We start from the raw sequence: 144179 nt of genomic DNA on the forward strand, positions 1-144179 counted from the left end.
GCAAAACAATTTGAATGCCTGCTTTGAAGATGCAAAACAATATGAATGCCTGCTTGAAGATGTGAAACATTGACGTAATAAAATCTCATTTTCTTTTCATCTATTTGGAAAATATAGTGAAAAGAAAAAGGAATTGTAAAAATATAGATAATTTATTTTTAAAAAGAGACGATAATATAGATAATTTATGCTAGAAAACAGAAAATGCAATTTGAATTTTTTTTTTTTTTTTGGAAGCATTTAATCCCTAAATAGAAAGCTAAACCCTGAAATAGGCAGAATGTTTTTACTAAAGTATTTAATCCTAAGCAGAGGGCTGAACCATGAAACATGCTGACACCAAATAGCAGGGACAAGGCTATGGTGACGTTGGTGCTAGGGTTTTTTAGTTATGTGAAGAAGTGGTTTAAGGCTGGCCACACCTTTTTAAAGTTACCCAGCTAGCAGTCATTCCTACTCCAATATGCATTTCACTGTAGAAAAGTAATAAGTTAAAAAGCTTTTAAAAAAAACTTAGCCTTTTTTCTCTTATTCAAAACTGTCATTCATAGAATCTTTTTCTTTCTTTCTTTCTTTCTTCTTCTTCTTCTTCTTCTTCTTCTTCTTCTCTCTCTCTCTCTCTCTCTCTCTCTCTCTCTCTCTCTCTCTCTATTTTTTTTTTTTTTTTTAAAGGCCAAAGTTCTCTTATCAGAGAGCACTGCATTGTCCTCTCTCATTTAAAAAAAAAAAAAAACAGAATAAAGAAAAAGCCAAAGTTGAAGTCTGCTGTTACTCTCATTTAAGCACCAAACACTATGGGATTTTGGTTTTGTTAGCACCTACAGAAGATAACCTTGTGCTTTTACCATTTAAAGTGCAAAATAAGGAGTAATGGTTATTTCCCTTGCTGAAGAAGATATTTGTAAAATTCAAATGGATGATGTGTGACCAAACACTTATCCTGCCAATATCGACGAGACCAGAACAAGATTCAAAGTCTAATCTTGTCAATGTTGACAGTAGATAATTATTGTATTCGTTTTTGCATTTTTTGCTCCATGACCAATCCTAACGTTTGATTGGGTCGGGCTGAGGTTTCACAGATTCAGACGTTAGGACCCAACCGCACGTGTGGGGTTGAGCATATTCGGGTTGGCTTGGGATTAATCACATGTATTTAGGTTGAGGTTTCATTAGCTTAAATATCTTTAACATGCTTTCCGGTTTCTTTATAAGGTAATGATGCTTTCATAATGATTGTTCTGCCTAAAACTTTCAATCTCTCTCTCTCTCTCTCTCTCTCTCTTTTTAAATTTTTTTTTTAAATGTTTTCGATAGCTTACATAGAAGTCCAGGCAATAGAAATAGTTGACATATGACATGCTTGCTCGGTACTTGTTTTTATATAGCCTTTATGTGGCCTTCCAATCTCACATGCTATTTGAACACAGATCTTCTTAGTGAAGCAAGCCCATGAAGTCCCTTCCACAGCCCCAAAATCTTTACTTCGCCATTGGCATTTCCTCTAATAGAGAACTATGTGGGTTGTTTTGAGTTTTTTGTGGTTGTCTTTGATCCAACCCTATACTTGCTTGCTACATTATATGCTTTTGCCCGATTGGCCATGATCAACAACTTGTTGTCACCCAATACCCTAATATGCTTGAAGATCTTTTAGCTAATGTGCCTCACGTGGCATATATTATTAATCTATTCGAGGATGTGGAACAATGTCCTATATTGTGTGATCCCATTGCCCCATCAAAATCGTAAGGTTGTTGCTTGTGGACTCCTTCGATAAGGGGTTAGTGCATTTGGAAGTGTGTATTTGGTGTGAATTCTAATCCAACTCACACCAAATACACCGAAAGCCTCTTGTTTTTAAAACACACCAAGACTCTGTAATTCCAAGTCACATCGATTCCGGTTCGTATGGATTTCAATGCATATCAAATATACGCTCCCAAACGGCCCCCAAGTCAACTTCTAGATGTATATTAATTATGATCTTTTGCATTGATTAGTTGTCAATGGTCCATTTATGAGTTCATGTGGTAGTATCACATATTTCAAGCAACTTGTTTGGGATGTTATTCTTGTATTTCAATTGTCTTGTTGCATGGTAACCTGACCCAATTTCTGAACGGGTCCAATTTATTAGATCTCTACTCATTAAAATTAGGTCGAATTCGTGGATGAGATCTATCGAGTTCCCCTGGCTTTGGGGACCCATTGACAACCCTGCTAGCCCTAATGCGACCCGTGTGATAAATGGTCAAATTTGGGCAGGGGCCCAATATTGACCCATTAAATTAATATGGGTTAGGTCTAGGTCCAAAACTACAAATGGATTCTTAAATTGGTCGAGTGGGCACCCCTAGACCTGACCCAACCCAACCATTTAAGTCTCAACAAGTGGAACCTATGGTTCATCGATCTATATACCATTGGTTTTTTGGGCGTTGCTGACATGTTTAGTTTTCTAACAATAAAGTTACATTTTTTTGTTATATTGTGACATCCTTATTTCTAAGTGGTTTCTTGTAGCATTGTGACACTCCTTATTTAACAAACAAAAGATTTTTGTCTCAATTTACAGATATGGAGCGCTAACGAATGTTTAAACCTTTTTTCCAAATAGTAAAAGGTTTTGACTATTAAAACCCTACTTGTTCACATGGATTATTAATGGGTTGGGCCGGATGACCTTGCTTGACCCAACCCAAAACCCAAAACGAGATAAATAAAAATTTGGACAAATCCATTGTCTAGACGCGAACTTAATTTCTAAATTGGTCTAATCCATTATATCTGAACTCATTAAAATTGGGTTGGGTTCGGCATCAGGTTCATTGGGTACTCCTAGCTTCAGGTACCCACTAACCTTCACATATGTACCCGCTGACCTTCATGTGACCCGTGTGATAAATGGGTTTGATTTCGGTATGGAGCCAGTATCAACCCATCAAATGTATGGGATGGCTGATTTTGGTTTCGACTTCAACCTGACTTTTTAAGTATTAAAGACTCCTATTTAATGGATCATTAGTTTCTATTTACTATCATGTAAGGCTATTGAGGCAATTGAACTGCTAATCTGAGTTGTACAATTTAATATGCACCAGCAATTGTTCATTTTCTTCCAACTCCATTTCTCTACATGTCCATCCCTATTAGATCATGTGGGGTTGTAAGTTGAACTAGCTTCTTGGCTTTCCATATTGCTCTTTCCTATTTCTAAATTCCAGTGAAATGTTATTGCCATGGTTAATTTTCTTCATCCTTTTTAGATTTATGAACTCCATACAAGCCTTAAAAAGAAAACTAATTGTGAGGTAGGAGCCGCTGAAACTGAAATTTGCTTTGAATAAGAGTGATATTACAAGGAAACATCAAACTTGACCCTAGTCGCCTTGGGTATGCAAGACATTGGTATTGTCCAATCTCTCTCTCTCTCTCTCTCTCTCTCTCTCTCTCTCTCTCTCATTTTTTTTCCATGATATAGAAGTGGGGGCTCTCTCATTTTATGCCATGATTTAGAAGTGGGTTAGGTCTCTTTTTGGGTGGTCCAAATTTGACCAGTTTAAAAGTTGGTTATGGAGTTATGCTGTCAAGTCTACTTTTAGAGGTTCCAACCTTAACCAAAACTTGGGTTCTGGTTATTGCAGTCCCGAGAATCCCATGCATCTGCGATTTTCAGAGCTGAGAGGATGCTAGTTCATTCCATTGAGATATCCCGTCCATTTGCAATTTAAGTACACCACACACACCCCCCTAAATGAAATACTAAAACTTATTAGATGATACATTGAATGGACAAAATAAATATGACATGGTCTATAGGGTTATGTAGCGTTTGTCTTTAGCATGTCTTTCTGTTAAGGGAGGCTGTGGGCCAGACTAAGCTTTGGAACGGGCTCTGATGTACTCGTTCTGCTTTAGGTGGGGCTTGGGCCTGGCTTGCATGGCCAGTTTAAATGTTGAGGTTAGACTTGAGCTCAAGTCATTTTAGCCAAACTTGCCCATCCGACCCTAGCCTGCTCAACTTTCAAGTATGCCAATTAATCTTAATTAGGCAATTCTCATGCATAGTTGATTAATCATGAATTATAGAATATAGGACATGTAGACATGTATTCTTTTATCAATGGATAGATTAGGAACATTATGTGGGATTTTATCAAATTTTAGACCATGGTGGGTCCGAAACAAAATTTTCAAGCTTCAGCTTGGGCCCATCTACTAGGACAATTCTGGGCATGGATCGGACTCAGGCTTTACGATGTTAAGTGTAGGGCTGGGTCAGGCCTATCCTCGCCGGGCCCATTGCCACCACTTATTCTTAGACGCACGTGGGCTTAGTAAACCTCGTTGGCAGGTGTGTGAAAGTAGAGTTGTATACGAGTCGAACCGAGTCGAGCTTGGCACAGCTCGACTCGGTTCAGCCAGTAGCTAACCCCATCTCAAACTCGGCTCGGCTTGGTCCTCAAGCTTGACTTGCCAACTCGGCTCGGTTCGGTCAGCAGCTCGGGCGAGTTCGAGCCAAGTTCAAGCCTATGCGGCATTTTCTCAAACAAATACATCGGCATCTTCAATTTTTCACAGAATGCAAAGGATATAGGTATTTCATCAAACACTGGGTGGGCAACATTAAAATCATAATTTAAGGGCAGTTTTATAATGTAAAGTTTGTTTTTTTGTAGTGATTTGTTTCATCCATTCCTTCCTCGCCACTTACTGATCCCGTAGAGAATGTATGCACATGAAACAACACGTCATTGAGTCATTTCATCAGACACTTGGCGAGCAACATCAATATTAAAATATCCAAGTCACCGAGTCAATTCGATCAGAGTCGATTTGAGTTGAAGTTTGATCCAAGTCGAGTCAAGCTCGGGCAAGCTCGAACTCGGCTCGAAATATTTCCGAGCTCAAAAAATCAGCTCGACTCGGCTCCAATTCAGTTTCAAACCAAGTCTAGTTGAGCGAGCTAATCGAGCTAACTCGGTTCATGTACAGCTCTAAAATTCTAACAGTGAAAGGTTTGAAATATTGGGCAGTGCTGTTTGTAGCCAGACTTTTGCATTTTATACACAGTCACTTCCAGAGTGCCAACATGGCATTCAAGTGAGAGATCCATGCCGTTCATCAGGCAGATCCAACAACAAGTAATGATATCCCAAAAAAAGGAGGGATGGAAACTAATCATATGGGACACTAATACATGAGAAGAAGAATAGTTGGAAAAGTTAACCAATGGTCAATATTCAATATGGACATTTGTCACCTCCATGGTGAGTTGCCTTGCACCTGCCCGTTTTATCAGGCAAGGACACATTCACCATCATGTTTGTGTGAAATCTACTCTTTTTATCCATTTGGCGAGCTTATTTTAGAACAAGAGAGCAAAAATGAGGTGGATCCAAAACTCAAGTGGGCCACAAGAGAGGGAAAATTGGTGAAAGAAATACCTACCATTGAAACCTTCCTGGGCTCCACCTTGATGCTTATATGCTCTCCAAACCATTTATAAGGTCATTACCACTTGGATGAAGTGAAAATACTTTATGGCTATAAGAATGTTTCGACGGTTCTCACTGAATCCCCGCTGTTTCATCTCTACGGCCCACTTTAGTTTTGGATCCACCTCATTTTTGGTCCAATATCCTAAAATGAGTTTGCAAAACGGATGAACGGATAGATTTCTCACAGACATGACGGTGGCCCCACCCAGCATTCTGGTTCCGTGGAAAGGTTTCCGCAGGAAATCCGCGTCCGAAGGGAAACAAATTGGCTATTCTCCCTGCCACCAACGGCTGGTGATCGATGCTTTGTGGGCCCCACCATGATGTATGTGTTTCATCCATGCTGTCCATCTATTTTTAAAGATCATTTTATGTTATGAAAAAAAAAATGAGTTATATTCCAATCTCAAGTGGACCAAGTTATAGGAAACAATGTTGAATGAAGGTAGACTATTAACTTTTTGGGGGCCATTGAAGTTTTGGATCATATTGATTTTTGCTTTTTCCCTTCATCTGGCCTGTATGACCTAATGAACAGATTGGATTTCAGATAAACAGTACAATGGGCCTTTGGAGGATTTTAATGGTGGATATCCCATCACTATTGTTTTCTTGTGGTGTGGTCCACCTTAGATTTATATCCCTCTCATTTTTGGTATCAAGGATGGTCCACCTTAGATTTATATCCCTAGATTTATATCCCTCTCATTTTTGGTATCAAGGATGGTCCACCTTAGATTTATATCCCTCTCAGTTTTTGGTATCAAGGATGAGCGGAATGGATGATACACATACCTCATGGTGGGCCCACATAGCACCGACCATCAGCTACCGGGCTAGTGGCAGGGTGAGTAGCCAATCCGTTTCCGTCCGAAGCATTTCTCGCAAAAATCATCGGTTGGCTTGCTAACCTAATCTTGCTTATTAAGTAATCTTACTTGATAAGCAAGAAATTGGCTTTGTAACGGTCATCTCTCTGGTTTTACTCCACGTGTCACGCGGTTATTGGATGAAGGATGGTCGATCCCACCCGCTTACATACTTTCTTTTTTCGTTCTTCCGTTTAAACACCTCGTCATCTGACTCCCGTCCCAATAAGCGTTCTTCTCCTCTCTCTCTCTCTCTCTGCTTTTTCTACGGTTTCAGAGCTCTCCATCTCCATCGATATCGGTCGATGGCCCACCGCTTATCTTCCCATCTAACCTCCACGACCTCGAATCCGACGGATGTGACGACATCATCCGCCTCTCCGTGGAACCCCCAATTTCCATCTCTTCCTTCTCCCCTTCCCACCTCGATGAATTCATCAAAGGTCGGCTAGATATCTCTCTATTGCTCTCCCCACTCCAATTTCATTGACTCGAAATTCAAATGTCTCTCTCTTATTCCACTTCTTTCGCCGGGCGCCCCCTCTCCTTTTCTCGGTCGATCTCGAAACGTCCTCTTTCCCCCAACGTTCCTCTCTCTCTCTCTCTCTCTCTCTCTCTAACCTTAACCAGCACCGCCACCATTGCTGTCAAAATCACCTACCGCACCCCGGTATCCAACGTTTCCGGTAATCTGGCCTCGTTTTGCCCTTCATGGATTTACAACTGTTACCACCAGAAATCAGGGCTGTAGGAGAAGCCGTATCCCAGATTCAGGAGCTAGAGGCGAAGGGCATGGGCTCCAGCGACCTTGTCGATGAAAGATGCCAGTATGGCCGCGTGCTCAACCCTAGAGAAGAACCCACCCGGCGAAGATGGCGCTACAACTGGTAATCCAGGCGAAGAATCGCCGGAATCAATGGTGGTGACATCAGAATCCCGGAAGACAGGAAACACCCTGTTGATGTGAGATGCCGGTATCCAGGACCACAGCTGACACATCCACATCGGCTTTCCCTGCTTCAGCAATTTGCATGAACAGGATGGCCGTCGATTGCCATTGACCACGGAAACTGCGGACTCCAAGGCTGCCGATTTGATGCGCAATGGCTGTTGGACAACGACTTCGGGTACAAAATTGAAGGCCGTACATGTCTGCAGGTAAGGATTTGCCCATTTCCCTTTGGTTCCTTAGGATGGTATTTGAAAATCCCCTTATCTCACCTCTCTGTGGGCAACGGCGGCAGTCTACGCTGCTAACATTGCTGGGACCCGAAAAGGGAGCAGAATCGTGCTCAATGGCCCGGATCTAAAACTGAAAGACCATGAAGGGATGGCCCATACCTGGCCTATATATATATATATATATATATATATATATATATATATATATATATATATATATATATATATATTCTGAACCATCAGTTTGTTAGAAGCCTGGTATAAATTCGTGAATTTTCTTTTATCTGGTATATTTGGGGCATGGTTCATCCATATTAGGCCTCTTTGATGTGATCTAAATCTCGTCTTGTAACATTTGTGCAAATCATTCATATGATCGGGCCCCTATTTGATGTTTCAAGCCATTCATATTATTGGGCATATGTTTAGTGATCTAATCACGTCATATGGTTTGGTTCATTTTCATCGATCCAAACGAAGTGATTTTTGAAGGTTGATCTAAACCTGATTTGTTACCGACTCCCTATGTAGTGATCTATCGTGTTGATAATATACTTTGGCTGTTTTTCATTGATCCAAACCAATCATATACATATGTTTGGGGTGATTTTCATTGATCCATTCTTATATATTTGGGTTGTTGATTAAACCATTCGTATGATTGAGCTCTGTTCGATGTTCCAAGCTGGATTTGGCCTATATTTATATGGTACTCAAGCCACGTGATATTCGAAGGCTGATGTTTAGTGAGCTAATATGCTAATGTTGATAGGATTTGTCCCATTTTAACTTACCAAATTGTTTATCGGATTAAGCTAACCTTTTCAAATGATTGGGACATTCAAATTGATCCAATTGGGCTTACCCTTTGAAATAGTTGGGTAATATTAAGTGATTCATATTGTTCATATTACTAGGCTTGTTTCAACAATATGGGCCGTTTTAATGATCCAAATCAGTCGTATTGTTTAGGCCATTTTCAGTGATCCAAATCAATGTAAATATTAAGGCCCATGTATATTTTATGTTCTTGACTATCACTTTGTTAAAAGCATATTATAATCTTTTGAATTTTCTTTTGTTTGGTACGCTTGGGGCATGGGCCATCCATATTAGGCCTTTGTTGTGATCTAAATCTTTTGTTGTGGCTAGCGTCATATGTAGCGATATATCTAGTTGGCAAGATTGGGCTGATTTTCATTTATGCAGTATCATTCATATGATTGAGCCTCTATTTGATGGTTCAAGCCATTCACATGATTGGGCCTATAGTTAGTGATTTAAGCTCTTCATATGATTTGGGTAATTTTCATCGGTCCTAGCAAAGTGATATTTGAAGGCTGATCTAACCTTGCTTTGTTAACACCCCCTATGTAGTGATCCATCCTATTGATGATATATTTGGGTTGGTTTTCAATGATCTAAACCAATCATTATATATATTTGGTCTGATTTTCATTGATCCAAACCATTCGTTTGATTGAGCCCTATTTGATCTTCCAATCCATACATATGATTTGGCCTATGCCTACTGATCCAGACCCTTTATATGCTTCAAGCCATTTTGGTGATTCACGCCAAGTTATATTCGAAGGCTGATGTTTAGTAATCAAATTGACGATATATTTGGGTTGATTTTTAATGATCTAAGCCAATCATATATGTTTGGGCTGATTTTCATTGATCCAAAACATTCGTTTGATTCGGCCCTTTTTGATTTTCCAAGCCACTCATATGATTTGGCCCATATTTAGTGATCCAAACCCTTCAAAATGCTTCGGGCCATTTCGTTGATTCAAGTCAAGTTATATTTGAAGGCTGATCTTTAGTAATCCAATTGACGATATATTTGGGTTGATTTTCAATGATCTAAACCAATCATATATATTTGGGCTGATTTTCATTGATCCAAACCATTCGTTTGATTGCCCTATTCGATCTTGTTGGTATGATTAGGGCGATTTTCATTCTTGCATATCTTCACATGATCGGGCCTCTATTTGATGTTTCAAGCCATTCACATGATTAGGCCTATATTTAGAGATCTAAGCTCTTCATATAATTTGGGGATGCTTATAAATCGATCATTTGATGTCGGATTGGGTCGATTTTTTGTAATTTGAAAGGTACTTTAGTGCTCTTTCATTTCTGACTGGAATCATTGTATTCCGAGACCATTTGGGCATCGGTAAGTGGGATCACAGTCATCGGTCCTAAATTTTTCCTTCATCACCTTATCCAATAGTAACCCTCATAAGTCTCTCTTCAGAGGTCGAATTTAGACTATTTCAGCTCATTGCAATGGAACTTGTCAAGCTTGCAAGTTGCACCAAAATTGCTTAATTCAGAGATTGTTTGATATGCCAAAAGCACGTTGGAACTCTTCGATCGTCATTTTACAATATGGAGTGTTAATCTTTCCAAATCGTGCGATCCAATGGAGACGCCTATAACTCCATCATTTAATGTCGGATTGGGTCGATTTTTAGTAATTTGAAAGGTACTTTAGTGCTCTTTCATTTCTGACTGTAATCGTTGTATTCCGAGACCATTTGGGCATCCGTAAGTGGGATCGCAGTTGTCGGTCCTGAATTTTTCCTTCATCTCCTTGTCCAATAGTAACCCCCATAACTCTCTCTTTAGAGGTTGAATTTAGACTATTTCAGCTCATTGTAATGGCAACTTGCCAAGCTTCCAAGTTGCACCAGAATTGCCTAATTCAGAGACCGTTCGATATGCCAAAAGCACGTTGGAACTCTTCGATCGTCATTTTACAATATGGAGTCTTAATCTTTCCAAATCGCGCGATCCAACGGAGATGCCTATAACTCTATCATTTGAAGTTGGATTTGATTTTTGGTAATTTGAAAGGTACTTTAGTGCATTTTCATTTCTGACTAGAATCGTCGTATTCCGAGACCATTTGGGCATCCGTAAGTGGGATCGCAGTCGTCGGTCTTGAAATTTTCCTCCACCTCCTTGTCTAATAGTAACCCTCATAACTCTCTCTTCAGAGGTCGAATTTAGATTATTTCTGCTCATTGCAATGGCAACTTGTCAAGCTTCCAAGTTGCACCAGAATTGTCTAATTCAGAGTCCGTTCGATATGCCAAAAGCACGTTGGAACTCTTCGATCATCCTTTTTGTGGCCCCATCCTTGGTGATCAACTGGTTGTATAACTGAGCCACGGGTCTCACTTGTATGAGTGCGGGGCCTGATGCCGCTAACCCCGCTTTGTGCTTATATAAGCATCGATCTCTATATGGCATTGGAAATAATTAGTAACTAGCTCTAACCATTGATTGGATTCGACATCCCAAAAATTATGAGTGGAGGAATTTATTTATAGAATATTTTGACCTTTTGCCATTGAGGTATTTCTCTCCGTAACTATTTATTTGTTAGCTTCTAAGTTTAGACTTGCAATCTTTTCTTGTTCAAGATATTTTGTGCCTAGGTCAATTGCAATTGGCCTGTTTTCAAGGATCCAATCCATTCATAGGGTAGGCATAGTATTCAATGATCTAAACTATTTATACGATTGAGCTAATTTTTAGTGATCCTTAGTGGTGTCTTATAATAGGGCGCTTATTTTGTATTCCAAATCATTTGCACAATTGGGCTTGTTTGTTTTCAATGATCCAAACCTTAATATCATGTAGACCATTTCCAGTGGTAAAAACTATATGCATAAGTGTCCAATTTGAATGATCTAAGCCATTGATATGATTCGGCTCATTTTCTCCAATTCTGACTGTTCATATGGCTGACCCAACCCATAATCTGGTTGGGTCTATTTACAATGATCTAAATTGCTCATATGATTTGGCCTATCTATAGTGATCCAAACCTATGATATGATTGGGCCATTTCAGCGGATCCAAACTATTCATATGATTGGTCTCATATTTGTTGATTAACATGCTTGATATGTGAAGTTGATACATATCTTTCATTTGATCGAGTTGGTTCACAATGGTTAATATTTCTATCTTCTAGGGCCCTTATTCATTGCTTTAAAAATTTTAAATTATTAGACTTGTTTTCAATCCAAACCATTCATTTGATTACTTCATTTATGTAATCCAAACCATCTATAGAGTTAGTCTTATGCTCAACAAATTAATTTTTGGGTGCCTCATGTACAAAAAGTCGTTAGTGATTCAAATTGTTCTTATGATTGGCCTTGTTTTCAGTCACACAAAACTTTTATATGAGTGCACCTATTCACGAGATTAAAGTCATTCGTATACTTGTCTGTTTTAAGTGATATAAACCCCTTCATTTGATTGGAGTAGACTTAGTTCCTTGTTTACTAAGCCAATGAATGAAAGTTTTATACTCTTTGTTGGGTTGCACAAGCACAAAATTCATTATGGGAGGAGTAATCTTGGCAAATCATTGTGCTCATTTTCAACAACCCTGCTAATCATACGATTGACAAGTTTTTGGTGATTTAAGCTGTTAATATGGTAGTCTGTTTTCGTCAATCTCAGCCGTTCATCTGGTTTGGCTTGTTTTGTGACACAACCCTTGATGGATCTGTAATTGTGGTTTCACTCATTAGAGACAATTGAATGCATGAGTCATGCACAATGGGCCCATTTTCAATTATTCAAGCCATTAATTAATATCTTGTTTCATTTTTCCTGGTAGAAACCATTCTTATGGTTGGGTCCCTCTATAGTGACCTAAACCATTAATCATGTAGCTTGCTTTTAGTGATGCAAACTATTTATAGGCAGGTCCCATTTTTGCCAACCAAATCATTTATAAAGATGGGCTATCTTTTGAAATGCATGGGCCATTTGAAGTTATCCAATTGAGCTAACCTTTTAAAATGCTTGGGTTGGTTGGAGTCAATCAAATCATTCATATTGCCGGCTCTGTTTAAGTGATCTAAACCCCCTCTATATAATTCAAGCCATTTTAGTGATCCACACCCTTCATATTATTGAGGTTGTTTCTACTGATCCAAATTAGTTAATATCCTAAGGTCCATGGTTCAACAATCCTAGCAGACTTATCCGAACCCTTTACATAATTTGGCCCATTTTTGTGATCCAAACTCATCTTATTGTTGGGGCCCTTTTTAGTCATCTAAATTAATTGACATTTTAAGGCTCATGTTCATTAATCTAACCAAATGATCTATAATCCATGTTGGTTGGATTGGTCCGCCACTAATGTCAACCATGAATATTATGTTAAGGCGCATGTCTAGCGATTCAAATAGGCGGTGTGATACAAACCTCGATGGATTTGTAATTGTGTTTTCACCCATTTGAGGCAAGTGCACGAATCATGCACAATGGGCCTATTTTCAATTATCCAAACCATTATTATCTCTTGCTCCATTTTTACTGGTAGAAACCATTCTTATGGTTGGTTCCTTTGCAGTAATGCAGACCGTTAATCACTCTCTTCTAATGATGTGAGCTACTTATAGGAATGATCCCACTTTCATTAACCAAGCCATTTATAGGATAAGCAAACCTTTTGAAATGCTTGGGCCATTCAAAGTGATCCAATTAGGCCAAACTTTAAAATGCTTGGGTTGTTTGGAGTGATCTAAATTGTTCATATTAGTGGTTCTTTTTAAGTGGTCTAAATCAAGCTTTAAATCATCCATGATTTGTTTATGTTAAGTCAAACTGAGTGGTGGCCACTTCTCTTTTTTTAATAAATAGGTTGGGCAAATTTTTTTAGCATGTTGGATGATCTTTGCAAGCTTTGAGTCAACTTAGCAATTCTGCAACCTGAGGGAACTAGCTTACTAAACTATTAATATTTTTTTGGTTAACTGATGTGTTTATTTGTGTTTAGGAAGGAATGCAACTTTTTCTCTAATGAAACTTTTTAAGCTTGAAGTTAGCAATTTGCAACATGAGGGAACTAGCTTGCCATATTTTCTATATTTTTATAATTAGAGCAGATGACAAAATGCAATTTGTTTCTTAACGAATCCTTTTTCTTGGCATGTTCCTAATGAAATTTGTTTCTTTTTCATCTAGTTTTGATAGGCACCTCACCGGTTTATGACAATTGTTCTTTTATGCTTAATATATCTCCAAAAGAACTTAATTAGGCTGTTCTTTTGTCTCGTGCTTTATCTATTGTTTTAATCACACCATTTTTTTAAAAAAATTTATTTATTTATTTATTTATTTTTTGTTTCAGCTTCTTTGCATTCAAGCGTTTTGTTAGATTTACCAAGAGAACGATGAAGCTTGTTGGTTTCCATCATATTCATCAGGGTGTGATTCTTCTGTGAGTGAGATTTTTCTTTGCACTTTTCTTGTTATTAAATGATTATGGAATTATTGTTTTGAATTTTAAGGATCTTATTTGATTATATTGGGGGTTGATATGTGGAGACTCTGTTCTCCCCTTTTGGTTATAATACCATGTAGTTACCATTTGTGATGATTCAACATATGTACTTGTTTTTTGTTTTTGAACTTGTCCATCATGTTTGTTTGCCTCTGCTTGTTTCAATGGTATGCTAGTTTTAGTGAATTACTTCAAAGATACACTATTAGAATTATGTGAATAATTTTTCATTTATATGAAGGGGAATAGTTTCTATGATAATGTTACATTTAATTTATTAGTTGTAGTTGTAGATTGTAAGTTAATTTTTTATGGTACACTAGATTAAATTATCCAATTAGTCAAGGTGATTTGGTGTCCCTTGGTCTTATATTCGGTGATACAAATCGTTATTATGGTAGTGTGTGTTGGGTGATCTAAACCATTCATACGATGTGGCCAGTTTTCATTATCTCAAACTTTTAATTTAATATGCATGGATCATTTCAATTGATCCAATCCATTCATGTGGTTGGTTTGTAGTGATCCAAATCCTTAATACGATTGGGGCCATTTTCAGTTTATCCAAACTCTTCGTATGATTTAGGTTGTTTCTAGTGATTCCTATGATTTAGGTCGTTTCTGGTGATCTTAACCAAATGATATAATAATACACGTTTTCAACAATCAAATCTCTGACTAGTCACATGATTGAGGTTGTTTTCAATGACGCGAGCCAATTGATTTGCTAAGTTGATTTGTATCATTCACATAATTGACTATTTGTAAGCTTGTTCAAATGATTGTGCCAATTTTCAATGATCCAGACTATCCATATGATTGTTTCATTACCATGATTGTGTACATTTTTAGTGATCGAAACCATTGGTATGGTTGGGACCTTATTTAGTATTCTAAACTGTTTATGTGATTAGGCCATTTTCATTTCCAAACCAATTGATATGTTGTATTTTGTTTTCTGCAATTGAATCAGTTAGTTCATGTTTTGTAGCCTAGGTGGATGCCACATATAGCCAAGTTCTTTTAGGTAGGAGGAAGCTAGTCATAAAATTTGTCAACATTTTGCAATTGAATGTAGATTGTTTAGGTATTCCAGTTTTTAAGTATCTATTTGTGAGTTGCTTATTCTATAGTTCCGATATTTCCTGTTTGTGATACTTGGTGCATGGGTCAACCGTGCTAATGATTGATTCAAATATCAGAGATCCTATATATGATTGGGGGCCTTGTTCAGTGTTTCGAGCCTTTCATATAATGGGGCATGTTTTAATGGTCCAATTCTTATGATTGGTTTGTTTCCAATGATTGATATGTTAAGGCATGTTTTTAGTAATCTAATTGGTTGATGTGATACATCTCATAGTGGATGTTGAATTGTGATTTTTCACATGTAAGAGATCGGTACACGAATCATCAATGGTGGACCATTTTCAATTATCTTAGTTAATGTTTCCCAACCCACTATGAATGCTACAAATTGATCATATGATTGGGTCCATTTTTAATAGTCCAAATTGTTGAAATGATTGGACTCATTTTAATTATCTAAGCCATTCTTAATGATTGGGCCTACATTTTGTGATTCAAATCATTAATATTATAGGGTGCCTGCTATCTTTATAAAAAATTAACGTAGGGCCTATCTTCAGTGATCCAGTTAATATGGTAGGGCTTGTTTTCAATGATCTAATGGTTAATATTGATTAGGAACATTTTCACCCATACGAATATTTGATATGGTTGGGGCCATTCCAAGTGATTCAAATCGGTCATTTGATTGGGTCTACTGTAAGTGATCAGAACCCTTTATATCATTGTAGCATTTTTAGCGATCTAAACCCTTCATCTAATCGAGGTCATTTTAATGATCTAAACCAATATATGTTGAGGTCTGTGTTCACCAATCAATTCCGTTGATTATTAATAGCCCTCATTGGATGTGGTAAGGACAAAATTTGTTAATGGAGCAATCTTGACATATAATATTTCAATCTTTTATAGTTAAGTGTGGAGTGTAGTTATTTTTCTTGACTAATTGTTCATCTAGCTAGCGCCTATATTCAACGATCCAAATCGTTAATATGGTAGGGTTTATCCAAACCCTACCACGGTTGATCCAAACCCTTCATTTGATATGCTAGTTTCCGGTGATGCAGACCTTTGACATGCTTGGGCCATTTCAATTGATTTGAATCGTTAATATGATTGGCTTATACTTAGTAATCCAACGCTTCATATGATTGGGGTTGCTTTTAGTTATGTATGCTAAGGTCATTTTCGGTGATACGTTATATACAATGATAGTGCGTTTTAATAGTTCGTTGTGATGGATGTTTTTAAATGGTGGTTAATTTCAATGAACGAGATGTATAAAGATAGACATGAATATATTAATAAGGTGTACCAAAAATTCCAATAGGTGATACAACATGTACAAAGATAATGCCCTTTAATTGTTAATGGGGAAGAACTATGGGGAAGATGATCAATTACCATGTCTATTCTTTTTTGTATGGTCATACAGAGCTCCACCATGGGCGACAATGTTCACTTGACTTGTGGGAAGAACGAGGGTGCTGACAATCAATAATTTGCAAAGAAGATCCCTTACCCTTCTTAACATATCTGTAATGTGTATGGGAGATGCAGGGTCAATTAATCACCCCTTCATTCATTTCATGTTTGCTTGAATGATGTGGGACTACTTTCTCAATGCTCTCCATACAAGCTTAGGTGAAGCCGAGTTTTGTTGTGGACCTTTTATGGTCTTGGCATGCAGGAGGGGTGGGAAAAGTGGGGAAAGCTTTGTGGAGATTGCTTTTATATAAGAGATGTTTTTAGAATAGGAGTTCCTTGCATGTTGTGGTTGTTAGGGAAATTAAATGTATTTTTTGGGTTGGGCTTCTTAATCCTGCTAATCTCCCATAAGTGGTATTTTTAAATTAAATTCTTTTGTGCATTTTGTGATCTTTTAATGAAGCTCTCTCAAAAAGAAAAAAAGAAAAAGAAAAAAGAAGGCATTTTGAAATGAGCCATAACTAAATTCTTTTGTTGGATTGAGGTTTTACTTAGAAAAAAAATACAAAATGAAAAACAAATAAGAAGGAAATAGATAAAAAAGAAATGTAAAAAAAAAAAAAAGTAAAAAAAAGTATGAAGAATCTAAACTAAAGATGATTTTTTAGCACGATTTCCTAGTATGTGAAAACTAAATGTCCCAAACTTGTTGATGGAATGACCTTTTATCAATAAATGAAACTCCATATACAAATTAACTTCTTGATCTCTAAAAAATAGATTATTTGAAAATACCACTTATGAATGATATTTTTGTTTGAGGCAAACTAATCTTCATGCTAAGTGTGTTTCCTATTTTCGGATACACTTGATCTTAGTAGGGTTTGACAGTTTACACATATAACTAATTACACCCTAAGCACACAATACACAACTTCATTAAATTTTGAATATCATTCACCTCCAATAGAAGGATAGTCAAATACATACTTAAGGATGAGCCCACCCCAATCTTTTTTTTCTCATTTTACTTAGATCTTCGAAAGATGTGAGGTTTCACTTCCCAAAAGAGACAGGGACAGGGACACCTTGTTGTTATATATATATATATATAAAAACCTTCCCAAAACCCGTCACGAGTTTGGGTGAATGACTTTGGTTGTCGGTTTGCTCCCCATAAACACGAGTATGATTCCCCTCCCCATGGATTACCTATCACGAGTTGGTCGGCTTTGGTCGTGGGTTTGCTCCCCATAGGCACGAGTGTGATTCCCCTCCCCGTGGATTACTAATCACGAGTTGGGGCGAACGACTTTGGTCGTGGGTTTTCTCCCCACAGACACGAGTTTGATTCCCCTCACCGTGGATTACCTGTTATGAGTTTGGGTGAATGACTTTGGTCGTGGGTTTGCTCCTCACAGACAGGAGTTCGATTCCCCTCCCCGTGGATTACTCGATGCACGTGGTGTAACTGAGGAAGTTTTTTTTTTAATAATCCCCACATCTGGAGACCCGCTACACCCGACCCGACTCGGTGTTGACTCAACTCGACTCGGTACCTATGACCGGATCAGACTCAGTCTGGATTAGTCTAGGCCAGACTTCGACTCAGATCTGGTCAGGCATGCTGGACTTGTTACCGAGTTAGGTGATTCGGGTCGGCCCTTCAGCCCTAACTTGGTCTCACTCGACTCGTTGCCATATTCTTCACACCGTGTATCAGGGAAAGTTTTTGTTTTTAATCTTCACATTTGGATATTCTTGAAATTTTAACTTTCAATTTCAGTGTTCAGTATTAAGCTTTCGCCTGTCCATTCCTTTCAAGCTTGATCTTGCCCCTATAGGTGTATGCTCATGATGCTTAACGACTGAGTTCGATTTCCTCCCCGTGGATTTTCTGATGCACGTGGTTGGCGGGTGATTGCGTGCATCTGTAGGGAATGGTCTCACCTTAAAGGGACGAGAGAAAAAAAAAAAATTCCTAAAACCCGTCACGAGTTTGGGCGAATGACTTTGGTCTTGGGTTTGCTCCCCACAGACATCAGTTCATTTCTCCTCTCAATGGGTTACCTGTCACGAGTTTGGGAGAACGACTTTGGTCGTGGGGTTTGCTCCCCACAGACATGAGTTCGGGAGAATGGCTTTGGTCGTGGGTTTGCTCCCCACAGACACAAGTTTGATTCCCTTTCTCGTGGATTATCCGTCATGAGCTTGGGTGAACAACTTTGGTCGTGGGTTTGCTCTTCACAGACAGGAGTTTGATTCCCTCCTCGTGGATTACTTGATGCACGTGGTGTAATAGGGGATTTTATTTTATTTTATTTATTTTTTTTTTAAATCCTCACATCTGGAGACTCCTGAAACTCTCAATTCTGCGTTCACTATTAAGCCTACGCCCATCCATTCCTTTCAAACTCCATCCCGCCCTTATAGGGGTAAGCTAGTGATGCTTAACAACTGAATGAAAGCTTCGTCTGTCGATGAATAACGGATTGACTTCGTTGTTGGCATTGCTTTGTTTTTCTCTCATTTCGTATTAGTGAGTTCAGATGCACGCTGGACGTCATATCTGCTGAAAAACGGAGCCCCAATCTAGTAAGGCGCACTATAGCGCACTCCGGGTGGCCCTGGCTTTTAACTCTCTTGATTAGGTCGTCGTATTTTGCGGTGGTAACTCCCAAAGCATGGGTGTTACTCGTAGACCAGCAAAATTATATGAACGGCATGGCGTTTCGGTCAAAGCCTTTTTGGCCCGAAATTCAATATATAGATCTCTTTTTTCTTCAAAGTGGACCTATCAAGGGCCAGGCTAGTCCGAACCCCCGAAGGGGCTATCATCGGGTGTTGGTTGACCGACTCTAATTGCCTATAAGTTGTTCGCTCAACCAAAAAGTCCATCTACATCTCCTATTCAAATTAGAAACCCTACCTTACCTCTTATCACTTTACTCCTTCCCCGTGATCATTTTCAGGTTTTGGTTTGTCCTAATCGTTGGGGTAAGGTCCCATGAATGTGCACATGACTTACTTTTTATTGGACTATCTTTAATAGGCAAAATCTCACACCACTTTACATAAGGGTTGATTAGCCGTGGAATCAAAGTAATAACTGTCGATCTTTAATTAGGATTAAGACAAATAAGAACAGTCAGACTCTTACCCGAAGATGAAGTTAGGCTTGGATAAGGACACTACTTGGATTAGGAAGTCACTCGTAACAAAATGTTTTTTTAGCTAAAAATATTGGGGCATCATTTAAAATAGACACATTTTATGCTTCATCTTCAAAAGGATTTTGTGCCAGAATCAAACACTAGGAAAATTTTAATGATTAAGAAATAAATTGATAAGAAGAATACCAAAGGACGATCTACGCTAAAATAAAATCAATACATCAAAGCCTTTAATCCTTATATTTACAATCTATACTTTCTATTGTCAAAGTGGTTAGGGGAAAAAATTCAGAATTCGAGTAAGAGGATTGTGGTATCTATCAATAGTGGATCAAATGTTAAACTCTAGAATTCTGAGCAAATTTAGATCAAATTAGTTAAAACCTTGCTATTATCGAAATCCTCATATGGGTAGATGGTATTACCTTGTATAAAAATTGCTTACTCCAAGTTTGATTCCCCTCCCTGTGGATTACCCGTCACGAGTTTGGGAGTACGGCTTTGGTTGTGGGTTTGCTTCCCTATAACACGAGTTCGGTTCGGTTCCCCTTCTCGTGGATTAACCGATGCATGTGGTTGGCAGGTGATTGTTTGCATTCGTAGGGAATAGTGGGTTTGCTCCCCTAAAACACGAGTTTGGTTCTGTTCCTCTTCCTGTGGATTACTTGATGCACGTGGTTGGCAGGTGATTGTGTGCATTCGCAGGGAATGGTCTCGCCTTAAAGGGGCGGGGACACCATGTAGTTATAAAACAAAGGAAAATTCAAAATTTACAAGTGTGGTGTTTGTCATCGTTGCTATGGTAAAATTAGAACGGCAAGAAAGAGTACAAAAAAGAGAAGAAAATACTTAAAGGAGCTTAGAAAACAAAGAGTGTAATGGGAAGTTTTTAGATGCTGAACTTTGCATATAGCTTAACTTTGAAGAGAGATTAGAAAATATATTACTTTTGAAACTAAAGAATCCAATGTTTTGTTGGTTATTTCACATCATAATGATGTTTTTTTTTTTTTTTTTGGCCAATTAACTTGGAAGGATGTCTAGTTCTAAAAGTAAGGGTGCTTTTTTGAACTCCTTTGAAAGTTATTCTCTTTGAGAAGTCCTTAGGGCTCATTGGTAGTGACCTTAAGTGTGTCGCAGAAGTTGTTTATCCTGTCAGCTGAAGACTCTCTAAATCTTGACGTTTCGTCACTGCTCCTCACTAATGGTGCGCTGAATCATCCTACAACTTGTATCACTTAGTAATTGCTTCTATATAGTATGGGTACTTTTCTGAACTCCTCACTAATTGTGTGTTAAAATCTCATCAAAAAATATTTTCGATTTCAAGGTCAAATCACGACGGTGACCGGTCTAACTTTGATGGTGTCACCTTGCTTCATAAACTATTTGTGCACATGGTGGCATTCTTGTTCTTGTTAAGCAATTGTTCATTTTTAGAACTAAGGTCGTTTGCTCCTCACTAATGGTGCGCTGAATCATCCTACAACTTGTATCACTTAGTAATTGCTTCTATATAGTAAGGGTACTTTTCTGAACTCCTCACTAATTGTGTGTTAAAATCTCATCAAAAAATATTTTCGATTTCAAGGTCAAATCACGATGGTGACTAGTCTAACTTTGATGGTGTCACCTTGCTTCATAAACTATTTGTGCACATGGTGGCATCCTTGTTCTTGTTAAGCAATTGTTCTTTTTTTGAATTAAGGTCGTTTTCTCTTCTGTCAAATATATATATATATATATATATATATATATATATTTGCGTGCGCTCTCATGCTTTTGATGTTTGTGAAAACAACTAACATCCTACAACTTGTATCATTGAGAAATTGTTTCTATTTCGTTTATGCATGTGTATCGTTTTGTTTGTTTGACCCAAATATCGAGAAGAACCAGTACCGTTGGAGCCTTTGATTCTTATGTGGTGTTTTCAAATACCGGACTTTACATAGAGCTTAACTTTCAAGAGTGCTTGGAAAATATTTTACTTTTGAAACTATGGAATCCAATAGTTTGTTGGTTTTTTCACATCATAATGATTTTTTTTTTTTTTTGTCTGGCCAATTAACACAAGGGATGTCTAGTTCTAATAGTAAGGGTACTTCTCTGAACTCCTTTGAAATTTATTCCCTTTGTAAAGTTGAGGATTTGAAAGTAAGACCATGACCAATCTAACTTCGATACTGTCACCTTGCTGCATAAACTTTTTATACAAATGGTGGCACTCTTCTTAAGCAATAGTTTGTTTTTTGAATTAGGGTAATATTCTTTTTTCACCTAAATTATTTTTTCCGGGCCCTTTTGTGCTCATAATGCCTGTGAAACTATCATCACAACTACAATCACCCATCCATGATCATATGGCATCTTCAACAATTGCTCCTACTATAACTCATCCTTAAGCAATTGATCTCTGTATTGTCTTTGCTTGTCTAAGACAAATTGAGAGAAGAAATAACACTGTTGGAGCCTTTAACATTTCTGGAGTGTTTTCAAATGCTATAGTTTACATAGAGCATTACTCTCAAGATAGCTTAGAGAGCATCTTACTTTTGAAACTATGGAACTCGAATGGAGTTTTGGTTATTTCACATCGTAATGTTGTTATTTTTATTATTCAATTAACCATAAGGAGGATGTCTAGTTCCAAAAGGTTACTTTTTCTATACTCCTTTGGAAGTTTCTCTATTAGAAGTCCGTAAGCAAAAGGCATTCCATTCATTTTGTTTGTGAATCTTTATCCTAAGTGTTGAGAGAGTATCTTTACTTTTGAAACTATGGAACTTGAATGGAGTTTTGGTTATTTCACATCATAATGTTGTTATTTTTATTATTCAATTAACCATAAGGATGTCTAGTTCCAAAAGGTTGCTTTTTTTCTATACTCCTTTGGAAGTTTCTCTATTAGAAGTCCTTAAGCAAAAGGCATTCCATTCATTTTTGTTCGTGAATCTTTATCCTATCAAGCGTTGAGAGTAATCTACAAAAGAATTGCTGTATCTGAAACTCCATTAACAAGCACCCCGTTTGTGGGATATGGTCAAGTAGGCATGAAAATATTAAAATGCATACCTTGGAATGGAGACCACTTGTGTTGGACGTGCATACACATTTCAGGCTCTGTGGTATGACGGTGCTTCCTTTATCGTAGCGATTGACCTAGTTAGAATATCTTTAAACATCAGACGAAGGTTTTATCGTATATGGTCCAATCTTCCATTTCCCAACCCTCTAAAAAAAACTTGATTTGGGCGATCCTTTAATAGAAAAAGTTTGATCATTGATATAGATTGTTTGGGCGATCCTTTAATAGAAAATTTCTACCTATGACGCTCCTGCTATTGCTATTAAGTAATTGCTCCCATTTCTTTCTTTCTAGACATTTAGGCTTCTTATCGTTTGAAAATAATTGCTTGTCTATGCTCCCTTCTATCTCTTGCTCGTGTTATTAGGAGCATGACTATGATCCCAGTACAAGATTTGGAGAATGCCTTCATTTATTGGGCTTCTTTTGCTACTTAAAAAGTATTTTGACACTCATTTGTTGGCGCAAGGGAAGATGGCGTCAAAGTGTTTCAGCTTAAATACCATATTTTGCGTTCTAAGCCTTTGTTAAATGTCTTGGGAGACTACACGGTTGATTCTTTTGTGTGGTAAGAATCATGTGAATTTGCATATCACACGACGTGTATCGTTTGTTTTAATGGCATATGATAACTATCCATAGTGATAGAAAGAATTTGAGTAAGAAATACTATTTACCATTATATGCCATCTCTTCATATGCATTCTTTTGTTTTTGCACTAGTGTTTGTGATTGCTAGAAAGGCCTCTTAATCTAACTTGCAAACATGGTGTCATCAACCAAGGGACTTCAACTGTAAGTGAATGCACTCATGGATTTTATTTATTTTTTTTTTCATTTTGAATGCTTGGGTTTGTACTTCAAAGCCAAAGCTCTTTGCTAGTAGCCTCATTATGTCAATTGTGTTTTACAATGTTTACTTTTGAGGTTTGTAGCAATTTCTCACCATCACTTATGAAGACTTGTCATTCATATCTTTGTGTTCGATAGTTTTTATTTATTTGTTAGAGTATGAAGAAACCCGCAAGCAATAGAGGGCAATATGCCCTTTCTTGGCAAGCAAAAGGTCTATGCCATCAGCTATTATTTACCAAGCATGTTTGTCTTTTTAGTTTATAAAGATAACCCCAAATAAAATGTTTCTAGTTCTCTCCACAAAAGCCAAATGAAGTATGTAAAAAAGTAGCAACTTGTTTTTCAAAACATCCTTGAGGCAAGATAAGTTTTTTGGAATGAGCATAAGGCAAGAGCAAAGAGCGATCATTTCCCTCAAATTGGGACCCGAGGTTTGCAAAGCCCATGCGTGTCTTACTGTTAGGATATTCTAACAGGTACCCTAAGAGATACCTAAACTTGATTGGATTTGGTTCTGGGTATTCAAAACTAGACTTGAACCCGGAAAGAACCCATCTGGGTTAGCTAGGCCTAGGTATGGGGGTACTAGGAAACACGAAGTCAACCCGTTAACAACCCTTTCAACAAAGTTCTCTAAGTGATAGAAAGAATTTGAGTAAAATTATATGCCCACTCATGTATAAGGCATGGCATTGGATGTGCAGACTAGTTGAAGATGTAAGTTGTCCATCAAATAGGTGAGTTGATGGGACCATTAAGTACCAGTGAAATAAAGTTGTCGATCAAATGGGTAAGTTGATGGGCTCATTAAGTAGGTCATGGTTGCATACTGAGTGATAATTTTATAAAGATGCTCACCAAGTAGTCCAAAAGGCATTAGGACCTCTCTAAAAGAACCATGTTACCAAGATCTTGCACTCATTGATGAGTTGGAACAATTTTGCGACCCTGAGATAACAATAAACCCATTAAGAAAACTAAAAACTATGCAAAATGTATATAACAAAAAACAACATAACAAAATAGTAGTCACCGAAACATAGTAGCCACCTATATATACCTGCCTATAGATGTTGCCCTTCTTAAAGAGTGGTGAAACTGGAAGCAATTTCTGAAACTATGAAAGAAGTGAAAGTCATAACAAGCAAAAGGTGGTATATGCAGAACATTTGGCCCAACCAATTAATAATCTATGTGGGCGTGTAGGGTTTTAACAGTCAAAACATCAAATTGCTTCATTGTTTTTGCTATTTTGAAATAGTTTTAAACATTCTTGAGCCCTCCAGATTAGTAAAGTGAGACAACAATAGCCCTCCAGATTAGTGGTGAAACTGGAAGCAATTTCTGAAACTATGAAAGAAGTGAAAGTCATAACAAGCAAAAGGTGGTATATGCAGAACATTTGGCCCAACCAATTAATAATCTATGTGGGCGTGTAGGGTTTTAACAGTCAAAACATCAAATTGCTTCATTGTTTTTGCTATTTTGAAGTAGTTTTAAACATTCTTGAGCCCTCCAGATTAGTAAAGGGAGACAACAATAGTCATCTAGTAAAATGGGGAGTGCAAATGGTTGCGTTATGTTGGGTCGAAGGGTGCCCCGTACCCGACCCATTACAGCTGTTGTTTTAGACCTAGACACAAAAGAAAAAAAATCGGGTTTGGTCCAAGTCATGTTAACATAGAAAGTAGCTGACCCATTAATTTAATGAATTAATATTGGCCCCCTGACCCAAATTTGACTCGTTTATCAAACGGGTCACACTAGGGCTAGTAGGGTTGTCAATGGGTATCCAAAGCTAGGGGTACTCGATGGATCCAACCCACGAATATGACCTGATTTTAACAAGATTGAGCCAATAAATTTGACCCACTTAAAATTCAGGTTATCTTACCATAAAACAAGACATGTATGAGAGGAACATCTTAAACAAGTTGCTTGAGATACATGACAATGCCAAATGGCTTAGGAGATGTTTATTTATTTATCTAAATATTAAATGTGTTTGGTTTCTACAGTTTCATACCTTGTTAATTGTGTAGGATCTCACGAGTTCCAGAGTCCTTTTGGGTCCGGGTCTAGTTCTTGAAGACATGTATGAGAGGAACATCTTAAACAAGTTGCTTGAGATACGTGACAATGCCAAATGGCTTAGGAGATGTTTATTTATTTATCTAAATATTAAATGTGTTTGGTTTCTACAGTTCCATACCTTGTTAATTGTGTAGGATCTCACGAGTTCCAGAGTCCTTTTAGGTCCGGGTCTAGTTCTTGAGGACTTGGACCCGTAATTGATTATAAATATGGAATTTGATAGTTGATTATGCCTCTATTTCTCTCAATCTTGTTACAGGTCCAACTGTCCAAGTAGTTGCATAGGATCGACTTATGTCTCACTGATTGGGTTTTGTTTGGTATTCGCTCTAATCTCGATTTCCCCACCCAAATCATCTTTTTTTTTTTTTTTTTCCAATCAACTTCCAAGTCCTCTTAGGAATCTAATCCCCAAAAAATTTGGGAAAAATGGTTTTTTAGCATTTTTTCTGTTATTTTTTCATAAAGGGCATTGTTCTCTCAGTATCATTGATATATACATATATACATATATATACATATATACATATATATATATATATATATATATATATATATATCATCAAGAGTATGCATGCTTTTCTACAAATTTTATTTATTTATTTATTTATTTTCCAGAAATTGATTAGAATAAGAGACCTTTGTTATTATAAACATCCTATAATGAAGTTTGCTTCGATAATGGCAGAGGACATTGATATAGTAAGTACTACTTGATTTTTAGATCATTGACATATAGAATGGATTATTTTCATGTGGTTGTAGTTGTTTCTTTATGGCTCCCTTTTGATGTGTCTTGAGATTTTTAATATTCGAAAAAAAAGAAAATGATCAAATGTCACGCACTCCAATTGTTTTCAAGTGGAAGAACCGTGTTAGCAATTTAAATAATAGTCGGAGCATGTTTATGAAAACACAACTTTTGCTATCAATGAATGGTGTCTTTTTGAGTAAGAAGTATTGCATTGTTATCCAATATTTTAATTTCACGGTATCTTTTATTCAAGTGGTCAAGTATGTGTTTAGATGCCTTGAATGGTGTTGAGCAAATCTATCAAGGAAAGACAGTTGAGATCAGTTGTTTATATTCATGATGCCTTGTTACACACACATGCATATATTCATGATGCCTTGTTTATTAGTTGGTGAACTTCCACAACAGTCATTCATTTTCCATGACTTGCTTGCTTATATGAAAGCATGAATCTAGAGCATTTGGCATCCGTTGAGCTCCAATAATTTGTTACTAATTGATGTTAAACTTTTTAGAAGTTGAAGTCCATTGTTACTGTCATTTACTCGAAGCAAGCACCAAACACTATGGGATTTTGGTTTTGTTTGCACCTACTGAAGATAACCTTGTGTTTTTGCTGAATTTTCTTAGAGAGAAGTCTTCCTTCTTAGCACAGCTCTTGCAGTGTTTGCACTGGCTGGTGGTATCCTGGCTAACGTGGACTGTTATGATATATGCAAGCTCTGCTGTGAATCTAGGAAACTGTCAGAAACTGCCACTACTATATCACGAACATGCACCTATACAGGAAGGAGATCTAGTCCATGCTTGGGTGGATGGAAAATTTCTCCTTGTTTACCCCATATGTGAGGTATATGATGATATGCAGATCATTTTTAATAACTAGGATTGTCCAATCACCTAAAATCTGGGCCCATGACCAGTTCATGATTGTCCACGATGTAAGAACGGTTTGGATTATCATATGAATACGCTACATGAGGAATGTAATGGCATTATATATATTATTAAACATGGACAAGAAAACAAGACATTTACTTGCAATATGTTTGGAGCACATTTTGCCTATAAGTATTAGACTCTTATGTTATTGGAGGCATGCACTCCACATCAATATCTACTCGTGTACATGTTGCAGATTTTCTTCCACTCATGTATTTTGTTTCTCTTTCTCTGCACTTCTGATGCATACTGTATGTTGTCTGATCCTGCTTGCATGTCTGAAGATTTTGGATCAATATCAAGAGGCATGTGATGCTCGATCCATGGAAGGTGCTGAAGTGTTGGAAACTTGCCTGAAGTGCAACTTTGGTCGGCTATTCCATGGGTGGTTTTGTTGCTAAAGCTGCAGTTGTCCACCCACATTTAAGGAAGTCAGCAGTTGAGACTGTTCTCACTCTTTCAAGTCGACACCATGTTAGCTTCTTTACTCTCTTCATTTTAGTTATAAAATCTTATGCATCTTCTTCTTCTTATTCCAGTAACTACATGCCTGACAAAATCGAGCAAGCGTTGTGGCCGTCTTTGGGTCATTACATTGTGTCAATTCATGCATGTACATGAGTTCGACATGGAGCCGAACAAAAAGGGGAGGGGGGCTGATCCCATTGCGATTAGTTAATAAAGACACTAATGGATATGTTAAGTTGATCCATCTATTCATAATATTTGAAGTTGGTTCTTAGTGATCCACATCGTTAATTTTGTAGGACCCTCTTTAATTCTATACACAATTCAAACAATCAGATTTCTTTTTACAACGATCCAAATTCATATGATTTAGCCCATTTCTAGCGATCGAAACCTTTGACATGGGCCATTTCGATGGATAAATGGCCCATTTCTAGTGATCCAAACCTTTGACGATTCGGCCCATTTAGTGATCCAAATGCATTTATGATTCGTGCTGCTATTAATGATCTAAACTCATCATATGATTGAAGCCTCTTTCCATGAACCATCCTAATGGATATGTTAAGTTGATCCATCTATTCATAATATTTGAGGTTGGTTCTCAGTGATCTACATTATTAATTTTGTAGGTCCCTCTTCAGTTCTATACACAATTCAAACAATTAGGTTTCTTTTTACAACAATCCAAATTCATATGATTTCACGCATTTCTAGTGATCCAAACCTTTGGAATGAGCCATTTCGATGGATAAAAAACATCGACATGCTTGTACAATTCAGTGGATCGAAATTGTTGATATGATTCGGCTCATTTGGCGATCCAAACTCATTATACAATTGATGTTGCTTTTAATGATCCAAACTCACTGGATGATTGAAGCTGCTTTTCATGATCCATGGCAATGGATATGCTAAGTTGATCTATGCGCTAAATTTTGTAGGACCTCCTTAAGCTTTACAAACGATCCAAACTATTCATAAGATTTGGCCCATTTGTAGTGATCCAAACCTTTGACATGCTTGGCCATTTCAGTTGAGTTGAATTTCTTATATGTCTTCAACGATCCAAATTCATCTTATGATTTGCGCTGCTATTAGATGGATAAAAAATATTGACATGCTTGGGCCATTCAGTGGATCTGAATTGTTAATATGATTTGGCTCATTCGGCGATCCAAACTTATTATAGAATTGATGGTGCTTTTAATGATCCAAACTCATTAGATGATTGAAGCTGTGTTTCATGATCCATGGCAATGGATATGCTAAGTTGATCCATGCCCTAAATTTTGTAGGAACCTTTTCAGCTATACAAATGATCCAAACTGTTCATATGATTTATCCCATTTCTAGTGATCCAAACCTCTGACATGCTTGAGCCATTTCAGCGGATTTGAACTTGTTATACGATTCGGTCCATTCAACGATCCAAATGCATCTTATGATTCGTGCTGCTATTATTGATCTAAACTCATTATATGATTGAATCCTCTTTCCGTGCCCCATCCGAATGGATATGTTAAGTTCATCTATCTATTCATAATATTTGAGGTTGGTTCTCAGTGTTGCACATCGTTAATTTTGTAGGACCCTCTTCAATTCTATACATAATTCAAACAATTTGGTTTCTTTTTACAACGATCCAAATTCATATGATTTATCCCATTTCTAGTGATCGAAATGGGCCATTTTGATGGAAAAAAAATATTGACATGCTTGGGCCATTCAGTAGATCCATATTGTTCATATGATTCGGCTCATTCGGCGATCCAAACTCATCATTCGATTGGGGCTGCTTTTCATGGTCCAAACTCATTATATGTTTGAAGTTGCTTTTCATGATCCATGGCAATGGATACGTTAAGTTGATCCGTGCCCTAAAGTTGATCCAAACCTTTGACATGCTTGGGCCACTTCAATGGATCAAAACCTTTGTCGTGCTTGGTCCATTTCAGCGGATTTGAACTTCTTATATTATTCGGCCCATTCTGCGATCCAAATGCATCATATTTAAAATCATCCTATGATTGAACCCTCTTTCCATGACCTATCCCAATGTATATGTTAAGTTGATCCATCTATTCATAATATTTGAGGTTGGTTCTCAGTGATCCACATCGTTAATTTTGTAGGACCCTCTTTAGTTCTTTACACAATTCAAACAATCAGGTTTCTTTTTACAACGATCCAAATTCATCACAATTAATTTGATGAAAAGCTCTACAAAAACTGCTGTGAATCTATTGAAATTTACGATATAATCCAGTGTTGGTGATCTAGCAGCTTCAGATTTATAGTTAGTTCACGGGTATTTGCAGGGGATATTTTTACAAGCACGGTGTGTTTATTCGATTGTCTTAATTTGAGGTGTTGCTTCCATCAATATGATTTGCCGACTCTGCTGGAAGTTATACATCGGTGTTCTTTCTCCATTCTTTGACATAGTTAGACTATAAGAACTAAGTGTGCCGATTTCTGCACGCTTAGGATCATAGTCATGCTTGTGACAAATTCGAAAGTTGAATGTCTTATAATTATAAGTTATATCACATTTGAGAATTACGCCCAGACTGCATCAAGAATTGTGATCACTATTTGATTCCACTTGTTCATTTATGTGGTAGTTACCATGGAACTTTTGGATCTCTAAACCCACTTTTTCAAATGATGTACCAATCCACAGTTCCTATAAGGATGCTGGTAACCTATTTTTAAACTAAAAAAACTGTCTCATGACTTCTAAAGCCTTATTGTAGATTGACTTTTGATTTAAAACTATGTTCTTGTAGCTTAGGTACAAACATATAGGTATTCCGGTCAGGTGTTGAAATTAGGATGCTTTTCAATGCTTGTTGGATGCCAAGATCTCTGTCCAACAATCAAACCAGTTGATGTTTTACAATGCCCGGTGGATGTGACATCCACGAAAAATTGTCTCATCACTTCTAAAGCCTTACTGTAGATTGACTTTTGATTTAAAACTCTGTTCTTGTAGCTTAGGTACAAACATATAGGTATTTCGGTCAAGTGCTGAAATGAGGATGCTTTTCATTGCTTGTTGGATGCCAAGATCTCTGTCCAACAATCAAACCTATTGATGTTTTACAATGCTTGTTGGATGCAACATCCACTAAAAAATGTTAGGGGCGGAGGAATTTAGTCATAGAATATTTTGACCTTTTGCCATTGAATGCAGACCGTTGAGGTATTTGCCTTCTTAACTGTCAATTTGTTAGCCACTAAGTTTAGACTTGGGATCTGTTCTTGTTTGAGACATTCGTTGCCTAGGTCAATTGCATCAGGCCTGTTGTTTGGGATCCAATCCATTCATTTTTAGGCATCATATTCAATGATCCGAACATATCAATAAAATCTAATGTTTGGGTTGAGCTTTTTATGTAAAGGCCATTAATCCTGCTAATATCTCAATTGTAGAGGTGGGTTGTTGCACAAAGATTACCACATCAAGCAGTTCTAATCAGCAGTTCTGATCAAGCGGAACAAAATGTAGCAAGAAAACTGTAAAGAAGGTAACCACAGGGCAACAAGATGAAACTTCTGCTGATCCATCAAGCGCTAAAAAATCTGTAAGCAAGAAAACTGTAAAGAAGGTTCCTATAGGAAAGACTGGTCAGAAGAAAGATGCAGATACAAACACTGGTGAATCACAAAGTGAGAAAGAAGTTGAGTGTCAAGAACATAAAATGAAGGGTAAGAAAGAACCAGACGGAACTTCAGTTGAGCAAGAAACTGCGGCTAAAACTACTGGAAAGAAGAAAATAATTAAAAAGGTGCCTAAGAAAAAGGCTCCTGTGATTGAAGAGAAGGGCACGAGTGCAGATAGCAAGAAGGATGAAAAGGGAGATGCAAGTATGGTATTACAGAAAGTAAGTGAAGCAAAAAATATGAATGAACGAGTTGGAGTTGCTGATGAGCAGGTAGTTGAAGCCAACAAATCCGGAAAGAATTTAACCCAGAAAAAGGAGTCTAAAACAACTGCCGAGAAGCAAGATGATGGTGCTACTGAAAAAGAAATCAAGGATGGCAGGGAGGATAAAAAGGAAGAGGCAAGAGTAGATGATAAGGATCTCAAGGTTGACAAAGATGTTGCTGGGAATAAAATGGAGGCTGGGGTCGCAAAGCATAAAGATCCGAAGAAGGATAGTCATGAGGGCAAAAGGGAAAGAGCGAAGGATGAAAAAGAGAAACAAACCAAGGATGGGAAGGATGGACCTAAAAGATAATCGAGTAAAGAAGTAAAGGAAAAAAGGGAAGCATGAAGAACCTCCCACAACACCCTGGTTTGTTTTTACAAACAAAATGTAGCAAGGGATCTAAAGTAAGTTGAGAAACTTGGATATATTGTCATCTTTCAGTATGTCATTATGCTAGCCAAACTTTTATGATGATTATCTCACTGTACAGCTGTATCCTGCAGCTTCGCTCAATTTCACTCTCATTGGATGCGCTCCTGGATTATAATGACAAGGATATTGAGGAATCAACATTTGAGGTTTGCTTTTTTCTTTTTCTTTTCTGTGTATTTACCCAATTGTCTACTGTTCGCCTAATTTCGAAATGCAGATGGCATTGCTGATTGGCCTGACCTACTTGGTATCGACAAGGTTTTTGAGACCATTCTTATATATATATCTATTTGGTTGATCTCTGTGGTTTCTTCATACCAAGCAGACCCAAGTGCGGTAACATTTTGTGAATAAGTCTGCAATGTCATACAGGTGGTATCTAAAGGTTTCAATGCATTTTAAATCCCATTTAAATGCTAAAAGAAAGAAGAAAATATTATTGCATTTTAAAAGATGCCTTTATGGGTACCTGCCAAAGAAGAAAATACCTTGTGTAGGTTTTGTCAACGCATATTTAGAAGGAATTTAAATCCCTTCACAAACTTGTTTAAAATCCAAGTTGCAGCTGAGCTGACAGTGCTGGTTATCTCTGATGGCTTTTGTTAAGTTGTTTTTCTTGTTTGTGATTCCACTGCACCTTTTGCAGCTTTCATTGTTTGCTGAGTCAACGTTTGAAATGCTTCAGTACCAAATGGGTTGTCGTCTTCTAGCATTTCTTGAGGTAGGTTCTGAACAGAAAATTTGTTTGTTTATTATTTAAGTCTTACCTTGACCCACTCTTCTTATCTCATTCAATCAAGATGCTTCCTTTATATGTAGAAACTGCGTATAAAATTCATAAGAGAAAGAAATCAACAGAAGAGGCAGCGTGAAGAAACCCCTGCCAAAGAGAGTGACAAAGAGACAGAAGCGATCAAAGTTTACTGATGAACCTCCTGTAGAAAATGAATCTGCCAAACCTGAAATGCAGGATGCTTCCAATCCAGAAAATGGAAATACAATGCCTAAGGAGGAGGCTTCTGCAGCTGGTCTCGTTGAATCAAATATGGAGGACAATACTGATGAAGAGGATCCAGAGGAAGATGTTGGTGAATATCAGGAAACGGATGATACTGTGCTATCGGATCCTCATGAGGCAAGATTCTTTTCCTCGGTTGGTATTTAATATTTCTATGTTTCCATAACTCCATCTTTCATGCTTGTTGATTCCTTGCCTTTGTTTTCTTCATCTCTTCACTTTTAGAGAATTTGGATCAAATAGCAGGTTTGGCATCTTTCTTTCTTTCTTTCTTTTATTTTTATTTATTATTATTATTTGGTTTTCGTCACCATCTTCCAGAAGCCATTGCCTGATTGTATACCACAAATGTGTCTAAAATTTGTGGATGAAATTATTAAGCTGTATATTTCAACCATAATTAAGTTGTTAAAGTGATGTAGGAACCCTGTTAACAATAGATAGCTGTCACGAAACTGCATACATGGGGCCTGTCTGGTTGGCTCATGGTAGAGTAGATAATAGATTAAGTAAAGAATATTATGGCATAATCTATAATGCCAAAGATAGGTGTTTGGAACACTTAATCTAACTATAGTTTCAATGCATTATACATGCCATAATGCATTATATTGGTGATTTTTAGAAAGCTTATTCAGGGTGTGTTTGGATGGGCCCTCAGCCAAATTCATTGATTGTGTAATTAATGTGTTTGATTTACCTGAAATGCTAAATTTACTAGTTACTAATTCCTAATTAATAAAATGGGCACAAATCTTGAATTTGGCAATTAAAAAAAAGTTAGAACTCCCCAATTAATGAAGTTGGGAAGTCAAGGAATTTTTGATGGCTACGCTGGGTAATCATTCCACGGAATCAGTGAACTTGGCAATTTTCAATTGCTAAATTCACGAATTGTGTAGTTATTGTCTTTGGTTAATCTAAATTGTTGAATTTACTAAATACTAAATGCTGAATTAGCAAACAGGCACAAACGATGAAATTTAACTAAAAAAAAAGAAGCAAAACTCCCCAGTTCATGAAGCTGGAAAGTCAAGGGGTGAATGGATCCACACCTGCTGCAAAACGTCTATTTTTTTGGCCATCGATCTGAGGGCTATGATCATTATGGAACGTCAAGTTTCCAAGCAATTGTTTGGATGGTTCTCGTAGTCAGGTCAAAGTAATTCTCTTGATAGAGATGGGCAATCAGATGTGGGCACCATGTGATGGACAATGATGATGCCTTTTTCTAGTGTATTGATTAAGAATCATTCATTTCCTAGTCATTGATCAGATGGGTAGGATCATCCAATCAAAGTGATTATTTTGGGAGGGATCTACAATGAAAGGTGGGACCACATGGAGGGTCCAGGTCATTGATAGAACCTCTTGTAGTCTAATGCGGACCATCTTCAATCCATTGATTGGATGATTTGGATGATTATATTAGGGTGTTTTTGGAGGAATGGACAATCAAAGGTGGCACCACTGTCGACACAATTGATTACACCTCACATATGGGGTGTGTAAGAGCATGGGCCACATCCCTTTGGATGGATGTGAATTTGGATGTAGCATACTTGTTCTGATAGGCGACATATACTAACAACTCTAATTTTGGTACAATCCAAGGTTCAGATAAACATGAAGTTCCTGGTTGAGTTTTTCTATGTACAAAAGACATGACAATTTATGGTTGCTACAGTTTCTAAAGAGACCTTCCGACACCCCTACCCCTGGACACAACTAAATGTATAATTTATTTTTTTCATTACTTATTTTTATTGCAGCGACACTTTAGTGCTAATGATTAGTTTTGAGGTTTTGACTATCGTTTTTTACAGTGGGCTGATTTTATTACAAACAAGTATTTTGTTATTTCCAGATTTTCCCATACCTAACAGTTTTTCTAACTTCTCACCACTTTGTGAAAACTTACAGTTTAGCTTGGCAATTTTTCTGGACTCTTCTAGGTTAAACAAGAGTGTATGATTTTCATTTTGAAGGAGTATATTTTTGTCTTTTAATTGCTCAACCTATTTGTTTAGTTTTTCGGACTCGGTTTTAAGGAAGGAGTTAATTCTCTCAAGTTTATCATTATCTGAGTGATATTGCTGTAGATCATTGATCAGATGAGTATTAATTTCTAGAGTTTTATCCAAATCTTTTTGTAGCAATTCCTTTTTGTTCTTAGATATTCCAAGTCTTTTAATCACTTTGATGCTATGAATATAAAGCTGATTATAAGCATCTTGTAATTTGTCTTGATCTTCTTCTTCTTCTTTTTCCATTTCCTCATTATCTGACGAAAATGATTCAGTGGCTTGCTGTTCTTTTTCGATTTCAGATTCACTAGGAATGATTGGAGTAGTGGAGAACATAAGAATTTTCAAAGATTTTTGGTCTCCATCACTCTCTGAGTTACTAGATTCTAAGTTTGACTCTTCTGTATCATCCCATGTGGCAGCCATCGCTTTGCCCTTAGTTTTTTTGTTTGGGCATTCAGTACTTTTTACCAAATTTGCCTGCAGAAGGTCTGTTGTCCATCTTTCTTCCTTTGGTAGGATGACCACGATTCTTCTGAAAAAATTTCCTGAATCTTTGTGCCAGCAACGCCACTTCCTCATCTTCATCATCTTTTTTCACTTCCATTGTCCTCATTTGTTGTTCTCTTTGAGGTTTTTAGGACAGTTGTTTTGGATTTAGGGATTTGTTTGAAGTGTACTTCAAAAGTTTATAGGGAACCTACCAATTCTTCTACTTTCATTTCATCAATATTCATACACTCTTCAATGGTTGTTACTTTTGGATTAAACCGTTCCGGTAGTGATCTCGGTATTTTCCTACAGATTTTAGATACCGGAACTTTTTCTCCCAATCTACTCATGGAGTTGCAAATGATATTTAACTTTGTGAAAAACTCTATAAAGGTCTCATGCTCTTCCATTCTGAGACTTTCGAACTGTGAAGTCAGGTGTTGAAGTTTAGATCTCTTCACAATGCTTGTGCCTTCATAGGTTGTTTTCAATAGATCCCATGCTTCTTTGGATATCCCACACATACTTATTTGATTATATATATCCTGGGACATGGTACAGTAGATAGTGTTCATAGCTTTAGCTTCAGCAGTCTGTTTTTCTTTATCGAATTTAGTCCACTTTTCTTTGGGTTTAGGTTTTGAGATAATCGTGCCACTGTCAAGTACAATTTGTTCAGTTGGTGACACATATCCACTTTCAACTATATCCCAAACATCGTGATCCAAAGATCTCAAGAAGTAGTGCATCCTATCCTTTGGCCATATTCCCAACTTCAGTCAAGATCACTCTCTAGGCGGTGAAGCCCTTAAAGAGAGACCCGCTCTGAGACCAATTGAAATAGCGGTGAAGACCGCTTTAGTTGAAGTAGGGATATGTCAATCTGTCCTAGAGGGGGTGAATAGGACTTTTTAAAGTTTTATGGTTTATTTAAAGCCCTATTACACTAATCCTAATAACAGACACATATTAGGATTACTCAAAAGTAACTCTACTGGCTTCCAAGCCCGGTAGAGGATCCAATCACAAACTATTTAAGAAGTAAATAATATTCAAACTAGTTTATGATGGATATAACTGTGTAAGTGTGTGAGGTGTGATCATAGATATTCAGATATGAAAATATTAATGCAAGTCCACAAACAAAAGAATAACAATCTCAAACATAGTCATTTTTGTAGTGGTTCGACTACTTGTCTACTCCACTCCTGGTAACCGCACTCAACCCTTGAGTGTACCGGATTTCACTAAGGAGGTTTCACAGCGGTTCACCTCAAACCTAAGGTTTTAATTAGGTTCACCTTCAACCTTTACAACCTACACTGAGGTCGACTGTTTATGTTCTCACGAGCAAGGGTCAATACAACGCACCCACTTTTATGTACACTAGCCAAGGATCCTCCACAAGACCTTGAGGTTTCACTTGGTTCACCTCTAACCTAAGGTTTTAGATAGGTTAACCAGATGTTTATGCTCTCCACAGAGCAAGGGTCCACACAACGCACCCACAACGTACACTCCCGCCGGAGGCCTCCTACGAGGGCTTAAAGGGGTGAGAAACACCTAAGACCCAATCATAAAAAGAAATGATCACAAGTGTCCTCTGGACTCTAATAACTTACAAATAAGTGGATGAGTCCCATTCAGCATGTTGACGAAGATCTCCTCCTTGTTGATGAAGAGTCTTTGATTTTCTTGATCCGCAACACAGATGATGTACCAATACGAGGCTTCGGGTTGGGTCAAGGTTAGAACGTAATCCTACTCTATAAAATGTTTTCCTATAAGGAAAATAGAATGATTCCGATTATGCATTCAAGGCATCCCAGCTCAATGATTTGCCATTAAGATAGTTGCTAGAGGATCTTTGAATGCGGAAGTTAATGCTCAATCCACTCTATTGAATATCAATGATGAGGGTGGATCAGAGGATGAACTCCCTTGAGAGAAGGAGCTTTAGGTAAATGATTTAAGGCTTGAAACACACAAAAGCATTCTCTTCTTTTTCTGCCAGCAGCAATAAACAAGCTCTCTTTAAATAGGCGAAAGGTTCCAATGGATATAAAATGGTCACATTTATGATAGAGTTCGATGTCATCTAGCGGGTTCGATATCATCAAGCGTATACTCTCGATAGCATCGATGGTCCGCTCGATGACACAAACTCAATGTCATACGCTTTTGAAGCCTTTAGCCAACTGGTCAATGGAATTGAAACACTTGCCGATGTCATCGGATTTCGAACTCCGATTTCATTGATGAGAGGTTCGATTCATCAACACTTAAAAGTGAGAGAGACTTGACATGAAATATTTCAAGTTTTCAAAAATGATCGAGGGACCATCGAGATCATCGGAATTCGAATGTCGATGATATCGATATCAGAGTCGAGACATCGATAAATCCAGCAAATTTCTCATTAAGCTTGCTGGACAGTTTATGTCCTTGTTCAATGCAATCGACCTAGTACCGATATCATCGATATTTGAATATCGATTCTATCGAGAGACCCCCGATCATAGATAAACCACCCTGAAATATTTTGCTGGAAGAACTTGGCGCCCTAGATCGATCTCATCAAGAGCCTTCCGATATTATCAAGATTTGAATTTGGATAGTATTGAGGAGGCTTCGATATATCGATGCATATATGATATTCTTAAGGAAAAACAAGGGCATCAAAAATCTGTCTGTCGATATTATTGAGTCACCTTCGATGGACTCGAGATTCAAATATCGATGATATCGATATGTGGATCGATACATCGATAAATCAGTCCAGAGATATATGCAGTTGCTGGACTTTTTGTCCTCTTTTCGATGATATCATTTTAGGCATCGAGGACATCGATAGAGAAGGTCGATCATATCGAGATGTGTATCGATAAAATTGACAACGCAAGAAAACTTAGAGATTTTTTAATTTTCAAAAAAGTTCCAACTTAAAAACCACTTGGTTAGGTGTTGCAATAAGACAAGGTTTTGATAATGGTTTTATCTAGGTTGGATTGTGGTTTTATCCAGTTGGATCGTGGTTGTTATCCAACGCTGGATCGTGGATCAGAGGAAAGATGAATGGCAACCACCACGCATATAAGACCAGAACATATGGTTCGTATTTGTTACATTATATGGGTCATTTTCTAGTGTTATATGGTCATTGTTGTCATGTTATGTGGGTCATGGTTGTTACGTTATATTTCCTTGGTTGTCCGCAGATTTTCCTGTGGTGTGACCAACATATAAGGTGTAACACACCACATGAAATTAGCAGACAGCGACGACACATGTAGGGTACAAACCTGACCCACATAACATGACAAGCACGACCAATATAACACATCAACCATGGCCTATATAGGCTGGTCACACCACACGAAATAAGCAGACAACCACAACCAATGCCATCTTCACGACCCTTCTGCCATTCAAACCACAACCAGTATCGGCTGACAATCATGATCCGGATAATTTCATAACATTATTCGTGTATACTGCCATGTAAAATTTCAAACAACAACCAATATAACATGAAAATCATGACCAGTATAACATTAAAACAACAATGTATGACAACTACAATCCATATAACACAGTTTCTACCAGAAGAAGATTTCAGTGATGAACAAGACTCTTCCACTTAAGCTTGCAAATGGGGATATTATCATCCTCCTCACTCTCATCATCACTAGTTAATAACTACGACATTCCCTTTGGATTCAACGCGACCCTTCCCTTCGGATTTAGCACGACCCTTCGGAATAAACGCCACATGCAACATGCAAGCTATGGCCCATTTAATATGACAATGACGGTAAATGAATCATCGGACTACTTCCTTTCCAAGATGACAACCACGACAGATTTAACATGACAACCATGACCATATTCACATTAACAATTTTCCTACTTAAAAACCCTATAATGTTCTAACTTGTTTTAAAGGTTTTATTCACCTAGTGTTTTGGGATATGGGATGTGAGGCTTTAGATTTACCTATGGCAAACTTGCACACATCCGGTTGAGGTAGACGTTTGAATTGATCTTCCTATGAGGCCTTGTAGTCTGACTGACCCAACATGCATGCTAATTGACAAACCAGGGCACTTTTAGTACACACCCCACAATCATTTCACACTCCACTGTTAGCCACCCCCACTAGGGAATCGATACCAAGACCTTAGTGTTGAAACGAGGTATCTTTGATTGAAGCCTCTTTCCATGACCCATCCCAATGGATATGTTAAGTTGAACCATATATACGTAATAATTAAGGCTAGTTTGTAGTGATCCACTTCGTTAAGTTTGTAGGACCCTCTTTAGTTTTATACAAAATTCAAAGAATCAAGTTTCTTTCTAAAAGGATCCAAATTCATATGATTTAGCCCATTTCTAGTGATCCAAACCTTTGATGTGGGCCATTTCAATGGATAAAAAACATTGACATGCTTGGGCCATTTAATGAATTCAAATTGTTCATATGATTTGGCTCATTCGCCGATCTAAACTCATCATACGATTGAAGTTGCTTTTCATGATCCAAACTCATCACATGATTGAAGCTGCTTTTCATGATCCATGGCAATGGATATGCTAAGTTGATCCATGCCCCAAATTTTGTAGGACCCTTATCATCTCTACAAATGATCCCATTTCTAGTGATCCAAACCTTTGACATTCTTGGGCCATTTCAATGGATCAAAACCTTTAACATGCTTTGGCCATTTCAATTTAGCGATCCAAATACATCATATGATTCGTGCTGCGTTAGTGATCTAAACTCATCATATGATTGAAACCTCTTTCCATGACTCATCCCAATGGATATGTTAAGGTGATCCATTTATTCATAATATTTGAGATTGGTTTTTAGTGATCCACATCGTTAATTTTGTAGGACCCTATTTAGTACTAGACACAATTCAAACAGATAGGTTTCTTTTTATAAGGATCCAAATTCATATGATTTGGCCCATTTCTTGTGATCCAAAAATTTGACATGGGCCATTTTGATGGATGAAAACATTGACATGCTTGGGCCATTTAGTGGATCCAAATTGTTCATATGATTCAGCTCATTCGGTGATCCAACTCATCGTATGATTGAAGTTGCTTTTCATTATCCAAACTCATCATATGACTGAAGCTGCTTTTCAGGATCCATGGCAAAGGATATGCTAAGTTGATCCATGCCCTAAATTTTGTAGGACCCTCGTCATCTCTACAAATGATCCAAACTGTTCATATGATTTGGCCCATTTCTAATTATCCAAACCTTTGACCTGCTTGGGCCATTTCAATGGATCAAAACCATTAACTTGCTTTGGCCATTTCAATGGATCAAAACCATTAACTTGCTTTGGCCATTTCAGCAGATTTGAACTTCTTATATGAATCAACCTGTTTAGTGATCCAAATACATCATATGATTCGAGTTGTCATTAGTGATGTAAACTCATCATATGATTGAAGCCTCTTTCCATGACCCATCCCAATGGATATGTTAAGTTGATTCATCTATTCATAATATTTGAGGTTGGTTCTCCGTGATCCACATCGTTAATTTTATAGGACCATCTTTAATTCTAAACACAATTCAAACAGTCAGGTTTCTTTCTTCAAGGATCCAAATTCATATGATTTGGCTCATTTCTAGTGATCCAAACCTTTGACATGGGCCATTTTGATGGATAAAAAACATTGACATGCTTGAGCCATCTACTGGATCCAAATTGTTCATATGATTTGGCTCATTTGGCAATCCAAACTCATCATATGATTGAAGCTACTTTTCATGATCCAAACTCATCATATGATTGAAGTTGCTATTCATGAACCAAGGCAAAGGATATGTTAAGTTGATCCATGCCCTAAATTTTGTAGGACCATCTTCAGCTTTACAAATGATTCAAACTGTTCATATGATTTGGCCCATTTCTAGTGATCCAAACCTTTGACATGCTTGGGCCATTTCAATGGATCAAAACCTTTGACGTGCTTTGGCCATTTCAGCGGATTTGAACTTCTTATACAATTCAGCACATTTCGCGATCCAAATACATCATATGATTCATGTTGCTGTTAGTGATCTAAACTTGCCATATGATCGAAGCCTCTTTCCATGACCCATCTCGATGGATATGTTAAGTTGATCCATCTATTCATAAAATTTAAGATTGGTTCTTCGTGATCCACATTGTTAATTTTAATAGGACCCTCTTCCGTTCTATCCACAATTCAATAGTTAGGTTTCTTTTTACAACGATACAAATTTATATGATTTAGCCCATTTCTATTGATCCAAACCTTTGACATGGGCCATTTCGATGGATAAAAAACATTGACATGCTTGGGCCATTCAATGGATTTAAATTGTTAATATTATTCGGATCATTCGGTGATACAAACTCATCATACGATTGAAGCTGCTGTTCATGTTCTAAACTCATCATATGATTGAAGTTGTTTTTCGTGATCCATGGCAATGGATATGCTAAGTTGATCCATGCCCTAAATTTTTTAGGACCCTCTTAAGCTTTACAAATGATCCAAACTGTTCATATGATTTGGCCCGTTTCTAGTGATCGAATCATTTCACATGCTTGGGCCATTTCAATGAATCAAAACCTTTGACGTGCTTGGGCCATTTTAGTGGATTTAAACTCCTTAAATGATTCGGCCCATTTAACGATACAAATGCATCTTATTATTTGTGCTACTTTTAGTGATCTAAACTCATCATATGATTGTAGCCTCTTTCCATGACCCCCCAATGGATATGTTAAGTCGATCCATCTATTCCCAATATTTGAAGTTGGTTCTTAGTGATCCACATCTTTAATTTTGGAGGACCATCTTGAATTCTATAAATAATTCAAACAGTCAGGTTTCTTTTTACAAGGATCCAAATTCATATAATTTGGCCCATTGCTAGTGATCCAAACCTTTGACATGGGCCATTTCGATGGTTGACATGCTTGGGCCATATACTGGATCCAAATTGTTAATATGATTTGGCTCATTTGGCGATCCAAACTCATCATACGATTGAAGTTGCTCTTCATGATCCAAACTGATCATATGATTGAAGTTGCTATTCATGATCCATGGCAAAGGATATGCTAAGTTGATCCATGCCCTAAATTTTGTAGGACCATCTTTAGCTTTACAAATGATTCAAACTGTTCATATAATTTGGACCATTTCTAGTGATCCAAACCTTTGACATGCTTGGGCCACTTCAATGGATCAAAACCTTTGACGTGCATTGGCCATTTCAGCAGATTAGAACTTCTTATATGATTCGGCACATTAAATGATCCAAATACATCATATGATTCGTGCTACAGTTAGTGATCTTAACTCACCATATGATCATCCCAGTGGATATGTTAAGTTGGTTTATCTGTTCATAATATTTGAGGTTGGTTCTTAGTGATCCACATCGTTAATTTTAATAGGACCCTCTTCCGTTCTATCCACAATTCAAACAGTCAGGTTTCTTTTTGCAACAATACAAATTTATATGATTTGGCTCATTTCTATTGATCTAAACCTTTGACATGGGCCATTTCAATGGATAAAAAACATTGACATGCTTTGGCCATTCAATGGATCCAAATTCTTCATATTATTCAGATCATTCGGTGATACAAACTCATCATACGATTGAAGTTGTTGTTCATGATCCAAACTCATCATATGATTGAAGTTTTTTTTTTTTTTTTTTTTATCCATGGCAATGGATGTGCTAAGTTGATCCATGCCCTAAATTTTGTAGGACCCTCTTAAACTTTACAAATGATCCAAATTGTTTGTATGATTTGGCCTATTTCTAGTGATCCAATCATTTCACATGCCTGGGCCATTTCAATGGATCAAAACCTTTGATGTGGTTGGACCATTCTAGGGGATACGAACTTCTTATATGATTCGGCCCATTCAACGATACAAATGCATCATATGTTTCGTGCATCTTTTAGTGATCTCAACTCGTCATATGATTGTAGCCTCTTTCCATGACCCATCCCAATGGATATGTTATGTTGATCCATCTATTCATAATATTTGAAATTGGTTCTCAGTGATCCACATCGTTAATTTTGTAGGACCATCTTCAATTCTATACACAATTCAAATAGTCAGGTTTCTTTTTATATGGATCCAAATTCATATGTTTTGTCCCATTTCTAGTGATCGAAACCTTTGACATGGGCCATTTCGATGGATAAAAACCATTGACATGCTTTGGCCATCTACTGGATTGAAATTGTTTATATGATTCAACTCATTTGGCGATCCAAACTCATCATACGATTGAAGCTGCTTTTCATGATCCAAACTCATCATATGATTGAAGTTGCTATTCATGATCCATGGTAATGCATATGCTAAGTTATCCATGCCCTAAATTTCGTAGGACCATCTTCAGCTTTACAAATGATTCAAACAGTTCATATGATTTGGCCCATTTCTAGTGATCTAAACCTTTGACATGCTTGGGCATTTCAATGATTCAAAAACTTTGATGTGCTTTGGCCATTTCAGCGGATTTGAACTTCTTATACGATTCGGCACATTTAGCTATCTAAATACATCATATGATTTGTGCTGCTGTTAGTGATCTAAACTCACCATATAATTGAAGCCTCTTTCCATGACCCATCCCAATGGATATATTAAGTTGATCCTTCTATTCATAATATTTGAGGTTGGTTCTTAGTGATGCACATCTTTAATTTCAATAAGACCCTCTTCTGTTCTATCCACAATTCAAACAGTCAGGTTTCTTTTTACAACGATACAAATTTATATGATTTGGCCCATTTCTATTGATCTAAAACTTTAACATGGGCCATTTCGATGGATAAAAAACATTGACATGCTTGGGCCATTCAATGGATTCAAATTGTTCATATTATTCGAATCATTCGGTGATACAAACTCATCAAACGATTGAAGCTATTGTTGATGATCCAAACTCATCATATGATTGAAGTTGTTTTTTGTGATCCATGGCAATAGAAATGCTAAGTTGATCCATGCCCTAAATTTTTTAGGACCCTCTTAAGCTTTACAAATGATCCAAATTGTTTCGTATGATTTGGCCCATTTCTAGTGATCCAATCATTTCACATGCTTGGGACATTTCAGTGGATCAAAACCTTTAACGTGCTTGGGCCATTCCAACGAAGTTGAACTTCTTATATGATTCAGCCCATTCAACGATACAAATTCATCTTTTGATTCATGCTGCTGTCCTGTTAGTGATCTAAACTCATCATATGATTCAAGCCTCTTTCCATTACCTATCCCAATTGATACGGAATGTTTATCCATCTATTCATAATATTTGAGGTTGGTTCTAAGTTATCCACATCGTTAATTTTGTTGGACCCTCTTCAGTTCTATACACATTTTAATTAGTCAGGTTTCTTTTTATAAGGATCCAAATTCATATGATTTGGCCCATTTCTAGTGATCCAAACCTTTGACATGGGCCATTTCGATGGATAAAAAACATTGACATGCTTGGGCCATTTAGTGGATCCAAATTGTTCATATGATTCAGCTCATTCGTCGATCCAAACTCATCATATGATTGAAGCTGCTTTTCATGCTCTAAACTCATCATACGATTGAAGCTGCTTTTCATGATCCATGGCAATGGATATGTTAAGTTGATCCATGCCCTAAATTTTGTAGGACTCTCATCATCTCTACAAATTATCAAAAATGTTCCTACGATTTGGCCCATTTCTAGTGATTCAAACCTTTGACATGCTTGGGCCATTTCAATGGATCAAAACCTTTAACTTGCTTTAGCCATTTCAATAGATTTGAACTTCTTATATGATTTGGCCCGTTTAGCGATCCAAATACAGCATATGATTGGTGTTGTTGTTAGCAATGTAAACTTATCATATGATTGAACCCTCTTTGCATGACCCATCCCAATGGATATGTTAAGTTGATCCATCTATTCATAATATTTGAGGTTGGTTCTCAGTGATCCACATCGTTAATTTTATAGGACCATCTTCAATTCTATACACAATTCAATTAGTCAGGTTTCTTTTTACATGGATCCAAATTCATATGATTTGGCCCATTTCTAGTGATCCAAACCTTTGACATGGGGCATTTTGATGGATAAAAAACATAGACATGCTTGGGCCATCTATTAGATCCAAATTGTTCATATGATTCGGCTCTTTTGGCGATCCAAACTCATCATACGATTGAAGCTGCTTTTCATTATCCAAACTCATCATATGATTGAAGTTGTTATTCATGATCCATGGCAATGGATATGCTAAGTTGATCCATTCCCTAAATTCTGTAGGATTCTCTTTAGCTTTACAAATGATCCAAATATGAGTTGGCCCATTTCTAGTGCTCAAACCTTTGGCATGCATGGGTCATTTCAATGGATCAAAACCATTGATGTGTTTGGGCCATTTCAATGGATTTGAACTTTTTATATGATTCGACCCATTCAGCGATCCAAATGCATCATATGATTCGTAATGTTGTTAGTGATCTAAACTCATCATATGATTAAAGACTCTTTCCATGACCCATCCCAATGGATATGTTAAGTTGATCCATCTATTCATAATATTTGAGGTTGGTTCTCAACGATCCACGTTGTTAATTTTGTAGCACCCTCCTCAGTTCGACACACAATTCAAATAGTCATGTTACTTTTTACAACGATCCAAATTCATATGATGGGCTTCTGTTCGGTGATACAAATCGTTATTATGGTAGTGTGTATTGGGTATCTAAACCATTCATACGATGTAGCCAGTTTTCATTAACTCAAACTTGTAATTTAATATGTATGGATCATTTCAATTGATCCAATCCATTCATGTGGTTGGTTTGTAGTGATTCAATTCCTTAATACGATTGGGGCCATTTTCATTTTATCCAAACTCTTCGTATGATTTAGGTTGTTTCTAGTGATTCCTATGATTTAGGTCATTTCTAGTAATCTGAACCAAACGATATAATAATATGTGTTCAACAATCAAATCTCTGACTAGTCACATGATTGAGGTTGTTTTCAATGACGCGAGCATATTGATTTACGAAGTTGATTTGTATCATTCACATGATTGACTATTTGTAAGGTTGTTTAAATGATTGTGCCTATTTTCAATGATCCAAACTATCCATACGATTGTTTTATTACCATGATTGTGTAGAATTTTAGTGATTGAAACCGTTGGTATAGTTGGGACCTTATTTAGTATTATAAACTGTTTTTGTGATTAGGCCATTTTCGGTTTCAAACCAATTGATATGTTGTATTTTGTTTTCAGCAATTGAATCAGTTAGTTGTTCATGTTTTGTAGCCTAGGTGGTACCAAATATAGCCAAGTTCTTTTAAGGAGGAGGCAGCTAGTCATAAAATTTGTCAACATTTTGCAATTGAATGTAGATTGTTTAGGTATTCGTATTCTAGTTCTTAATTATCTATTTGTGAGCTGCTTATTCTATAGTTGCGATATTACCTGTTTGTGATACTTGGTGCACGGGTCAACCTTGCTTATGATTGATTCAAATCTCAGAGATCCTATATATGATTGGGGCCTTGTTCAGTGTTTCGAGCCTTTCATATAATGGGGCATGTTTTAATGGTCCAATTCTTATGATTGGTTTGTTTCCAATGATTGATGTGTTAAGGCATGTTTTTAGTAATCTAATTGGTTGATGTGATACGTCCCATGGTGGATGTTGAAGTATGATTTTTCACATGTAAGAGATCGATACATGAAAATCATCAATGGTGGACCATTTTCAATTATCTAAGTTAATGTTTCCCAACCCACTATGAATGCTACAAATTGATCATATGATTGGGTCCAATTTTAATAGTCCAAATTGTTGAAATGATTGGACTCATTTTAATTATCTAAGCCATTCTTAATGATTGAGCCTACATTTTGTGATTCAAATCGTTAATATTGTAGGGTGCCTATTATCATTATAACAAATTAAGGTAGGGCCTATTTTCAGTGATCTAGTTAATATGGTAGGGCTTGTTTTCAATGATCCAATGGTTAATATTGATTAGGAACATTTTCACCCATACGAATATTTGATATGGTTGTGCTATTCCAAGTGATTCAAATCGTTCATTTGATTGGGCCTATTGTAAGTGATCCAAACCCTTTATATCATTGTGGCCATTATAACTATCTGAACCAATATATGCTGAGGCCTTTGTTCACCAATCAATTCCGTTGATTATTAATAGCCCTCATTGGATGTGGTAAGGACAAAAATTGTTAGTGGAGCAATCTTGACATATAATATTTCTATCTTTTATAGTTAAGTGTGGAGTGTAGTTATTTTTCATTACTAATTTTCATCTAGCTAGCCTATATTCAACTATCCAAATCGTTAATATGGTAGGATTTATCTAAACCCTACCACAGTTGATCCAAACCCTTCATATGATATGCTGGTTTCCAATGATGCAGACCTTTGACATGCTTGGGCCATTTCAATTGATTTGAATCGTTAATATGATTGGCTTATACTTAGTGATCCAACACTTCATATGATTGGGGTTGCTTTTAGTGATCTATGCTCTAAATATCATTAAGGTCATTTTCGATGATACATTATATACAATGATAGTGCCTTTTAATTGTTCATTGTGATGGATGTTTTTAAATGGCGGTTAATTTCAATGAATGAGATGTATGAAGATATATATTAATATATTAATGAGGTCTACCAAAAATTCTAATAGGTGATACGGTATGTACAATGATAATGCGCTTTAATTGTTAATGAGAAAGAAACTATGGTCATACAGAGCTCCACCATGATCGACAACGTTCGCTTGACTTGTGGGAAGAATGAGGGTGCTGACAATTAATAATTTACAAAGAAGATCCCTTACCCTTCCTAACATATATATAATGTGTATGGGAGATGTAGAGTCAATTAATCACCTCTTCATTCATTACATGTTTACTTGAAAGATGTGGGACTACTTTCTCAATGCTCTCCATACAAGCTTAGGTAAAATCGAATTCTGTTGTGGACCTTTTGAGGTCTTGGCATTCAGGAGGGGTGGGAAAAGTGGGGAAGGCTTTGTGGAGATTGCTTTTATGTAGATGTTTTTAGAATAGGAGTTCTTCGCATGTTGTGGCCGTTAGGGAAATTAAATGTATTTTTTGGGTTGGGCTTCTTATGTAAAGCTAGTTAATCATGCTAATCTCTCATATGTTTTCTAATTGTGTAGGTGGGTTGTTTTCTTTTGCGCATTTTGTGGGCTTTTAATGAAGCTCTCTCAAAAAGAAAAAGAAAAAAAGGCATTTTGAAATGAGCCATAGCTAAATTCTTTTGTTGGTTTTAAGTTTTACTTAGACAAAAAATACAAAATGAAAAACAAGTTGGAAAGACATAAATAAAGAAGAAATGTAAAAATAAAAAAATAAAAAATAATAAAAATAAAGGTATGAAGAATCTAAACTAAAGATGATTTTTGAGCAAGATTTTCTAGTAGCTGAAAACTAAATGCCCCAAATTTGTTGTTGGAATGACCTTTTATCAATAAATGAAACTCCATATACAGATTTACTTCTTGATCTCTAAAATATAGATTATTTGAAAATACCACTTATGAATGATATTTTTGTTTTAGGCAAACCAATCTTCATGCCAAGTGTCTTTCCTATTTAGGGATACTCTTGATCTTAGTAGGGTTTGGCAGTTTATACATATAACTAATTACACCCTAAGTACACAATACCCAACTTTACTAAATGTTGAATATCATTTACCTCCAATAGAAGGATAGTCAAATACTTACTCAAGGATGAGCCTACCTCAATCATTTTTTCTCATTTACTTAGATCTTCGATAGATGTGTGGTTTCACTTCCCAAAAGGGATGAGGACAGGGACACCCTGTTGTTATAAAAAAATAAAACTTCCCAAAACCCGTCACGAGTTTGGGTGAATGGCTTTGGTCGTGGGTTTGCTCCCCATAAACACGAATGTGATCCCCTCCCCGTGGAGTACCTATCACGAGTTAGGGTGAACGACTTTGGTTGTGGGTTTGCTCCCCACAGACATGAGTTTGATTCCTCTCCCCATGGATTACCTATTATGAGTTTGGGCGAACGACTTTGGTAGTGGGTTTGCTCCCCACATACATGAGTTCGATTCCCCTCCCTGTAGATTACTTGATGTATGTGGTGTAACTGGGGAAGTGTTTTTTTTCCTAATCCCCACATCTAGAGACCCGCCACACCCGACCTAACTTGGTGCTGACTCGATTCAACTCGGTACCTGGGACCGGGTTGGACTCAGTCTGGATTAGTCCAAGCCAGACCCAAACTCAGATCGGGTCAGGCATGTTGGACTTGGTACCGAGTTGGGTCGAGTTTGAGTCAGGACTATTTCAAAACCGGGTCAAGTTAGGTTAACCCTAACTTGGTCCGAATCGACTCGTTGCTCTGTTCAACACGTTGTGTAGCATTTTTATTTTTAATCCTCGCATCTCGATATTCCTAAAATTTTAACCCTCAATTTCCGTGTTCACTAGTAAGCTTATGTCTGTCCATTCCTTTTAAGCTTGATCCTGCTCCTATACGCGTATGCTCATGATGCTTAACGACTAAGTTCACTTCCTTCCATGTGGATTTTCTGATGCACGTGGTTTGCGGGTGATTGTGTGCATCTGTAGGGAATGGTCTCACCTTAAAGGGGCGGGGACACCCTGTCGTTATAAAGAAAAAAAACTTACCAAAAACCCTCTTGAGTTTGGGTGAATGGCTTTGGTCATGGGTTTGCTCCCCGTAGATATGATTGTGATTCCCCTCCCCGTGGATTACCTATCATAAGTTGGGGCGAACGACTTTGGTCGTGGGTTTGCTCCTCACAGATAAGAGTTTGATTCCCCTCCCCATAGATTACTTGTTATGAGTTTGGGCGAACAATTTTGGTCGTGGGTTTGCTCCCCACAGACAGGAGTTCGATTTCTCTTCCCGTGAATTACTCGATCACGTGGTGTAACTAGGGTGTATATATATATATATATGTATATATATATATATATATATATATATATATATAGGTCTTTATATATATATATATATATATATGTATGTCTATATATATATATCAAACCCCAGTAAGAAACATTGGGAGACAGTGAAATGGATACTTTATTATCGTGACTGGGTCAGACTCAGTCTGGATTAGTCCAGGCCAAACCTGGACTTAGATTTGGTCAAGCATGCTGGACTTTGTACCGAGGTGGGCGAGTTGGGTCAACCCTTCAGCCCTAACTTGGTCCGACTGAACTCATTGCCCTGATCTTCACCCTATATATTAGAGAAAGTTTTTGTTTTTAATCCTTACATTTGGATATTCTTGAAATTTTAACCTTCAATTTCAGTGTTCAGTATTAAGCCTGCTCCTGTCCATTCCTTTCAAGCTTGATGCTACCCATATAACCGCATGCTCATGATGCTTAATGGCTAACTTCGATTTCCTCCTCGTGAATTTTTCGATGCACGTGGTTGGCAGGTGATTATGTGCATTTGTAAGGAATGGTCTCACCTTAAAGGGATGGGGACACCATCTTTCCAGTCACAAGTTTGGGCGAATGACTTTGGTCTTGGGTTTGCTCCCCACAAGCATGAGTTCGTTTCCCCTCTCCGTAGGTTACTGGTCACGAGTTTGGGAGAACAACTTTGGTCATAGGTTTGCTCCCCACAGACATGAGTTCAAGAGAATGGCCTTGGTCGTGGGTTTGCTCCCCACAGACACGAGTTCGATTCCCTTTCCCAAGGATTACCCGTCATGAGTTTGGGCGAACGACTTTGGTCGTGGGTTTTCTCCCCACAGACAGGAGTTCAATTCCCCTCCCCATGGATTACTCGATGCATGTGGTGTAATAGGGGGAAGGTTTTTTTTTTTTAATCCTCACATCCGGAGACTCTTGAAACCCTCAATTATGCGTTTACTATTAAGCCTACGCCCGTCCATTCCTTTTAAACTTTATACTGCCCTTATAGAGGTAAGCTAGTGATGCTTAATGACTGAATGAGAGCTTCGTCTGTTGATCAATAACAGATTGACTCCATTGTTGGCATTGTTTTGTTTTCTCTTCTTTCATATTAGCGAGTTCTGATGCACGCTGTCATTAATAGGGGGACATCATATCTGCCGAAAATCAGAGCTCCAATCTAGTAGGGCACACTATAGCGCACTCCGGGTGGCCCTCACTTCTAGCTCTCTTGATTAGGCCGTCGTATTTTGCGGCGGCGACTCCCGAAGCATGGGAGCTACTCCTAAACCAACAAAATTACATGAATGGCATGGTGTTTTCAGTCAAAGCCTTCAGCTTGAACTTCAATATATAGATCTCTTTTTTCTTCAAAGTGGATCTATCAGGAGCCAGGCTAGCCTGAACCCCCGAAGGGGCTTATCATCGGGTGTCGGTTGACCGACACTGATTACATATAAGTTGTTCGTTCGACCAAAAAGTCCATCTGCATCCCCTATTTAAATTAGAAATCTTGTCTTGCCTCTTATCACTTCACTCCTTCCCTGTGATCATGTTCAGGTTTTGCTTTGTCCTAGACAATGGGGTAAGGTCCCATGAATGAGCACATGACTTACTTTTTATTGGACTATCTTTAATAGGCAAAATCTCACACCACTTTACCCAAGGGTTGATTAGCCATGGAATCAAAGTAACAATCATCGATCTTTAATTAGGATCAAGACAAATAAGAATAGTCAAACTCTTCCCTGAAGATGAAGTTAGGGTTGGATAAGGACACTGCTTGGATTAGGAAGTCACTCATAACAAAATGTTTTTTTAGCTGAAAATACTGGGGCACCATTTAAAATAGACAAATTTTATGCATCATCTTCAAAAGGATTTTGCGTCAGAATCAAACACTAGGAAAACTTTAATGATTAAGAAATAAATTGATAAGAAGAATACCAAAGGACGATCTACTCTAAAATAAAATCAATACATCAAAGCCTTTAATGATTAAGAAATAAATTGATAAGACACACATGTAAAGCCCATGTGTGTCTTACTATTAGTATATTCTAACGAGTACCCTAAGAGATACCTAAACTTGATTGGATTTGGTTTTGGGTATTCAAAACTAGACTAAAACTCGGAAAGAACCCATCTGGGTTAGCTAGGGCTATTTACAGGGGTACTAGGAAACACGAACTCAACCCTTTCAACAAAGTTCTCTAAGAGTTCTGTGAAGCCCACTTATGTATATGGCATGATTTCTATAAGGCATTGGACGTGCAGACTAGTCGAATATGTAAGTTGTCCATCAAATACGTAAGTTGGGGGATCATGTTGGTTGTCCGTCTGGCCCGCGTTCTTTATATAAATGCCAAGTGTATGAGATGGATTCGGCTATCTCATAAGCAAATTCCTTTAATTTTTAGGTAAGTCTTATGGTCATTATTTGGAGAAGTATTTTGGTATTTGGTTAATGATTCCTTACTAAAGACTAATTAATCGAATGGATTACAACTATGAGAATTAAGGGTGGCATTGGGCCAAGTTTGATCTAAGCCTATCTGGGCTCATCCTTGACCCAAAGTTTAGGACCGAAGGCCTTAACCCAATATGAGCCCAGCATGGGCATATCATATAGCAACAAGCCAGAGTTAGAAACAAGTTCATTAGGGCTGACCTCACCCTGTCCTGGACTAAAACTTGTATAACTTCCTACAACTTGTTTCACTGAGCAATTGCTTCTATATTGGTTATGCATGTGTATCATTTCTATTTGTTTGACCCAAATATCGAGAAGAACCAACACTGTTGGAGCCTTTGATTCTTATGGGGTGTTTTCAAATGTTGGCCTTGACATAGAGCTTAGATAATATTTTACTTTTGAAACTATGGAATCCAATGGTTTGTTGGTATTTTTCACATCGTAATGATGTATTTTTTTTTTCCAGCTAATTGACATGATGGACGTTAGTTCTAATAGTAAGGGTACTTCTCTGAAATCTCATTTGAAAGTTATTCTCTATGTAAAGTTGAGCATTTGAAAGTAAGACCATGACCAATCTAACTTCGATAGTGTCACCTTCCTGTATAAACTGTTTATACAAACATCACGACTACAATCTCCCATATTGATCATATGGTATCTTCAACAATTGCTCCTACTATAACTTATCACTAAGTAATTAATTTGTATGGTCTTTGCTTGTCTGACACAAATCTAGAGAAGAAACAACATTGTTGGAGCCTTTGACACTTCTGGATTGTTTTCAAATGCTATAGTTTACATAGAGGCTGGAGCTTAACACTCAAGATAGCTTAGAGGATATCTTACTTTTGAAACTATGGAACTTGAATGGAGTTTTGGTTGTTTCACATTGTAATGTTGTTATTTTTATTTTCCAATTAACCATACGGATGTCTAGTTGTAAAAGTGTACTTTTTATAAACTCCTTTAGAAGTTTCTCTATGAGAAGTCCTTGAGCAAAATGCATTCCATTCATTTTTATTCATGAATCTTTATCCTGTCAAGTGTTGATGAGTGGTGGTAATCCACAAAAGAATTGGTGTATCTGCAAACACCACTAACAAACTGTCCGTTTGTGGGAAATGGTTAAGTGGGTATGAAAATATTAAAATGCATACCTTGGAATAGAGACCACTTGTGTTGGACATGCACACTTTTCAGGCTCTGTGTTTTGACGTGCTTCCTTTATCATGGCGATTGACCTAGCTAGAATATGTTTAAGAAGGTTTTATCATATTAGGTCCCATCTTCAATTTCTCATCCCTCTAAAAAAACTTGATTTAGGCTCTTCTTTTTTTTTTCCCAAAGAAACAGATACTGCCATTTGTGATTTTACAACCCAAGTTTAGGTTTTCTTATTCTTTTCTTGATATTTGTAAGATGCTAATATCATCTCTACATCCTGATTATTTTATTTGGGCTCATGTAGAACTGCATTATTCTGTGGGAGTTTTGTGCTCTCTCTTCATCAAATTGCATTGTTGTTTGTTTTATGTTGTGGTATCATAAGGTACATAAACACCATCTTTTCTTTTCCTTTTTTTCCCTCTATAAGGGCATATTTGTAAGTGCTGGGAATCGTCATGATTACTTTTGAGATCCGGTCTCTATCCATAAGTTGGGTCCAACTGTGAAGATTCCCTTGGCTACATATGTTAGCCAAACTTCATGAAAGAAGGGGGATGGTTGTAGAGCCTTATCAAAGTTTTGTTGTATGTGCATGTTTCTTGCAGTGTGGGCCACTTGAAGTGGAAAGGCTTGATTTTTGTGATTAACTACATGGTCAGACCCATCCGATTTACTTCTTTGATCTCTCTTTTGCCATCCCATAGCAAAGATCCATCGTTAGATCTTTAGCAAATACTATGTACCTCCCCTCGAGGTTGGTGCAATACTATTGCAGAACAATTTTTGGTAGTAGATCAGATAGCTCGCAAAGCTAGAGTTGCTCTCTTGAGTCATTTGTCAGCAATTAATATTCTCCAAATACAAAATTAGAGTTATATTTAACTTTGTATGCAATTTTGAGTTTCTTTTTAGTAATTTCGTATGTTTTGTTTTCTTTATTTTTGTCATATACTGGTTATTTTGGACTAGGACATGGTGATGAGCTGCTGTTTTAAGTGGTTTTCAGGGATTAAAAGTTACTTTATTACAGAACAGTCCATGTCTAATCTCAGAGTCAATTTTCGGTTTCTTATTTTTGTGTTGAATATCTAGCTTTGTTTATGATTCCATCTCTCATATGATTTAATTAAAAAGTAAGTCTTTTTCTTCATCTTATTTGTCAAAACTGTTTCTCATTGCAATATGTCATGAACTTCCTTATAGCTTATTTGGATTCATCATCCTACATATTTTTATCTACTCTGCAATATCTACTTCCAGAGGCTCTATCGTGTCAATTATCCATTTATATTTGTAAGCCGGGGACTGAATTTACTTAGAGATAAGTCTTTCTTCTCAGCATAGCTCTTGACAAGGAGATGGGCACAAGAAAAAGACTACAAGATATTAATCGAACTGATCCCTTTGCCTTAGTTACCGTAACGCTCTGCTAGAAAACTTTTCTCTTAGTGACAGCACTGAGACTTTACATTGAGAATAATGGTGAAAAATGTAGTGAGTGCTCCCCGTTATGTAAGAACTCGTCTTTAGACAGCATAGTCAAAATGTCATCTTATGTCCAGTTAAAAACCTCATTTTTTTTTTCATTTTGTACGTACTATTGATAGCTCTAACAAATTTATGTTCGTCACTTATTAATATGAAGAAGTGGTACTATTGATACCTCTAACATATTTCTATTCATCGCAATAGATTTTCTACACTTTATTAATGTGAAGAAGTGGTTTAAGGCTGGCCACACCTTTTTAAAGTTACCCAGCTAGCAGTCATTCCGACTCCAATATGCATTTCATTGTAGAAAAGTAATAAGTTAAAAAGCTTTAAAAAAAACAAACTTGCTATAGCTGCGGTATGCCTTTTTTCACTTATTTAAAACTGTCATTCATAGAATCTTTTTCTTTCTTTCGTCTTCTTCTTCTTTCCTCTCTCTCTCTCTCTCTCTCTCTCTCTCTCTCTCTCTCTCTCTCTCTCTCTCTCTCTCTCCATTTTTTATTATATTAATTTTTTTGCTGTGAATTTTTAAATGAGATTTTTGATGGGCTATGTTATGGAAATTGGTGCTTTGGTTTTTTTAACAGGTAATGGCGGTAGTCTACTAGTTTCCGAGTGAGGATTTACACTATCAAGCTAGAGCAACAATTATTTTCTGCAATTTTTTTTCCCAAAAATTGATTAGAGTAAGAGACCTTTGTTATTCTAAACATCCTATAATCAAGTTTGCTTCGATAATGGCAGAGTACATTGATATAGCAAGTACTACTTGATTTTTAGATCATTGACATGTAGAATGGATTATTTTCATGAGGTTGTAGTTGTTTCTTTGTGGCTCCCTTTTGATGTGTCTTGAGATTTTTAATGTTCGAAAAAAAGAAAATGATCAAATGTGACGCACTCCAATTGTTTTCAAGTGGAAGAACAATGTTAGCAATTTAAATAATAGTCGGAGTATGTTTATGAAAACACAACTTTTGTTATCAATGAATGGTGTCTTTTTGAGTAAGAAGTATTGCATTGTTATCCAATATTTTAATTTCACAGTATCTTTTATTCAAGTGGTCAAGTATGTGTTTAGATGCCTTGAATGGTGTTGAGCAAATCTATCAAGGAAAGATAGTTGAGATCCATATACTGCAGAGTTGAATGGGTATGCTTTAATAGTCTAGTTGAGTTGCTAACCTTGAAAGACCATGCCTATGATAAAGCTTCTTTCTAAATTGGAACTTGCTAACTCATTTATAATTTTCTTGTTGTTTCTAGATGTTACACAGGAAGAATGACGATATGAATCTGAGCTCCTCTTGGATGGTGATTATCTTGGATAACCTTCATGTTGTATGACCTTAGATGGTGATTATGAGCCTGTACCATGGAATAGGAATACGTCAAAATTTATGTGACCTTAGATGGTAATTTACTAATGAAGGGTTGTAAAATCAATGAAATTAGGGAGAAATGCTCATTTGATTCGACACAAGGTGGATAGTTAGCACCAGTTCCAGTACTTAACACCTACCAGGTATGCAAGAATTTCTCTAATCCTCTTAGATTTATGTTATGTCAAGTATCTTGAAAAAATCTCTAGGTGTTAAAGTTTACATAACAATGGTTTAACGGTCATCAGAGAACACTTTTAACCATCTGAAGTCCCTAGAAACTGAGTTTAAGAGCATTACCTATTGGGGTATATGCCACCAAGAGCTTTGGTAAACCAACCTCTCCCTACACTCAGCAAGCTTTGGTAAACCAACCCTCCCTACACTCAGCTTACAATGCCACACGTGCTAAACTGTATGTATGTGTGACAACTCTATTGTGCATCGGGTTTGTATCAGTAATCCTAGGCCAAATCATATGAATGCCTTGGAAGATCGAATAGGGCTGAATCAAACGAATGGTTTGGATCAAATGAAAATCAACCCAAATATATATGATTCATTTATATCATTAAAAATCAACCCAAATATATCGTCAATTGGATTACTAAACATTAGCCTTGGAATATAATTTGGCTTAAATCAACGAAATAGCCCGAAGCATATAAAGGGTTTGGATCAATAAACATAGGCCAAATCATATAAATGCCTTGGAAGATTGAATAGGGCTCAATTAAACGAATGGGATGGATAAATGGAAATCAACCCAAACATATATGATTGGTTTAGATCAATGAAAAGCAACCCAAATATATCATCAATAGCATGGATCACTACATACGGAGCAAGTGACAAAGCACGGTTAGATCGGCCTTCAAATATCACTTTGCTAGGACCGATGAAAATTACTCAAATCAATGAAATACTTAAACTCTACAATAACAGTAAACATGGGCTATCATATGAATGATTTGCACAAATGAAAATTAGCTCTATTAGATCAACAAGATAGATCACTACATCATACAACATGGATGACCCACTCCCCAAGTATATACCAGATAAAAGAAAATTCTTAACATTATAATAAGCTTCTAACAAACTGGTGGTTAAGAATAAAAAATACCTAAAACAATCCACCCTACACCCTAAATTGATAGTTAAGAAAATGAAATACATAAACTCTACAATAATAGTAAACATGGGCTATATAAAACATTTAATTGTATTATTGAACATGGGCCTTAACATTTCAATTGATTAGGATCACTGAAAACGACCTTAATAATACGAAGGATTTGGATCATTGAAATGGCCCAAATCATGTAAATGGTATGGATCACTTAAAGCAAGCCCAATAATATGAACAATATGAATCACTTAAAATGGCACAAGCATTTCAAAAGATAAGCCCTATTGGATTAGATCAAATGTCCCAAGCATTTCAAAAAGTTAGACCAATCCTATAGACAGTTTGGTAAGTGAAAATGGAACTGATGCTATAAACATCATCATTCGAATATGCTTGAATAAATGAAAATGGCCTCGACCATATGAAGGGTATAGATCATTAACATTGGTACTACTGTAGGTATTTTACGTAGAATTGTAGAGACATTTATGATTTCGTTGCTACTTTTGTTGACATCTTCTTAACTTGAAGAATCATCCAATGGTTTCCATCAAGCTTGAATGAATCCTATGCCACATTTCTACTGCTTGAAGATGCAAAACAATATGAATGCCTGCTTTGAGGATGCAAAACAATACGAATACCTGCTTGAAGATGTGAAACATTGACATAATAAAATCTCATTTTCTTTTCATCAATTTGGAAAATATAGTGAAAAGAAAAAGGAATTGTAAAAATATAGATAATTTATTTTTAAAAAGAGACGATAATATAGATAATTTATGCTAGAAAACAGAAAATGCAATTTGATTTTTTTTTTTTTTGGAAGCATTTAATCTCTAAATAGAAAGCTGAACCATGAAATAGGCAGAATGTTTTTACTAAAGTATTTAATCCTAAGCAGAGGGCTGAACCATGAAACATGCAGACACCAAATAGCAGGGACAAGGCTATGGTGACGTTGGTGCTAGGGTTTTTTAGTTATGTGAAGAAGTGGTTTAAGGCTGGCCACACCTTTTTTAAGTTACCCAGCTAGTAGTCATTCCTACTCCAATATGCATTTCACAGTAGAAAAGTAATAAGTTAAAAAGCTTTTAAAAAAAACTTAGCCTTTTTTCTCTTATTCAAAACTGTCATTCATAGAATCTTTTTCTTTCTTTCTTTCTTTCTTTCGTCTTCTTCGTCTTCTTCTTCTTCTTCTTCTTCTTCTTCTTCTTCTTCTCTCTCTCTCTCTCTCTCTCTCTCTCTCTCTCTCTCTCTCTCTCTCTCTCTCTCTCTCTCTCTCGCCGTTCCCAATCAAAAGGAGCTATTAGGCTCTGATACCACTTGAAAAGGCCAAGCTATATGTCCTAGAGGGGGAGTGAATAGGACAATGCCAAATAAAAACTTATAACAGCGGAATAATAAAGAAAATGATAGCCAAATTAAATAATAATGCAGGAAAGAAAAACAACCTCAAAATTCAGATCTTGAGAGGTTGATACAAACGTTATTCTAAGGACAACCTTACACCAAAAACAGAGTTTATGGTAGGACAACCTTATTTCTAGAAAGGTCTTTGTATCAAGTCTCAAATCGAAGAGGAATACAAAAACAAATATGAACTGAATTGAAATAACTTGTAATTAAAGATGTATTGTTCTAGGGACAGCCATACACCATAAAAATGGCAGGGCAACCTTGCTTGAACAACTTTCAAAATGAAATTGAAAAACAAACTTATAAAGGAATAGCAGAAAGTAAATTCTAAGCTATTACAACATTCTCACAAAGCTTGAAATAATTACAACATTCACCACCATACATACATCCCACAAAAAGAATAAAAACAATTAAAAGAATAAATCAATCAACCACAACTCAAAGGATTTATAGTGGTTCGCCTGTGTGTTCACCAACTGTTATCCAACAGCCACACAAAAAGCTACTCCACTCCTAATATCCTCACACAGGGGATATTAGCGTTTACTAACAAATAGGTTTTTCCCAGTTCACCCAAAACCCTTACAATTGTGTCTTTGTATGTGGGCTTACACAATTAAAAACCCCCACTTCTGAGTTTTCTGGCTCTCCTCAGATAACCAATATAACAAGATTTTTCTGCAAATCTTGAAAGAAACCAAAATAATAGAAAGGAATTTACAATATGTAAAATACCTGAATATCTCCTTCGTTGTAGCAGCCCGGTAGAACCAAATCAAAGTAGATGATTGAATGTCCAAGTTCAATGTCCAGTACTCGATTACAATGGTTCTAGTTCTAATTGATTTTAAATTAAACCAAACAGGGCTTGCCTTAATTGATTTTGATTCCAAAGAAAGGGAATAACAATTCCTCTTTATCAAATCAGATTGGAATATAAGAAACAAAATCAATTAAAATAAAGCTAAGGAAAGAAGATATTAAATAAGCACACTTAGCTTGGATGGAGCACAAAATTATCTCTCAGAAGTTCGACGAAGATTGGCTTGAATACTATAATTAAATCGATGATTTCTTGAGATTCGTGCTCTATTTATAAGTGAAAAGATCGGGTCTTCGATGTCTAGAGTGCTCTACGACTAGTCGAAGCTCTATGAGATATTTGAAAAATCCGGCGGGATATGCTTTGACCGTTCTATGATGGTCGTAGCCCTCCTACGATTGTCGTAGGTTTCCTTCGACTGGTCGTAGGTTTCCTTCGATCGGTCGAAGAATCAAAGACTCGTTGGACTTCGAGTCGTAGATTCTACGAGGGTCGAAGATGCGAAACACTGTTCCTACGATCGGGTCGAGCAGTTCGGGACTAGTCGAAGGCTATGATTTTATCCTAATTTGTAACAAACTTACGACTGGTCGAGGATTTTCTTAGACTGGTCGAAGCAAGTCTAGGACTAGTCGAAGCAGACCTAAGACTGGTCGAAGAACAGACCAATCACATGTAAAATAACATTCGACTTATGTATCCGAAATGACCTACTTTCTAAGGTCATCCTATGGTCAAACAAACCTCAATCAAGAAGTATGGACATTGAAACAAGAGACCATGAAGAATGAGCCTTGAAGTCTTGATGTAGACTAAACCTTGAAGTAGCTCAATCATGAAAGTGGCTTGAGTTTCAACTTGAGTCTTGAGTTCAGCTTGAGTCTTGCCTTGTACTTTCTTTTTCTTTTCAGCTTGAGTCTTGTGAGCAGTTATTTCATTCAAGAGTCTTGTCTTGTGATCAGTTCTTTCATTCAAGATCCTGAGTCATTCAAGATCTTGAGTCTTGTACTTGAGAGCTTTGCTTGATGTGAGCTTAGCTTGTTCATGTATGTTGATCCTTGAGAGAGCTTCACTTAAGCAGGTTATATATAACATAACAGTGATTTTGGCATCACAAATTTGACAACAAACAGGGATATAAAGTATAGCACTTACAATCTCCCCCTTTGTCAAATTAGTGACAAAACACATAACCAAACAAAAGTAAAACAACTGGTTAATACATGCAAATCAACATTTAACATTCAACCAGTTTCAACATTCAACAAGAAACAAGATCAAACATATATTCTTCTTGACACCCCACTCCCCCTGAGTAACATAACCAATGCTACTCCTCTCACAATCACATTAACAACAAACCATTCTCCCCCTTTTTGTCACAAGAGGACAAAGGAGAACTAAATAAAGGAATGAGAGTAAACATGAGGAGGAAATAGAGTATAGCAAAAGAGTCATAGAGATACTCAAGATAGCATCACAGATATCCAGCATAAATATTACATTAAGAACAAATATCCAGCATAGAATCCAACTCAAACTCAATCAAACAAGAGCAAAGTAATAAAGTTATTACATACCAAAAGTCTCATAGAAACTAGTCAGAATTAGAACTTGAAGATGGAGCAGGAATAGAAGGATCAAGTTGGTGCATGCCTTTGTTCAAGCGCCTAAGATATTTGCGCATGTATTTGAATTGCAAATCATGAGCAATAGACATGTTCTCCAACTTAACATTAATATTCTCAACTTTATCTTCTAATGCACTCAAACGTGCATCAACATCAGATGGTACAAAATCTGGATCATTAGCAGAGTCAGAATCCAGTTCCTCAAAAATATCATCCATATTAATATCAACACCAGCTTCTTCAGGACCACCATCAACACCACCACCTTGTTCAGGAAGCAGATCCAACTTCATCTTATTAATATTTGTATTGTTGAAGATCAGATGATGGATTGGTGCTTCATCAACAGGCATATCGACTAACATATGAGTAGCCAATACAGTCATAAAGTATGCAAATGGAATGTCACTATGACCAGGATGGAGTCGAAACTGAAGAATGAAATGACAGATTAAGGATGGTAAACAAATCTGAGTACCATTTGAGATAGCATGGATAACACGAACTATAAATGAAGTTAAGTCAGATTTATTACCCGAACGAGGATACAGATTAGACACAAAGATTCTGTAGAGAATTCTGTATTTGGGTAACAAATACCTTGCGGGGAGCGCATTCCCTTTTTGAGTCCATTGAACATCCATATTGCACAAGTCTCTAGTGAGCATGCGTTTTTCAGCCATTGAGGGTTTATCGGTTAAATTATGAATTGGAATACCCTCATCATTCACAGGAATTTCCATAAGGGCTGAAATTAAATGACGATCAACGTCAAATGGCCCTTCTCTAGTAGAAATTTGAAAAGTTAAATTATCCTGTGAAAATGCACTAATACATGAAAACATGGATTGGGCAATGGACCGGTATGCAGGCCCACCCCAATGCAATAAGTTAGTCCAACCTACAGCTTCAAGCATAGGAAGGATGTCAAATGGAGCAATATGATTGACATCAACAGGATGTTCAACGATAACCTTACGAGATCTAATGTCCTTAACAAATGATGGATCATCATTGGGAACAAGAAGATGACGTTTAGATATAGGGGTAGATCTGGAGGAAGAAGAAGGACCACGTGAAGTAGTTTTCTTACTTCTAGAAGCCATTTGCAACAAGGATTTAAAGGAATAAAGAAGTTGCAAAGGATTGAGAAGAGGGTTTGCTCAAAACAGATTTTTCAAAATCTCAACCCCAAATCTCAATGATTTTCAAGATAGAAAGCTTCAAGAGAGAAAAGGAAGCAATCTTGACACAAATATGCAAGAAAAACGGATTTGGAACACTAACCTTGAAGAACTTGAAGGATGGGTTCGACGAGTCGAAGTTCGGCTCCAAGGAGAAGAAAGAAGAAATGAGGAAGAAAGTGAAAAATCCCCAATATGAAGTGAAATCCGTGCTCCACGATTGGTCGTGGGTATCTACGACCGGTCGTAGATACGACTGGTCATGTATACACGACTGGTCGTACACACCCCAAAAATCCAATATCTTGCATTTTAATCCAAAATTGAAATTCAATCTAGCAAATATATACAATAATATATAAGAAGGCATAAATTATCAATTCAAAATGCACATGCCAAGATCAAATTTCATCTTTTTGAACCTGCTTTTATCAAGAGGTTTTGTGAAAATATCAGCACGTTGATCTTCAGTAGGAATATATTCTAGAGATATAACTTTTTCTTCTACTAATTCCCTTATATAATGAAATCTAATGTCAATGTGCTTAGTACGAGAATGTGTAATAGGATTTTTTGAAATATTTATTGCACTGGAATTATCACAATGTAATAACATAGAATCTGTTTAATTCCATAATCACTTAGCATTCGTTGCATCCAAACAAGCTGTGTACATGCATTACAAGCTGCAATAACTTCAGCTGTTGAAAGTGATATAGAATTTTGTTTCTTACTAAACCAGGAAACTAGACAATTTCCAATGAAAAAACAACCACCACTGGTTGATTTTCTATCATCTAGATTACCAGCCCAGTCAGCATCCGAGTACCCAGCTAATTGAACATTGGTTTCATGAGGATACCAGAGACCGAGATTTACAGTACTTGCGACATATCTAATAATTCGCTTGACAACAATCAAGTGAGATTCTTTTGGATCAGATTGATATCTTGCGCAAATACCAACACTTAGAGAAATATCAGGTCTACTAGCAGTTAGATATAACAAACTACCAATCATACTCCGATAAAGTTTTGAGTCAACATTTTTACCATTCGAGTCTTTTGATAGTTTCAGGGTAGTACTCATAGGAGTATCGAAATTCTTGCCATTCTCAAATCCAAATCTCTTAATTAGATTCAAGGCATACTTAGATTGAGAAATGAATATTCCTTCAGATTGTTGCTTTACTTGCAATCCAAGGAAATAAGTCAATTCCCCAACCATGCTCATTTCAAACTGTGATTTCATCAAATCTGCAAACTCAGTAGTCAAGTCAGTATAAGTTGATCCATAAATGATATCATCAACATAAATCTGTACCATTAAGATATGATCATTTTGTTTTTTAACAAACAGAGTTTTATCAACAGATCCCATTTGAAAATTATGAGTTAAAAGAAATTTCGTTAGTTTCTCATACCATGCCCTAGGTGCTTGTTTTAATCCATAAAGTGCCTTTTTAAGCCGATACACATGATCAATATTTTTGGAATCTTCAAATCCCATTGGCTGTTCAACATAGACTTCTTCATGTAAATCACCATTTAGAAAAGCACTTTTTACATCCATCTGATAGATCTTTATCTTTTTAAAACATGCAATGGATATAAATAGTCTGATAGATTCAAGACGTGCTACTAGTGCAAAAGTTTCATCAAAATCAATCCCTTCAATTTGAGTATAACCTTGTACCACCAGTCTAGCCTTGTTTCTAATTATATTTCCACATTCATCAGACTTATTTTTGAAAATCCATTTTGTTCCAATGATGTGTTTATCTTTAGGTCTTGGTACGAGATACCAAACATCATTTCTTATGAATTGGTTGAGTTCTAATTGATTTTAAATTAAACCAAACAGGGCTTGCCTTAATTGATTTTGATTCCAAAGAAAGGGAATAACAATTCCTCTTTATCAAATCAGATTGGAATATAAGAAACAAAATCAATTAAAATAAAGCTAAGGAAAGAAGATATTAAATAAGCACATTTAGCTTGGATGGAGCACAAAATTATCTCTCAGAAGTTCGACGAAGATTGGCTTGAATACTATAATTAAATTGATGATTTCTTCTGAGATTCGTGCTCTATTTATAAGTGAAAAGATCAGGTCTTCGACTGGTCTAGAGTGCTCTACGACTAGTCGAAGCTCTAACAGATATTTGAAAAATCCGGCGGGATATGCTCTAACATGCTTTCCGGTTTCTTTATAAGGTAATGATGCTTTCATAATGATTATTCTGCCTAAAACTTTCAATTTCTCTCTCTCTCTCTCTCTCTCTCTCTCTCTCTCTCTTTAAAAAATTTTTTTAAAAAATGTTTTCGATAGCTTACATAGAAGTCCAGGCAATAGAAATGGTTGACATATGACATGCTTACTCGGTACTTGTTTTTATATAGCCTTTATGTGGCCTTCCAATCTCACATGCTATTTGACCATAGATCTTCGTAGTGAAGCAAGCCCATGAAGTCCCTTCACCACTGGCATTTCCTCTAATAGAGAACTGTGTGGGCTGTTTTGAGTTTTTTCTGGTTGTCTTTGATCCAACCCTATACTTGCTTGCTACATTATATGCTTTTGCCCCATTGGTCATGATCAACAACTTGTTGTCACCCAATACCCTAATATGCTTGAAGATCTTTTAGCTAATGTGCCTCACGTGGCATATATTATTAATCTATTCGAGGATGTGGAACAATGTCCTATATTGTGTGATCCCATTGCCCCATCAAAATCGTAAGGTTGTTGCTTGTGGACTCCTTCGATAAGGGGTTAGTGCATTTGGAAGTGTGTATTTGGTGTGAATTCGAATCCAACTCACACCAAATACACCAAAAGCCTCTTGTTTTTAAAACACACCAAGACTCCGTAATTCCAAGTCACATTGATTCCGGTTCGTATGGATTTCAATGCATATCAAATATACTCTCCCAAACGGCCCCCAAGTCAACTTCTAGATGTATATTAATTATGATCTTTTGCATTGATTAGTTGTCAATGGTCGATTTATGAGTTCGTGTGGTAGTATCACATATTTCAAGCAACTTGTTTGGGATGTTATTCTTGTATTTCAATTGTCTTGTTGCATGGTAACCTGACCCGATTTCTGAACGGGTCCAATTTATTAGATCTCTACTCATTAAAATTAGGTCGAATTCGTGGATGAGATCTATCGAGTTCCCCTGGCTTTGGGGACCCATTGACAACCCTGCTAGCCCTAACGCGACCCGTGTGATAAATAGTCAAACTTAGGCAGGGGCCCAATATTGACCCATTAAATTGATATGGGTTAGGTCTAGGTCCAAAACTACAAATGGATTCTTAAATTGGTCGAGTGGGCACCCCTAGACCTGACCCAACCCAACCATTTGAGTCTCAACAAGTGGAACCTATGGTTCATCGATCTATATACCATTGGTTTCTTGGGCGTTGCTGACATGTTTAGTTTTCTAACAATAAAGTTACGTTTTTTTGTTATATTGTGACATCCTTATTTCTAAGTGGTTTCTTGTAGCATTGTGACACTCCTTATTTAACAAACAAAAGATTGTTGTCTTAATTTACAGATATGGAGCGCTAATGAATGTTTAAACCTTTTTTCCAAATAGTAAAAGGTTTTGACTATTAAAACCCTACCTGTTCACATGGATTATTAATGGGTTGGGCCGGATGACCTTGCTTGACCCAACCCAAAACCCAAAACGAGATAAATAAAAATTTGGACAAATCCATTGTCTAGATGCGAACTTAATTTCTAAATTGGTCTAATCCATTATACCTGAACTCATTAAAATTGGGTTGGGTTCGGCATCAGGTTCATTGGGTACTCCTAGCTTCAGGTACCCACTGACCTTCACATATGTACCCGCTGACCTTCATGTGACCCGTGTGATAAACGGGTTTGATTTCAGTATGGGGCCAGTATCAACCCATCAAATATATGAGATGGCTGATTTTGGTTTCGACTTCAACCTGACTTGTTAAGTATTAAAGACTCCTATTTAATGGATCATTAGTTTCTATTTACTATCATGTAAGGCTATTGAGGCAATTGAACTGCTAATCTGAGTTGTACAATTTAATATGCACCAACAATTGTTCATTTTCTTCCAACTCCATTTCTCTACATGCCCATCCCTATCAGATCATGTGGGGTTGTAAGTTGAACTAGCTTCTTGGCCTTCCATATTGCTCGTTCCTATTTCAAAATTCCCGTGAAATGTTATTGCCATGGTTAATTTTCTTCATCCTTTTTAGATTTATGAACTCCATACAAGCCTTAAAAAAAAAACTAATCGTGAGGTAAGAGCCACTGAAACTGACATTTGCTTTGAATAAGAGTGATATTGCAAGGAAACATCAAACTTGACCCTAGTCGCCTTGGGTATGCAAGACAATGGTATTGTCCAATCTCTCTCTCTCTCTCTCTCTCTCTCTCTCTCTCTCTCTCATTTTTTCCATGATATAGAAGTGGGGGCTCTCTCATTTTATGCCATGATATAGAAGTGGGTTAGGTCACTTTTTGGGTGGTCCAAATTTGACCAATTTAAAAGTTGGTTATGGAGTTATGCTGTCAAGTCTACTTTTAGAGGTTCCAACCTTAACCAAAACTTGGGTTCTGGTTATTGCAGTCCCGAGAATCCCATGCATCTGCGATTTTCAGAGTTGAGAGGATGCTAGTTCATTCCATTGAGATATCCTGTCCATTTGCAATTTAAGTACACCACACACACACCCCTAAATGAAATACTAAAACTTATTAGATGATACATTGAATGGACAAAATAAATATGACATGGTCTATAGGGTCATGTAGCGTTTGTCTTTAGCATGTCTTTCTGTTAAGGTAGGCTGTGGGCCAGACTAAGCTTTGGAACGGGCTCTGATGTACTCGTTTTGCTTTAGGTGGGGCTTGGCCCTGGCTTGCATGGCCAGTTTAAATGTTCGGGTTAGGCTTGAGCTCAAGTCATTTTAGCCAAACTTGCCCATCCGACCCTAGCCTGCTCAACTTTCAAGTATGCCAATTAATCTTAATTAGGCAATTCTCATGCATAGTTGATTAATCATGAATTATAGAATATAGGACATGTAGACATATATTCTTTTATCAATGGATAGATTAGGAACATTATGTGGGATTTTATCAAATTTCAGACCATGGTGGGTCCGAAACAAAATTTTCAAGCTTCAGCTTGGGCCCATCTACTAGGACAATTCTGGGCATGGATCGGACTCGGGCTTTACGATGTTAAGTGTAGGGCTGGGTCAGGCCTATCGTCGCCGGGCCCATTGCCACCACTTATTCTTAGACGCACGTGGGCTTAGTAAACCTCGTTGGCAGGTGTGTGAAAGTAGAGTTGTATACGAGTCGAACCGAGTCGAGCTTGGCACAGCTTGGCTCGGTTCGGCCAGTAGCTAACCCCATCTCGAACTCGGCTCGGCTTGGTCCTCGAGCTTGACTTGCCAACTCGGCTCGGTTCAGTCAGCAGCTCGGGCGAGTTCGAGCCAAGTTCAAGCCTATGCGGCATTTTCTCAAACAAATACAGCGACATCTTCAATTTTTCACAGAATGCAAAGGATATAGGTATTTCATCAAACACTGGGTTGGTAGCATTAAAATCATAATTTAAGGGCAGTTTTATAATGTAAAGTTTGTTTTTTTGTAGTGATTTGTTTCATCCATTCCTTCCTCGCCACTTACTGATCCCGCGGAGAATGTATGCACATGAAACAACACGTCATTGAGTCATTTCATCAAACACTTGGCGAGCAACATCAATATTAAAATATCCAAGTCACCGAGTCAATTCGATCAGAGTCGATTTGAGTTGAAGTTTGATCCAAGTCGAGTCGAGCTCGGGCAAGCTCGAACTCGGCCTGAAATTTTTCCGAGCTCAAAAAATTAGCTCGACTCGGCTCCAACTCAGTTTCAAACTGAGTCTAGTCGAGTGAGCTAACCGAGCTAACTCGGTTCGCGTACGGCTCTAAAATTCTAACAGTGAAAGGTTTGAAATATTGGGCGGTGCTGTTTGTAGCCAGACTTTTGCATTCTATACATAGTCACTTCAAGAGTGCCAACATGGCATTCAAGTGAGAGATCCATGCCGTTCATCAGGCAGATCCAACAACAAGTAATGATATCCCAAAAAAAGGAGGGATGGAAACTGATCATATGGGACACTAATACATGAGAAGAAGAATAGTTGGAAAAGCTAACTAATGGTCAATATTTAATATGGACATTTGTCACCTCCATGGTGAGTTGCCTTGCACCTGCCCGTTTTATCAGGCAAGGACACATTCACCATCATGTTTATGTGAAATCTACCCTTTTTATCCATTTGGCGAGCTTATTTTAGAACAAGAGAGCAAAAATGAGGTAGATCCAAAACTTAAGTGGGCCACAAGAGAGGGAAAATTGGGGAAAGAAATACCTACCGTTGAAACCTTCCTGGGCTCCACCTTGATGCTTATATGCTCTCCAAACCGTTTATAAGGTCATTACCACTGGGATGAAGTGAAAATACTTTATGGCTATAAGAATGTTTCGACGGTTCTCATTGAATCCCCACTCTTTCATCTCTATGGCCCACTTTAGTTTTGGATCCACCTCATTTTTGGTCCAATATCCTAAAATGAGTTTGCAAAACGGATGAACGGATAGATTTCTCATAGACATGACGGTGGCCCCACCCAGCATTCTGGTCCAGCGAAAGGTTTCCGCAGGAAATCCGCGTCCGAAGGGAAACGGATTGGCTATTCTCCCTGCCACCAACCAATGGCTGGTGATCGGTGCTCTGTGGGCCCCACCATGATGTATGTGTTTCATCCATGCTGTCCATCTATTTTTAAAGATCATTTTATGTTATGAAAAAAAAAATGAGTTATATTCCAATCTCAAGTGGACCACGTTATAGGAAACAATGTTGAATGAAGGTAGACCATTAACTTTTTGGGGGCCATCGAAGTTTTGGATCAAATTGATTTTTGTTTTTTCCCTTCATCTGGGCCTGTGTGACCTAATGAACAGATTGGATTTCAAATAAACAGTACATGGAGGATTTTAATGGTGGATATCCCATCACTATTGTTTTCTTGTGGTGTGGTCCACCTTAGATTTATATCCCTCTCATTTTTGGCATCAAGGATGGTCCAACTTAGATTTATATCCCTCACATTTTTGGTATCAAGGATGAACAGAATGGATGAAACACATACCTCATGGTGGGCCCACATAGCACCGACCATCAGCCGCCGGGCTAGTGGCAGGGTGAGTAGCCAATCCGTTTCCGTCCGAAGGATTTCTCGTAAAAATCATCGGTTGGCTTGCTAACCTAATCTTGCTTATTAAGGCCCCGTTTGTTAAATCTGAAGTCTAAAGCCTGAATCTGAAATCTAAAGCTGAATCTGAAATCTAAAGTCAAAAAACTTGTTTGGTAATTATGAATGAAGTCTAAAAATTAAGTACTGAATTTGAAATAATTTGTTTGTTAACAAACATCTGAAATGTCCAAAATATGTTAATTTGACACATTTGCCCTTATTTCCTTTCGAAATGTTTTACATTATAAAGAAATTATTTTTTATTAAATAAAAATACAATTATTCTATTTAATTCAAATAAACTATAAAGTACTTAATAAAAAATTTAAAATATCATTATTCACAAAAGTCAAGGTGGGCCCCATATAGATTTTTGGTGCAGGAACTTCCTGCGAAAGGCTTTCCCACGGAATCCACATCCATGGGCTAGTGTACCACACGGAAAATGGATTGGCTACTCCCACTGCCACACGAAACGGTCGGGATAATGATTTCCACCGTTGAAACCTTTCTAGGCCCCACAATAATGTTTATTTGTCATCCAACCTGTTCATTATATCATAAAGGCATGGATGAAGGGAAAACAAAAATATAGGCCCACTATAACGTTTCTGTACCACACACCAGCTATATAGCTGATGTAAATATATGTCGTGCAAAAGACAAGCGTCGACGCTTCTCCATGTCCGAGTTGTACGAACGGTTCAAAGGAGATCAAAGTTACAGGGCCTTACAATAATGTATTTATTATATCCACACTGTTCATCAAAAATTTTAGATCATTTTAAAGCATTATCCAAAAAATGAATCATATCCAAAACTCAAATCATTAAAATCATCTTTAGGCCCACTCTACAATTTATTTGACATCCAATCTTTTAATTAGATCATACAGGCACATGTGAAGGGAAAAAACAAATATCAGCTTGATCCAAAACTTTTATGGCCCCCAACAGGTTTTTAATGGTCGACGTTCATTCAACACTGTTTCCTGTAATGTGGTCCAATTGAGATTTATATATACTTCGGTTTTGGTCTCATCCCATAAAATGATATGGAAAAATAGATGGACGGAATGGATGAAACACAAAAATCATGTTGGGGCCACAGAGCCATTGGCTGGTGGTAGGGGGGTAGCCAATCCGCGTCCTTCCCAATCCCGTCGCCAACGGATGCGGATTTCCTGCCAAAGCCTTCGGCAAGAAGATCCTGCACTGAGAACTAAGATGGGGCCCACTGTGATGTTTGTGAGAAATCCTTCCCTTCCATCAGTTTTGTGAGTTCATTTCAGTGCATGATACCAAAAATGAATTATATCCAAAGCTCAAGCGGGTCGTGCTAAAGGAAAATGTGGTTAGGGAAATTCCTACCGTTGAAACCTGTTTGGGTTCGATAGTGATGTTTACATGCTATCCATACCGTTAATAACTTCATTCCTATTGGGATGAACTGAAATCACAAATATTAGCATGATTCAAAACTTTTGTGGCCCACGAATATTTCAACTATGGACATTCAATTATCACGTTTTCGGCCCACTTGAGATTTGGAAATGGTTAGTTTTTGGCATCATGTCCTAAAATAAACTCACAAAACATATGGACGGGTAGGATTTCTCACAAACATCACAGTAGGTCCCACCTGGGTTCCCAGTGCAGAAATCCGCGTCCATCCCCAGCCCATCCGCTTCAAATGCGGATTGCGTCCTACGCCCGCCCGGATGGATTACCATCCGGTCAGGGCTCTGTGGGGCCCACCGTGATGTAAGTGTTTTATCTAAGCCGTTCATCATTTTTCTTATATTATTTTAATATATAATATAAAAGATGAAGCAGGTCCACAGCTTCAGTGAGCCACACCAAAGGATGCTGCAGTGATAATGACAGCCATCGTTGAAACCTTTCTAAGGGCCACTGTGATGTTTTGTTTTTTTACCATCCAACCTATTCATTAGGTCATGTAGACGTGGATGAAGTGAAAACACAAATATCAGCTTGATATGAAACTTCTCCCACTCTCAAGAAGTTTTTATCGGTGGTCGTTCAATCCCCACCTTGTGGTTCAATTAATCATTGGACGTACTTCTTTTATTGAATCACACCTTAAATTATCTACAAAAGTTGATGGACGGTGTGGATCAAACACATAAATCATGGTGGGGCATAAAGAAGTTTCATAGGTTAAATGTTGATTTTGTATTGCACCAATAACTTAAAAGTAAAAATTGACGTACTAACTTGAAAGGGGTACTTTTGGAAGTAATAATTTTTTGTTTAATGAAAAATCACGGAGCGCATTCCGCGTTCACCATTAAGCGAGACTCCTATCACGGAAAGAATTCAGTGAAAAACCACTTAGCGCATTCCGTCTTCCACGCTAACAACGCATTAGCAAACACCACTAAATACAGAAAATATTCCCAATTCCGCATTAAGTGCTAAAATTCAGCGTTAACAAACACGGCCTAAGTAATCTTACTTGATAAGCAAGAAATTGGCTTTGTAACGGTTATCTCTCTGGTTTTTTACTCCACGTGTCACGCGCTTATTGGATGAAGGGCGGTCAATCGCACCTGCTTACTACTTTCTTTTTTCGTTCTTCCGTGTAAACACCTTGTCATCTGACTACCGTCCCAATAAGCGTTCATCTCCTCTCTCTCTCTCTCTCTCTCTCTATGCTTTTTCTACGGTTTCAGAGCTCTCCATCTCCATCGATATCGGTCGATGGCCCGCCGCTTATCTTCCCATCTAACCTCCACGACCTCGAATCCGACGGATGTGACGACATCATCCGCCTCTCCGTGGAACCCCCAATTTCCATCTCTTCCTTCTCCCCTTCCCAGCTCGATGAATTCATCAAAGGTCGGCTAGATATCTCTCTATTGCTCTCCCCACTCCAATTTCATTGACTCGAAATTCAAATGTCTCTCTCTTATTCCGCTTCTTTCGCCGGGCGCCCCCTCTCCTTTTCTCGGTCGATCTCGAAACGTCCTCTTTCCCCCAACGTTCCTCTCTCTCTCTCTCTCTCTCTCTCTCTCTCTTTCTAACCGTAACCAGCACCGCCACCATTGCTGTCAAAATCACCTACCGCACCCCGGTATCCAACGTTTCCGGTAATCTGGCCTCGTTTTGCCCTTCATGGATTTACTACTGTTACCACCAGAAATCAGGGCTGTAGGAGAAGCCGTATCCCAGATTCAGGAGCTAGAGGCGAAGGGCATGGGCTCCAGCGACCTTGTCGATGAAAGATGCCAGTATGGCCGCGTGCTCAACCCTAGAGAAGAACCCACCCGGCGAAGATGGCGCTACAACTGGTAATCCAGGCGAAGAATCGCCGGAATCAATGGTGGTGACATCAGAATCCCGGAAGACAGGAAACACCCTGTTGATGTGAGATGCCGGTATCCAGGACCACAGCTGACACATCCACATCGGCTTTCCCTGCTTCAGCAATTTGCATGAACAGGATGGCCGTCGATTGCCATTGACCACGGAAACTGCGGACTCCAAGGCTGCCGATTTGATGCGCAATGGCTGTTGGACAACGACTTCGGCTACAAAATTGAAGGCCGTACATGTCTGCAGGTAAGGATTTGCCCATTTCCCTTTGGTTCCTTAGGATGGTATTTGAAAATCCCCTTATCTCACCTCTCTGTGGGCAACGGCGGCAGTCTACGCTGCTAACATTGCTGGGACCCGAAAAGGGAGCAGAATTGTGCTCAATGGCCCGGATCTAAAACTGAAAGAACATGAAGGGATGGCCCATACCTGGCCTATATATATATATATATATATTCTGAACCATCAGTTTGTTAGAAGCCTGGTATAAATTCGTGAATTTTCTTTTATCTGGTACATTTGGGGCATGGTTCATCCATATTAGGCCTCTTTGATGTGATCTAAATCTTGTCTTGTAACATTTGTGCAAATCATTCATATGATCGGGCCCCTATTTGATGTTTCAAGCCATTCATATTATTGGGCATATGTTTAGTGATCTAATCCCGTCATATGGTTTGGTTCATTTTCATCGATCCAAACGAAGTGATTTTTGAAGGTTGATCTAAACCTGATTTGTTACCGACCCCCTATGTAGTGATCTATCGTGTTGATAATATACCTTGGCTGTTTTTCATTGATCCAAACCAATCATATACATATATTTGGGGTGATTTTCATTGATCCATTCTTATATATTTGGGTTGTTGATTAAACCATTCGTATGATTGAGCTCTGTTCAATGTTCCAAGTTGGATTTGGCCTATATTTATATGGTACTCAAGCCACGTGATATTCGAAGGCTGATTTTAGTGAGCTAATATGCTAATGTTGATAGGATTTGTCCCATTTTAACTTACCAAATTGTTTATCGGATTAAGCTAACCTTTTGAAATGATTGGGACATTCGAAGTGATCCAATTGGGCTTACCCTTTGAAATAGTTGGGTAATATTAAGTGATTCAAATTGTTCATATTACTAGGCTTGTTTCAACAATATGGGCCATTTTAATGATCCAAATTAGTCGTATTGTTTAGGCTGTTTTCAGTGATCCAAATCAATGTAAATATTAAGGCCCATGTATATTTTATGTTCTTGACTATCACTTTGTTAAAAGCATATTATAATCTTTTGAATTTTCTTTTGTTTGGTACGCTTGGGGCATGGGCCATCCATATTAGGCCTTTGTTGTGATCTAAATCTTTTGTTGTGGCTAGCGTCATATGTAGCGATATATCTAGTTGGTAAGATTGGGCTGATTTTCATTTATGCAGTATCATTCATATGATCGAGCCTCTATTTGATGGTTCAAGCCATTCACATGATTGGGCCTATAGTTAGTGATTTAAGCTCTTCATATGATTTGGGTAATTTTCATCGGTCCTAGCAAAGTGATATTTGAAGGCTGATCTAACCTTGCTTTGTTAACACCCCCTATGTAGTGATCCATCCTATTGATGATATATTTGGGTTGGTTTTCAATGATCTAAACCAATCATTATATATATTTGGTCTGATTTTCATTGATCCAAACCATTCGTTTGATTGAGCCCTATTTGATCTTCCAATCCATACATATGATTTGGCCTATGCCTACTGATCCAAAACCTTTATATGCTTCAAGCCATTTTGGTGATTCACGCCAAGTTATATTTGAAGGCTGATGTTTAGTAATCAAATTGACGATATATTTGGGTTGATTTTTAATGATCTAAGCCAATCATATATATTTGGGCTGATTTTCATTGATCCAAAACATTCGTTTGATTCGGCCCTTTTTGATTTTCCAAGCCACTCATATGATTTGGCCCATATTTAGTGATCCAAACCCTTCAAAATGCTTCGGGCCATTTCGTTGATTCAAGTCAAGTTATATTCGAAGGCTGATCTTTAGTAATCCAATTGACGATATATTTGGGTTGATTTTCAATGATCTAAACCAATCATATATATTTGGGCTGATTTTCATTGATCCAAACCATTCGTTTGACTGCCCTATTCGATCTTGTTGGTATGATTAGGCCGATTTTCATTCTTGCATATCTTCATATGATTGGGCCTCCATTTGATGTTTCAAGCCACTCATATGATTTGGCCCATATTTAGTGATCCAAACCCTTCAAAATGCTTCGGGCCATTTCGTTGATTCAAGTTAAGTTATATTTGAAGGCTGATCTTTAGTAATCCAATTGACGATATATTTGGGTTGATTTTCAATGATCTAAACCAATCATATATATTTGGGCTGATTTTCATTGATCCCAACCATTCGTTTGATTGCCCTATTCGATCTTGTTGGTATGATTAGGCCGATTTTCATTCTTGCATATCTTCATATGATTGGGCCTCTATTTGATGTTTCAAGCCATTCACATGATTAGGCCTATATTTAGAGATCTAAGCTCTTCATATAATTTGGGGACGCGTATAAATCCATCATTTGATGTCGGATTGGGTCGATTTTTTGTAATTTGAAAGGTACTTTAGTGCTCTTTCATTTCTGACTGGAATCGTCGTATTCCGAGAACATTTGGGCATCGGTAAGTGGGATCGCAGTCGTCGGTCCTGAATTTTTCCTTCATCGCCTTATCCAATAGTAACCCTCATAAGTCTCTCTTCAGAGGTCGAATTTAGACTATAGACTATTTCAGCTCATTGCAATGGAACTTGTTAAGCTTCCAAGTTGCACCAAAATTGCTTAATTCAGAGACCGTTTGATATGCCAAAAGCACGTTGGAACTCTTCGATCGTCATTTTACAATATGGAGTGTTAATCTTTCCAAATCGCGCGATCCAATGGAGACGCCTATAACTCCATCATTTGATGTCGGATTGGGTCGATTTTTAGTAATTTGAAAGGTACTTTAGTGCTCTTTCATTTCTGACCGTAATCGTTGTATTCCGAGACCATTTGGGCATCCGTAAGTGGGATCGCAATTGTCGGTCCTGAATTTTTCCTTCATCTCCTTGTCCAATAGTAACCCCCATAACTCTCTCTTTAGAGGTTGAATTTAGACTATTTCAGCTCATTGTAATGGCAACTTGCCAAGCTTCCAAGTTGCACCAGAATTGCCTAATTCAGAGACCATTCAATATGCCAAAAGCACGTTGGAACTCTTCGATCGTCATTTTACAATATGGAGTCTTAATCTTTCCAAATCGCGCGATCCAACGGAGATGCTTATAACTCTATCATTTGAAGTCGGATTCGATTTTTGGTAATTTGAAAGGTACTTTAGTGCACTTTCATTTTTGACTAGAATCGTCGTATTCCGAGACCATTTGGGCATCCGTAAGTGGGATCGCAGTCGTCGGTCTTGAAATTTTCCTCCCACCTCCTTGTCCAATAGTAACCCTCATAACTCTCTCTTCAGAGGTCGAATTTAGATTATTTCTGCTCATTGCAATGGCAACTTGTCAAGCTTCCAAGTTGCACCAGAATTGTCTAATTCAGAGTCTGTTCAATATGCCAAAAGCACGTTGGAACTCTTTGATCATCCTTTTTGTGGCCCCATCCTTTGTGATCAACTGGTTGTATAACTGAGCCACGGGTCTCACTTGTATGGGTGCGGGGCCTGATGCCGCTAACCCTCTTTGTGCTTATATAAGCATCGATCTCTATATGGCATTGGAAATAATTGGTAACTAGCTCTAACCATTGATTGGATTCAACATCCTAAAAATTGTTATGAGTGGAGGAATTTATTCATAGAATATTTTGACCTTTTGCCATTAAGGTATTTCCGTCCGTAACTATCTATTTGTTAGCTTCTAAGTTTAGACTTGCAATCTTTTCTTGTTCAAGATATTTTGTGCGTAGGTCAATTGCAATTGGCCTGTTTTCAAGGATCCAATCCATTCATAGGGTAGGCATAGTATTCAATGATCTAAACTATTTATACGATTGAGCTAATTTTTAGTGATCCTCAGTGGTGTCTTATAATAGGGCGCTTATTTTGTATTCCAAATCATTTGCACAATTGGGCTTGTTTTTAATGATCCAAACCTTAATATCATGTAGACCATTTCCAGTGGTAAAAACTATATGCATAAGTGTCCAATTTGAATGATCTTAAGCCATTGATATGATTCGGTTCATTTTCTCCAATTCTGACTGTTCATATGGCTGACCCAACCCATAATAATGGTTGGGTCTATTTACAATGATCTAAATTGCTCATATGATTTGGCCTATCTATAGTGATCCAAACCTATGATATGATTGGGCCATTTCAGCGGATCCAAACTATTCATATGATTGGGCTTATATTTGTTGGTCAACATGCTTGATATGTTAAGTTGATACATATCTTTCATTTGATCGAGTTGGTTCACAATGGTTAATATTTCTATCTTCTAGGGCCCTTATTCATTGCTTTAAAATTTTTGAATGATTAGACATGTTTTCAATCCAAACCATTCATTTGATTACTTCATTTATGTAATCCAAACCATCTATAGAGTTAGTCTTGTGCTCAACAAATTAATTTTTGGCTGCCTCATGTACAAAAAGTCGTTAGTGATTCAAATTGTTCTTATGATTGGCCTTGTTTTCAGTCACACAAAACTTTTATATGAGTGCACCTATTCACGAGATTAAAGTCATTCGTATACTTGTCTGTTTTAAGTGATATAAACCCCTTCATTTGATTGGAGTAAACTTAGTTCCTTGTTTACTAAGCCAATGAATGAAAGTTTTATACTCTTTGTTGGGTTGCACAAGCACAAAAATTCATTATGGGAGGAGTAATCTTGGCAAATCATTGTGCTCATTTTCAACAACCCTGCTAATCATACGATTGACAAGTTTTTGGTGATTTAAGCTGTTAATATGGTAGTTTGTTTTCGTCAATCTCAGCCGTTCATCTGGTTTGGCTTGTTTTGTGACACAACCCTTGGTGGATCTGTAATTGCGGTTTCACTCATTAGAGACAATTGAATGCATGAGTCATGCACAATGTGCCCATTTTCAATTATTCAAGCCATTAATTAATCTCTTGTTTCATTTTTCCTGGTAGAAACCGTTCTTATGGTTGGGTCCCTCTGTAGTGACCTAAACCATTAATCATGTAGCTTGCTTTTAGTGATGCAAACTATTTATAGGCAAGTCCCATTTTTGCCAACCAAATCATTTATAAAGATGGGCCTATCTTTTGAAATGCATGGGCCATTTGAAGTTATCCAATTGAGCTAACCTTTTAAAATGCTTGGGTTGGTTGGAGTCAATCAAATCATTCATATTGCCGGCTCTTTTTAAGTGATCTAAACCCCCTCTATATAATTCAAGCCATTTTAGTGATCCACACCCTTCGTATTATTGAGGTTGTTTCTAGTGATCCAAATCAGTTAATATCCTAAGGTCCATGGTTCAACAATCCTAGCAGACTTATCCGAACCCTTTACATAATTTGGCCCGTTTTTGTGATCCAAACTCATCTTATTGTTGGGGCCCTTTTTAGTCATCTAAATTAATTGACATTTTAAGGCTCACGTTCATTAATCTAACCAAATGATCTATAACCCATGTTGGTTGGATTGGTCTGCCACTAATGTCAACCATGAATATTATGTTAAGGCGCATGTCTAGCGATTCAAATAGGCGGTGTGATACAAACCTCGATGGATCTGTAATTGTGTTTTCACCCATTTGAGGCAAGTGCACGAATCATGCAAAATGGGCCTATTTTCAATTATCCAAACCATTATTATCTCTTGCTCCATTTTTACTGGTAGAAACCATTCTTATGGTTGGTTCCTTTGCAGTAATGCAGACCGTTAATCACTCTCTTCTAATGATGTGAGCTGCTTATAGGAATGATCCCACTTTCATTAACCAAGCCATTTATAGGATAAGCAAACCTTTTGAAATGCTTGGGCCATTCAAAGTGATCCAATTAGGCCAAACTTTTAAAATGCTTGGGTTGTTTGGAGTGATCTAAATTGTTCATATTATTGGTTCTTTTTAAGTGGTCTAAATCAAGCTTTAAATCATCCATGATTTGTTTATGTTAAGTCAAACTGAGCTGTGGCCACTTCTCTTTTTTTAATAAATAGGTTGGGCAAATTTTTTTAGCATGTTGGATGATCTTTGCAAGCTTTGAGTCAACTTAGCAATTCTGCAACCTGAGGGAACTAGCTTACTAAACTATTAATATTTTTTTGGTTAACTGATGTTTTTATCAGTGTTTAGGAAGGAATGCAACTTTTTCTCTAATGAAACTTTTTAAGCTTGAAGTTAGCAATTTGCAACATGAGGGAACTAGCTTGCCATATTTTCTATATTTTCTATATTTTTATAATTAGAGCAGATGACAAAATGCAATTTGTTTCTTAACGAATCCTTTTTCTTGGCATCTTCCTAATGAAATTTGTTTCTTTTTCATCTAGTTTTGATAGGCACCTCACCGGTTTATGACAATTGTTATTTTATGCTTAATATATCTCCAAAAGAACTTAATTAGGCTGTTCTTTTGTCTCATGCTTTATTTATTGTTTTAATCACACCATTTTTTTAAAAAATTTATTTATTTATTTATTTATTTTTTTGTTTCAGCTTCTGTGCATTCAAGCGTGTTGTTAGATTTACCAAGAGAACGATGAAGCTTGTTGGTTTCCATCATATTCATCAGGGTTTGATTCTTCTGTGAGTGAGATTTTTCTTAACACTTTTCTTGTTATTAAATGATTATGGAATTATTGTTTTGAATTTTAAGGATCTTATTTGATTATATTGGGGGTTGATATGTGGAGACTCTGTTCTCCCCTTTTAGTTATAATACCATGTAGTTACCATTTGTGATGATTCAACATATGTACTTGTTGTTTTTTTTTTTTTTTTGAACTTGTCCATCATGTTTGTTTGCCTCTGCTTGTTTCAATGGTATGCTAGTTTTAGTCAATTACTTCAAAGATACACTATTAGAATTATGTGAATACTTTTTCATTTATATGAAGGGGAATAGTTTCTATGATAATGTTACATTTAATTTATTAGTTGTAGTTGTAGATTGTAAGTTAATTTTTTATGGTACACTAGATTAAATTATCCAATTAGTCGAGGTGATTTGGAGTCCCTTGGGCTTATATTTGGTGATACAAATCGTTATTATGGTAGTGTGTGTTGGGTGATCTAAACCATTCATACGATGTGGCTAGTTTTCAGTATCTCAAACTTTTAATTTAATATGCATGGATCATTTCAGTTGATCCAATCCATTCATGTGGTTGGTTTGTAGTGATCCAAATCCTTAATACGATTGGGGCCATTTTCAGTTTATCCAAACTCTTCGTATGATTTAGGTTGTTTCTAGTGATTCCTATGATTTAGGTCGTTTCTGGTGATCTTAACCAAATGATATAATAATACACGTTTTCAACAATCAAATCTTTGACTAGTCACATGATTGAGGTTGTTTTCAATGACGCAAGCCAATTGATTTGCTAAGTTGATTTGTATCATTCACATGATTGACTATTTGTAAGCTTGTTCAAATGATTGTGCCAATTTTCAATGATCCAAACTATCCATACGATTGTTTCATTACCATGATTGTGTACATTTTTAGTGATCGAAACTGTTGGTATGGTTGGGACCTTATTTAGTATTCTAAACTGTTTATGTGATTAGGCCATTTTCATTTCCAAACCAATTGATATGTTGTATTTTGTTTTCTGCAATTGAATCAGTTAGTTCATGTTTTGTAGCCTAGGTGGATGCCACATATAGCCAAGTTCTTTTAGGTAGGAGGAAGCTAGTCATAAAATTTGTCAACATTTTGCAATTGAATGTAGATTGTTTAGGTATTCCAGTGTTTAAGTATCTATTTGTGAGTTGCTTATTCTATAGTTCCGATATTTCCTGTTTGTGATACTTGGTGCATGGGTCAACCGTGCTAATGATTGATTCAAATATCAGAGATCCTATATATGATTGGGGGCCTTGTTCAGTGTTTCGAGCCTTTCATATAATGGGGCATGTTTTAATGGTCCAATTCTTATGATTGGTTTGTTTCCAGTGATTGATATGTTAAGGCATGTTTTTAGTAATCTAATTGGTTGATGTGATACATCCCATGGTGGATGTTGAATTGTGATTTTTCACATGTAAGAGATCGGTACACGAATCATCAATGGTGGACCATTTTCAATTATCTTAGTTAATGTTTCCCAACCCACTATGAATGCTACAAATTGATCAGATGATTGGGTCCATTTTTAATAGTCCAAATTGTTGAAATGATTGGACTCATTTTAATTATCTAAGCCATTCTTAATGATTGGGCCTACATTTTGTGATTCAAATCGTTAATATTATAGGGTGCCTGCTATCTTTATAAAAAATTAAGGTAGGGCCTATCTTCAGTGATCCAATTAGTATGGTAGGGCTTGTTTTCAATGATCTAATGGTTAATATTGATTAGGAACATTTTCACCCATACGAATATTTGATATGGTTGGGCCATTCCAAGTGATTCAAATCGTTCATTTGATTGGGTCTACTGTAAGTGATCAGAACCCTTTATATCATTGTAGCATTTTTTGCGATCTAAACCCTTCATCTAATTGAGGTCATTTTAATGATCTAAACCAATATATGTTGAGGCTGTGTTCACCAATCAATTCCGTTGATTATTAATAACCCTCATTGGATGTGGTAAGGACAAAAATTGTTAGTGGAGCAATCTTGACATATAATATTTCAATCTTTTATAGTTCAGTGTGGAGTGTAGTTATTTTTCTTGACTAATTGTTCATCTAGCTAGCGCCTATATTCAACGATCCAAATCGTTAATATGGTAGGGTTGATCCAAACCCTACCACGGTTGATCCAAACCCTTCATTTGATATGCTAGTTTCCGGTGATGCAGACCTTTGACATGCTTGGGCCATTTCAATTGATTTGAATCGTTAATATGATTGGCTTATACTTAGTAATCCAACGCTTCATATGATTGGGGTTGCTTTTAGTTATGTATGCTATAAATATCATTAAGGTCGTTTTCGGTGATACGTTATATACAATGATAGTGCATTTTAATAGTTCGTTGTGATGGATGTTTTTAAATGGTGGTTAATTTCAATGAACAAGATGTATAAAGATAGACATGAATATATTAATAAGGTGTACCAAAAATTCCAATAGGTGATACAACATGTAAAATGATAATGCCCTTTAATTGTTAATGGGGAAGAACTATGGGGAAGATGATCAATTACCATGTCTATTCTTTTTTGTATGGTCATACAGAGCTCCACCATGGGCGACAATGTTCACTTGACTTGTGGGAAGAACGAGGGTGCTGACAATCAATAATTTGCAAAGAAGATCCCTTACCCTTCTTAACATATCTGTAATGTGTATGGGAGATGCAGGGTCAATTAATCACCCCTTCATTCATTTCATGTTTGCTTGAATGATGTGGGACTACTTTCTCAATGCTCTCCATACAAGCTTAGGTGAAGCCGAGTTTTGTTGTGGACCTTCTATGGTCTTGGCATTCAGGAGGGGTGGGAAAAGTGGGGAAAGCTTTGTGGAGATTGCTTTTATATAGGAGATGTTTTCAGAATAGGAGTTCTTTGCATGTTGTGGTTGTTAGGGAAATTAAATGTATTTTTTGGGTTGGGCTTCTTAATCCTGCTAATCTCCCATAAGTGGTATTTTTAAATTAAATTCTTTTGTGCATTTTGTGGGCTTTTAAAAGTTCTCTCAAAAAGAAAAAAAAAAGAAGAAAAAAGAAGGCATTTTGAAATGAGCCATAACTAAATTCTTTTGTTGGATTGAGGTTTTACTTAGACAAAAAATACAAAATGAAAAACAAATAAGGAAATAAATAAAGAAGAAATGTAAAAAAAAAAAAAGCAAAAAAAAGTATGAAGAATCTAAACTAAAGATGATTTTTTAGCACGATTTCCTAGTATGTGAAAACTAAATGTCCCAAACTTGTTGATGGAATGACCTTTTATCAATAAATGAAACTCCATATACAAATTAACTTCTTGATCTCTAAAAAATAGATTATTTGAAAATACCACTTATGAATGATATTTTTGTTTGAGGCAAACTAATCTTCATGTTAAGTGTGTTTCCTATTTTGGGATACACTTGATCTTAGTAGGGTTTGACAGTTTACACATATAACTAATTACACCCTAAGCACACAATACACAACTTCATTAAATTTTGAATATCATTCACCTCCAATAGAAGGATAGTCAAATACATACTCAAGGATGAGCCCACCCCAATCTTTTTTTCTCATTTTACTTAGATCTTTGAAAGATGTGAAGTTTCACTTCCCAAAAGGGACGGGGACAGGGACACCCTGTTGTTATATATATATATATAAAACCTTCCCAAAACCCGTCACGAGTTTGGGTGAATGACTTTGGTTGTGGGTTTGCTCCCCATAGACACGAGTGTGATTCCCCTCCCCATGGATTACCTATCACGAGTTGGTGTGAACGACTTTGGTCGTGGGTTTGCTCCCCATAGACACGAGTGTATTCCCCTCCCTGTAGATTACTTATCACGAGTTGGGGCGAACGACTTTGGTCGTGGGTTTTCTCCCCACAGACACGAGTTTGATTCCCCTCACCGTGGATTACCTGTTATGGGTTTGGGTGAACTACTTTGGTCGTGGGTTTGCTCCTCACAGACAGGAGTTCGATTCCCCTCCCCGTGTATTACTCGATGCACGTGGTGTAACTGAGGAAGTTTTTTTTTTTTTTTTTAATAATCCCCACATCTGGAGACCCGCTGCACCCGACCCGACTCGGTGTTGACTCAACTCGACTCGGTACCTATGACCGGGTCAGACTTAGTCTGGATTAGTCTAGGCCAGACTCCGACTCAGATCTGGTCAGGCATGCTGGACTTGTTACCGAGTTAGGTGAGTCGGGTCGGCCCTTCAGCCCTAACTTGGTCTGACTCAACTCGTTGCCATATTCTTCACACCGTGTATCAGGGAAAGTTTTTGTTTCTAATCTTCACATTTGGATATTCTTGAAAATTTAACTTTCAATTTCAGTGTTCAGTATTAAGCTTTCGCCTGTCCATTCCTTTCAAGCTTGATCTTGCCCCTATAGGTGTATGCTCATGATGCTTAACGACTGAGTTCGATTTCCTCCCCGTGGATTTTCTGATGCACGTGGTTGGCGGGTGATTGCGTGCATCTGTAGGGAATGGTCTCACCTTAAAGGGACAAGAGAAAAAAAAAAAACAAAAAAAACTTCCTAAAACCCATCACGAGTTTGGGCGAATGGCTTTGGTCTTGGGTTTACTCCCCACAGACATGAGTTCGTTTCCCCTCTCCATGGGTTACTTGTCATGAGTTTGGGAGAACGACTTTGGTCGTGGGGTTTGCTCCCCACAGACATGAGTTCGGGAGAATGGCTTTGGTCGTGGGTTTGCTCCCCGCAGACACAAGTTTGATTTCCTTTCTCGTGGATTACCCGTCATGAGTTTAGGCGAACAACTTTGGTCGTGGGTTTGCTCTCCACAGACAGGTGTTTGATTTCCCTCCTCGTGGATTACTCGATGCACGTGGTGTAATAAGAGATTTTATTTTATTTTATTTTTTATTTTTAAATCCTCACATCTGGAGACTCCTGAAACTCTCAATTCTGCGTTCACTATTAAGCCTACGCCCGTCCATTCCTTTCAAACTTCATCCCGCCCTTATAAGGGTAAGCTAGTGATGCTTAACAACTGAATGAAAGCTTCGTCTGTCGATGAATAACGGATTGACTTCGTTGTTGGCATTGCTTTGTTTCTCTCCTTTCGTATTAGTGAGTTTAGATGCACGCTGTCACTAATAGGGGGACGGCATATCTGCTGAAAAACGGAGCCCCAATCTAGTAAGGCGCACTATAGCGCACTCCGGGCGGCCCTGGCTTTTAGCTCTCTTGATTAGGTCGTCGTATTTTGCGGTGGCATGGGAGTTACTCCTAGACCATCAAAATTATATGAACGGCATGGCGTTTCGGTCAAAGCCTTTTTGGCCCGAAATTCAATATATAGATCTCTTTTTTCTTCAAAGTGGATCTATCAGGGGCCAGGCTAGCCCGAACCCCCAAAGGGGCTATCATCGGGTGTTGGTTGACCGACTCTAATTGCCTATAAGTTGTTCGCTCAACCAAAAAGTCCATCTACATCCCCTATTCAAATTAGAAACCCTACCTTGCCTCTTATCACTTCACTCCTTCCCCGTGATCATTTTCAGGTTTTGGTTTGTCCTAATCGTTGGGGTAAGGTCCCATGAATGTGCACATGACTTACTTTTTATTGGACTATCTTTAATAGGCAAAATCTCACACCACTTTACATAAGGGTTGATTAGCCGTGGAATCAATGTAATAACTGTCGATCTTTAATTAGGATCAAGACAAATAAGAACAGTCAGACTCTTACCCGAAGATGAAGTTAGGCTTGGATAAGGACACTACTTGGATTAGGAAGTCACTTGTAACAAAATGTTTTTTAAGCTGAAAATATTGGGGCATCATTTAAAACAGACACATTTTATGCATCATCTTCAAAAGGATTTTGCGCCAGAATCAAACACTAGGAAAATTTTAATGATTAAGAAATAAATTGATAAGAAGAATACCAAAGGACGATCTACGCTAAAATAAAATCAATACATCAAAGCCTTTGATCCTTATATTCCAATCTATACTTTCTATTGTCAAAGTGGTTAGGGGAAAAAATTCAGAATTCGAGTAAGAGGATTGTGGTATCTATCAATAGTGGATCAAATGTTAAACTCTAGAATTCTATGAGCAAATTTAGATCAAATTAGTTAAAACCTTGCTACTATCGAAATCCTCATATGGGTAGACGGTATTACCTTGTATAAAAATTACTTACTCCAAGTTTGATTCCCCTCCCTGTGGATTACCCGTCACGAGTTTGGGAGTACGGCTTTGGTTGTGGGTTTGCTTCCCTATAACACGAGTTCGGTTTGGTTCCCCTTCCCGTGGATTAACCGATGCATGTGGTTGGCAGGTGATTGTTTGCATTCGTAGGGAATAGTGGGTTTGCTCCCCTAAAACACGAGTTTGGTTCTGTTCCTCTTCCTGTGGATTACCCGATGCACGTGGTTGGCAGGTGATTGTGTGCATTCGCAGGGAATAGTCTCGCCTTAAAGGAGCGGGGACACCATGTAGTTATAAAACAAAAGAAAATTCAAAATTTACAAGTGTGGTGTTTGTCATCGTTGCTATGGTAAAATTAGAACAGCAAGAAAGAGTACAAAAAAGAGAAGAAAATACTTAAAGGAGCTTAGAAAACAAAGAGAGTGTAATGGGAAGTTTTTAGATGTTGAACTTTACATAGAGCTTAACTTTGAAGAGAGATTAGAAAATATATTACAAGTGTGGTGTTTGTCATCGTTGCTATGGTAAAATTAGAACGGCAAGAAAGAGTACAAAAAAGAGAAGAAAATACCAAGGAGCTTAGAAAACAAAGAGAGTGTAATGGGAAGTTTTTAGATGCTGAACTTTACATAGAGCTTAACTTTGAAGAGAGATTAGAAAATATATTACTTTTGAAACTAAAGAATCCAATGTTTTGTTGGTTATTTCACATCATAATGATGTTTTTTTTTTTTTTTTTTGGCCAATTAACTTGGAAGGATGTCTAGTTCTAAAAGTAAGGGTGCTTTTTTGAACTCCTTTGAAAGTTATTCTCTTTGAGAAGTCCTTAGGGCTCATTGGTAGTGACCTTAAGTGTGTCGCAGAAGTTGTTTATCCTGTCAGCTGAAGACTCTCTAAATCTTGACATTTCGTCACTGCTCCTCACTAATGGTGCGCTGAATCATCCTACAACTTGTATCACTTAGTAATTGCTTCTATATAGTATGGGTACTTTTCTGAACTCCTCACTAATTGTGTGTTAAAATCTCATCAAAAAATATTTTCGATTTCAAGGTCAAATCACGACGGTGACTGGTCTAACTTTGATGGTGTCACCTTGCTTCATAAACTATTTGTGCACATGGTGGCATTCTTGTTCTTGTTAAGCAATTGTTCATTTTTAGAACTAAGGTCGTTTGCTCCTCACTAATGGTGTGCTGAATCATCCTACAACTTGTATCACTTAGTAATTGCTTCTATATAGTAAGGGTACTTTTCTGAACTCCTCACTAATTGTGTGTTAAAATCTCATCAAAAAATATTTTCGATTTCAAGGTCAAATCACGACAGTGACTAGTCTAACTTTGATGGTGTTACGTTGCTTCGATAGGATCATTAAGTACCAGTGAAATAAAGTTGTCGATCAAATAGGTAAGTTGATGGGCTCATTAAGTAGGTCATGGTTGCATGCTGAGCGATAATTTTATAAAGATGCTCACCAAGTAGTCCAAAAGGCATTGGGACCTCTCCAAAAGAACCATGTTACCAAGATCTTGCACTCATTGATGAGTTGGAACAAGTTTGCGACCCTGAGATAACAATAAACCCATTAAGAAAACTAAAAAATATGCAAAATGTATATAACAAAAAACAACATAACAAAATAGTAGTAACCAAAACATAGTAGCCACCTATATATACCTGCCTATAGATGTTGCCCTTCTTAAAGAGTGGTGAAACTGGAAGCAATTTCTGAAACTATGAAAGAAGTGAAAGTCATAACAAGCAAAAGGTGGTATATGCAGAACATTTGGCCCAACCAATTAATAATCTATGTGGGCGTGTAGGGTTTTAACAGTCAAAACATCAAATTGCTTCATTGTTTTTGCTATTTTGAAATAGTTTTAAACATTCTTGAGCCCTCCAGATTAGTAAAGTGAGACAACAATAGTCATCTGGTAAAATAGGGAGTGCAAATGGTTGGGTTAGGTTGGGTCGAAGGGTGCCCTGTACCCGACCCATTACAGCTGTTGTTTTAGACCTAGACACAAGAGAAAAAAAATCGGGTTTGGTCCAAGTCATGTTAAAATAGAAAGTAGCTGACCCATTAATTTAATGAATTGGGAAAAATGGTTTTTTAGCATTTTTTTCTGTTATTTTTTCATAAAGGGCATTGTTCTCTCAGTATCATTGATATATATATATATATATATATATCATCAAGAGTATGTATGCTTTTCTGCAAATTTTATTTTTTTATTTATTTATTTTTGCAGAAATTGATTAGAATAAGAGACCTTTGTTATTCTAAACATCCTATAATGAAGTTTGCTTCGATAATGGCAGAGGACATTGATATAGTAAGTACTGCTTGATTTTTAGATCATTGACATATAGAATGGATTATTTTCATGTGGTTGTAGTTGTTTCTTTATGGCTCCCTTTTGATGTGTCTTGAGATTTTTAATATTCGAAAAAAAAGAAAATGATCAAATGTCACGCACTCCAATTGTTTTCAAGTGGAAGAACCATGTTAGCAATTTAAATAATAGTCGGAGCATGTTTATGAAAACACAACTTTTGCTATCAATGTATGGTGTCTTTTTGAGTAAGAAGTATTGCATTGTTATCCAATATTTTAATTTCACGGTATCTTTTATTCAAGTGGTCAAGTATGTGTTTAGATGCCTTGGATGGTGTTGAGCAAATCTATCAAGGAAAGACAGTTGAGATCCGTTGTTTATATTCATGATGCCTTGTTACACACACATGCATATATTCATGATGCCTTGTTTATTAGTTGGTGAACTTCCACAATAGTCATTCATTTTCCATGACTTGCTTGCTTATATGAAAGCATGAATCTAGAGCATTTGGCATCCGTTGAGCTCCAATAATTTGTTACTAATTTATGTTAAACTTTTTAGAAGTTGAAGTCTGTTGTTACTGTCATTTACTCGAAGCAAGCACCAAACACTATGGGATTTTGGTTTTGTTTGCACCTACTGAAGATAACCATGTGTTTTTGCTGAATTTTCTTAGAGAGAAGTCTTCCTTCTCAGCACAGCTCTTGCAGTATTTGCACTGGCTGGTGGTATCCTGGCTAACGAGGACTGTTATGATATATGCAAGCTCTGCTGTGAATCTAGGAAACTGTCAGAAACTGCCACTACTATATCACGAACATGCACCTATACAGGAAGGAGATCTAGTCCATGCTTGGGTGGATGGAAAATTTCTCCTTGTTTACCCCATATGTGAGGTATATGATGATATGCAGATCATTTTTAATAACTAGGATTGTCCAATCACCTAAAATCTGGGCCCATGACCAGTTCATGATTGTCCACGATGTAAGAACGGTTTGGATTATCATATGAATACGCTACATGAGGAATGTAATGGCATTATATATATTATTAAACATGGACAAGAAAACAAGACATTTACTTGCAATATGTTTGGAGCACATTTTGCCTATAAGTATTAGACTCTTATGTTATTGGAGGCATGCACTCCACATCAATATCTACTCATGTACATGTTGCAGATTTTCTTCAACTCATGTATTTTGTTTCTCTCTCTGCACTTCTGATGCATACTGTATGTTGTCTGATCCTGCTTGCATGTCTGAAGATTTTGGATCAATATCAAGAGGCATGTGATGCTCGATCCATGGAAGGTGCTGAAGTGTTGGAAACTTGCCTGAAGTGCAACTTTGGTCGGCTATTCCATGGGTGGTTTTGTTGCCAAAGCTGCAGTTGTCCACCCACATTTAAGGAAGTCAGCAGTTGAGACTGTTCTCACTCTTTCAAGTTGACACCATGTTAGCTTCTTTACTCTCTTCATTTTAGTTATAAAATCTTATGCATCTTCTTCTTCGTATTCCAGTAACTACATGCCTGACAAAATCGAGCAAGCGTTGTGGCCGTCTTTGGGTCATTACATTGTGTCAATTCATGCATGTACATGAGTTCGACATGGAGATGGACAAAAAGGGGAGGGGGGCTGATCCCATTGCGATTAGTTAATAAAGACACCAATGGATATGTTAAGTTGATTCATCTATTCGTAATATTTGAAGTTGGTTCTTAGTGATCCACATCGTTAATTTTGTAGGACCCTCTTTAATTCTATACACAATTCAAACAATCAGATTTCTTTTTACAACAATCCAAATTCATATGATTTAGCCCATTTCTAGCGATCGAAACCTTTGACATGGGCCATTTCGATGGATAAATGGCCCATTTCTAGTGATCCAAACCTTTGACGATTCGGCCCATTCAGTGATCCAAATGCATTTATGATTCGTGCTGCTATTAATGATCTAAACTCATCGTATGATTGAAGCCTCTTTCCATGAACCATCCTAATGGATATGTTAAGTTGACCCATCTATTCATAATATTTGAGGTTGGTTCTCAGTGATCTACATTATTAATTTTGTAGGTCCCTCTTCAGTTCTATACACAATTCAAACAATTAGGTTTCTTTTTACAACAATCCAAATTCATATGATTTCGCCCATTTCTAGTGATCCAAACCTTTGGAATGAGCCATTTCGATGGATAAAAAACATCGACATGCTTGTACAATTCAGTGGATCGAAATTGTTGATATGATTCGGCTCATTTGGCGATCCAAACTCATTATACAATTGATGTTGCTTTTAATGATCCAAACTCACTAGATGATTGAAGCTGCTTTTCATGATGCATGGCTATGGATATGCTAAGTTGATCTATGCGCTAAATTTTGTAGGACCTTCTTAAGCTTTACAAACGATCCAAACTGTTCATATGATTTGGCCCATTTGTAGTGATCCAAACCTTTGACATGCTTGGCCATTTCAGTTGAGTTGAATTTCTTATATGTCTCGGCCCATTCAACGATCCAAATTCATCTTATGATTCGCGCTGCTATTAGATGGATAAAAAATATTGACATGCTTGGGCCATTCAGTGGATCTGAATTGTTAATATGATTTGGCTCATTCGGCGATCCAAACTCATTATACAATTGATGGTGCTTTTAATGATCCAAACTCATCAGATGATTGAAGCTGTGTTTCATGATCCATGGCAATGGATATGCTAAGTTGATCCATGCCCTAAATTTTGTAGGAACCTTTTCAGCTATACAAATGATCCAAACTGTTCATATGATTTGTCCCATTTCTAGTGATCCAAACCTCTGACATGCTTGGGCCATTTCAGCGGATTTGAACTTGTTTTATGATTCGGTCCATTCAACGATCCAAATGCATCTTATGATTCGTGCTACCATTATTGATCTAAACTCATTATATGATTGAATCCTCTTTCCGTGCCCCATCCGAATGGATATGTTAAGTTCATCTATCTATTCATAATATTTGAGGTTGGTTCTCAGTGATGCACATCGTTAATTTTGTAGGACCCTCTTCAATTCTATACATAATTCAAACAATTTGGTTTCTTTTTACAACGATCCAAATTCATATGATTTATCCCATTTCTAGTGATTGAAATGGGCCATTTTGATGGAAAAAAAATATTGACATGCTTGGGCCATTCAGTAGATCCATATTGTTCATATGATTCAGCTCATTCAGAGATCCAAACTCATCATACGATTGGGGCTGCTTTTCATGGTTCAAACTCATTATATGTTTGAAGCTGCTTTTCATGATCCATGGCAATGGATACGTTAAGTTGATCCGTGCCCTAAAGTTGATCCAAACCTTTGACATGCTTGGGCCACTTCAATGGATCAAAACCTTTGTCGGGCTTGGTCCATTTCAGCGGATTTGAACTTCTTATATTATTCGGCCCATTCTGCGATCCAAATGCATCATATTTAAAATCATCCTATGATTGAACCCTCTTTCCATGACCTATCCCAATGTATATGTTAAGTTGATCCATCTATTCATAATATTTGGGGTTGGTTCTCAGTGATCCACATCGTTAATTTTGTAGGACCCTCTTTAGTTCTTTACACAATTCAAACAATCAGGTTTCTTTTTACAACGATCCACATTCATCACAATTAATTTGATGAAAAGCTCTACAAAAACTGCTGTGAATCTATTGAAATTTACGATATAATCCAGTGTTGGTGATCTAGCAGCTTCAGATTTATAGTTAGTTCATGGGTATTTGCAGGGGATATTTTTACAAGCAAGGTGTGTTTATTCGATTGTCTTAATTTGAGGTGTTGCTTCCATCAATATGATTTGCCGACTCTGCTGGAAGTTATACATCGGTGTTCTTTCTCCATTCTTTGACATAGTTAGACTATAAGAACTAAGTGTGCCGATTTCTGCACACTTAGGATCATATTCATGCTTGTGACAAATTCGAAAGTTGAATGTCTTATAATTGTAAGTTATATCACATTTGAGAATTACACCCAGACTGCATCAAGAATTGTGATCGCTATTTGATTCCACTTGTTCATTTATGTGATAGTTACCATGGAACTTTTGGATCTCTAAACCCACTTTTTCAAATGATGTACCAATCCACAGTTCCTATAAGGATGCTGGTAACCTATTTTTAAACTAAAAAAACTGTCTCATGACTTCTAAAGCCTTATTGTAGATTGACTTTTGATTTAAAACTATGTTCTTGTAGCTTAGGTACAAACATATAGGTATTCCGGTTAGGTGTTGAAATGAGGATGCTTTTCAATGCTTGTTGGATGCCAAGATCTCTGTCCAACAATCAAACCAGTTGATATTTTACAATGCCCGGTGGATGTGACATCCACGAAAAATTGTCTCATCACTTCTAAAGCCTTACTGTAGATTGACTTTTGATTTAAAACTCTGTTCTTGTAGCTTAGGTACAAACATATAGGTATTTCGGTCAAGTGCTGAAATGAGGATGCTTTTCATTGCTTGTTGGATGCCAAGATCTCTGTCCAACAATCAAACCTATTGATGTTTTACAATGCTTGTTGGATGCAACATCCACTAAAAAATGTTAGGGGCGGAGGAATTTAGTCATAGAATATTTTGACCTTTTGCCATTGAATGCAGACCGTTGAGGTATTTGCCTTCTTAACTGTCAATTTGTTAGCCACTAAGTTTAGCCTTGGGATCTTTTCTTGTTTGGGATATTCGTTGCCTAGGTCAATTGCGTCAGGCCTGTTTTTTGGGATCCAATCCATTCAATGATCCGAACTATTGATATGATTGAGCTGATTTTTTGTGATCCTTAGTGGTCTTACAATACAATCCTTATTTTGTATTCCAAATCTTTTACATGATTGGGCATGTTTTCCATGATCCAAACCTTTATAACATGGACCCATTCAGAGATTAAAACTATTTGCATAATTGTTCAATTCGAACAAACCATTAATATGGTTGGATCTGTTTACAATTATTTAAACTGTTCATATGATTTGGCCTCTCTAGTGATCCAAACCTATCACATGCTTGGGCCATTTTGGTGGATCTAAACTTTTCATGTGATTGGGCTCATATTGGTTGATCAAAATGCTTAATATGATTTGAGCAACTTTTCGTGATCCAGACTCATCATATGATTGAGTCTATTTTCAGTGATTGATGGTAATTGATATGCTAAGTTGATCCACATCTTTCATTTGATTGAGTTGGTTCACAAAGATCCATACTGTTATTATTTTAGGGCCCTTATTCAGTGCTACAAGCCGTTCAAATGATTGGACTTGTTTTTAATGATATAAACGATTCATATGATTGCTTCTTCTTCTTCTTCTTTTTTTTTCTGTGATCCAAACCATCTATATAGTTAGTCTTGTCCTCGACAATTCAATTAGTGGGTGTTGCATGCACCAAAATTGTTAGTGATTCGAATTGTCAGGCTCGTTTTCAGTGACACAAACCTTTGATATGTGTGTGCCTAATCAAGGGATCAAAACTGTTCATATGCTTGGCTGTTTTAAGTGATCTAAACCCCGTCATCTGATTGGATGAAAACCAAATGGAAAACTTAGGCTTCTGTTTACCAAGCCAATGAAGTAATGTTTTATACTCTTTGTTGGGTTACACAAGCACAAAAGTTCATTATGGGGAATCTTGACATATCAACGAGCTCATTTTCAACAATCCAAACCATGAATATGCCAAGGCCCATGTTAGTGATCCAAATAGTCAATGCGATACAACCATTAGTAGTAGCTCTTTAATTGTATTTTCACCCATTTGAGACAATTGGTGGGTGCATAAGTCATGCATAATGGGCCCATTTTCAATTATCAAAACCATTAATATCTCTTGTTCTGTCTTTACTGATAGAAACCGTTCTTATGGTTGGGTCCCTTTGCTGTGACATAAACTATTAATCACTCAACTCGTTTCTAGTTATGCCTATTATTTATAGGAATGGTCCCATTTTTAGTAACCAAACCATTTGTAAGATGGGCCAACCTTTTCAAATGCTTAAGTCATTCGGAGCACCGACCACCACCCACCGAGCTGGTGGTAGGGGAGTAGCCCATCCGTTTTCGGCACCGAATCGCCAGTGTACACGGACGCAGATTAGATACTGCCATGTTGAGTAGCGAGTTGGCTACTGAAGTGACATCACCAAGTTCTGTGGGCCCCACTATGATGTATGTGTTATATCCATAGATATCATTTTAGGGTATGAACCAAAGAATGAGGCAAATAAAAATCTGTAAGCTTGCATTTGTATTATATAAACTCATTTTGGTTACTATTTGAGTGATTTATTACGACAACGCATGCCTTTTGCTCCCCATTAAATGGAAACTTACTATTTAATGCATTCTTTTTGTAATTTTTTCATTCCTGGATATGTAAATATGTGTATTTAGGCATGTCCTAAAGTTTCACTGAAAAATTCCACCATTTCTCCATGTTTCCCCCTTTTTCCCTACATTTCCGATTATCGGCGATAACGATATTATATCTTTATCTCCGGCCAGCGAAACTTGTAGCGATACCGACAACTCGAACACTGGTTGCTTTTGGTGATCCAAATTAATTGATATGCTAAGGCTCATGTTCAACAATCCAATCAAATGTTTTATACATAGTTTAGTGCATTGGTCTCCCATTTCTTTTTCGTATGGTCATACAGAGCTCCACCAAGGGTGGTGGCGTTCTCTTGACTTGTGGGAGGAAAGATGACAATCAATCATTTTCGAACAATATCCCTTATGCTTCCTAACATATGTATAATGTGTGTGGGAGATGCGAAGTCATTGATCACCTCTTCATTCACTGCATGTTTGCTTGAAAGGTGTGGAACTACTTTCTGAATGCTCTCCATACAAGCTTAGGTGAGGTTGAATTCTTTTGTGGACCTTCTATGGTCTTGGCATGTAGGAGGGGTGGGAAAAGTGGGAAAGCTTTGTGGAGATTGCTTTTTTATAGGAGATGTTTTCAAAGTAGGAGTTCTTCGCATGTTGTGGTTGTTAGGGAAATAAAATCTAATGTTTGGGTTGAGCTTTTTATGTAAAGGCCATTAATCCTGCTAATATCTCAATTGTAGAGGTGGGTTGTTGCACAAAGATTACCACATAAAGCAGTTCTAATCAGCAGTTCTAATCAAGCGGAACAAAATGTAGCAAGAAAACTGTAAAGAAGGTAACCACAGGGCAACAAGATGAAACTTCTGCTGATCCATCAAGTGCTAAAAAATCCGTAAGCAAGAAAACTGTAAAGAAGGTTCCTATAGGAAAGACTGGTCAGAAGAAAGATGCAGATACAAACACTGGTGAATCACAAAGTGAGAAAGAAGTTGAGTGTCAAGAACATAAAATGAAGGGTAAGAAAGAACCAGACGGAACTTCCGTTGAGCAAGAAACTGCGGCTAAAACTACTGGAAAGAAGAAAATAATTAAAAAGGTGCCTAAGAAAAAGGCTCCTGTGATTGAAGAGAAGGGCACGAGTGCAGATAGCAAGAAGGATGAAAAGGGAGATGCAAGTATGGTATTACAGAAAGTAAGTGAAGCAAAAAATATGAATGAACGAGTTGGAGTTGCTGATGAGCAGGTAGTTGAAGCCAACAAATCCGGAAAGAATTTAACCCAGAAAAAGGAGTCTAAAACAACTGCTGAGAAGCAAGATGATGGTGCTACTGAAAAAGAAATCAAGGATGGCAGGGAGGATAAAAAGGAAGAGGCAAGAGTAGATGATAAGGATCTCAAGGTTGACAAAGATGTTGCTGGGAATAAAATGGAGGCTGGGGTCGCAAAGCATAAAGATCTGAAGAAGGATAGTCATGAGGGCAAAAGGGAAAGAGCGAAGGATGAAAAAGAGAAACAAACCAAGGATGGGAAGGATGGACCTAAAAGAAAATCAAGTAAAGAAGTAAAGGAAAAGGGGAAGCATGAAGAACCTCCCACAACACCCTGGTTTGTTTTTACAAACAAAATGTAGCAAGGGATTGAGAAACTTGGATATATTGTCATCTTTCAGTATGTCATTATGCTAGCCAAACTTTTATGATGATTATCTCACTGTACAGCTGTATCCTGCAGCTTCGCTCAATTTCACTCTCATTGGATGCGCTCCTGGATTATAATGACAAGGATATTGGAGGAATCAACATTTGAGGTTTGCTTTTTTCTTTTTCTTTTCTGTGTATTTACCCAATTGTCTACTGTTGGCCTAATTTCGAAATGCAGATGGCATTGCTGATTGACCTGACCTACTTGGTATCGACAAGGTTTTTGAGACCATTCTTATATATATCTATTTGGTTGATCTCTGTGGTTTCTTCATACCAAGCAGACCCAAGTGCGGTAACATTTTGTGAATAAGTCTGCAATGTCATACAGGTGGTATCTAAAGGTTTCAATGCATTTTAAATCCCATTTAAATGCTAAAAGAAAGAAGAAAATATTATTGCATTTTAAAAGATGCCTTTATGGGTACCTGCCAAAGAAGAAAATACCTTGTGTAGGTTTTGTCAACGCATATTTAGAAGGAATTTAAATCCCTTCACAAACTTGTCTTAAATCCAAGTTGCAGCTGAGCTGACAGTGCTGGTTATCTCTGATGGCTTTTGTTAAGTTGTTTTTCTTGTTTGTGATTCCACTGCACCTTTTGCAGCTTTCATTGTTTGCTGAGTCAACGTTTGAAATGCTTCAGTACCAAATGGGTTGTCGTCTTCTAGCATTTCTTGAGGTAGGTTCTGAACAGAAAATTTGTTTGTTTATTATTTATTTAAGTCTTACCTTGACCCCACTCTTCTGATCTCATTCAATCAAGATGCTTCCTTTATATGTAGAAACTGCGTATAAAATTCGTAAGAGAAAGAAATCAACGGAAGAGGCAGCGTGAAGAAACCCCTGCCAAAGAGAGTGACAAAGAGACAGAAGCGATCAAAGTTTACTGATGAACCTCCTGTAGAAAATGAATCTGCCAAACCTGAAAATGCAGGATGCTTCCAATCCAGAAAATGAAAATACAATGCCTAAGGAGGAGGCTTCTGCAGCTGGTCTCATTGAATCAAATATGGAGGACAATACTGATGAAGAGGATCCAGACGAAGATGTTGGTGAATATCAGGAAACGGATGATACTGTGTTATCGGATCCTCGTGAGGCAAGATTCTTTTCCTCGGTTGGTATTTAATATTTCTCTGTTTCCATAACTCCATCTTTCATGCTTGTTGATTCCTTGCCTTTGTTTTCTTCATCTCTTCACTTTTAGAGAATTTGGATCAAATAGCAGGTTTGGCATCTTTCTTTTATTTTTATTTATTATTATTATTATTATTATTATTTTTTGGTTTTCGTCACCATCTTCCAGAAGCCATTGCCTGATTGTATACCACAAATGTGTCTAAAATTTGTGGATGAAATTATTAAGCTGTATATTTCAACGATAATTAAGTTGTTAAAGTGATGTAGGAACCCTGTTAACAATAGATAGCTCTCACGAAACTGCATACATGGGGCCTGTCTGGTTGGCTCATGGTAGAGTAGATAATAGATTAAGAAAAGAATATTATGGCATAATCTATAATGCTAAAGATAGGTGTTTGGAACACTTAATCTAACTATAGTTTCAATGCATTATACATGCCATAATGCATTATATTGGTGATTTTTAGAAAGCTTATTCAGGGGGTGTTTGGATGGGCCCTCAGCCAAATTCATTGATTGTGTAATTAATGTGTTTGATTTACCTGAAATGCTAAATTTACTAGTTACTAATTCCCAATTAATAAAATGGGCACAAATCTTGAATTTGGCAATTAAAAAAAAGTTAGAACTCCCCAATTAATGAAGTTGGGAAGTCAAGGAATTTTTGATGGCTACGCTGGGTAATCATTCCACGGAATCAGTGAACTTGGCAATTTTCAATTGCTAAATTCACGAATTGTGTAGTAATTGTCTTTGGTTAATCTAAATTGTTGAATTTACTAAATACTAAATGCTGAATTAGCAAACAGGCACAAACGATGAAATTTAACTAAAAAAAAAGAAGCAGAACTCCCCAGTTCATGAAGCTGGAAAGTCAGGGGGTGAATGGATCCACACCTGCTGCAAAACGTCTATTTTTTTGGCCATCGATCTGAGGGCTATGATCATTATGGAATGTCAAGTTTCCAAGCAATTGTTTGGATGGTTCTCGTAGTCAGGTCAAAGTAATTCTCTTGATAGAGATGGGCAATCAAATGTGGGCACCATGTGATGGACAGTGATGATGCCTTTTTCTAGTGTATTGATTAAGAATCATTCATTTCCTAGTCATTGATCAGATGGGTAGGATCATCCAATCTAAGTGATTATTTTGGGAGGGATCTACAATGAAAGGTGGGACCACATGGAGGGTCCAGGTCATTGATAGGACCTCTTGTAGTCTAATGCGGACCATCTTCAATCCATTGATTGGATGATTTGGATGATTATATTAGGGTGTTTTTGGAGATGGACAATCAAAGGTGGCACCACTGTCGACACAATTGATTACACCTCACATATGGGGTGTGTAAGAGCATGGGCCACATCCCTTTGGATGGATGTGAATTTGGATGTAGCATACTTGTTCTGATAGGCGACATATACTTGTTCTGATAGGCGACATATACTAACTACCCAAATTTTGGTACAATCCAAGGTTCAGATAAACATGAAGTTCCTGGTTGAGTTTTTCTATGTACAAAAGACGTGACAATTTATGGTTGCTACAGTTTCTAAAGAGACCCACCTTCCGACACCCCTACCCCTGGACACAACTAAATGTATAATTTATTTTTTTCATTAATTATTTTTATTGCAGTGACACTTTAGTGCTAATGATTAGTTTTGAGGTTTTGACTATCGTTTTTTACAGTGGGCTGATTTTATTACAAACAAGTATTATTTCTTACTCTGTTTTTATTTTTATTTTTTTAACATGTAAAAGATTACAGTAAACTATGAAAGCATATATCTAATATGCTTGTGTGGATGTGTCATAAAGTCAGGCTTCTAAAAGTAGCCATTTTGGATGTCTTGTATCTGTTTTTGACCTGGCAGACATGTCAGTTTCCAGTTTAGGTAGTTTTTCTTCCTTTAAATTAATAAAAGCTTATGTTGTAATATGATTTCATGTATATGGTCGAATTTTTATTTGTTTTAATAAAAGAACTAGTTACCTCAACTTGCCTAGGGTCTTGGTTTTGTGTACTGAGGAATTCTTCAAGTGTTTGATTGGTAGGTTTATTTATTTGTTGGCTTTGCTGCATCCAACGTTTATTCTTTTAGCCCTGGTGTGAGAATCTGTGACGTCCGTGTTTTGGTTGAGACAAACACTTGCAAAGCATGCTTGGGTTCTGCATTCCCTCTAGTGATACTTCCCATTTTCAGGCAGGAAATGATGAAGAGGTAGCTGATCTGCAAGGTAAGCATGACAAGGAGACAAGTGATGGCATAAACAAAATGGAGGAACCCACAGATGAAGTAAAGAGTGAAGATAAAACAGCTGAGACAAATGACGAACTTGTTAGGGAAAAGAGCAATGATCAAGTGGCTGAGTCAGAGAAGTCTGATGCTGCCGCAAAGGAGTCGGTTGTTGATAAAGAACTATTACGGGTGTGTAACTGAACCGCACCTCTACTTATCTAGTCAAACATCAAGCTCAAAAAACATTTCCAGCATTTCTGAGATGGGCTTTTTAAACTTGGAACAGGCATTTAGATTCTTCAACAGGAACCGGGTGGGCTACATCAAGATAAACACCATTGAATGGTTCCTTTTGTCACTCGTCAGTTTATCATAAGCATGTTATTTAACTGCAGTTGTCATAAGCTCACTTACTTGGCAGGTTGAAGATCTGAGGTGGATTATTCACAACTTGGGGAAATTCCTCTTCCACGGGGATGTAAGACGTACATCATAGTGTGGCCCCAAAATACCATGTAAGTCATTGCCACACAATTCGCTTACCACCCCCCACATGCTTCCAACCTCAGGAACCTCAGGAAGCTAGGTGAGGCACGCTATGAAATTTTGTGAAAATTCGATCCTGTCCATCCGTTTATTTGAGATCATGCTAAGACATGGCCAAGAATGAGCCAGATCCAAAACTAAGTGAGCCACATGATAGGAAAAAAGTAACTGGGGAAATCTCCCTTACCACCGTGATGTTTATATGCCATCCCTGGTCATTTCTGCAGGGATGAAGTAAAATGGAAAAATATTTGCCTGGTCGAAATCATTCCTTGGGTCATGCTCTAAAATAACCTCTTTGGTTGGTGTGGATATAACACATGAAACTTAAACCTAACCAACAGGGATTCATAGTATAAAAAAAGAAAAAAAGAAAAACGGTTCTTCAATAGAATCTTCTGCAATCACAGGTTCCGTCGTTCCCATAGCTTCTTCATTAATGGCTAGACCTGAACTCTACAATGGAGCTCCTCAATTCAAGTTCGTTCCCAAGTCAATCTCCTCAGTCTCTATTGACTAGAGGCTCTTTATTATTGGTATTTTTCCTATGAACCCTATTCATCTAGATGTCTATGATGAGAGCTATAGCTCAGTTAGTTAGAGCACCTCGTTTACACGCGCCAATGCTTTTTCAGGGGAGTCTATCATTCAATCAACAGAATTGATCTTATTGAGAAATCGATGTCTTACTCTGTGAATTTTGGCACGGATTAACTTAAAAGCCTAATTTGTGTCAGTCCACACTTCTAACGGTCATTTTTTGGCACGAATTTACTTAAAAACTTTCAAGTTACTGGATGCTAAGTGGGTCCATTGTAATTTTTGTGATAAATTCACTGCCTAACCATTTTAGGCAAGATACAAAAAAATCAAGTGGATTCAAAACAAGGCGCATGAGAGGAAACAGTGCAGATTTAGTGACCACCGTTGGAACATTTGCATGGTTACAATATCATGATAAGTTCTTTAAACGGTTTGGATGGCATATAAACATGAACTTATAGCCCAAGATTATTTCAATGGCGAATTTTGACTCCACCCGATTTTGATATCTTGTACTAAAAGTCTAAATGATACGCCCAAGCAGAGAGACGGAGTTTACTTCTAAAATCCATCACGGTGGGCCTCATCTAGCATCCAAGCGCAAGAGCTCCTTAGCTAGAAAGTAGTGGATTGGCTACTGACAGGTTGAGCAGCGAGACTCCTGCTGAAGTGACTTCTTAAGAGCGCTTCCACGCGGATTGGCTACTGACAGGTTGAGTAGCGAGACTCCTACTAAGGTGACTTCACCGAGTTTTGTGAGCCCCACCATGATGTATGTGGGCCCTACCATGATGTATGTGTTGTATCCACACCGTTCATCCAAAAGTGTCCTCTAGAAGTTTTTAATGGTGGGTGTCACTCTTCCCACTGTTTTCTGTGGCGGGGTCCATTCAAGCTTTGGATCCGACTCATTCAAACATTCAAGCTTTGGATCCGACTCATTCTTTGAATTTGCCCTAATATGATCTCTCCAAATGGATGAACGGTGTGGATACAAAGCATACATCATGGTGGGGGCGACGGAACTTGGTGACGGTCTCACTACTCAACCTGTTAGTAGCCAAGATGAAACGCTGCTGATCTATCAAGCGCTAAAAAATCAGCACGTTGGAACTCTTCGTGCAACAACATTCATCCATGGTTCAAGCAACCAGACTAATTGTATTGGTATATAAGTGATATATAAGTGAGAAATGGACCCGCCTGTATGGAATGCTGGTATAATGAAAACGACGGTAATTCGGGCCAAGCAGTGTACTCCTTAAACTTCAATTGTAGATGTATGGTTCTTGAGTGCTTATGACCAGACCATGCAAAGATAAAACAAATTGTGTATTTTATAGGAACTAGATCTGTTGAGAGAAACTAGGTGTGATTCTGAAAACTGTACTTTCGGCTTAAAAACAAAAGATCAAAATAGAATTTGAGAGACAATTACAGGAACTACAGTGCCATAAGTATGATCCTAAAAACTGTATCTTATTGGCTGAAAAACAGAAGAACAAAATAGAATTTGACAGGCATAGTTACAGGAACCAACAATGCCATAATCAGCATAGGCAAGATAAGATGTTTACAGTTATTTGGAAACATTAATAAGCTAAATAGTAAAAGCAAGACTGCAACAAGGGCCTGATTAATACAATTACGTTGACAACTAACTAATGTAATATAGCATGAGTGCATGCCATGTTCAGCTCATGCATCATTCTAATCCCGATTGTACCTGGGTTCAGGTCCTACATGAAAGAGGCCCAAACCCAGAACAATGCGAACCCCAGTAGGCCTGGGGTAATGGTACTCTAGGACTCGACCTATTGATACCCTATTTAGGGTAAATTCTTTTAAAAGAAATAAGTTATTAAAAGAAGAGCACCTGCAAGTAAACCAATATACATAGCCATACAGCACAGGAGCTTCATAAGCATAATATTGCTTGAAATTAACAAAATTAATTTGTTCAATATACCATTAATTAGCATTAACTATCCCTGCAAAGTTAGTCAATGTGTTTTTCTCCCATGCACGTTTAGAACCTTCAACTCAAACCAACCTAGACCTTCTTGTCAGAGTTGATGTTTGCACACACACACACACACACACACACACACACACACACACACACTCATAAGGCGATAGTATTCTATAAGACTCATGGAGTAAATAATCAATCCAAATGGCAACTCAAGTGGCGCATAGCACAAAGAATGATTAGGAGGGTAACCCACCAAAAACATTATGTCAGAGGTTTTGTCAGTTTCACCATATTAAATTTTCCAAGCCACTCATTGGATAAGCCTAAGTAGAATGAATAAATTGATAAGGATGTTGCATACAGATTTGCAGCTACCAAAATTGTTCACCCAAACTCATGACGAGAAATCCACAGGGACGAGAATCGAACTAGTCATGACAGGTAATCCACAAGGAGGGGAATCGAACTAGTTGTGACGGGTAATCGATGGGGAGGGGAATTGAACTCATGTCGGTGGGAAGCAAACCCACGACCAAAGTCGTTCGCCCAAACTCGTGATGGGTAATCCACGGGGAGACGAATCAAACTCGTGTCTATGAGAAGCAAACTCGCAACCAAAGTTGGGAGGGGAATCAAACTCGTGTCTATGGGGAGGAAACTGATGACCAAAGTCGTTCGCTCAAACTCGTGACAGGTAATCCACAGGGAGGGAATCGTTCGCTCAAACTCGTGACAGGTAATCCACAGGGAGGGAATTGAACTGTAGGGAGCAACCCACGACCTCACCTAAACTCGTGAAGGGTTTTGGGAAGTGAAACCTCATACCTTTCGAATCTAGATCTAAGTAAAAGGAGAAGAAAGGATTGGGGTAGTCTCATCCTTGAGTATGGATTTGACTATCCTTCTATTGGAGGTGAATGATATTTGGCATTTAGAGCCTGTTTGTTTTGACGTAATTACATGTATTTGTAGTGTAAAAGCATAATAATTAGGTACGTCCCCTGTTTGAAACGAATGTAACAATGTCCCATGCATTACGGCTCGAAAGAGAAAAGGAAAGAAGGGGGAAATACACTTATCATGTACCGTATTCTGCTGAAGAGGATGAAGTGCCCTTTCCGGCTAACTTCAAGTGCCCCGACTTTGCAAAGTTTGATGGTCGCGGGTCATCTGAAGAGCACCTGACGCATTCATCACAATGATGAGAAACTTCGCCACGGTTCCCCAATACTGTTCAAGTCCACAATAACAAGACAAGCCTTTTGATGGTACTTCACGCTATCGTAGGGTTGATTAAGACACCTGACGCATTTCATCCCAATGATGGGAAACTTCGCCACGGTTCCCCAATACTGCCTCTGATTGTTCAAGTCCACAATAACAAGACAAGTCTTTTGATGGTACTTCACGCTACCATAGGGTCGATTAAGACCTGAGAGCAAATGCAAGACATCTTCATCACCAAATTCTTCTCTATAGAGAGAGAGAGAGAGGTATCATTGATAGATCTGATGTTAGTTCAAAAGAGGCCGCGAGGGACTGTGGAAAAATTCATCAACTGATGGAGGTCCATAGTGGCGGTGCCGGGAACTACCAAGTGAAGAACAAGTCAAATATATAGGGCCTAATTGGGTAGGGATTTTGGTGGGCTCATACTTCTCACAGCAGATTCCCTCATGATAAAGCAGTGATTTCCCACTTAAATGACAATTATATCTAGTGAAGAATAAAAATAAAAATGAAACCCTAAAAAGATGGAACATGTATTTAAACAGGAAGGCGATGTCCAAAGCATTCGAATTTGATAGGATTGATACTATTTTTTTGGGTTAGCTTTTTAGTTCACACCCCACAATCAGTACACACTCCACTGTTAGCCACCCCCACTAGGGAATCGATGCCAAGACCTTAGTGTTGAAACGAGGGTATCTTCGAGTCTACCACTTGAGCTATGAATCAAGATGTTATTTACACATAACTAAAAACCCCCAGCACCACCGTCACCATAGCCTTGTCCTTGCTATTTGGTGTCAGCATGTTTCATGGTGTCACCATAGCCTTAGTGTTAAGGATTAAATACTTTAGTAAAAACATTCTGCCTATTTCATGGTTCAACTTTCTATTTAGGGATTAAATGCTTTCAAAAAAAATTTCAAATTGCATTTTGTGTTTTCTAGCATAAATTATCTATATTATCGTCTCTCTTTTTTAAAATAAATTATCTATATTTTTACAATTCCCTTTTCTTTTCACTATATTTTTCCAAACAGATGAAAAGAAAATGAAATTTTATTACATCAACATTTCGCATCTTCAAGCAGGCGTTCGTATTGTTTTGCATCTTCAAGCAGCAGAAATGTGGCATAGGATTCATTCAAGCTTGACGGAAACCATTGGATGATTCTTCAAGTTAAGAAGACGTCAACAAAAGCAGCAACGGAATCATAGTACCATAATGACCTGGCCAAAACATCAGGCTTGGGAAAAAATGAAAAAATTAAGACAGATAACAGGTGGTAGTTGACAGTTGGCAATGTTTTGTATGACTTGCACACTTGATGAGTCAACTAGCCCACTCGATGCACAACAGAGTTGTCACACATAATTACAGTTTGACACGCGTGGCATTGTAAGCTGAGTGTAGGGAGGGTTGGTTTACCAAAGCTCGTTAAGTGTAGGGAGGGTTGGTTTACCGAAGCTCTTGGTGGCATATGCCCCAACAGGTAATGCTCTTAAACTCAGTTTCTAGGGACTTCAGATGGTTAAAAGTGTTCTCTGATGACCGTCAAACCATTGCTATGTAAACTTTAACAATTAGAGATATTTTTCAAGATACTTGACATGACATAAATCTAAGAGGATTAGAGAAATTCTTGCATACCTGGTAGGTGTTAGGTCCTGGAACTGGTGCCAACTGTCCACCTTGTGTCCAATTAATCATATGAAAATGTCTGTGCTCTGCTTGCACTTGATGGACCCTGCCCCAACTGGAGGTGGTATACTGTTACTGGAAATAAGTCCAGAATGCATTGGATTCATGCCCATCATGTGAGACTGTGGCAATGGTGGAATCATCTGATTTGCTATCTGTTGCATTAACTAAACCAGGCATAAGACTAAACATTGGAAGCTCCCAATTTATAGCCAGAACTTGAAAGAAGATGAAAGGGGGCCTACACTAAAATGTGGGTCTCGCACCATTTCTTAAAGGGCAGTAACTCCTCCAATGTACACATGGCATACATGTACGCCAATCAAGGACCCATCAATAGCGGGGCTCATTATAGAAGGAGCATGGTTGAAGATCGCACTGATCAGACGAGCTCAACCATCTGAAATTGGCAACTGAATTTGGACAATAGACCATTTTTTGTCTATATGCTCATTTGGACCCTAATATGATGGTTAGAATCGTCCTTAGATATGTTCCGCCCACAACGATTCCAACAATTTGGACAGTCTAATCTATGCACATTTTATGCCATGTGTACTGAGGATGCGTCATCACCATTTAAGAAATGATGGAAGAACATAGTAGTCTAGCCACAGAGTACTAAAAATAGTAACTAACAAATAATGACAATAATGAAAGAGAAGGTACCATTGGACCAAGCTGTGGTGATGGCACCATCACAGCCATTGATAAGAGCATTGATGATGGGATGGTTGGAGTCATCGAATGGGTAGTGGAGGGCGGCGAGGTATATGAGGATGTGGAAGCAGTTGAATGATCCATGTTGTCTGTTTAGACTTTAATTGGTGTCCATTTAGACCATCCATTTAGAATAAGGAGAGTTAGTATGAAAGAGATGGCATTAGGAGTAGTTGGAATCTATTCTCCAGAATACTCTGCCCAAGAAAGCCAACCCTTGATTCAATGTATTCATAGGTTTTGGTCTCGTTCAAACAATAACACATTCTCTAGTTAACTTTATAAATTAATCCTTCATAGGAAAATTAGTTTTCATAAACCAAGTACTAAAGACTTTTGACTACTAAAAATTGCTTGAGCAACATCGTTTAAAAAAAAAAAAAAAAAAACTGATATAAACAACTTGCAAGACCATACTATTTCTGATACATAATAGACAATAAAGAACAACTATATCAATCCATAAGAACCTGAAATCCCTGCTAAGACCTTTTCTATATTACCATAATAAATAGAGAAATTTCCCTGCTGAATTTTTTCCCAAATCGGCTACAAATTCATGCAATCTATGGCACTCATCCCACTAATGTAGTTGGCCGAAAATTATGTTTATTTCATCATCCAACAATTAGATCAGTGGACATTTATTGGATGGTGAAGAATGAAAAATATCCAATGATCTTATTTCAAAAAATAAGTATCCAAAAATCAGTGGATGGGATCATTCAAACAATTTGATTTTGGGATTGTGACTTGGCAAGAGTAGGAGTGGGTCCCATGATTTAATTGGTAATTTGACTTAAAATATGCCATGTGTATAATCTTCTAAGAGCAACTGTATCAAGCGTCGTATGCCACCAGAGTATCAAACATCCTCTTTTATTAAAAGAAGTCTCAAGTCCATCCAATTGGACCACAAGTCTCAAGCAATTTTTATACAAGGTAATATCATCAATCCATATGAGGACTTCGATACTAGCAAGGTCGTAACTAATTTGATCTAAATTTTCTCATAGAATTCTAGAGTTTAACATTTAATCTACTATTGATAGATACCACAATCCTCTTACTCGAATTCTAAATTGTTTCCCCTCACTACGTTGACAATAGAAGGTATAGATTGGAATATAAGGATCAAACGCTTTGATGTAATGATTTTATTTTAGAGTAGATCGTCATTTGGTATTATTCCTATCAATTTATTTCTTAATCATTAAAATTTTCCTGGTGCTTGATTCTGGGGCAGAATCCTTTTGAAGATGATGCATAAAATTTGTCTATTTAAAATGATGCCTAGTATTTTCAGCTAAAAAAATATTTTGTTATGAGTGACTTTCTAATCCAACTAGTGTCCTTATCCAAGCCTAACTTCATTTTTGGGTAAGAGTCTGATTGTTCTTATTTGTCTTGATCCTAATTAAAGATCAACGGTTATTACTTTGATTCCATGACTAATCAACTCTTGTGTAAAGTGGTGTGTGATTTTGCCTATTGAAGATAGTCCAACAAAAAGTAAGTTGTGTGCACAATCATGGGACCTTAACCCATCGTCTGGGACAAACCAAAATATGAAAATGATCACGGGAAGGAGTGAAGTCGAGCAAACAACTTATAGGCAATCAGAGTCGGTCAACAAACACCAGATGATAAGCCCCTTCGGGGGGTAGAGTTGGCCTGGCCATTGATAGATCTACTTTAAAGAAAACAAAGATCTATATATTGAAGTTCGAGCTGAAGGCTTTGACTGGAAACGTCATGTCGTTCATGTAATTTTGTTTGTCTAGGAGTAGCTCCCATGCTTTGGGAGTCACCATAGTAAAATACGACAACCAAATCAAGAGAGCTAGAAGCAAGGGCCACTTGGAGTGCGCTATAGTGTGCCCTAATAGATTGGGGCTCCGTTTTTCAACAGATATGTTGTCCCCCTATTAGTGACAGCGTGCATCAGAACTCGCTGATAGGAAAGGAGAGAAAAACAAAGCAATGCCAACAATGGAGTCAATCCATTATTCATCGACAGACGAAGCTCTCGTTCAGTCGTTAAGTATCACTAGCTTACCCCTATAAGGGTGGGATGAAGCTTGAAAGGAATGGATGGGCGTAGGCTTAACAGTGAACACATAATCAAAGGTTTTAGGAGTCTACAGATAATGAGAATTAATTTTTTTTTTTAAAAAGCTTCTCCTATTACATCGCGTGCATCGAGTAATCCACGGAGAGGGGAATCAAGCTCGTGTCTGTGGGGAGCAAACCCACGATCAAAGTCATTCGCCCAAACTCATGACGGGTAATCGAACTCGTGTCTGTGGGTAGCAAACCCACGACCAAAGCCATTCTCCCAAACTTGTGTCTGTGAGGAGCAAACCCACGACCAAAGCCGTTCTCCCGAACTCGTGTCTGTGGGGAGCAAACTCAAGACCAAAGCCATTCACCCAAACTCATGACGGGTTTTGGGATTTTATTTATTTATTATTATTTTTTAAAAGACAGGGGAGCAAACTCACGATCTGTAATCCACGACAAGGCGAATCGAACTCGTGTCTATGGGGAGAAAAATCACGACCAAAGCCATTCTTCCGAACTCATGTCTATGAGGAGCAAACCCACGACCAAAGCCGTTCTCCCAAACTCATGTCTGTGGGGAGCAAACCCAAGACCAAAGCCATTCGCCCAAACTCATTACGGGTTTTGGGATTTATTTATTTTTAAAGACAGGGTGTCCCCATCCCTTTAAGGCGAGACCATTCCCTGCAGATGTATGCAATCACCTACCAACCATGTGCATCGAACAATCCATGAGGAGAAAATCGAACTCAGTTGTTAAGCATCATGAGCATACCCCTATAGGAGTGGGATCAAGCTTGAAAGGAATGGATATGCCCTGTTCTACATGTCAACACTGAAATTGAAGGTTAAAATTTTAGGAATATCGAAATGTGAGGATTAAAAACAAAAACTTTCCTTGATACACATGTAGAACAGGGCAACGAGTCGAGTCAGATGAGTTGAAGGGCTGACCTGACTCGACCCGATTTTGAAATAGACCTGACTCGAACTCAACCCAACTCGGTACCAAGTCCAGTATGCCTGATCTAATCTGAGTCCGGGTCTGGCTTGGACTAACCCAGAATGAGTACGACCCGGTCACAGGTACCGAGTCGGGTCGAGTCACGTGTGGCAGGTCTCCAGATGTGAGGACTATAATAAAAAACTAAAAAACTTCACCAATTACACTATGTGCATCGAGTAATCCAACAGGAGAGGAATCAAACTCGTGTCTGTGGGGAGCAAACCCACGACCAAAGTCATTTGCCCCAACTCGTGATAGGTAATCGACGAGGAGGGGAATCACACTCGAATCTATGGGGAGCAAACCCATGACCAAAGTCATTCGCCAAAGCTCGTGACATGTTTTGGAAAGTTTTTTTTTATAACGACAGGGTGTCCCCATCCCTTTAAGGCGAGACCATTCCCTATAGATGCACGTAATCACCCGCAAACCACGTGCATAAGAAAATCCAAGGAGAGGGAATCAAACTCAGTCGTTAAGCATCATGAGCATACGCCTATAGGAGTTGGATCAAGCTTGAAAGGAATGGACATGCATAGGCTTAATAGTGAACAAAAAAATCGAAGGTAAAATTTTTAGGAATATCCAGATGTGAGGATTAAAGACAAAAACTTTCCTTGATACATAGCGTGTAGAACAGGGCAACAAGTCGAGTTAGACCCAATTAGGGCTGAACCGACTCGACCCGATTTTGAAATAGACCAGACCCGAACTCGACCAACTCGATACCAAGTCCAGCATGCCTGACCCGATTTGAGTCCAAGTCTGGCCGTGACTAACCCAAATTGAGTCTGACCCGGTCACGGTACCGAGTTGGGTCGAGTCAGCATCGAGTTGGGTCGGGTGTGGCGAGTCTCTAAATGTGGGGATTATATATATATATATATATATATATATATATATATATATATATATATATATATATATATATATATATAAACTTCCCCAGTTACATCACGTGCATCGAGTAATCCATGGGGAGGGGAATCGAACTCGTGTCTGTGGGGAGCAAACCCACGACCAAAATTGTTCACCCAAACTCATAACGGGTAATCCACGGGGAGGGGAATAAAACTCGTGTCTGTGGGGAGCAAACCCACGACCAAAGTCATTCGCCCCAACTCGTGATAGGTAATCTGCGGGGAGGGGAATCACACTCACGTCTATGGGGAGCAAACTCATGACCAAAGCCATTCGCCCAAACTCGTGACGAGTTTTGGGAAGTGAAACCTAACATCTTTTGGAGCTATAAGTAAAATGATAAAAAAGGATTGGGGTAGGCTCATCTCCTTGAGTATGTATTTGACTATCCTTCTATTGGAGGTGAATGATATTAAGTATTTAGTTAAGTTGTGTATTGTGTGCTTCGGGTGTAATTAGTTATATGTGTAAACTGTCAAACCCTACTAAGATCAAGAGTATCCCAAAATTGGAAAGACCCTTGCATGAAGATTAGTTTGCCTCGAACAAAAATATCATTCATAAGTGGTATATTCAAATAATTTGTTTTTTAGAGATCAAGAAGTTAATTTATATATGGAGTTTCATTTAATTATAAAAGGTCATTCCAACAAAAAAATTAGGTCATTTAGTTTTCACCTACTAGGAAATCTTGTTAAAAAACCATCTTTAGTTTAGATTCTTCATTTTTACATTTCTTCTTCTTCTTCTTTTTTTATTTTATTTTATTTTTTTATTTTTATGTCCTTCCTACTTGTTTTTTGTTTTGTATTTTTTGTCCAAGTAAAACTTAAAAACCAACAAAAGAATTTAGCTCCAACTCTGAAAACATCTCCTATAAGAAAGCAATCTCCACAAAGCTTTCCACACTTTTCCCACCCATCCTGAATGCCAAGAGCATGGAAGGTCCGCAACAAAATTCGGTGGATTTTTGTATGAGTATACAAAAAAGAATGGATATGGTAAATGAGCATTTCTCCCTAGTTTGTTTGATTTTACAACCCTTCTTTGATAAAGGTTATCCAAGATATTTCTTTGATGAGAAATAGTGTCTTAAAGTTAGGAGTCGTAGTTAAAGGGCTTTTCCCCATTAACAATTAAAAGGCACTATCATCGTACATACTATATCACCTATTGGAATTTTTGGTAGACCTCATGGATATATTCATGTATCTCTTCACACATCTCGTTCATTGAAATTAACCTCCATTTAAAAACATCCATCACAGTGAACAATAAAGGGCATTATCATTATACATACTGTATCACCTATTGGAATTTTTGGTAGACCTCATAGATATATTCATGTATCTCTTCATACATCTCATTCATTGAAATTAGCCTCCATTTAAAAATATCCATCACAATGAACAATGAATGCCCTATAAAGGGAAAAACCTTCGGAAAAGCATTTAACTGAACAAATTTTCAAATCATATGGCAACTAACATAGGCTATAAAACATTTGCTTGGAGTGTTGAGGATGGGCCTTAACATTTACATACTGTATCACCTATTGGAATTTTTGGTAGACCTCATAGATATATTCATGTATCTCTTCATACATCTCATTCATTGAAATTAGCCTCCATTTTAAAACATCGATCACAACGAACAATGGAAAAACCTTCGTAAAAGCATTTAACTAAACAAATTTGCAAATCATATGGCAACTAACATTGGCTATAAAACATTTGCTTGGAGTGTTGAAGATGGGCCTTAACATTTCAATTGACTTGGATCAACACAAACCACCTCAATAATACAAGGCGTTTGGATCATTAAAAAGATGCAAATAAAGGGTTTGAAACACCTAAAACATGCCCAATAATATGAAGGATTAGGATCACTTCAAACGGCACAAGTATTTTAAAAGGTCAATCCAATTGGATCACTTCAAATGGCAAAGCATTTAAATTGGTTTAGACCAATCCTACAAATGTTTTGGTTAGTGAAAATGGGACCCATCTTACAAATACTTTGTATCAATTAAAAGCAAGCCTAGTGATTAATGGTTTGGATCACTGGGGTGTGGTGCCAAATTGGTTGATATTCCACACCTTACGGTAGATGTCGGGGCCTGCGGGTGCCACATCAGATGATCTTCCACCATGTCACAACAAAACAACAGGAGCAGATATGGCACCAGCAGGTTAAGTTGTCCTTGACAAAAGAAATCCTGGAACTATTAGCAAAAGAATCCTCAACAAACCGAGAAAATCACATCCCCTATACTACAGAAAAGGACATAAGCCAATCCTCTGTAAAGGAAAAAATAAAAATAAAAACATAAAATGAAGAAGAATAGAAAAACTAATATCCATATTTCCTCACACTCGAAAGGAGAGTTCTTTCCTGGCAAAATCCCAATATGACCTAACAAGCGGAAAATCAGAGAACTGAGATGAACCATAACAAACTATAACAGATCAAAGAATAAATCATGGAAATCTACACCTGACGACCAGATGTATACACAAGCTACAAAATGTGAACACTCTGAAGCAAGTGAAAATTGTTGGGTTTGGTTTGGAGTTGAGATTCACAAATATCACATATGCTACAGCCCAAGTAGTTCATAAGTCCCCGACAGAAAAGTCAGTCCATCTGTCAGGTGGGCCACACGTGGATGAGAAAATGGACAGAAAAGAATGACAAACTGCCTTATGTTCAACCTACGAATGCAGCCCAGCTGATAACAGAACCAGCCTAATTTCCAGGTCAGGACATATTCATGGTGGGGCCCCACCTGATGAGTGTTCAATGGCCGAGACCCTTCACGCAAGTGTCGTCGCTGATTGCTTTCACCAAACACACTTTTGCAATGTATATATGAAACACACTGTAATCATGCAAGTCATGATAAAGAGAAGCAACATAAACTATAAAGAGTAGCAGTTCCAAGAGGAAAATAACACAACCAGATCATCACATCTTTTCTTACACCGTCTGGAAGTGGGTTTAAGTGGCGTGTAATGAAGTGTTTCACCAATGAAGCTGCAATTCAAGTTTGCAAACAAGTTTTACTTGGAAATAGACTAGGAGTTTCAACAAAATCAGCATAGAAGCATACCTTTGAATGGGAACAATATTAAACTCAAAAGAGTTTTACCTGTTCAATGCTCTTCCTTGCAACTAGAAATGCATTAGAAATACCTTCTGGCAGTAAAGAGCACAAGGAGGCAATGGAAACCCAAACCCAAACTCTTAGGATACATTATTCTCCTATAAGAATCACAGATTAACATAACTTCAGCAAAATTTCAAGCCTTAGAATGAATTCCATCTAGTTCACTGCGTACTTCAAGCATTCATCGCGGAACGCAAAGACCCAATTCTAAACAATAAATATAAAAATAATCAGCATTTAGTCATGGGATGAAATCTAATTCCTAAAATCAAATCAATGACAGGAAAGCTTATGCAAATAAATAAATAAAAAAATTCTAAAGCAAATTACTGACAGGAAAGCTTAATATCGTCGTCATCATCACAACTAAATGTTGTGAAATCCCATAGCACATCTTACAAATTTAGGAGATATAACAGAATTTTAAGTAATCTCAAACTCTACAGATGGTGAAAACCAGGTAATAGACCCAACCTAAGAGGAGCCACCAAGAGGTACCGCTTTCTAGTCCACATGAAATACATATCAATCCACGACTTTTAGTGCTAGTAGAAAAAAGTATATAACTAGAGGACTAATGTGTTGTTCCAATGTTGATGCCTAAACAGATACTTTACAGCCAATGACACAGCCCAAGATCGACATTTATGGGCGAGAACAAGGTTTGAGATGTACATGAACTAGACCAAGAAATACCTTTTTCCTTTTTCTTTTTTTTTTTTTTCTTTTTTTTTTTATACCGACCATTTCCTTTTCTTTTGTTGTTATTTTTTTCCTTTAATTGACACAACTTCTGTTAATGAAAACTAAGGGGCTGGAAATGCAATATCAAGGTAAAGGTAACATACCTTCCTTTGCTGGTGTGTCAGTGACCACACTAGCTTCCCTCAAAACATGATAAAAATATCAACGCATGCCTTCTACCAACTTTTTTAGTTTTGCTAACAATGAAATTTGATATGCATTTCCAGGTTTTGCAAGAAAGTCAACAAGTTAGCATTTTCTACATCTCTTTCCACTATAACCAGCCTTAAAAATAAATGAGACTCACCTACCTTCTTGGAGTCTCACCCATCTCGAAACACCGTATTGTTTCTCCCTTGTCACTTCTAATAACACCAACTACACTTTTCTTCCATGTGTTGTCGCCGTTCAAGCTCTTTCCATACGGATGCTAGAGTGCCACGAAACTCATTCTCACTAAATTCAACCAACTGATAAAAAATTATTGATCACGTCTCTCACTCACTTCTAATGATACTCCATTGTCATAGAATTTCTTATTCCTTTCCTTCTAGATCCACCGGATTATGTTAAATGAAAGCATCCTCAAAATTTTTCCTACTTGATTAAACAACCATTTCATCCACCCACCTACGACCAAGGCCACTTTTTTGGAGAACCTAACAAATTAAAAAACATTTGAAGAAGTTCTATATCCCTAGGCATTCTACAAAAAAGATTTAGGTGATTCAATCAGCCCAAACATATGTGATTGGTTTACATCAATGAAAATCAACCCAAATATATCATCAAGTGGATTACTAAACATCGGCCTTGAATATAACTAGGCTTGAATCAACGAAATGGCCTGAAGCATATGAAGGGTATGGGTCAATAAACATAGGCCAAATCATATGAATGCCTAGGAAGATCGAATAGGGATCAATCAAACGAATGGTTTGGATCAATGAAAATCAGCCCAAATTTATATCATTGGTTTAGATCATTGAAAATAAACCCAAATATATCATCATTTGGATTACTAATTATCAGCCTTCAAATATAACTGGCTTGAATCAACGAAATGGCCTGAAGCATTTGAAGGGTTTGGATCACTAACCATAGGCCAAATCATATGAGTGGCTTGGAAAATCGAATAAGGCACAACGCAATAAATGTTTTCGATCAATTTAAATCAGCTCAAATATACATGATTGGTATAAATCATTGAAAATGAACCCAAATATATTGTCAATTGGATTACTAAACATCAGCCTTGAAATATAACTTGTCGTGAATCAACAAAATCCCCAAATGCATATAAAGGATTTGGATTAGAAGGCATAGGCCAAAACAAATAAATGGATTGGAAGATCGAATAGGGCTCAATCAAACGAATGGTTTGGATCGATGAAAATTAGCCCAAATAAGTATAATGATTGGTTTAGATCATTGAAAATCAACCCAAATATATAATCAATAAGATTAGAGCAAGTAACAAAGCAAGTTTAGATTAGCCTTCAAATATCACTTCGCTATGACACATCAAAACTACTCAAATCATATAAAGAACTTAGATCTCTAAATATATGCTTAATCATGTGAATGTCTTGAAACATCAAATGGAGGCCCGATCATATAAAGATAAGCACAAATGAAAATCAGCCCAATCATACCAACAAGATCGAATAGGGATCAATCAAACGAATGGTTTAGATCAATGAAAATCAGCCCAAATATATATGATTCATTTATATCATTAAAAATCAACCCAAATATATCGTCAATTGGATTACTAAACATCAGCCTACGAATATAACTTGGTTTGAATCAACGAAATGGCCCGAAGTATATTAAGGGTTTGGATCAGTAAACGTAGACCAAATCATATGAATACCTTGGAACATCGAATAGGGTTCAATCAAATGAATGGTTTGGATCAATGAAAATCAGCCCAAATATATACAATGATTGGTTTAGATCATTGAAAATCAAACCAAATATATCATCAATAGGATGGATCACTACATAGGGGGCAAGTAACAAAGCATCAACCTTCACATATCACTTTGCTATGACCCATGAAAATTACCTAAATCATAATAACAGCTTAGATCTCTAAATATAGGCCTAATCATGTAAATGGCTTGAAACATCAAATATAGCCCCATCATATGAAGATATGCATGAATGAAAATCAGCCCAATCATACTAACAAGATCAAATAGGGCTCAATCAAACGAATGGTTTGGATCAATGAAAATCAGCCCAAATATATATGATTGCTTTATATCATTGAAAATCAACCCGAATATATCGTCAATTGGAATACTAAACATTAGCCTTCGAATATAACTTGGCTTAAATCAACGAAATGGCCAGAAGCATATAAACAGTTTGGATCAGTAAACATAGGCCAAATCTTATGAATGCCTTGGAAGATCGAATAGGGCTCAATGAAACGAATGGTTTGGATCAATGAAAATCAGCCCAAACATATATGATTGGTTTAGATCATTGAAAATCAACCCAAATATATTGTCAATAGGATGGATCACTATATAAGGGGCAAATAACAAAGTAGGGATAGATCAGCCTTCAAATATCACATTGCTAGGACCGATGAAAATTACCCAAATCATATGAAGAGCTTAGATCTCTAAATATAGGCCTAATCATGTGAATGGCTTGAAACATCAAATAGAGGCTCGACCCAAATATATCATCAATTGGATTACTAATTATCAACCTTTGAATATAACTTGGCTTGAAACAACGAAATGGCCTAAAGCATTTGAAGGGTTTGGATTACAAAACATATGCCAAATCATATGAGCTGCTTGGAAAATGGAATAAAGCTCAATCCAACAAATGTTTTGGATCAATGAAAATCAGCCAAAATATATATGATTGGTTTAGATCATTGAAAATCAACCCAAATATATTATCGATTGGATTACTAAACATCAGCCTTCAAATATAACTTGTCGTGAATAAACGAAATTGCATATAAAGGACTTGGATCAAAAGGCACAGGCCAAATCAAATGAATGGATTGGAAGATCAAATAGGGCCCAATCAAACAAATGGTGTGGAAAATATAATCTTTCCAAATCGCGCGAACTAACGGAGACGCCTTTAACTCCATCATTTGATGTCAGATTGGGTCAATTTTTGGTCATTTGAAAGATGCTTTAGCGATCTTTCATTTCAGACTGGAATCGGCGTATTCCGAGACCATTTAGGCATCTGTAAGTGGGATCTCAGTCGTCAGTCCTGAATTCATCCTCCACTTCCTTGTCCAATAGAAACCCTCATAACACTCAATTCAGTGGTCGAATTTAGACTATTATAGCACATTGCAATGGTAACTTGTAAAGCTTCCAAGTTGCACCAGAATTGCCTAATTCAGAGATCGTTCGATATGCCCAAAGCACGTTGGAACTCTTCGATCATCATTTTACAATATGGAGTGTTAATATTTCCAAATCGCGCGATCCAATGGGGACGCCTATAACTCCAACATTTGATGTCTGATTGGGTCAATTTTTGGCAATTTGAAAGGTACTTTAGTGCTCTTTCATTTCTGATTGGAATCGTCGTATTCCGAGACCATTTGGTCATCCGTAAGTGGGATCGCAGTCGTTGGTCCTGAGTTTTTCCTTCATCCCCTTGTCCAATAGTAACCCTCGTAACTCTCTCTGCAGAGGTCGAATATAGACTATTTCAGCTCATTGCAATGGTAACTTGTCAAGCTTCCAAGTTGCACCAGAATTGCCTAATTCAGAGATCGTTCGATATGCCCAAAGCACGTTGGAACTCTTCGATCGTCATTTTACAATATGGAGTATTAATCTTTCCAAATCGCGCGATCAGACGGAGACGCCTATAACTCCAACGTTTGATGTTGGATTGGGTCCATTTTTGGCAATTTGAAAGGTACTTTAGTGCTCTTTCATTTCTGATTGGAATCGTCCTACTCTGAGACCATTTGGACATCCGTAAGTGGGATCGCAGTCGTCGGTCCTGAATATCTCCTTCATCCCCTTGTCAAATAGTATCCCTCATAACTCTCTTTGCAGAGGTTGAATATAGACTATTTCAGCTCATTGCAATTGTAACTTGTCAAGCTTCCAAGTTGCACCAGAATTGCCTAATTCAGAGACTGTTCAATTTGCCCAAAGCATGATGAAACTCTTTGATCGTTGTTTTACAATATGGAGTGTTAATCTTTCCAAATCGTGCGATCCAATGGAGACGCCTTTAACTCCATCATTTGATGTCGGATTGGGTCAATTTTTGGTCATTTGAATGGTACTTTAGCGCTCTTTCCTTTCTGACTGGAATCATCCTATTCCGAGACCATTTGGTTATGCGTAAGTGGGATGGCAGTCGTCGGTCCTGAATTATTCCTTCATCTCCTTGTCGAATAGTAACCCTCATAACTCTCTCTTCAGAGGTCAAATTTTGACTATTTCAGCTCATTGCAATGGTAACTTGTTAAGTTTCCAAGTTGCACCAGAATTGCCTAATTCAGAGACCGTTCGATATGCCCAAAGCACGATGAAACTCTTCGATCGTCGTTTTACAATATGGAGTGTTTATCTTTCCAAATCGTGCGATCCAACAGAGACACCTTTAACTCCATCATTTGATGTCGGATTGGGTCGATTTTTGGTCATTTGAATGGTACTTTAGCGCTCTTTCATTTCTGACTGGAATCATCCTATTCCGCTACCATTTGGGTATCCGTAAGTGGGATCGCAGTCATCGGTCCTGAATTTTTCCTTCATCTCCTTGTCCAATAGTAACCCTCATAACTCTCTCTTCAGAGGTCAAATTTTGACTATTTCAGCTCATTGCAATGGTAACTTGTTAAGTTTCCAAGTTGCACCAAAATTGCCTAATTCAGAGACCGTTCAATATGCCTAAAGCATGATGGAACTCTTCGATTGTCGTTTTACAATATGGTGTGTTAATCTTTCCAAATCGTGCAAACCAACGAACATGCCTTTAACTCCATCATTTGATGTCGGATTGGGTCAATTTTTGGTCATTTGAAAGGTACTTTAGCTCTCTTTCATTTCTGACTGGAATCGGCGTATTCCGAGACCATTCAGGTATCCATAAGTGGGATCTCAGTCGTCAGTCCTGAATTTTTCCTCCACTTCCTTGTCCAATAGAAACCCTCATAACTCTCACTTCAGAGGTCGAATTTAGACTATTACAGCACATTGCAATGGTAACTTGTAAAGCTTCCAAGTTGCACCAGAATTGCCTAATTCAGAGACCGTTTGATATGCTCAAAGCACGTTGGAACTCTTCGATCGTCGTTTTATAATATGGAGTGTTAATCTTTCCAAATCGCGTGATCCAATGGAGACGCCTATAACTCCATCATTTGATGTCGGATTGGGTCGATTTTTGGTCATTAGAAATATACTTTAGAGCTCTTTCATTTCTGACTAGAATCGTCATATTCTGAGACCATTTGGGCATCCGTAAGTGGGATCGCAGTAGTCTGTCCTGATTTTTTCCTTCATCTCCTTGTCCAATAGTAACCCTCATCACTCTCTCTTCAGAGGTCAAATTTTGACTATTTCAGCTCATTGCAATGGTAACTTGTTAAGTTTCCAGGTTGCACCAGAATTGCCTAATTTAGACACCGTTCGATATGCCCAAAGCATGTTGGAACTCTTCGATCGTCATTTTCCAATATGGAGTGTTAATCTTTCCAAATCGCGCGATCCAACGGAGACGCCTATAGTGCTCTTTCCTTTCTGATTGGAATCGTCGTATTCCGAGACCATTTGGGCATCTGTAAGTGGGACCGCAGTCGTCGGTCCTGAATTTTTCCATCATCCCCTTGTCCAATAGTAACCCTCATAACTCTCTCTTCAGAGGTCGAATTTAGACTATTTCAGCTCATTGCAATAGTAATTTGTCAAGCTTCCATGTTGCACTAGAATTGCTTAATTCAGAGACCGTTAGATATGCCAAAAGCACGTTGGAACTCTTTAATCGTCATTTTACAATATTGAGTGTTAATTTTTCCCAATCGCGCGATCCAACGAAGATGCCTTTAACTCCATCATTTAAAGTCAGATTGGGTCAATTTTTGGTCATTTGAAAGGTACTTTAGTGCTCTTTCATTTCTAACTGGAATCGTCGTATTCCGAGACCATTTGGGCATTCGTTAGTGGGATCGCAGTCATCTCCTTTTCCAATAGTAACCCTCATAACTCTCTCTTCAAAGTTCAAATTTTGACTATTTCAGCTCATTGCAATGGTAACTTGTTAAGCTTACAAGTTGCACCAGAATTGCCTAATTCAGAGACCGTTTGATATGCCCAAAGCATGATGGAACTCTTCGATCGTCGTTTTACAATATAGAGTGTTAATCTTTCCAAATCGTGCGATCCAATGGATACACCTTTAACTCCATCATTTGATGTCGGATTGGGTCAATTTTTGGTCATTTGAAAGGTACTTTAGCACTCTTTCATTTCTGACTGGAATCGTCCTATTCCTAGACCATTTGGGTATCCGTAAGTGGGATCGCAGTCGTCGGTCCTGAATTTTTCCTTCATCTCCTTGTCCAATAGTAACCCTCATAACTCTCTCTTCAGAGGTCAAATTTTGACTATTTCAGGTCATTGCAATGGTAACTTGTTAAGTTTCTAAGTTACACCAGAATTGCCTAATTCAGAGATAGTTCGATATGCCCAAAGCACAATGGAACTCTTCGATCGTCGTTTTACAATATGGAGTGTTAAACTTTTCAAATCGCGCAATCCAATGGAGACGCTAATAACTACATCATTTGATGTCGGATTGGATCGATTTTTGGTCATTTGAAATGTACTTTAGTGCTCTTTCATTTCTGACTAGAATCGTCATATTCTGAGACCATTTGGGCATCCGTAAGTGGGATCGCAATCGTCTGTCCTGAATTTTTCCTTCATCTTCTTATCCAATAGTAAACCTCATAACTCTCTATTCAGAGGTCAAATCTTGTCTATTTCAGCTCCTTGCAATGGTAACGAGTTAAGTTTCCAATTTGCACTATAATTGCCTAATTCAGAGACCGCTCGATATTCCAAAAGCACGTTGGAACTCTATGAACGTCATTTTACAATATGGAGTGTTAATCTCTCCAAATCTCGCGATCCAATGGAGACGCCTATAACTCCATCATTTAAACTCAGATTGGGTCGATTTTTGGTTATTTGAAAGGTACTTTAGCGCTCTTTTATTTCTGACTGGAATCGTCGTATTCCGAGACCATTTGGGCATCCGTAAGTGGGATCGCAGTCGTCGGTCCTAAATGTTTTCTTCATCTCCTTGTCCAATAGTAACCCTCATAACTCACTCATCAGAGGTCAAATTTTGACTATTTCTGCTCATTGCAATGGTAACCTGTTAAGTTTCCAAGTTGCACCAGAATTGCCTAATTCAGAGACCGTTGAATATGCCCAAAGCACGATGAAACTCTTTGATCATCGTTTTACAATATGAAGTGTTAATCTTTCCAAATTGTGCGATCCAACGGAGACGCCTTTAACTCCATCATTTGATGTTGGATTGGGTCGATTTTTGGTCATTTGAATGGTACTTTAGCGCTATTTCATTTCTGACTGGAATCGTCCTATTACGCGACCATTTGGGTATCCGTAAGTGGGATAGCAGTTGTCGGTCCTGAATTTTTTCTTCATCCCCTTGTCCAATAGTAACCCTCATAACTCTCTTTGCAGAGGTCGAATATAGACTATTTCAGCTCATTGCAATGGTAACTTGTCAAGCTTCCATGTTGCACCAGAATTGCTTAATTTAGAGACCGTTCGATATGCCAAAAGCACGTTGGAACTCTTTGATCGTCATTTTACAATGTGGAGTGTTATTCTTTCCAAATCGCGTTATCCAACGAAGACGCCTATAACTCCAACATTTAATGTCAGATTGGGTCAATTTTTTGTCATTTGAAAGGTACTTTAGTGCTCTTTCATTTCTGACTGGAATCGTCGTATTCCGAGACCACTTGGGCATCCGTAAGTGGGATTGCAGTGCTCGGTCCTCAATTTTTCCTTCATCTCCTTGTCCAATAGTAACCCTCATAACTCTCTCTATTCAAAGGTCAAATTTTGACTATTTCAGCTGATTGCAATGCTAACATGTTAAGTTTCCAAGTAGCACCAGAATTGCCTAATTCAGAGACCGTTCAATTTGCCCAAAGTACGATGGAACTCTTCGATCGTCGTTTTATAATATGAAGTGTTAATCTTTACAAATCATGCGCTCCAACGGAGACGCCTCTAACTCCATCATTTGATGTCGGATTGGGTCGATTTTTGGTCATTTGAAAGGTACACTAGCGCTCTTTCATTTCTGACTGGAATCGTCCTATTCCACGACCATTTGGGTATCCGTAAGTGGGACCGCAGTCGTAGGTCCTGAATTTCCCATTCATCTCTTTGTCCAATAGTTGCACTCATAACTCTCTCTTTAGAGGTCAAATTTTGACTATTTCAGCTCATTGCAATGGTAACTTGTTAAGTTTCCAAGTTGCACCAGAATTGCCTAATTTAGAGACCGTTCGATATGCCCAAAGCACGATGGAACTCTTTGATCATCATTTTACAATATGGAGTGTTAATCTTTGCAAATCACGCGATCCAACGTGGACGCCTATAATTCCATCATTTGATGTCGGATTGGGTCGATTTTTGGTCATTTGAAAGGTGCCTTAGCGATCTTTCATTTCAGACTGGAATCGGCGTATTCCGAGACCATTTAGGCATCTGTAAGTGGGATCTCAGTCGTCAGTCCTGAATTCTTCCTCCACTTCCTTGTCCAATAGAAACCCTCATAACTCTCACTTCAGTGGTCGAATTTAGACTATTATAGCACATTGCAATGGTAACTTGTAAAGCTTCCAAGTTGCACCAGAATTGCCTAATTCAGAGATCGTTCGACATGCCCAAAGCACGTTGGAACTCTTCGATCGTCATTTTACAATATGGAGTGTTAGCCTTTCCAAATCGCGCGATCAGACGGAGACGCCTATAACTCCAACATTTGATGTTGGATTGGGTCGATTTTTGGCAATTTGAAAGGTACTTTAGTGCTCTTTCATTTCCGAATGGAATCGTCCCATTCCGAGACCATTTGGACATCCGTAAGTGGGATCGCAGTCGTCGGTCCTGAATATCTCCCTCATCCCCTTGTCCAATAGTATCCCTCATAACTCTCTTTGCAGAGGTCGAATATAGACTATTTCAGCTCATTGCAATTGTAACTTGTCAAGCTTCCATGTTGCACCAGAATTGCTTTATTTACAGACCGTTCGATATGCCAAAAGCTCGTTGGAAGTCTTTGATCGTCATTTTACAATATGGAGTGTTAATCTTTCCAAATCGCGCGATCCAATGGAGACGCCTATGACTCCATCATTTAATGTCAGATTGGGTCAATTTTTGGTCATTTGAGAGGTTCTTTAGCGGTCTTTCATTTCTGACTGGAATCGTCCTATTCCGAGACCATTTGGTCATCCGTAAGTGGGATCGCAGTCGTCTGTCCTGAATTCTTCCTTCATCTCCTTGTCCAATAGTAACCCTCATAACTCTCTCTTCAGAGGTTAAATTTTGACTATTTCAGCTCATTGCAATGATAACTTGTTAAGTTTCCAAGTTGCACTAGAATTGCCTAATTCAGAGACCGTTCAATATGCCCAAAGCACGATGGAACTCTTCGATCGTCGTTTTACAATATGGAGTGTTAATCTTTCCAAATCGTGCGATCCAATGGAGATGCCTTTAACTCCATCATTTGATGTCGGATTGGGTCGATTTTTGGTCATTTGAAAGGTAATTTAGCGCTCTTTCATTTCTGATTGGAATCATACTATTCCGAGACCATTTGGGTATCCGTAAGTGGGATGACGGTCGTCGGGCTTGAATTTTTCCTTCATCTCCTTGTCCAATAGTTAACCTCATAACTCTCTCTTCAGAAGTTAAATTTTGACTATTTCAGCTCACTGCAATGATTGTTAAGTTTCCAAGTTGCACTAGAATTGCCTAATTCAGAGACCGTTCAATATGCCCAAAGCACGATGGAACTCTTCGATTGTCGTTTTACAATATGGAGTGTTAATCTTTCCAAATCTTGCAATCCAATGGAGATGCCTTTAACTCTATCATTTGATGTCAGATTGGGTCGATTTTTGGTCATTTGGAAGGTAATTTAGCGCTCTTTCATCTCTGATTGGAATCGTCCTATTCCGAGACCATATGGTCATCCGTAAGTGGGATCGCAGTCGTCTGTCCTGAATTCTTCCTTCATCTCCTTGTCCAATAGTAACCCTCATAACTCTCTCTTCAGAGGTCAAATTTTGACTATTTCAGCTCATTGCAATGGTAACTTGTTAAGTTTCCAAGTTGCACCAGAATTGCCTAATCCAGAGACCGTTCGATATGCCCAAAGCACGATGGAACTCTTTGATCGTAATTTTACAATATGGAGTGTAAATGTAAGACCCGTGTCCTAATCCGTACTGTTCCGTTAGCTTCCGCGGTCCTTCCAGTCAAATTTCGGCAACCTTTGCACCGTATTCGGTGTTTGCGCACGATCCAAAGCCAGGTCCCGCCCACCGACGTCGGCTTGGTCTGAAAGTTATATCATAGCGACCGCGTCGTCGCCGCGGTTCCAACGCCGTGACTTGCGCACCGAACCGATACCCAGGCTAGAAGATGCCGATCAGCGTTTATTCCGAAGAAACACCGCGCGTTGCGAATTTCGAGGAAATCTCTACAATTAGTCCCATCAATCAACCATTAAAGCATCCCATACCTCAAGTACAACAACCCATCTCCACCTTTTACAAAAGTCTACCCTCTTTCCACCTCACCACTCCTCTTTTTCCCATTTTCAACATCAACCATACCTCCTTTTACAATTTTCAACCCAAACCATCCCCCATCACTCCATCACCCATCTCTTTCTCTCTCTCTCTCTCTCTCCCTTTACAACTATCTCTCTTATTCATTTTTTTAAAAAATCCAAATCCAAGAGAGAGCACCATACGTATGAGTCCCCCATGGTGAGAAAACTTCATTTGTGAGGTCCACCTTTCCTACCCCTTCATCTCTCATCTCAACCATCCATTTTTCATCTTCCTCCATCAAAGAGAAGCACAAGGAGCTAAGGAAGCCAAGGGAGCAAGAAGATCAAGTGGTGGGTGCCTTGATAGGGTAGATTTTCATATTTTTAAGATGGGCCAAGTGAGGCCAACCGATCAATGGTTTGGATCTCACTTTGGACCCTAAGATGTGGCCGATGGCCCACTTGGATCATCATGATCATTCCATGATGGGGCCATTCTCCATGGACCCCATCATGATGTTTATTTTCTTGTATGCTTAGGGTCATCTAGACCATCTATTTTAGTGGAGAAAGGATCTCCACCGTTGGATTTCAATTCCATGGACCCCACATAAAATGGGACCCACTTGATGTATGATTTAGTGCAAGGGAGGGCCCATAGTGCCGGGGTCCCTCCATCACACGGTCTCACTCTCCATCTCTCTCCCTTTTATCTTATTTATTTCATTTATTTTATTTTGTAATAAAGAGATTATGTGGCCCACTTGAATGGACCCCACCATGAGGTAGGCATTTTATCCAAATCATTTAAAAGTGGGGCCCACTTTCCATGTTTAAGTACCCTGCCATCCATTCCCTGGTGGCCCACCTAAGCAGGGCCCACCTCCTAAGTACATGAAAAGTCCAGCGTCCCTGGACGCTGGACGTTGCTGGAAGGGAACATAAATATCATCTTTTTTTCAAACCTTGGAGTGGTCCACTCATGTAGGCCCCACCTTGATGTATATATTAAATCCATGCCGTTCATTCCTTTCCCAAGATGATTTTAGGCGTTGAGCCAGAAGGTGGGATCCATCAGACCTTCAGGCGGGCCATACCATAGCAAATGGTGGTTTTCACCATTGAAAACTTCCTTGATTGGGTGTACATTGAAATATGTCCAATATTGGACTTGTTTTGCTCGTGGTGAGCCATGGAAGAACATTGGACGGCGTAGATTCACTGGATGCGGACCCCACCTATAAAATCCTTGGATTTTCAAAAATCAAAAAAATAAAAATAAAAATAACACAGCAGCTGCTGCTGCTGTGTCAGGCGGCAGCAGCTCGTTCATCGGGTGGGCCACTCTCTGAAGTGGGCCCACCCCAAAGACCAGCATGATCCCAGACTCAGGTGGCCCACACCGTATGGAACAGTGGGATTGAACCTCTACCTTTGAAACCCATTTGGAGTCCACAGAAGTTTTGGATCAGGGTGAGATTTGTTCTCACCCTTCAACTGGGCCCATGTGACCTTATCAGCGGGTTGGATGGCCTCTAAACATTATGGTGGGCCCCACATGGAGCCCACAGTGATGTAAGTGTTTTAGTCTCACCGTCCGCCTGGACGGTGGACGTGGAGCCACTGTGATGAGTGTGTGGGCCCACTGTGATGTGTGCGTGTGTGTGTATATATATATATATATATATATATAATATTATATTTCATATAATATTATATGTATTATGTATATATATATTATATACTATATATATTATATACTATATTTTATGTATATATTTTTACTAATGTTGAGGCCCATGATTGAGGCCCACCTTGATATATAGGTACGGCCCACCTCAGTACGTGTGGCCCATGGTTGAGGCCCACTTTAATGTATATATAGAGCCCATGGGTCGAGGCCCATTTAATGTATTAGGGGCCCATGGGTCGAGGCCCATTAAGATGAAATGTGGCTAATGTGAGTAGGCCCATTTGATGCATATATGGGGCCCAACTGTCGAGGCCCATTTGACACATGTAAGGCCCATAAGATTAGGCCCATTTGATACGTTCTAAAGCCCACAGTTTATAGTCCATTGCAATGCACATAAGGCCCATTGGTGCGGCCCATTGATGTGGCCCACTTAATGAATATAAGGCCCATATGACTTGGCTAATTTGATGTATTTAAGGGCCCAATGGATGTACCTAAGGTCCATTGCAATGTGTGATCCCAAAATAACTTATGAAATGATATTTGTGGCAGTCGTGCCTTGGGAGCAATGTTGGTTTGACGTCCACATTGTAAGTGTAGTGTGGTTAAATGTCCGCATTATGATTTTCCCTTGGGCCCACTGTTAGGCCCATAGGTGTAATGTGTAGGCCGTCTAGGCCCATCTTCATTATGAACATCATCCACCTCATATAACATATTTAATTCCATGATTCATGATCATATGCATCATACGTATGCTTGATATGAGAAATGACTGATCATAGCATAGCCTTCGGGCAGATTGTTTTGGATAGGCGGTGTTGCCTACATGAGCGCACGATATGCGCAGATTTGATGAATGAATAGTGTGATTCATGCATTCGCATTGTGTGGTATAGTTTCGTACGCCCTAGCGACATCAGGCCGTAGCCTCCAGACGTATCGTGGTTGACAGGATTGGATATCGAAATCTTGTTCTACATGGGGTGCGATAGATATCCTCGGTGAAAGTCCCTAAACCCTTATGGTACCAGGAGGTTGCTCCAACGCCTACCGAGTGGGTGCATGAGCGTGGAGTGCCGGTTGCGCTTTCCACCGTGTCGTGGTCGGTTGGAAGGGGTGTGGCCTTACCCGCCCGAGAGTAGGGGCAATGCTAGGCCGAGTCTACTCGAGGAATGGGTCCGCTATTGACGAGCCGAGCCCGATATTGGCAGGCGGATAGTGAGGTCTTTTCCACTCACCTTATTGCGCGCGATGGGGCGGCAATCTGGCTTGGAGTGTACTAGACCCCGGTGATATTCCAAATTTGAGCCGTATTGACATGTGGACTTAGATGAGGATTTGTATGCTTGACTTGCATTTCGCATTGCATGGCCTTGGAATGGCCGACATTATTCTTTGCACCGCATGGCCTTGGTACGGCTAATGGGATTCTTAGCATTCATCAGCATGTTCCACATTACTCTGATACTGCATAACTACATTATCACCTTGAGCATACACTTTCACCGCCCTCTAAGCTTTCTATAAGCTTATGCACGACCGTTGCGTGCAGGTGACGTTGGATCGCAGCATCGCTGAGGCTTGGACGCGTGGCTGATCTTTTGGAGCTCTTTTTTTGTCTATCATCATTGTATTTCCCTTATGCTCATTGTACTTGTAAAGTTTTTGATTATAGTGGAAATGTGATGGAGTTTTTGGTTGTTGTTTGTGGGTTATGCCTTTGGTTATGCTTATTACGAATCAAACTGAAGTTGAAAATCCTCCTTGTAGCATCCCAGGATCGGAACCTGGCGAATGGGCGCTGGGAGCCGAGAATGGGGTTCTACGGAGGCTGTATGCCCAAAGCACGATGGAACTCTTCGATCGTCATTTTACAATATGGAGTGTTAATCTTTCCAAATCGCGTGATCCAACGGAGACGCCTATAATTCCATCATTTGATGTCGGATTGGGTCGATTTTTGGTCATTTGAAAGGTGCTTTAGCGATCTTTCATTTCAGACTGGAATCGGCGTATTCTGAGACCATTTTGGCATCCGTAAGTGGGATCTCAGTCTTCAGTCCTGAATTTTTCCTCCACTTCCTTGTCCAATAGAAACCCTCATAACTCTCACTTCAGAGGTCGAATTTAGACTATTACAGCACATTGCAATGGTAACTTGTAAAGCATCCAAGTTGCCCCAGAATTGCCTAATTCAGAGACCGTTCGATATGCCCAAAGCACGTTGGAACTCTTCGATCGTCATTTTACAATATGGAGTGTTAATCTTTCCAAATCGCGCGATCAGACGGAGATGCCTATAACTCCAACATTTGATGTCGGATTGGGTCAATTTTTGGCAATTTGAAAGGTACTTTAGTGCTCTTTCATTTCTGATTGGAATCGTCGTATTCCGAGACCATTTGGTCATCGTAAGTGGGATCGCAGTCGTCGGTCCTGAATATTTCCTTCATCCCCTTGTCCAATAGTAACCCTCATAACTCTCTTTGCAGAGGTCGAATATAGACTATTTCAGCTCATTGCAATGGTAACTTGCAAAGCATCCAAGTTGCCCCAGAATTGCCTAATTCAGAGACCGTTCGATATGCCCAAAGCACGTTGGAACTCTCCGATCGTCATTTTACAACATGCAGTGTTAGTCTTTCCAAATCGCGTGATCCAACGGGGACGCCTATAACTCCAACATTTAATGTCAGATTGGGTCAATTTTTGGCAATTCAAAAGGTACTTTGGTGCTCTTTCATTTCTGATTGGAATCGTTCTATTCCGAGACCATTTGGGCATCCGTAAGTGGGATCGCAGTCGTTGGTCCTGAATTCTTCCTTCATCTCCTTGTCCAATAGTAACCCTCATAACTCTCTCTTCAGAGGTTAAATTTTGACTATTTCAGCTCATTGCAATGATAACTTGTTAAGTTTCCAAGTTGCACCAGAATTGCCTAATTCAGAGACCGTTCAATATGCCCAAAGCACGATGGAACTCTTCGATCGTCGTTTTACAATATGGAGTGTTAATCTTTCCAAATCGTGTGATCCAATGGAGATGCCTTTAACTCCATCATTTGATGTCGGATTGGGTCAATTTTTGGTCATTTGAAAGGTAATTTAGCACTCTTTCATTTCTGACTGGAATCGTCCTATTCCGAGACCATTTGGGTATCCGTAAGTGGGATCGCAGTCGTCGGTCCTGAATTTTTCCTTCATCTCCTTGTCCAATAGTAACCCTCATAACTCTCTCTTCAGAGGTCAAATTTTGACTATTTCAGCTCATTGCAATGGTAACTTGTTAAGTTTCCAAGTTGCACCAGAATTGCCTAATTCAGAGACCGTTCGATATGCCCAAAGCACGATGAAACTCTTCGATCGTCGTTTTACAATATGGAGTGTTTATCTTTCCAAATCGTGCGATCCAACGGAGACGCCTTTAACTCCATCATTTGATGTCGGATTGGGTCGATTTTTGGTCATTTGAAAGGTACTTTAGCGCTCTTTCATTTCTGACTGGAATCGTCCTATTCCGCGACCATTTGGGTATCCGTAAGTGGGATCGCAGTCGTCGGTCCTGAATTTTTCCTTCATCTCCTTGTCCAATAGAAACCCTCATAACTCTCACTTCAGAGGTCGAATTTAGACTATTACAGCACATTGCAATGGTAACTTGTAAAGCATCCAAGTTGCACCAGAATTGCCTAATTCAGAGACCGTTCGATATGCCCAAAGCACGTTGGAACTCTTCGATCGTCATTTTACAATATGGAGTGTTAATCTTTCCAAATCGCGCGATCCAATGGAGATGCCTATAACTCCAACATTTGATGTCGGATTGGGTCGATTTTTGGTCATTTGAAAGGTACTTTAGTGCTCTTTCATTTCTGACTGGAATCGTCGTATTCCGAGACCATTTGGGCATCCGTAAGTGGGATCGCAGTCGTCGGTCCTGAATTTTTCCTTCATCTCCTTGTCCAATAGTAACCCTCATAACTCTCTCTTCAGAGGTCAAATTTTGACTATTTCAGCTCATTGCAATGGTAACTTGTTAAGTTTCCAAGTTGCACCAGAATTGCCTAATTCAGAGACCGTTCGATATGCCCAAAGCACGATGGAACTCTTCAATCTTCATTTTACAATATGGAGTGTTAATCTTTCTAAATCTCGCGATCCAACGGAGACGCCTATAATTCCATCATTTGATGTCGGATTGGGTCGATTTTTGGTCATTTGAAAGGTGCTTTAGCGCTCTTTCATTTCAGACTGGAATCGGCATATTCCGAGACCATTTGGGCATCCGTAAGTGGGATCTCAGTTGTCAGTCCTGAATTTTTCCTCCACTTCCTTGTCTATTAGAAACCCACATAACTCTCACTTCAGAGGTCGAATTTAGACTATTACAGCACATTGCAATGGTAACTTGTAAAGCTTCCAAGTTGCACCAGAATTGCCTAATTAAGAGACCGTTCGATATGCCCAAAGCACGTTGGAACTCTTCGATCGTCATTTTACAATATGGAGTGTTAATATTTCCAAATCGCGCGATCCAACGGGGACGCCTATAACTCCAACATTTGATGTCTGATTGGGTCGATTTTTGGTCATTTGAAAGGTAATTTAGTGCTCTTTCATTTCTGATTGGAATCGTCGTATTCCGAGACCATTTGGTCATCCGTAAGTGGGATTGCAGTCATCGGTCCTGAATTTTTCCTTCATCTCCCTGTCCAATAGTAACCCTCATAACTATCTATTCAGAGGTCAAATTTTGACTATTTCAGCTGATTGCAATGGTAACTTGTTAAGTTTCCAAGTAGGCACCAGAATTACCTAATTTACAGACCGTTCGATATGCCCAAAGCACGATGGAACTCTTCGATCGTCATTTTACAATATGGAGTGTTAATCTTTCCAAATCGTGCGATCCAATGGAGATGCCTTTAACTCCATCATTTGATGTCGGATTGGGTCGATTTTTGGTCATTTGAAAGGTAATTTAGCGCTCTTTCCTTTCTGACTGGAATCATCCTATTCCGAGACCATTTGGTTATGCGTAAGTGGGATGGCAGTCGTCGGTCCTGAATTATTCCTTCATCTCCTTGTCGAATAGTAACCCTCATAACTCTCTCTTCAGAGGTCAAATTTTGACTATTTCAGCTCATTGCAATGGTAACTTGTTAAGTTTCCAAGTTGCACCAGAATTGCCTAATTCAGAGACCGTTCGATATGCCCAAAGCACGATGAAACTCTTCGATCGTCATTTTACAATATGGAGTGTTTATCTTTCCAAATCGTGCCATCCAACGGAGACGCCTTTACTCCATTATTTGATGTCGGATTGGGTCGATTTTTGGTCATTTGAAAGGTACTTTAGCGCTCTTTTGATTTCTGGCTGGAATCGTCCTATTCCGCGACCATTTGGGTATCCGTAAGTGGGATCGCAGTCGTCGGTCCTGAATTTTTCCTTCATCTCCTTGTCCAATAGTAACCCTCATAACTCTCTCTTCAGAGGTCAAATTTTGACTATTTTAGCTCATTGCAATGGTAACTTGTTAAGTTTCCAAGTTGCACCAGAATTGCCTAATTCAGAGACCGTTCGATATGCCCAAAGCACGATGGAACTCTTCAATCTTCATTTTACAATATGGAGTGTTATTCTTTCCAAATCAAATCGTTGTTTTACAATACGGAGTGTTTATCTTTCCAAATCATGCGATCCAACGGAGACGCCTTTAACTCCATCATTTGATGTCGGATTGGGTCGATTTTTGGTCATTTGAAAGGCATTTTAGTGCTGTTTAATTTCTAGCTGGAATCATCCTATTCCGCAATCATTTGGGTTTCCCCAAGTGGGATCGCAGACGCCTATAATTCCATCACTTGATATCGGATTGGGTCAATTTTTGGTCATTTGAAAGGCATTTTAGCGCCCTTTATCCAATAGGGATACCAGAATTGCCTAATTCAGAGACCGTTCGATATGCCCAAAGCACGATGAAACTCTTCGATCGTCGTTTTACAATATGGAGTGTATATCTTTCCAAATCGTGCCATCCAACGGAGACGCCTATAATTCCATCATTTGATATCGGATTGGGTCAATTTTTGGTCATTTGAAAGGTGCTTTGGCGCTCTTTCATTTCAGACTGGAATCGGCATATTCCGATACCATTTGGGCATCCGTAAGTGGGATCTCAGTCGTCGGTCCTGAATTTTTCCTTCATCCCCTTGTCCAATAGTAACCCTTGTAACTCTCTTTGCAGAGGTCGAAAATAAACTATTTCAGCTCATTGCAATGGTAACTTGTCAAGCTTCCATGTTGCACCAGAATTGCTTAATTTAGAGACCGTTCGATATGCCAAAAGCATGTTGGAACTCTTTGATCATCCTTTTACAATATGGAGTGTTAGTCTTTCCAAATCGCGTGATCCAACGGAGACGCCTATAACTCCATCATTTTAATGTTAGATTGGGTCGATATTTGGTCATTTGAAAGGTACTTTAGCGCTCTTTCATTTCTGACTGGAATCGTCATATTCCGAGACCATTTGGGCATCCGTAAGTGGGACTGCAGTCGTCGGTCCTGAATTTTTCCTTCATCTCCTTGTCCAATAGTAACCCTCATAACTCTCTCTTCAGAGGTCAAATTTTGACTATTTCAGCTCATTGCAATGGTAACTTGTTAAGTTTCCAAGTTGCACCAGAATTGCCTAATTCAGAGACCGTTCGATATGCCCAAAGCACGATCAAACTCTTGGATCGTCCTTTTACAATATGGAGTGTTAATCTTTCCAAATCGTGTGATCCAATGGAGACGCCTATAACTCCATCATTTAATGTCAGATTGGGTCGATTTTTGGTCATTTGAAAGGTACTTTAGCGCTCTTTCATTTCTGACTGGAATCATCGTATTCCGAGACCATTTGGACATCCGTAAGTGGGATCGCAGTCGTCGGTCCTGAATATCTCCTTCATCCCCTTGTCAAATAGTATCCCTCATAACTCTCTTTGCAGAGGTTGAATATAGACTATTTCAGCTCATTGCAATTGTAACTTGTCAAGCTTCCATGTTGCACCAGAATTGCTTTATTTACAGACCGTTCGATATGCCAAAAGCTCGTTGGAAGTCTTTGATCGTCATTTTACAATATGGAGTGTTAATCTTTCCAAATCGCGTGATCCAATGGAGACGCCTATGACTCCATCATTTAATGTCAGATTGGGTCAATTTTTGGTCGTTTGAAAGGTACTTTAGCGCTCTTTCATTTCTGACTGGAATCGTCGTATTCCGAGACCACTTGGGCATCCGTAAGTGGGATTGCAGTCCTCGGTCCTGAATTTTTCCTTCATCTCCTTGTCCAATAGTAACCCTCATAACTCTCTATTCAGAGGTCAAATTTTGACTATTTCAGCTCATTGCAATGGTAACTTGTTAAGTTTCCAAGTTGCACCAGAATTGCCTAATTCAGAGACCGTTCGATATGCCCAAAGCACGATGAAACTCTTCGATCGTCGTTTTACAATATGGAGTGTTTATCTTTCCAAATCATGCGATCCAATGGAGACGCCTTTAAATCCATCATTTGATGTCGGATTGGGTCAATTTTTGGTCATTTGAAAGGTACTTTAGCGCTCTTTCATTTCTGACTGGAATCGTCCTATTCCGCGACCATTTGGGTATCCGTAAGTGGGATCGCAGTCGTCGGTCCTGAATTTTTCCTTCATCCCCTTGTCCAATAGTAACCCTCGTAACTCTCTCTGCAGAGGTCGAATATAGACTATTTCAGCTCATTGCAATGGTAACTTGTCAAGCTTCCATGTTGCACCAGAATTGCTTAATTTAGAGACCGTTCGATATGCCAAAAGCACGTTGGAACTCTTTGATCGTCATTTTACAATATGGAGTGTTAATCTTTCCAAATCGCGTGATCCAACGGAGACACCTATAACTCCATCATTTAATGTCAGATTGGGTCGATTTTTGGTCATTTGAAAGGTAATTTAACGCTCTTTCATTTGTTACTGGAATCGTCCTATTCCGAGACCATTTGGGTATCCGTAAGTGGGATGACAGTCGTCGGTCCTGAATTTTTCCTTCATCTCCTTGTCCAATAGTAACCCTCATAACTCTCTCTTCAGAGGTCAAATTTTGACTATTTCAGCTCATTGCAATGGTAACTTGTTAAGTTTCCAAGTTGCACCAGAATTGCCTAATTCAGAGACCGTTCGATATGCCCAAAGCACGATGAAACTCTTTGATCGTCATTTTACAATATGGAGTGTTAATCTTTCCAAATCGCGTGATCCAATGGAGACGCCTATTACTCCATCATTTAATGTCAGATTGGGTTGATTTTTGGTCATTTCAAAGGTACTTTAGCACTCTTTCATTTCTGACTGGAATCGTCGTATTCCGAGACCATTGGGCATCCGTAAGTGGGATTACAGTCCTCAGCCCTGAATTTTTCATTCATCGCCTTGTCTAATAGAAACCGTCATAACTCTCACTTCAGAGGTCGAATTTTGACTATTACAGCACATTGCAATGGTAACTTGTAAAGCATCCAAGTTGCACTAGAATTGCCTAATTCAGTGACCGTTTGATATGCCCAAAGCACGTTGGAGCCCTTCGATCGTCATTTTACAATTTGGAGTGTTAATCTTTCCAAATCGTGCGATCAGATGGAGACGCCTACAACTCCAACATTTAATGTTGAATTGGGTCGATTTTTGGCAATTTGTAAGGTTCTTTAGTGCTCTTTCATTTATGATTGGAATCGTGGTATTTCGAGACCATTTGGTCATCCGTAAGTGGGATCTTAGTCGTCAGTCCTGAATATTTCCTTCATCCCCTTATCCATTAGTAGCCCTCATAACTCTCTTTGCAGAGGTCGAATATAGACTATTTCAGCTCATTGCAATGGTAACTTGTCAAGCTACCATGTTGGACCAGAATTGCTTAATTTAGAGACCGTTCGATATGCTGAAAGCACATTGGAACTCTTTGATCATCCTTTTACAATATGGAGTGTTAATCTTTTCAATTTGCGTGATCCAATGGAGACGCCTATAACTCCATTTAATGTCAGATTGGGTCTACTTTTGGTCATTTGAAAGGTGCTTTAGCGTTCTTTCATTTCTGACTGGAATCGTCGTATTCCGAGACCATTTGGGCATCCGTAAGTGGGATTGCAGTCCTCGGTACTGAATTTTTCATTCATCTCCTTATCCAATAGTAATCCTCAAAAATCTCTCTTCAGAGGTCAAATTTTGACTATTTCAGCCCATTGCAATGGTAACTTGTTACGTTTCTAAGTTGCACCAGAATTGCCTAATTCAGAGGCCGTTCGATATGCCCAAAGCACGATAGAACTCTTCGATCGTCGTTTTACAATATGGAGTGTTTATCTTTCCAAATGGTGTAATCCGACGGAGACACCTCTAAATCCATCATTTGATGTCGGATTGGGTCGATTTTTGGTCATTTGAAAGGTACTTTAGCGCTCTTTCATTTCTGACTGGAATCGTCCTATTCCGCGACCATTTGGGTATCTGTAAGTCGGATCGCAGTCGTCGGTCCTGAATTTTTCCGTCATCTCCTTCTCTAATAGTAACCCTCATAACTCTCTCTTCAGAGGTCAAATTTTGACGATTTCAGCTCATTGCAATGGTAACTTTTTAAGTTTCCAAGTTGCACTAGAATTGCCTAATTCAAAGACCGTTCGATATACCCAAAGCACGATGCCACTCTTTGATCGTTGTTTTACAATATGGAGTGTTTATCTTTCCAAATCGTGCGATCCAACGGAGACGCCTTTAACTCCATCATTTGATGTCGGATTGGGTCGATTTTTGGTCATTTGAAAGGTATTTTAGCGCTCTTTCATTTCTGGCTGGAATCATCCTATTCCGCAACCATTTGGGTATCCCTAAGTGGGATCGCAGTCGTCGGTCCTGAATTTTTCCTTCATCTCCTTCTCCAATTGTAACCCTCATAACTCTCTCTTCAGAGGTCAAATTTTGACTATTTCAGCTCATTGCAATGGTAACTTGTTAAGTTTCCAACTTGCACTAGAATTGCCTAATTCGGAGACCGTTCGATATGCCCAAAGCACGATGGAACTCTTCGATCGTCATTTTACAATATGGAGTGTTAATCTTTCCAAATCGAGCGATCCAATGGAGACACCTATAACACCATCATTTGATATCGGATTAGGTCAATTTTTAGTAATCTGAAAGGTACTTTAGTGTTCTTTCATTTCTAACTGTAATCGTCGTATTTTGAGACCATTTGCGCTTCCGTAAGTGGAATCGCAGTCATCGGTCCTGAATTTTTCCTTCATCCACTTGTCCAATAGTAACCCTCATAACTCTCTCTTCAGAGATCAAATTTTGACTATTTCAACTCATTTCAATGGTAACTTGTTAAGTTTCCAAGTTGCACCAGAATTACCTATTTAAGAGGCCGTTCAATATGCCCAAAGCGCGATAGAACTCTTCGATCGTCATTTTACAATATGGAGTGTTAATCTTTCCAAATCGCGCGATCCAACGGAGACGCCTATAATTCCATCATTTGATGTCGGATTGGGTCGATTTTTGGTCATTTGAAAGGTGCTTTAGCGATCTTTCATTTCAGACTGGAATCGGCGTATTCTGAGACCATTTTGGCATCCGTAAGTGGGATCTCAGTCTTCAGTCCTGAATTTTTCCTCCACTTCCTTGTCCAATAGAAACCGTCATAACTCTCACTTCAGAGGTCGAATTTAGACTATTACAGCACATTGCAATGGTAACTTGTAAAGCATCCAAGTTGCACCAGAATTGCCTAATTCAGTGACCGTTTGATATGCCCAAAGCACGTTGGAACTCTTCGATCGTCATTTTACAATATGGAGTGTTAATCTTTCCAAATCGCGCGATCAGACGGAGACGCCTATAACTCCAACATTTGATGTTGGATTGGGTTGATTTTTGGCAATTTGAAAGGTACTTTAGTGCTCTTTCATTTCTGATTGGAATCGTCATATTTCGAAAGCATTTGGTCATTCGTAAGTGGGATTGTAGTCGTCAGTCCTGAATATTTCCTTCATCCCCTTGTCCAATAGTAACCCTCATAACTCTCTTTGCAGAGGTCGAATATAGACTATTTCAGCTCATTGCAATGGTAACTTGTCAAGCTTCCATGTTGCACCAGAATTGCTTAATTTAGAGACCGTTCGATATGCCGAAAGCACGTTAGAACTCTTTGATTGTCCTTTTACAATATGGAGTGTTAATCTTTCAAAATTGCGTGATCCAACGGAGACGCCTATAACTCCATCATTTAATGTCAGATTGGTCAATATTTGGTCATTTGAACGGTACTTTAGCGCTCTTTCATTTATGATTGGAATCGTCATATTTCGAGAACATTTGGTCATCCGTAAGTGGGATCGTAGTCGTCAGTCCTGAATATTTCCTTCATCCCCTTGTCCAATAGTAGCCCTCATAACTCTCTTTGCAGAGGTCGAATATAGACTATTTCAGCTCATTGCAATGGTAACTTGTCAAGCTTCCATGTTGCACCAGAATTGCTTAATTTAGAGACCGTTCGATATGCCGAAAGCACGTTGGAACTCTTTGATCGTCCTTTTACAATATGGAGTGTTAATCTTTCCAAATGGCATGATCCAATGGAGACGCCTATAACTACATCATTTAATGTTAGATTGGGTCGATTTTTGGTCATTTGAAAGGTGCTTTAGCGCTGTTTCATTTCTGACTAGAATCGTCGTATTCCGAGACCATTTGTGCATCCGTAAGTGGGATTGCAGTCCTCGGTCCTGAATTTTTCATTCATCTCCTTGTCCAATAGTAACCCTCATAACTCTCTCTTCAGAGGTCAAATTTTGACTATTTCAGCTCATTGCAATTGTAACTTGTAAAGCATCCAAGTTGCACCAGAATTGCCTAATTCAGTGACCGTTCGATATGCCCAAAGCACGTTGGAACTCTTCGATCGTCATTTTACAATATGGAGTGTTAATCTTTCCAAATCGCGCGATCAGATGGAGACGCCTATAACTCCAACATTTGATGTCGGATTGGGTCGATTTTTGGCAATTTGAAAGGTACTTTAGTGCTCTTTCATTTCTGATTGGAATCGTCGTATTCCGAGACCATTTGGTCATCCGTAAGTGGGATCGCAGTCGTCAGTCCTGAATATTTCCTTCATCCCCTTGTCCAAGAGTAGCCCTCATAACTCTCTTTGCAGAGGTCGAATATAGACTATTTCAGCTCATTGCAATGGTAACTTGTCAAGCTTCCATGTTGCACCAGAATTGCTTAATTTAGAGACCGTTCGATATGCCAAAAGCACGTTGGAACTCTTTGATCGTCATTTTACAATATGGAGTGTTAATCTTTCCAAATCACGTGATCAAACAAATTTTCCTATAACTCCATCATTTAATGTCAGATTGGGTTGATTTTTGGTCATTTGAAAGGTACTTTAGCGCTCTTTCATTTCTGACTGGAATCGTCGTATTCCGAGACCATTTGGGCATCCGTAAGTGGGATTGCAGTCCACGGTCCTGAATTTTAAGTTTCCAAGTTGCACCAGAATTGCCTAATTCAAAGACCGTTCGATATGCCCAAAGCACGATGCAACTCTTTGATCTTTGTTTTACAATATGGAGTGTTTATCTTTCCAAATCGTGCGATCCAATGGAGACGCCTTCAACTCCATCATTTAATGTCGGAATGGGTCAATTTTTGGCCATTTAAAAGGTATTTTAGCGCTCTTTTATTTTTGGTAGGAATCGTCCTATTCCGTGACCATTTCGGTATCCGTAAGTGGGATCGCAGTCGTTGGTCCTGAATTTTTCATTCATCTCCTTGTCCAATAGTAACCATCATAACTCTCTCTTCAGAGGTCAAATTTTGACTATTTCAGCTCATTGCAATGGTAACTTGTTAAGTTTCCAAGTTGCACCAGAATTGCCTAATTCAGAGGCCGTTCGATATGCCCAAAGCACGATAGAACTCTTCGATCGTCATTTTACAATATGGAGTGTTAATCTTTACAAATTGCGCGATCCAATGGAGACACCTATAACACCATCATTTGATATCGGATTGGGTCGATTTTTAGTAATCTGAAAGGTACTTTAGTGCTCTTTCATTTCTAACTGTAATCGTCGTATTCCGAGACCATTTGGGCATCCGTAAGTGGAATCGCAGTCATCGGTCTTGAATTTTTCCTTCATCCACTTGTCCAATGGTAACCCTCATATCTCTCTCTTCAGAGGTCAAATTTTGACTATTTCAACTCATTTCAATGGTAACTTGTTAAGTTTCCAAGTTGCACCAGAATTGCCTAATTCAGAGACCGTTCGATATGCCCAAAGCACGATGGAACTCTTCGATCGTCATTTTACAATATGGAGTGTTAATCTTTCCAAATCGCGTGATCCAACGGAGACGCCTATAATTCCATCATTTGATGTCGGATTGGGTCGATTTTTGGTCATTTGTAAGGTACTTTAACGATCTTTCTTTCCAGATTGAAATCGGTGTATTCAGAGACCGTTTTGGCATCTGTAAGTGGGATCTCAGTCTTCAGTCCTGAATTTTTCCCCCACTTCCTTGTCCAATAGAAACCCTCATAACTCTCACTTTAGAGGTCGAATTTAGACTATTACAGCACATTGCAATGGTAACTTGTAAAGCATCCAAGTTGCACCAGAATTGCCTAATTCAGTGACCGTTTGATATGCCCAAAGCACGTTGGAACTCTTCGATCGTCATTTTACAATTTGGAGTGTTAATCTTTCTGAATCGCGCGATCAGATGGAGATGCCTACAACTCCAACATTTGATGTCGAATTGGGTCGATTTTTGGCAATTTGAAAGGTACTTTAGTGCTCTTTCATTTATGATTGGAATTGTCGTATTTCGAGACCATTTAGTCATCCGTAAGTGGGATCATAGTCATCAGTCCTGAATATTTCCTTCATCTCCTTGTCCAATTCTGGTGCAACTTGGAAGCTTCATAAGTTGCCATTGCAATGAGCTGAAAAAGTCTAAATTTGACCTCCAAAGCGAGAGTTATGAGGGTTACTATTGGACAAGGAGATCAAGGAAAAATTCAGGACCGACGACTAGGATCGCACCTACGGATGCCCAAATGGTCTTGCAATACGACGATTCTAGTCAGAAATTTAAGAGCACTAAAGTACATTTCTGATGACGAAAAATTGACCCAATCCGACATCAAATGATAGAATTATAGGCGTCTCCGTTGGATCGCGCGATATGGAAAGATTAACACTCCATAGAGTAAAATGATGATCGAAGAGTTCCAACGTACTTTTGACATATTGAACAGTCTCTAAATTAGCCAATTCTGGTACAACTTGGAAGCTTGACAAGTTACAATTGCAATGAGCTGAAATAGTCTAAATTTGACCTCCAAAGAGAGAGTTTGAGGGTTACTACTGGACATGGAGATGAAGGAAAAATTCAAGACTGACGACTAAGATCCCGCTTACGGATGCCGAAATGGTCTCTGAATACGACAATTCCAATAAAAAATTTAAGAGCACTAAAGTACCTTTCAAATGACCAAACATCGGCCTAATCCGACATGAAATTATGGAGTTATAACTATCTCTGTTAGATCACATGATTTGAAAAGATTAACACTGCATATTATAGAATCACGATCTAAGAGTTCCAACGTGCTTTTGGCATATCGAACGCTCTCTGAATTAACAATGATACAACTTGGAAGCTTACCAAGATACCATTGCAACGAGGTGAAATAGTCTAAATTTGACCTTTTAAAAGAATGTTATGAGGGTTACTATTGGACAAGGAGATGAAGGAAAAATTAATGATCGACGACTGTGATACCACTTACAGATCCCCAAATGGTGTCAAAATATGAAGATTCCAATTAGAAATTTAAGAGCACTACAGTACCATTTAGATGACCAAAAATTGACCCAATCCAACATCAAATGATGGTGTTATAGGCGTCTCCGTTGGATCGCGTGATTTAGAAAGAATAACAATCCGTATTGAAAATTGACGATCTAAGATTTCCAACGTGCTTTTGGGATATCGAATGATCTCAAAATTAGGCAATTCTGGTCCAAGTTGATAACTTGACAAGTTACCATTACAATGAGCTGAAATTGTTTAAATTCAACCTCTGAAGAGAGAGTTATGAGCGTTACCATTGGATAAGGAGAGGAAGGAAAAATTCAGGACCGACGACTACGATCCCACTTACGGATGCCCAAATAGTTTCTTAATACGACGGTTCCAGTCAGAAATGAAAGAGCACTAAAGTACCTTTCAAATGACCAAAAATCGACCCAATCCGACATCAAATGATGTAGTTATAAGCGTCTCCGTTGAATCACACGATTTGGAAAGATTAACATTCCATATTGAAAAATGAGGATCGAAGAGTTCCAACGTGCTTTTGGCATATCGAACGGTCTCTGAATTAGGCAATTCTGGTGCAACTTGGAAGCTTGATAAGTTACCATTGCAATGACCTAAAATAGTCTAAATTCGACCTCTGAAGAGAGAGTTATGAGGGTTACTATTGGACAAGGAGATGAAGGAAAAATTCAGGTCTGACGACTGCGATCCCACTTAAGGATGTTATAAGTGCTATAGTTTATTGCCACTTTTTGTTGTCAAATTTGTGGTGCCAGAGACATTGTTATGAAGCTTGCATATGTGAAGAACAAAGCTCTACTCAAGATCAGCTTTCATTGACAAGCATTGTTCACGAGTCAAGACTCGAGAAAGTGAGATTGTTTGACTTAATTTAAGACAAGGATAATGCAAGATCTCAAGAAGCTTTCAAGTTCAACCTCAAGATCTGAAGAAGCTTTCAAGTTTGAGCTACATCAAGACTTCAAGCTTCATTAATTTCAAAGGTCACTCGTCTCTAAGTTTCAATGTCCTTACTTCACTATTGAGGTATGACTGACCTTAGGTTGACCTTTAGAGTAGGCCATTTTGGATACATAATTCATATGTTTTATATAAGT

The 144179-nt window shown here is 38.1% G+C and overlaps 3 protein-coding genes across 5 annotated transcripts; all 3 read left to right on the forward strand.

Moving 5' to 3' along the window:
- Positions 1-30477: 30477 nt before the first annotated feature.
- On the forward strand, positions 30478-32027 carry LOC131244150 (uncharacterized). The gene is made up of 3 exons (XM_058243801.1): positions 30478-30483; positions 30573-30577; positions 31295-32027. Exons 1-3 carry the CDS (start codon positions 30478-30480, stop codon positions 32025-32027), a joined length of 744 nt encoding a protein of 247 aa, XP_058099784.1.
- On the forward strand, positions 31977-101675 carry LOC131243133 (protein SHORT ROOT IN SALT MEDIUM 1-like). Of its 2 annotated transcripts, XM_058242255.1 has the most exons (8): positions 31977-32122; positions 32222-32296; positions 32797-32871; positions 33121-33285; positions 100926-100959; positions 101066-101150; positions 101248-101274; positions 101383-101675. In XM_058242255.1, exons 1-8 carry the CDS (start codon positions 32060-32062, stop codon positions 101393-101395), a joined length of 537 nt encoding a protein of 178 aa, XP_058098238.1. In that variant the 5' UTR covers positions 31977-32059; the 3' UTR covers positions 101396-101675. The 2 variants fall into 2 exon arrangements, with proteins under 2 accessions (XP_058098238.1, XP_058098237.1); XM_058242254.1 differs by having other exon boundaries at positions 101248-101675.
- LOC131243134 (protein SHORT ROOT IN SALT MEDIUM 1-like) lies at positions 97611-98486 on the forward strand. Of its 2 annotated transcripts, XM_058242257.1 has the most exons (3): positions 97611-97680; positions 98179-98253; positions 98357-98486. In XM_058242257.1, the coding sequence occupies exons 1-3, from the start codon at positions 97630-97632 to the stop codon at positions 98462-98464; spliced, it is 234 nt and encodes a 77-aa protein (XP_058098240.1). In that variant the 5' UTR covers positions 97611-97629; the 3' UTR covers positions 98465-98486. The 2 variants fall into 2 exon arrangements, with proteins under 2 accessions (XP_058098240.1, XP_058098239.1); XM_058242256.1 differs by lacking the exon at positions 97611-97680 and having other exon boundaries at positions 97709-98253.
- Positions 101676-144179: the final 42504 nt, after the last annotated feature.

The sequence above is a fragment of the Magnolia sinica genome, chromosome 4, assembly GCF_029962835.1.
Source record: "Magnolia sinica isolate HGM2019 chromosome 4, MsV1, whole genome shotgun sequence".
Classification (NCBI taxonomy): Eukaryota; Viridiplantae; Streptophyta; class Magnoliopsida; order Magnoliales; family Magnoliaceae; genus Magnolia; species Magnolia sinica.

Coding starts and splice junctions, on each gene's coding strand:
- LOC131243134 (XM_058242256.1), top strand. CDS start 98,125: ATGGCTTTTGTTAAGTTGTTTTTCTTGTTTGTGATTCCACTGCACCTT. Junction 98,254..98,356: donor GTCTTCTAGCATTTCTTGAG/GTAGGTTCTGAA, acceptor CTTTATATGTAG/AAACTGCGTATAAAATTCGT.
- LOC131243133 (XM_058242254.1), top strand. CDS start 32,060: ATGAAGAACCTCCCACAACACCCTGGTTTGTTTTTACAAACAAAATGT. Junction 32,123..32,221: donor AATGTAGCAAGGGATCTAAA/GTAAGTTGAGAA, acceptor TGTATCCTGCAG/CTTCGCTCAATTTCACTCTC. Junction 32,297..32,796: donor TTGAGGAATCAACATTTGAG/GTTTGCTTTTTT, acceptor CACCTTTTGCAG/CTTTCATTGTTTGCTGAGTC.